The sequence below is a fragment of the Sylvia atricapilla genome, chromosome 2 (assembly GCF_009819655.1).
Source record: "Sylvia atricapilla isolate bSylAtr1 chromosome 2, bSylAtr1.pri, whole genome shotgun sequence".
NCBI classification, from domain to species: Eukaryota; Metazoa; Chordata; class Aves; order Passeriformes; family Sylviidae; genus Sylvia; species Sylvia atricapilla.
This window is the reverse complement of record NC_089141.1, coordinates 26,166,412-26,281,395: the sequence shown is the minus strand read 5'-3', so window position 1 is coordinate 26,281,395 and position 114,984 is coordinate 26,166,412. Positions and strand designations below refer to the sequence as shown.

Genomic DNA, 114,984 nt, shown 5'->3' with positions numbered 1-114,984 from the left:
TGAGATGGTTTCCTTTCGGCTCTCACCCAAAAATAAACAGGGACAAAAGCAAAAATTGTATAAGGTTATTGATTTTGCTGGAGGACTGAACAGAACCAGCAGAGATTACCCAAGTGCTGCGGTTTAAGATTATTATTGCAAGATCTCTTGCAAGGAAGCATCAGCAGAGCATGGGTGTAGATCAGATGCTGGATCTGATGAGCTAGAGAAAGGAATTTGCCTGGACACTACCATACTGTTCCAGGAGCAACTCTTTCTCACTTACTCTGACTCATATTTGCTCTGTTTAATTCATTATACATTTGTGTCTTCTTTGCCTCCTCTTCAGTCTTGGTGTGTTTTTTGGATGACAGGAGAGTGAAACATGCTTCTTTCCCTGCTTCAGGTTTAGTTCCTGCATATTTTCAGGGAAGAATGTCGAAGGCAAATAAAATGTGACACTGAAGGAATATCATCAAGTCTCAAGAGTTTAGACAGCTCCTGGTAAGCAAAGCAAATGATGTCCAGGAATTGTGAAAAGTAGGGATGAGACTCTCAGGAAGAACTTTACCCCACTCAGCTTTTTCCCACTGACACAGGCAGCTGCAAAAAGAGGGACTCCTTTTTCAATACCCAGGTCTTTCCAGCCCAGTTCACTTCCAGCATATCTGTCTTCCCTCTCCATTGCACCTCTAAATGAGAGACCTCTGGGATGCTTAAGTAAGACTGGTGATTTGGTGTAGGTAAGAGAGAAAAGATTTTGTGACCCATCTTTTTTTACGTGTTTGCTTGGTCTTGCTTCCGTCTTTCTAAGGAGGTCGCTCTTCTCCTGAACCATGACCTTTCAATATCTCTTCAGAGATGTTTACATGTTCAGGTACTAACCTCCCCTGGGCAGCAAGGCTTGATAAAAATCATCTCCTCTAGTTCTTGCAGGGCCAGTGGTAGCTCATTATCCTGAACTGGCTTGGGTCCAGCTGTGGAGTAGGGCCTGGGAAATCACACTAGCCAGAAAAGTGGCAAGTGCCAAGAACACCTCAGCAGATGAGTAAATGAGTAAGTTTAAAGCTATTTTTATTTCTTTTTTAAAAGGTTTTCAGGGAAACAAAAGTGGTTGGGTGTGTACCTTTGTGGGAGATTTGGGTGGCTGGTTGTTTCTTTCTCCAAACCATTTTGTTCCCATGTGCCTCTCCAAGACCAATCTGGATGTTTACGGTAACTTTCAGAGTAGCTTCTAATGTTCCCTCTGTGTTGTTTACAGGACTGAGACAAGTGGGTCAACTTGTCCAGGGCTTCTTATTCTTTATTATGAACATGTGGTATATCCACCAAGATGTCTGATTGATATCTAAAAGAGATACTTTATCTCCATGGAAGGCAGTGACAGGGAGTTATCTACACAGGGAAAAGTGTGAGAAAAAATTGACCTTATAGAAAATTCTGTGGAGTCCAATGGGAAGAGAAAAATCTGTAGATTCTTTTAGCCTCTGTTGAACTGGAATAGAGAATTATACCCTGCTGTATAGTTCTGTAACTTGCTGTCTAGAAACCTTAACCTGGTAGATAGCTTTATTCTCTGTGAATGCAGACTGGTTTGACCAGCACTCTCTGTAAAAACTTTCCAGCTTACCAAATTCTGTAATTTTTTTTTCCATAAATGTCTTAATAGTCTGTGATTAATAAAATTTCGGCCTTTTCCTGAAAGAAAGAAAAAGGCTATTTTCCATACCTCTCCACAATCCAAAAGAGCTAATTGCTACAAGTTTGACTAGAGAGAGCAGGTCTTCCTGTCCACGCTTGCCACCCGAGTGAGAAGCCTGAGCTCAACTAGAAAGGCAGTTTGAGTCTCTTTGAAAGTGGAAAATTGTTTGTATAATCTGGCCTTTTCTTACGTAACAGGCCTGCTGCCTGTGTGTATTCCAATATCAGAGAGAGAGACCTGGAACCTACTGTACATTTCCCAGAAAAGCTGTTATTATATAGATACACCTATTCAAGCATATGGGAGGCACAGGTGCTCTGTGAGCGAAATTTGGCCTGCAGTCCCTTTATCCTGGTGAGGAGGGATGAGTTGGAGAGAGTCCAGCCAAATAGTCAGAGCCCAAATTGTGTTTGTGAGGCTGTAAATAAGAAGGAAAGGTAAGCTCAGTATCCCTGATCTGCAGTTACTAAGAAACTGAGCTCTTCTGTTTGTTTCCACAAACCCATTGTGAAGCAAAGCTGCAGTACAGAAAATTTTGGATATTCTTGAAGTAGTGGTGGTAGAAGATTCCCATCTTTCTGCCAAGCCTTTGTCTTCAGTAGGAACTGGTTGAAATCACTGTGCTAAACATGAAAGAAGGCTCAAACAGAAGGGACCCTAATTTAAAATCTACTGCAAGAAAATTCTCTCGTTTTCCTTCTCCCACGATTGCTCATACCTGATTAGTTAGACTATTTCATAGGTTTTTCTTTTGTATAAGCTTTCTTTACAAGTCTTCTGGGTTCTCTTCAATTCCATTCCATTACCTCAGGGTCTGGGATAGAGAAGTTAATCTGCTTCTTTCAGTTTCTGTGCCTCTAAACCATTATCTTCTTTTGGAAAGCTGCTGACAAGTCATCCACTCGCTTTCCCCCTTAAAAAACAGTGACATCATCTTTCAGGGCAGGCTTGCTGCAGAGAACAGAATTAAGCCATGCTTCTAGGCTGATCCAGTGGTGAGCTGCTTTGAAGAAGGAGGAACTCTGCTCTGACCATGCTCATCTCCCACAACCCTGGGGCAGGTGCCAATCCACAGCTGGCCCACACCAAGCCAGGGACTTTTACCCTGCTGTTAAAGTGAAGATGGTAGAGCTGTGAGCAGAGGGAGAGAGATTGCTGTTCTCAGTAGCTGGCCTTCCTTTATATCAGGTTAGAGAAACTGGAAAAGTGCACTTTGCAATGGCATCTTTGTGATGAATCCAAGCTGCTCAAAGGAGCTGTCCTGCCTCCTCTCTTCCACCACCACCAGCTCTGTACTTCTACTGCCTAAAAAGCACCAGCACTAACACGCATTTGGCTGCTCAGGAACTGGCCCCATTGAAAACTAACCCAGTCCCCTACCCAAATAAAGGTTTCAGTGGGATGAACTCTTCATACTGCTTCTCTTGCTGAGGCAGGCATCCCTGGGGGCTGGTGATACATGCAGATAGACGGTCGTGTGAAGACTGGTTGCAGATGCAACTTAAATTGGCTTAAGCTGATTGTGATATGTCTGTCTTAAAAGACTAAGCCCCACTGGGGTACCAGGAAGGACATTATTCCCCATTTTTTTTCCTTAGTGTTTTCCTAGGAATTTTTAGTATGCTCTTATTCAATTAGGTCTTTGTTGTTTATGCCCTGTTGTTTGCCTCACCGTTCCCTTTCACAGGCCCCTTTGAGGCAAACCCTAGAAATTGGGCTGGAGGACATGAGTAACTTGATATATGCATGAAATTAATAAAATTAACATGCACAAATCGTGTATGCACTCAGTGATTACACTCCATGGCAGCTAAAGATACTGATAAGTCTTATCATCTAATTGCAGGAGGGGAGACTTGTTTAAGAGTGAAGCATAGCTGTTGGAAGGGATATTTATCCCTATTTTCAGGCCAGTTCCAGTCTAGTGTGAGATCCAGGAGAGTACTTCACTCCTAGGCAGAGCCTGTGCATGCTGTTCTCTGTGCAGCAACAATGAAAAATGTTAGTTGTAGCCTCGGAGAAGAGAACTGGGGAAGGAAAGTCATCTCTTTGTTTGACAGAGATAGGAGGTATTGTGGTGAGGCAAGGTAGTATGCAACAGTACAGGCTTGTGCACCACTGTGTGGCAGAGAGGGAAAGACATGGAGAGAAAGGCTTGGAAAAAAGTCAAGAAAGTCTTGATGTCTTTTGTTTACACAACACAGGTAAGAGGCTTCATGGCAGACTCCTGGCAGGCTTATGGTACTCCTTAGTCTAAGCCAGGCTTTTTTTTTTTTTTTTTTTTTTCTAGGAGAGTGATAGGAAAGAGACCTCCCTGAATTAGGTACCTGCTATCTTCTTTTTAATTGTCTTCAAAAAACAGTTCACAGTGTGCTTAATTCTTCAGGGAAATCATGTGAGAAATACACCAAATAAGAGCTTACTCCTTGCCCAAATGAAGTTGGCCTGAGTTCTGATCTCACTGGAAACCCAAAATACCTAATTTCAGCTTAGTTTGCCTTAACTGTTGTACTGATAATTGCCTAGAAGGAGAAGCAAACTCAGATAACCTGCCTCTAAATGCTATAAAAAGCAGAGCAACATTGGCAAAGTCTAAGCTCTTCCTTCTGATTTCTCCCAGGTGGATTTTCCAGTGTTCCTTGTTCAGACAACTCTGGCCTATCTTTTTAACTAACTGTTTGACTTTTTTAAAAGGAAAAAAAAGAAAGGAAGGAAAAACAAAACCAAAACAAACCAATTCCAATACAGAGATTATCAGCAGCTTAGAACTAGAAAAATGTAAATAAGTAGTACTTTCATCTTTGATTTTCCTCCCCTGTAGCAATCTGACAGGGAAAGATTTCTATGCCATGGCTCAGGGAAAGGAAAAATAAACAGGGAAAATGTGAGTAAAATGGTGCCTATTAGAACTAAAAATACATGTAGGACAGCCTACAGTCATTAAAGCACAGAGTCAAATATGATTGCAAGCTGTAAAGTCAGGTGCCTCTTTTGTACCATAGGCTTTTCCCAGGCTAAGTAGTAGTGAACCTGTGCAGAAGCAGCAGAGCTGGATTTGTGTGCCAGACCAGTGTCTCTCTCTGTCTCAGAATATGTCATGGAGCCTGGGAACACTGTGCTCTCTCAGCAGCACAAGCAGCTCCATGGATTGACTAGGATAAGGCATGAGGGATATTTTGTTAAAAAATGGACATGGAAGATCTGCACTTGGAACATCAGGGTCTATTTACATCCTTGCATTTTTCCCCAGCACAGGCAGATCAAAGTGTTATTTTTTTCCTTGGAAATGAAGAGAAGCTCTATGATTGTCAGTGTTGGTCTGCACAATAGAAAACAAATATGTGATGTATTTTTCCAGTGCAGATACACAGTGTTGGAAGAGGAAAAATTTAGTCAAGCTGTGATTCTGAGAAAGAGCATGTTTACTAAAACTGTAAAGATTGCTCTCAGTACAGATACCACAGAATCACAGAATGGTTGGAAGGGACCTTAAAGATCATGAAGTCCAGCCCCTCTGCCATGGGCAGGACTTACCTACTGATGTGTAGTAGCTGCTGTCCTCTGGGAAGAGAGGGGTTGCAGTGTTCTGTGGAAAGAATGCTCCTGCTAGGATCTTCCTCATCTTCAGTTGAGGACATTTTTAATGCCCTCTGAAATCTAGTCTTGTTTTTGCTTTCCCATAAGGGATGAAATGTCCATGCTTGCAAGACAAAAACATCTAAAAAGGCTTTTCTCCATTTTGGAATCAAGATTGCGCATCAAGATTTGCTTCTAATAAGATAAAGGCATGTAGTCCAGATTCTTTGGCCTTCTGGATTCATTTTCATTGGGCATGGAAATCCAGTCATGATTGGATTGGAGGCCACAAGGTTAAGAACCCTCTTCCAGAGCTCTGCCATGTTCCCAGGAGGCAAGTGTAGGTGGACTTCCCTTCTTTTTAGATACTGCATGCTTGAGCAATGTAGCAAGCCAAAAGCACTTTTGCAGGTATATATTCTTGTTTGGCTTTAACTTTTCTTCTCTGATTTGTGGATGTTGTGCATGACTGGAGGTCTCTGGGAATCCCTGCACTTATAAAATTGGAACTCAAAAGTAAATTTACGGGGAACAATATCTCTTGTTTCAGCTCTTTTGAGATGTGGGTGGGTACAGGCAGAGGATTTGGGAGGTACAAGGGTGGTGGATGGGAGTCTCAGGGGTGGCATGTGGAATGAATGGATTCCTGAAGCATGTGTAAAAATAGCTAAAGGCATGGGTCTTCACATGTTGTATTCTCAGTATCTGAAACTACTTTAGCATAAGCATATGGGACAAGGGAGGTTGCTGCAAGGCAATTTTCAGGGGCTTTCTCCCAGGCCTGTACCTGTTTTCTGTAGTGGGGAGGCTGCATGGTGATTCTCTGTATCCTTTTAAGCTAGTGTTTACAGAGGTGCATTGATGTCTGGGGAGAAGGTACTGAATGGAAGTAAAACAAAAAGGGAAAGGGACCCACCACTGAAAGCTTTCATCCTTACACTGTTCCACACGAGCCCTTAATAACTAAAATGAGTCTGATTCGCCTTTGGTCTTCCAGCTCCAAAACATGTTTGCCTGAAAATTTTTGTTGGATATACTTCGCATGTTTTTGATAATGTGACTTAAGAGATAAACACTTCTACAAAGCTATATATAAATACATACATGTGCAACCACCTGCATACATGTGCACACATTACATATAGACTTAGAGAACTAAATGGCACTGCACACCTCCATGCCTGTACGTGGCAGCAACCACAGTAAAGGAGGGGAGGTAGCTCAAAATAGCATGTACAGTCCTTTATGGAGTTGTTATTAAACAGAATGTGGTCTTGCCCTCCTGGCTGGTGGAAGTGTTTTATTTCTGTGGGACTGGTTCCAGGGGAGTTGCGTCTGAGGAAGGAGGATCCTAGGAAGAGGGGGTGGGTTTCGAGGAAACAGTCTGATGGAGCACACATTGAAAAGGATCCATGGTGGCTTGGAGAAGCACCCCAGAGTAGGAAATATCTGATTTCTCATTAAGAAAGAACCTCACATGTTTGACTGTACAGGGCTAAAATCTGATCTGTGTCTGTGACTGCCAGGACATGAATCCTAGGCCAGATTTGAGGATAGAAAGCATCACATCAACAGAATCCTCTGATTTAGCACAGAGTGAGTTTTCCTGTTCTACTGAATAAGCATTTTCCAGGTGATACATATAAGTTTTGTCCCGGTACTGGTGAGATGCAGACACATCTGACTCAGAGGTGGACAGAAACTTCCCAACAGCCCGATAGGACCCAAAAAGGCATCTGATGCTTAGATTGTAGGAGGCACTGACATTGGGTAGCACAACTCTGGATTCACATTTCAGTTTTAAATGCTTCGCAGCCCACTGTCTTCATCGCAGATTGGGGAATTGGTCAACCCAGAGGGAAAGAAACACCTTTTCACTTCCAACATTGTTGTGTCATCTGCTTCTGATGCAGGACATTAGGCAGCTCCAGTAGCTGTTTGTTTGCCATATGAGATTTAAATTCTAGCCATAAAAGGTATTATTTCCATGTCAAGATACTTGTGCTTTTCAGACTCTGGTTCTTCCAGGAGCTAAGCAGTGTCTCTTGCCCTGCTTAAGGCATAGCATATTTTTCAACCAGGGCTATTGCACTGATCTTTGCTTTCTGTATTCTGTTTGAATTTAATTTGCTTCTTTCCAGTTTACCTGCTTTTGCTACCGAATAAATTGCCACCCACCACTTGGTATGTATGTCTGCATAACTGTGTTGATAGAATTAATTGTGACTTGCATAAGACACACTTACTTAACTGCTTTAGGTTTTTGTTTGTTGTTTTTTAAGGGTTTTTTATTATTTTGTTTTTGTCAGTATTTGTAAGTCCCCCCTGTACTCTCTCCTGGTTTTTTGTGTGGTTTCTGTTTTGGGGTTTTTGGTTGTCTGGTGCTTTTTGTTTGTTTGGGCTTTTTTGGTGTGTGTGGTTTTTGTTTGTTTTGTTGGGGGTTTTTTTGGTTGGTTGGTTTTTTGTTTGATTGGTTGGTTTTCTGTTGTTGATGTTGTGTTGGTTCTTGTTTTTTCACATGGCCTCTAAACTACTTTCTTTTTTGAAATGTAGTGTGTCAAATGAAATCAGTTACTCCACATATGTTTAAGACTTGAGTCCGTGGGAAAGCAAAATGTCTCTGGTCCTGAGAGTCATACCTCTGCATAGGAAAAATGTCTTTTTTTCTTAATTTCACATTGTGCTGCAGAGATGGTGTCCAGCTGCTGAATGCTTCATCTGAAAGATCTCTTTTGTCATCATACCATGTTAGACTTATCCTTCAGTTAAATTCATCTTCTCTGGATTTATCTGCTTAGCCCCAGCACAAACCTCATTCTGTGGTATCTGCCCGAGACTCTCATCTCCATTTTCTGCTTGTTTCTCTGTTTAGACTAGATGGCAAACCTGCCATATGTTTCTCTCATGTTGCTGTTTTACAATACCTCATATGTTACTTCTAAGTGATTAATGAAAATGGTAACTAAAAAGGGCGTAAGAGCCTTCTTGCCTTGCTGTACACCTCACTGGATTTGCACTTTGCCAGCTGCAAGGGCCCTTCCTACACGGTTCCTCAGACAGATCTTCTGTGCCAGAGAAATTGCAAATCCGAGTTAGGCATAGGATTCTGTGACATGTTTGGTCACAATCCAGCCATCTCAGCTCTCGTTTCTTTTCACAGCCTGTTTGCTTAAGTGCATTATAGAAGTTTGAGGGGTGAGAGAAAAGCAGATTTTTTTTTCCTTTCAAATGTATTTCTCATTAACCTTCCATTACTGTCTTTTGCATTTGTTTCTGTGTGAAAAAAACTGAAGAGCTTCTAACTTGAGTTTTTGTGACTGTAATTCTGAAAATATCTCAGTATGCTTTGTAGCTTTACCTTCTGTTCTTCAAACTGAGTAGCCATTCAGTAAATAGACAGATAGTAGCAGTACTTGGATTATTTTCCTCTAAAGTAGGGAATTCACATTTTCATTTCTCTGCATTCTCTTTCCTTTGTGAATTTGCTACTGGACTTTTCCACAGCTGGACACAGTCCTCCGTATCAGGTGCAATTCTTCAAGTTGGCTAGATAAGTTTCTGAAGCTGGTTTTACTACACAGCACAAGATGTTTGCACTAGCAGCCCACTAAAATAGTTGGGATGAGACCAAATGCTCATTTCGAAGTTCCAGTGCTTGAACTAGTAATAGATTAGGGTGGGACTCTACCTCATTTAGCCCTTACACTAATCCCAGCAGTGTCCACAGCATTGTCTTACCATGAGGCTGCACTGGGACTTGGTGACATCCAGCAAGCTGAGGGGAGGAGAGATGTGGCTCAACGCACAGGAAACTGAGTTGGGGAGTTTTCTGCTACTGCACAGCCATAATTTGACAGAGGTGATGTTTGTGTGTGTGCTTGACTGCACGTGCACAGAGTTGTCTGTCCACTGGCAGGGGACACACACAAGAACAACCTGTGGCTCACAATCAGGACCAGATTAAGCTTGTCTCCCATGAACACAGCATTAAAAAGTTTAGCATCATGTCTTAAGACCCTAGCCCTAATGCTCAGGAATGGCTTTTATGTGTAAATTTTAATTATTGGTCTCCAGTGTTATTTTGTGAGAGGTGCCCAGATATCTACTTATGTGGCCATGAAAAACTTAGTGCTTGATGTGACGGTTTTTAATTATACTCTTCCTGGGTTTGGACTAATTAGGCAAAGAGGAAATCTTCACTGGCATAGCTGGTTATTGCTGGTCTTGTACTCTTTGGCCACAAAACACACACTTCTATACAGTATTTGCATAACTGGGCAGAAGGGTGATGTTATTTTTTTTGGATTCTGTCTCTCTGTTTCTGCCTAATTGTTTTTGTCCATAGGCTTAGAAAACTAGAATTTATTTAGTCTCAAATAATTAGGCAACCAAAAATGTTACTTTGTTGAGGCAAATCTTTCTTGTTAGTAGTTCATCTCCAAATGTTTTCTCCTTTATTTGGCTCATGGCCAAGTCTCTTGTCATATCTACCTGAAGCCCCACTTGTTGTCTTACCAACCTTAAGTCTTCCCTATTTTTTCAATTCTTTATATTGATGCATTTAAAAACAAGACTGCTCTCACCCTTAAGTGCCATGTGAAAGGAAGAGTTCAGTTTTTTACTAGATGTGAATTTCTATGTGGATGGGAAGGCCTCACAGCTGATACAAACTCTGGGGATATTTTGGGTTGAGAAAATAAGATTTTTACCTGTAGCTAATCAAGTCTGTGCTATTTGGATAGGATGGGAGATGCATATTTTAGAGTGACAGAGCAGTGTGACTTTGTTTGCTGGACAAAGGTTTAAAGTTTAAACTTTGAGGGGGCATAGTGAGATAGCCTGAGAGGGCACAAGCTTAAAGTTCCCTTGACAAAGGTAGGCTTAGTACTATTTTACTCCACATTTTGCACCTATTAATTTACTTGGCATCAGCTCAGGGAAGATTTTATTGATTAGATGAAAGTGGAAACAGCTTCAGCCTTTGCAGACCGTCCTTGCAGGGCGTTTTTTGTCCCATCCTGGCTCCTTTTGCATTTTCATATATGAATACATGAGAAAGGTGAGAAAGTGGTGCAGATGAATGCTGCTTCTGTTCCATGGGTGGAAGCAATACCTGGAATGGATCTTGAGTAGTGTCTACAAAGAGCAGCAGTTGCAACCACCGTGCAGCTTCACCCCCCAGAGAGCAATCCTGCTCCTCACAGCAGCCCAGGGACAGCTAAAGGCAGTAGGAATGGTGAGGTACCTGTGTGTGCATGTGTGGGCACATGTGTGTTGGCACACGTGTCTTGCAGTCTCAAGTGATGAACCTCAAGAAGCTTTCCAGGCCAGCCACTGTTTCACTCTGAGCTCCCCAAGCCTCTCCATGTGCATCATTTTTGTTCCAGCTTCATCTCCCCCAGCTCACAATCTGTCTGTCATGACTCACACACTCACTGGCTTTGATTTAGACTCCCATCTGCTTTCTCAGCCAGTCACATCCTAGTTCTTCTGTAACATGCTGTAGGAGAAGTGTGGGACTGGAGCAGAGCATATATCTGTATTCAGGAGAGAGGAGGAGGAGGTGTACTGCCTCCAGCCTCAAAGTTTCTCCTTGTCTCATCTGTCTCAGTGGAAGCATGTGGTTAAGCTGTAAAATATAAGTCTGCACAGCAAGGCTGGGGACGACTTTGAAAAATTCATCCTTCTTGAGTGTGCTTGGACCCTCAGACCAGATTTGGCCTCAGTGTTATCACTCAATATTTACACTTTAGTAAAAGGAATGTCCTTTCTCCTCTGCTTACACAAGGGACTATTAAAATTCCTTGAGAAAAAAACCCAAAACAAAGCAGTTGTTTTGCCTCTTCCCTGCAGGCAGCAGAAGGTGACACGGAGGTAGTGAGGAGGCTGTGCTGATGCCTGGCAGACACAAAGGTGCCCCTCTGGTGGAGGCAAGCAGCTGTTGTGTGCAGACTTGCCCTCAATCGCCACTGTCTCCTCACAAGGACAGGGCGGCTCCCAGGGACAGAACGATCATTAAGGCAGGGAAAGGCTGTCCCCAGTTAGCTTATGAAGGGTGATCTTGTGCCAGAAACAACAGACCTGGTGGGCTCTGAATTCCAGACGCAAAAATAAATTTCTCTCTCTTCAAGGGACTAGCGGGGAAGATTTCCTTCTACTGTAAGCTTATCACAGATCCTCCCACCCATAAGCATCATCAGAGAGGAATTGGTGCAAGGTCAATCCTTGGAACTAAAGCTAGGAGGGAATTTTCCTTTGGTGACTAGGTTAGAGGTAATGATACTTTTGACTTGCTCTGGAGACAGCTTATGGAAAACCATGTGTTAAAGTAGAACTGGTCACTCTAAGTTAGATAATGCTTTACTAATATCAGGAAGGGGAATGAGAATACCCCCAAGAATGTATTTCCAGAACCTGAATTTTTTCTCTGTTGCTGATAAGTGGAAACACATCTAATAGACTGCTTGGGACTGCATGTAAGTGCTGTGAGACACCAAAAACACGGTAGAAAGAGATGTAGACCGTTAGAAGAAGCTGCAGAATACACAGAATTTGGTTTTGCCTGTTTACTGAGAAAACCTCACAAGAGCAGTGAATTAAACAAAGCAGCATCTTACCTTTGGATGCCAAGGCTTTGCATGCATGACACGAACTGACAAGACTGTCTTTTTGCAAGATGCAGATCTGCTCCAGATTTAGAACTGGAATAGAGAGGGATGCTGCAGACAAGGGTTGAGGTCTCTGCTGTTAGTCACAACAGAGACAAGCTGGCAAAAGTGAGAGCTGGAATTCTCAGATCTGAGGTATGCAGAAATATGTGGAAAGTAGGCAGGGTAGAATTACCAGGAAAGAGAGCAGGAGTTTTCAGAAAGAAACCTGTTTTCAAAGTGTAGAAAATATGTCTTCCCTCTGCGGTATTTCTTGGCAGCCTGCTAACACTCCATTTTTTTTTCCTTGAGTTCTTACATTTTAAGACTATAACTGTGGAAATTTGTGAACAGCGATTCAGAGAGACAAAGACAGTTGTTTGAAATATAGGTACATATATGCTGTTTTACTCCTCTTCCCCCAGCACTGAGGATGCCCTCACTTAAAATTTTCCCATTTTGTTTTAAAATTCCAGAGGTGATGGGAAAACGAAGAAGCTTTTCTCCCTTCAAGTGTTTCTTAAAGCCTTGGCTGAATTCAAGAGATGAGACATGTACCAAATATTTTCCTCCCATCTGTTTGTAGGGCATGGCTCAGCTATAGGACAGAGGAGAAGCTCCTAACTGCATCCCCATCCAGGAAAATCCCAGAGTAAAAATTGAGAAAGAACAAAAATGTTCTGCGTGGGAATGTTTGGGGGGGATGCAAGATAAGAGCCAGTGAAAAGGAGCTGCAGCAGCATGGACAGGGTGGCAGTCAGAGGCAGCAGTACGCTTCTAGGCTGGAGGTGCGGCTGTGTTACACTGCTGCCTGCAGGCCTGGTGTGACTGGAAGGACGGCACCAGTGGTGAGTGAGAACTGATCCTCCTCCCCTTTCCACGTGGCAGATTGACCCAGAGCATCCTGACTGTGTCCAGCAGTATCCATGTCCTGTTACAGTGTGCTCTGCTGTGGCAGAAGCCTGAGCATTGTAAGCCTACGCCCAGGCACCTTGCAGTCCACATCTGACACCTGCACACGCCCCGATAGTCCAGCAGCTCAACAGTCTGCACAGAGGGAGAGCATCAGAAGAAAGGGTCAGTCTGATGTCCCTCCTCCCAGCTGAATCATTCCTCTGTGGGGATTGCAAAGAACATCCAAAAGCTTCTCTTTGAGGAGCAAACACAAGAAGACTGGCTCACTGAAGAGTGTGATGGGCTGCTGCCTTCACACCAGCTATAAGGGAACATCCTCATCTTCATCTTCATCCAGGTCAGTGGTATATGGGTTTATGTCCTTGAGGATGTCAGAGATATTTTCAGCAACTGGCCCCGCCAGCTCCATCTCTTCCAGCTCGGTATCCGTGGCACAAGCAGAGCTGGGGACTTCCCCCTCTTCCTGTGAGTGTGAGGGCTGGGGGGAGTGTGAGCTGGGGGGCAGAGGGCTCTCGGTGCCCAGGGCTGCTGCTGGCTGTGCTCCCACCGTGCCGTTGTCGTCCCGGCTCCACGCCTGGGCGCCCTGCCCCACCTTACTGTTGGTGGAAGTCCGGTTGATGTCACGGAAACTGGCAAGGGGTGGTCGGAGACGGACCCCGGAGCGGGTGGAACCCTCTATTGCCTTCTGGAGCTGAAAAAAGAGAAAAATTTCCAGAAAAAAAACAAACATGAAAGGGAGGCTGGCCCAGCCCTACTCAGCAGGAGCTCATCTACTCCCCAGGGTAAAGGGATCACAAATAGAGTCAGAGTTCTACCTCTGGGGCTTGTGGAAATAGTCTTTTACACTGATGATGTAATGAAAAATTCCGTGGTAAACAACAAAATCCACATCTCTTTCAGAAGCAGTAATAGCCACTCAGTTAAGAGTGGCTATTAAGCCTCAGTTAAGAGCCCTACACTCATGAAAAATATGAACCTTCTAACATCCCTGGAAACAACACCTGCTGCCTCCTCTGAAATGCAGTCATCCATTCCTTTACATGGCTTTCAAAGAGCTGACTCAGAATTCAACACTGGATTGAAAATGTAGCACTTGCAGTTATAAATATTCCCAGCTGGAACTTGCAGCACCTGTGAATTGCTGCAGTGATCCACAGGACACTTGCAGTTATTTAAGAGGATGGCAGAGGATCTGTACTCACCTCTTCCAAAGCCAGCACTCCCCTCAGCTTCCCCATGCTGGTTACGTAGGCGTGGGTGAGGCCCAGGAGTGAGAACAATGTGTGTGTCTAGGAGCAAAACCACAAAATGCCATTTCGGGGACTTTGGAAATGGGTAACACAGAACTGGTTGCTAGAGCTGGGATTCAGGATTTAGAAATCACAAAGACCCAAAATTGTGAAGTTATCCCAGTGAGAAATTACATCTTCCCTTCTTCCCTTTTGTATCTGCCAAATACTACTCTTGGCTCCTTCTGCTGTGCACCCATAGTTGAGACTGTGCTGATGATGGAGAGCACATTCTCAGGGTCATTCTCATCCTGCGTCTGGTGGAGATTCACATACAACACCCTGTGCTGTGCATTTGGACACCTATGCAGATCCTGTTTCATTTTGGTGCTGGAAACTGAACTACCATATAGTAATATGTAAAGTCAAAAACTGCTTAGGTTATTTATTCCAGGGCTTTCCTTAACAATAGAGGATTTCTTTTTTCCTATCCCAGAATATTTTCTGTGAAAGCTTAAGCTTGTTGCTGCTTATCCAGTGCAGTGAGAACACTGAGAACAAGTTACTCCCTTTCTCTTACAAAGTCTCCTTGAAAGGACAGATATCACACTGCTATCTGTCTTCTTTTCTTCAGCCTAAATATACCCCATTATTTTACTATTATTCACAGATTTGGCTTTCTAAAACTTTCCACATTCTCAGTGCTCATCTCTGGTATATTTCCAACCTCCAGGTTCTTGAAGTGGAGCTCTAGCTGGACTTTACCTGTGGCTTTATATGAAATCATTCTGCCACAGCTAATGTTAGACTTTTTTTTTTTTTTTAGCATCATATGAGATACTGAATGTCATGTTCAAATGTAAACTAGGAAAAATCTGATTTCTCAAGAACAAGACATTTTACTCCAATGTAAAAGAAAACCAGACTGGTTAAATATAGTTTGGTCGCTGTAAACTCTGATACTCTCTTCATTGTCAGTAGTCTCTCATTTAGCTCTAACTATGCATACTTCATATAGTTTGAGTGTTTATTCCTGATGGGGTTTTTTGTGTATCTAAGTTAAGTTGATTTGTCTGTTACTTCAGAGATTCTCACTTGCTCTTTTGTATGACAGGTACGAAACTTTCCCCATGGTCAGCCTTCAGGTATAATTTTTTGTAAGCCTATATTTTCAAAGATAAATGCTAGTGTTTTTCAGATGACTTCACCCACCCCTTCAAAAAGCTCATCTGAACTATATGCTAGCCTATTTTTGTTTTGCTGAAGGATGAGATCTCAACAGTAATTAATTAATTTAGTACAAGGCCTATGCTGACTATTCACATTAAATGGGTATTGATAAAAGCATGCACTGTGTACTTCTGCTTCAGTAGACTGTTTTTTCTTTCCACTGAGTGAAAGTCCAGTCCTATCTTCCTCCTGACATACAGGGATTGCTTTAATCCCCAGGCATCCTACACTGACTCCAGGTGTTGCATGATCAACCTTCCTCTTTCCTTGTGCTTCAGTCCAGTGAAGAGCCTGTGACACAGGCAGACTCTACACCCTGACAGAAACACCCTGAGAAATCCAGGAGTGCTCATTCCAGTGCTGCACACTGACAGGGCAGAGTGTAAATCTCAGTCTAATGCCCCAGCATCAAGGCACACAATGCTACTGTTAATGTAGCAGATTTTTTTTTTTTTTGTCCAAAAGATTTTTTAATAAATGGACTCAGACTTCTTATCACAAAGCCTTTCATTTTGCAGGAGATTGGAGGCATGCACAGAAGATTACAGGAACAAGCTCACTTCTGTAGCTCGATGTGAAAGTGGCTGGTGCTACTATTGTAGGTGATGGCAAGAAGAAATAGGTCATAGACTGGACTTGGAATGAGTGGAGAAAAATGATGCATGCCTCAGGGAGACATCTGCGCTCACCTTGTGCAGAGAAGTTCTCTCCACCAGTTGGAAAGGGGAGGGATCTACACGGCAGCTGTCAAAGCACACGTTCTTGTTCAGCTCCTCCTGTTCCCAAGCATCTATCTGACACAGGAAAGAAGAGGAATCACTCTTACAGCTACGGGCAGCATTGTGTACCCAAACTAGTCCTCTCCTCCTGTTAATGCTTCTTCCTTCCTATGTACATCATTCATCTTGTCCATTATATCTCAGCCCTCAGGTTTCCCATCCCTTTCTTGCCAGATGTCAAGTCCCTGTAGAAACAGGGCAATTCAGAGATTCTCTGAGAAGATGGAGTTTTGTTTTTTCCTTCTTAAAGAGGGAGTGAACATCTTTAGCTTTCCTTTCTGAGTGCATCTTCCCCTTGTCATTGCAAGATAATTGATCCATTGTGTAAGAAATGAAGGAACAACATGGGCCCACTGAAAGATTTAGATGAGGGGGCACCTGTGGAGGCCTCTAGTTCAGAACCCTGCTGCAGCAGGGCTGACTTCAAAGCTAAATCAGATTAGTCAGAGTCTTATCAGCACATCTAGCCAATCTCTTCTCTTATGGGTGAGACTTGCCCACTCCAAGAAGAAAATTACTTTGGCTATGGCTTTATGTAGTGATCACTGAGCTTCCTGGAGTATTGCAAATGATAGGAAATGGGTAAAAAAAATCATTCACATGGCCTCACCCCATTTTTGCACCTGGTCTTACCTCTTCTGGTGTCATTGTCTCAATGACTTCCACTGGCTCCTGTAGGAGAAAACACTGTTCAGGACAGCCAAAGAACCCGGTTTCACAGAGTACAGAAAGGAAAAATCTGCACAGCCTCCTCACCCCATGTGGTCCCCTTTGTGTTCCAAATAGTGTATTACCAAGTGCTGAGATTTGCTTTATACTCATCCATTATATGGTGTACTCTGCCCTTGCTGTGCTTCCTTTGCCATTGTCAATTTACCATGGAGTTCTGGTGGAGCAATTCAGGTGCCTAAACAGGGACATCTAATGCTGATTTAGATGCTCTCAGGATATCCCACGTGGGGTCCAACCACTGCCCCGGTGTCCCGTAAGCTCTGTGTATTATCCCCAAGCCTTGTGCAGAGGTGTCTGATAACCAAGGGTGTTTAACATGGCAAGAGCCAAAAATATTTTTTTCGTTTTTCTCCATCTGTCCTAAACTGTTTGCCAGATGAAATAGAACTGCACTTTATTGCAGGCTAGCCAAAACATCATTAATTTTTTTCCCTGAGAAAAGTTGCCCAAATTCATCATGATGGTAACCTGACACCTGAGTACAGGTGACTCTTTAGGAAGATGCACACTCCTTTACAGTAATCACACCCTCTCTCCTTGGAGGGAGTTCCCCACTGATGCTGTCAGAGTTCAGGACCATAATTGTGTCCATGCTTTAGCCAAATGCTGAATGTCTCAAGTAGTAGTTTCAAGTTCCATTGCATTCCCTTCCTTCTTCAGGGTACTACCAGGCTCTCTGTAGCCCTAACCTGGATGGTGCTCTCTGTTTCATGTGGACGGCTGCAATGGCACAAGAGCTGCTGGATCAGTTGTCTCAGACTCCTGAAACTGCCTGAAGGATGAGAACAAACACGAGAATAAGAGAGAAGAACAAGAGAGAGACAAAAATACAAAGCCTCACACCGATTGCATCCTCCTACCCAAAGCAGGCTGGAAAATACTGTGAGGGACACGATAGAGATGAGCTGGTCACAATCTGACATTCAGTTTGTAAGGTGGTGTCTGGGACATTCCAGAAGGAATATTCCCATGCAACAAAACATATCAACAAACTGGATGTGAGAGGTACCAAGGGGTGAGGAGTCTGTGGGTTCTGCCAGCAGTGAAATGATGGGAATAGAAAAGAGCAGAATTGTACTCCCAGGCAGGGAGTTAGTGAAGAGGAGGAGACAGGGCCTGATGCTGTTGTGAACAAGGCTGTGGAGGAAGTTTGGTCAGAAACAATGATAGCTGTGAGCCAAACTAAAAAAAGAAAAGGAAGGTCTCATGAATTCACTCCTCTTCCACTTCCTCTTGTCATTCCTGGGTCACTCAGTTCTAGCTTCACGTAAAATATTTCACACACTGTCCTTGTTTTCATATATGGTTGTTTTTCTGCTTTGGTAAGATAGGTGGATTGCTGCCCCACCATTCCACTGCTCTGGAAGCATAATGTGGATTTTTCTATGCCTTAGAGATTTAGTCATACATGAGGGGTGTTAATGAACCAGAATGTGCTATATGCTCTATATTACATGTAATGCTGGGGTGCGTAAAAGCACTAGGTAAAGCCCTTTCCTCTGTATTTATTCTCAAGACTGGGCTATGTCTCTGTGCTTACTCACTCTCTGCATATTTCAGGAAGCATAAAGGATAAAACCAACCCACCATCCTGCATCAAATATACATGATAAATGAATCAGAAAGGAGCTATGAGTACAGTCTTGAAAGCAAAGCTAATACAGGCTGCGGTGTGACACAAAAGAACACAATACATCAGTGTCCATCACATTAATGCAGCTGAATCAAAGAGATGCGTGTCAAAGGGAGGAGCCTTTCAGTTTTTGAGATGGCTGAGTGACAGCCTGAGCTACTCAAAAACTTAGTGCAGATGTTTAGCTCTCAGGCTGCTTTCCCGAGGGAGATTCATTCACGTGGTGAAGGAGCCAAGAGGTGGGACTGTTCCATGCAAACTACAGAAAATGTCCAAGGAGTTGTTATTGCAGAGAATGGAGTGGGGAGACAGAGAGAGTCCATCCTTAGTGGGCCTGCCTATGCTGTGCTTTCTGAGGGATCATAACAGAAAGTATTTCCAGGTATATTACACTGGTGTTGAGGTGCACTAGCAAAGTGTCTTTCATTCAAGAACAGCAGAGAAAGCTCCTTCTCTCAGTCTCTGGGAAATCAGCACCTCACACATGCAGGTACAGAGTTAGCATGAAAGCTTCCCCAAGCTGGCTAGGATGTGTTTGAGCCAAGACAGAAGTTACTATACCTGAGTGTGCCTGGGACTCCAAGGTTTCAGGCATTTGTTTCAAAGGACTTGTTGGACCATTTGGCTCCTCTGGGTAGCTGGGAGTGGGACTTGGAGGCCGAGGCAGCTGTTAAGGAAAGGAGAAAAAATTAAGTCCGCCTTAATGCCATTCATTTCCCAGCCTCCTCAAATGCCTAACTGCTTCTAAGCAGCTTCTATGTTGCAGTCTATCCACTTCCCTCCCTCACCTCTCCCTTCTCATCTGTATCCTCATCCTCATCGACATAAGCAAAAGATTCATGCTTCAGCTTTGGCAGGTTTGCCCAGGGTCCATCGTAGGGTGCCTCATTCAGCTTCCGCTGCCTTTCTCTGTTGAGGAGCCGTCGGCGCTCTGGGCTCAGGTGTGTCTGGAGCAGAGCCTGCAGTTCTGATCGCTCCACAGACCCCAGGAGGATCATGGTGTCTGCACAGCACAGAGCAGGGAAGCCATTAAGCCACCTTAAGGCTTTGAAGGTCCCCTTCCACATATCACCCCTTCTTCCTTCCAGCAGCTCGGGCTCCAGGTGCCCAGGCTCGTACTATCCAGAGCTGCCCAAGAGTCACTGAGCAGCGCTGTGGTGGCTCCTAGGCTGTAGGGCTGTGGGAAGGGACCTTGCTGTCCTGAGCTGTGCCACCCCAGGCATGCTCTTGGCTCATGCAGGATCCCAGGGGGGCCCTGTTGTTCAGTCTGCAGTCAGTCTTCCCATACATCTCTCTTACGTGCTGAATATGCTTCACTGCCCACACTCCAGCTTACCTGTCTGCCATACATCACCTGCAGTGAGAGACTTTTAGGATTTATTTTTTTGTGTGGTAGGTCACACTGCCTGCTTCACGCCATGTAATTTGAAAGCTAGTTTCTCCAAGCTGAGACAGTCTTCAGGAAGGACCAGTTTCTCCACATCGCTTACCTGGTGAGTCCACCAAAGGCAAGTATTTCACTGTGGTGCTTTGGAGTACTTCTTGCAAGTCTCGGTATTTACAGTTGGAGGAAACAAATTTCACATCTTGGACCATAATATCCTCAACAAAGATATTGTATTTGCTGTGAATTTATGGATGACAAGAGGAAGAGTTAGCATATTAAAATGTCAAGCACATAAATTCCCATAAGAAATACCTAAATGACCACTCCTTGAAAAAGTGCTCAAAATACAGCTGCGAAATGATGTTCTGTGAGAGTAAACAGAGGACTTTCCAAGAGGATAATTACAGATTAACTGGATTTCCATTACAGTTGTATTCCACTCTGTTAACCCTCACCATAAAATAGTCATATGTATACCTATATGTAGAGATGATTTTTTATATACATACCTCTGTGTATAATACATACTAGAGAGATGGAGACATTTATAGGAATAAATGAGTTTTGCTTCAAGTAAAATATCCAAATAAAGTACTTCAAACATTTGCTAGGGAAAAAATGCCCAAACCCCTGAATTTAGATAAATGAGACTCTTGATTTTTAAATTTTTAAGCTGAAGCAATTTGGAAATATTAAAACAAATTCCATAACATTGTAGGTCATTCCAACTTGTGTTTTCAGTGAAAAAAAGAAGAGGACTTTTCTTCATTTTTGTGTATGAAACCTAATTCTACTCCAATACTTGTTTTTTCTTACTGCAGGCCTCTTCTGCCTTCTCAATTCCTTTGTAGTCCTGAACCCTTTTCATAACCTTTTATTCCCCTGTAGTCTTAACCTTTCCTGCTTTATTTCTTTGCCATTCCCTCTTTCCACCTGCTTTGCTACTATACCTTATGTGATTCCAGCCCAGGTCTGGCAGGTAGGGCAACTTCTTCACCTGGATGATGCTGTCATAGAGGCTGGGCTGCAAACTCTGTGCCACCATGTTGGCAAGGATGACAGCCACCATCATGGGCAGGATGTGGGAGATCTGACCCGTCAGCTCAAAGCAGATGACAGCAGTGGAGACCGTGTGGCTCACCGCTCCTGTCAAAGCTGCTGCACCTTTCCCAGGTAGGAGAAGGAATAGGGAGAGGAGAAGGCTGTCATATAGAAACAACATGCCATGTCAAGCAGGAAGATTACAGCAGTGGGGCCAGGTGAGGAAAAAGGAAGACATGGAGGCTCACCAATGACAGCATACCCTCCAGGTAAGATTTGATAAAGAATGCCATCAAAGAGGATCCCGTTGGGAAAAAGCGATGCCATGATTTCCCCAACGAGACGTCCAAATGCCGCACCTGAAAAATATCACTGACAGTTATGGAATTAACATTTAAGGAACATCCAGTCTGTGCTGTGCTGCTGTGCTGGGCAATCACATATTTTCTAACAGAAACTAAGCCAAAATTTACATTAAAATAACACTGGTAACTAAAGAGTAGTTCTCAGTTACAAAATACAGAAGTTAGAATCCAAGAGGAAAAAAGGGTACTAAGACTGGTAAATACAGTTGACCCCTGATTCATTCACTTGGGCACACCCGTGACTCCCAGGCTGGAGGATGTATTTTCAGACTGTGTACAATGTCATTCCAGATCACAGTTGAGGCCCTTTATACTCTCATTCTGTAAATGTCTAAAAGTTAGAATCACAGCTTACAGAAAAGTTTTTGTGGGAAGGGTCTTCTGAAGGTCTTGTTCTGACCCGTGTTCAGAAAAGGGCTAGTTTCAAAGTGAGGTGGAGTCACCCATGTCTTGTTCAGACAGGTTTTACAAGTCTGCAAAGATCTATCTCTTGGACTGGTGGACACAAAATGGCACAGTGTTCCAGAATTGCATCCAAAATGCTGAATGCATAAAAACAAACAATTTCTTTGCATTGCTGTCTAGGTCTTTTCCTAATAGAGCCTTGATGTTGGTTAGCCTTCATCACTGCAAGGGCATGGTACTGCCTCACGTTCAGTTGCTGCCTGTCAGAACTCAGGTCCTTAGAGCACCTTATTTCATTTGAGAATTGTGGGTACTTAATGCTGAATGTCACATTAGACTGTAACGTTCAGTCTAACATAGCCTCTCTTTCTTAACATTAGCATCATATTCTTTTTAATTTATATTTTGTTATTGGAATTAAAACCAGTTAAAAGTCTAAACTTTTTATGTTATCACATTTCAGTCAGAAGAAAGCAGTAAATGGTAGGTTACATTGTGGGTACTAGTTTTGAGGTTATCTCTTCTGGCTGGCTTTCAGGGGTGAAAGGAGCAACTACTGTTAATTGTAGGATGGAAATTTCTCTGTAAGTGAAGAGGCATAGAGATTAGAAGGCCATGGCTCAGCATGTCTCCCCAAGTGTGGCTTCCTTCTGTAAAAGGGTAGGGATTGCCTGCTTGGAATTTGGTTTCAGGGGCTTGAGGAAATGTCAAAAGCAGAGACCCAGAGGCTGGTCTATGGACTGCTAATCAGGTTGTCACAGACATCAAGTGATGACTCCTCATACACCAGATGAACCCTGCTGGGTGTGTAGGCAGTGTCTTTCCTGTTCTCTCCACCTATCAGATGAATATGCTGGAAAACAAAATTGAAACTCACCTAATACGAAAACAGGCATGAAGCCTCCGCAGGGGATTGGCATCGTGGTGGCAATAACAGCCATGCAGAACTAGAAGAGAGGCAGAGGGTGCAGTTGTTGCTGAGCAGCAGTAGCATTTCCTGTTGCCCTACTCTGTGCCCAGCCTGGCTGCAGAGACCAGAAAACTGCTGAGGTGTCATACTGCTCACCGAGCTCTGTCTTTGCAGTGCCCAACCTGGCCAAATACAGCTGAAAACTGACTATACTGCAGTAGAGAATCAGGCCAGGCCTTTGCCCAGAGTCAAAATAGCTGTTTCTTGTTTATGTGGTCTATCCCAATGCTGAATATATCCATAAGAAAATCAAGAGCAGTTATCTAGCGAGTAGAGAAAGCCTTTAGTAGGACGATGCCAGTGAATGTAGTGACTGAGGGTACAGTTCTTCCAGAGGCAAACAGATGGACTCAGGACAGACACACCCTGTAGTCCACTCCTAGTCTCTTCAAGTAAACAAAACCTTTTCAGCTTGGTACACTGTAATAAGAATTATGACAGAAAGAGAACCCTTAACTACCTGTCAGAAATTTAATAGGGTGTTTTACTTTAGGTAGAAACAGTTGTGTCAATCAGTCATTAATAGCTGTTCTTTACTGAAGTTTTCAACTGACATTGCAAGGTGGCCTTAGCTCTTCTGCCCCTTTGCAAAAAGTAAATAATAAAAGAATTAACACCTATTCTACGATATTCATATCCTTTTGTGTATATATATATATATATTTAATCTTAGGAAAACCTCCTTCTTGTTATTTCATTTTGAACTTTGGAATATGATATTTTCTTCTTTCAAATGTCTTTTTTTTTTTCTCTATCCTGTGTCAATTACACAGCTGATCCTTTCAGAGGCTGAACAATTGCAACTTCTGCAGACCATGTCAGCTCAGAGTTTTTAATCTGCTGTTGCTTTCTGGGAAGTGAGCAAAACTGTTTCCAGCTGCATTTCTCCATCAAGTTTTGATGGACTGCTGACAAATCCTTGAACCTCATACATCCATAGATTATGCTTATATATTCCTATTCTCTCCTATCTGAAGTCAGGAATATCAAATAGGCTGTATCAGACTTAATTTAGATCAAACATAAATTATCTGAGAGCTTTTTTAGTCAAGTATTTATTTTTGTAGAACTTGAGAAATCATTCCTGATTTACTCTTCCCTACCAGCTACCATACAGTGGATACCAAAGATCATTCAGCAGTACGAGTGAGAATTACTTTCTTCTTAAAAGCAGAAAAGACCACTAACTTAAGGAAGCTATTCAGTAATAATTTTGGTCATTCAAGGTGGACAAACATCACATCAGAAGATGTAGGAATCCATTGCAGCTGTAGTGCTTCATTCAATCCCCAGAAACTCCTCACTGGCACTTCACAAACTGCTTTACAAAAGGGAGGAACATTCAGTGTGAGTGGAGAAGGGTTATGGTGAGCTGGGCTTCCTACCTTCACAAGGAAGAAGAGCAGGATGATGACGAAGACGTTGACTTTAGGATGGATCCAGGCAGCCGATTTCCCTAGGATCTGGGTGTCCCCATGGTGTTTGATCCAGGTATAGTTATCAAAGAGAGTGCTGATGGCTTCCCGTGGCATCAGCTAAACAGCAAAAAAACAGGTATGAGTCCTGAGGTTAGATGGAGTAAATATTCTATAGCTGTTACAAGGAAGCAGAGAAGATTTTTATTGTGGTAATTCATGACTATGGGACTTAATATCCATTTTTAATCTTCAGGAAGAGAGACTTTGAGAGCTTCACTCGAACAGGTGAAAAGATAACTTCTTTTACACATGAGGTAACATCTTCCTTATTATTTGCGTAGAAGAGTGGCCCTTTTTCAAGTTTTCTATGAAGGAGGTAGCAGAGATCATATAGTGCCTCCTCAGTCCAAACTCCTCCCATATTGTTCTTCCCTTTTCCCTGACACAAGGTTATTGGGGCAGAGGATCAGGAGATAAAGTTCGGAAGAACTGCACAGAATTGGTAATACACTCTCCAGTCTCACCTCTCCTGCCATGAACTGCCCAAATCCATGAGGAAACGTCACAGACGCTATACAGAAGGTTATAACTGCAGGGTATATCAGTCGGCTGTAAAGAGAGAAAGTTATTACAAATGTGGCCTCACTTTCTGTTCCTGTAGCACCATCACTTCAGGACTAGGAATGCTATTTCTGTGAAGCCTCTCTGTATTTGCATCCATTGCTTTGGAGTGCTGTTACCAGCAGTTTAATGCCCTGCGCTGTAACAGTGTGTGCTCCACTGATCATCATAATTCATAGAGTTCACCTGTCAGCAAAACCCTTTTCCCCATCAGAATTAATAGAATAGGAGGGATGGAGGAAGAGAGGGATGTACAACATGCACAAACTTGAACATGTAGGAGGAATGTGTGTTTTCAGTGATGTGTTGACCTATTGTCAAAAGCCACTACTTTTCTCATTTGTCCTCATTATGACAGTTTTGCTTCTTCACTCTCCATGCAATGTATCCTGGCCTAGTGGAATTAAATGTAGGGTTTTTTTCATTTCTGCAGGCACCCCCTGGTGCATTAGTTCTTATGGGGAAAACTGCTTCTCTTTCCACTGGATTGCTTACTGTCACAATTTTGGGAAGGTGTCCTTGGTACCCCGTGTGTCTAACAGCATCAGGCCAGTGGGACACAGCAGGACAGAGGCTGAAGCCATCTGTGTTTTCCTGCTGCTGTGTCCAGTCCTGGGGTGTGTGTCTGGGTAAACTGTGACACTTCACAAGCACTAAGACAACATGAGCCTAAACTGCTTCCACATGCTGGACTAATTCTGTCATGTGTCCCTTGGCAAGTTACTGTTTCCTACAGGAAGTGTTGGCTGAGATTTAGGAAGACAAAATAAAACCTTTAATTTGTTTCTGTCTAAGGACCTAAAAAATTCTGAGAAATCAGTGAAAAGTAAATTCCCACTTTTCTGGCTTTGCTCTACTTTTCTATCAAATTGATTTGGTAGCCCTGCTGCTGCTGGTGGGTAAGACTACATGATGAAGAAAGACAATTTTTCTTCCATGTAAGAAAGTAAGTTAATTTGAACTTCTTTTTATCTAGTGGTTTTCTTCTGGTTAGGCCTGCTACTTGATAAGAAATAAAGTCCTCCATGCCTCTCAACTTCAAAAATTCTCATAGTATCAGATTTTTTCTGTAAGGAGATTGAAGAAATTTACAGCTAGCCACCATTTCTTGTTCAAGTTATAAACTTCAGAGGCTAGGACTTTATTAGAGAGGGGAAAACAATATCTTCAAGTGTCTTGTAAAATGTATTGTCAATACTTTTATTTTATTTTGCATTTCTCTTCCATGCTCTATTTCACACCGTTTGGTTACTATCAGTTTCAGCTGTTGGCTCATAAGAATGGAGCACATTCCTTAAATTTTTGCCAACAGTTTGCTTAAAAAACAAACATATATTTTAGAAACATAGTTAGATTTCAGCTGTTAGATTCCAATTTTCCTGAAATTTAAATAATGTTGAATTTTTCACAGATCCTAAAAAACCCAAACAAACCAGAAACAGCATGATTTTAAGAAACGTAAGTATTGACTTTCTAATTAAAAATATTTTGTCCAATGGATAGTTTGCCTTATCCTCTTAACAAATATTGCAGAGTCTCCCTTCCAAATCAAGAATCTGTTTGAAATTGTGGAGGCTGATTTAAAAAAAAATCCAGTGCAGGAAAGATTCTCTTGATGGTTGCAGAGATCTTACTGTTATATAGAAGCAGGTTCTCATATTCTTACTGTCTTACACACGAAATAGATCTACTAACAGGTCTACTTTATGTCTTCCAGAAAGCTTTTGCTACTATCCAATACCAGTGGGGTGTAAGAATCTGGTCCCTAAAGAGAATATATTCATGAGCACTCACTATTTGGTGAGAAACTGGCTCAGAGCTTTATGACGTCGGATGCCCAAGACCACTTGGCGATTGAGATAAACAAAAAAGGCTCCAAGAAATCCAGAACATATGCTAAAATGGAGAAAAAGAAATAAAATCATGCCAAACAACAGATAATACACCATCCATTAGCCAAGAACATGAGTTTAAGTGGTTTACTCTTCAGCTGCTTGTGAAGTCTTTTGAATGTCAGCTAGAGGGTTGCTCCTACAGCAGCTCATTTGAAGACATTGACTCCCTGATGAAAGGCGAAAAATTATCTTAGACCTCTGTCATGCACACTACCATTTCACCAATTTTCTCTTGCTGGGAGGGGAAAATCTATAAAACTATCTATAAAAAGAGAGTGACAGTTCTCAGTGGGGGCTCATGAAGAGCAACCAGGCAAAGATCAGTATTGTCGGAACTTAAACATCAAGTTGGAACAGAAAATAGTAAAAATGAAGGGAGTTTTAAGTCTGATTCAGTAAAATTATACGCCTACAACAATTACTAATATGAACTCTTCTGCCTAAAGCAAAGTATATCATCTCTGTGATCCTAATCACTTAGGCTTATGTTCCTGGTCTTAATAAAGCAAGGAAAAAAGTGTCATTGTCTAAGAACTGGTGTGATCCTTAGGCTCTGTAGCTTAATGAGGCCTGGATAAAAAGGACCTAATACTCGAACATGAAAAAAAAAAAGGAAGAGTGAAAAAAGGCTGCATTTAGAATTGGTAAGGGAAAGCCTTATTTTATGTGGCAAGTAATTAACCCACATAATACTGAAGATAAACATTTAATATTTTAATTAGAATAATTTCTAAAATTAATGGACTTTTGCTTTGTTATATGTTATGCATGCTTTTGCCAAATCTCACTCAATGATTAATTTAGTATACTTAAAACATTGTATGTTGAAAATAATCCTGCTTTTTCATTTAAAAGTTGCACAGAAACACGTTTAAACTAAATATAAAGTAGTTTTTCACAGACAAACATGTTCAATGAATTACTTTTAAATATTTTAAGCCAGCACTGATTAGAACAGTGTTTAAAATACACCAGTCCCTTAGGCAATATAAGCCTAAAGACTGCACAGTCACCTGAATTGCTCTATAATACTTTATATTAAAATATAGATCTCTCCATTCATGTCTATCAATTTATCAATAAACTGGAAGTGCTCCTTCTGTATAGATTATGCAAACTAACATTTGCTGACACAGAAAAATAGGAACTACCTGTTGGTAGTGCTTGTCCTACCTGAAAGTGCAGAAGTATGTTGAGTAGAAAGAGTTCAACTTTGAGACTTAATGTTAGGAGAATTCGGAGCATTCCAGGTTGGCATCAAGACTTTATCCAAGACTATCCAAGCCTTTGGATTTGTTTTTTATTTTAAAGACCACATTGGACACCCAGGCATTTGAAAGCATTTTGCAGTTGTCATATATTCCTTTCCTAGCCTACGTGCAATGCTGAAAAAAGCCAGCTCTGTCAACTCTGTCCAAAATATAGTGACAAGAAGTTTTGCATTCTAACAACCAGCTGTAAAATCACAAGGATTACTTTTTTTCTTGCCAGTCTAAACCAACAGATTCCTCCAAGTTCATTAGGCAAGTCTGTTCAAGGGGAAGAACAAAGTGAATTAATGTTACTTGCAAAAGCTCCTGTGTATTCACAGATTTTTCAATATATCTGATGTTTTCAAAAAAAACCTACTTGATTTCATATTGAAGTAAATTAGTAGGAGGGAAACCTATTAAACTAGGCTGGAAAATCTCAAATATATTTCTGGTCTTGGATGCAGGTCTTGCAATGGAATATGTTCATAACATCAGCACAGGTGTTTGTTCCTACAATGCATTCCTTTTGTTAGTGCTCTGAAGTGATATCCGTGGAGCCTCCCTCAAGCTCTAACCAGAGATGTTTCCCTTCAGTAATTCCAAACTCATCTTTTCTCTAGTATTTCCCAATTTTCATTTTTCTAGGTTCATTCTTTCATTTCCTCCAAATTAACCATTATTCTCACTGAATCCAATCCAATTACAGTTGGTTACCCTTGTTACCATGTTGGCTATACTGACCTCTCTCAAAGAAGACAATCATTCTGAGCTTGTGAAAAGGAAACAGTTCATTTGGGGATAATGCCAAAACAGTTAAAGAGCAATTCAGTAAATCTATTCCCAGAACTTTGACCAAGTTAGATTTACTGGTTTTTTTTGTTTATTCTTCTACCTCTGAGCTTAAATTCTGAAAAAGGTATATGGAAAGGAAATAACAAACACTGTAATAATACCCATATTTCTTTCCTAGCCATTGTGATATGTGGACATCATTCCTGAAGGAAGAATTCCAACAAATAGAAGTCTTATTTGCCACAAAGTGACTAAAAGTGATGTATGTAACTATTTGGCAGAAGAATTCCAGATCATATTACAACCTTTGTAGAGCAAGGTCTGAGTTTCCTGGGAACTTACCCTATTATAGCAAATGCTGGCAGCTCTTGCAGATCGAAGGGGAAATCCATGCGGAAGTTTGTTCTGAACAGGGCTGTGATGGTAACTGTGAGAGTGAAAGGTGGAGGAGGTAAGAAAATAATGAGGTGAGAAGTTAAATGCAATAAAAGCTAGGGGTAGGGACAAGGATACTGGTTTATACATGCTCATGTGTGGTTTCCTGACATTATATACATTATTACAGATTGGCAGAGTACTCTGATTTAGGTTCTATTTTTGAGCACTTGTAACCTTAGCACTCTAGATGGTCTAGGTTTGCTTTCAGAGAATCTATGCATTATTTTTAGCTACAATCCCTGACTTTTTAAAGGGTTTTCTTTTCCTTCTTGTCTTCTACCATCCATTCACTATAAAAGAAAGCTCTTCCTGGTATCCTTACTGATTGAGAGGTCTCTTTGCTGAGGCAGGCAGTGCCTGCCTATCTGAAGAAAATGTATCCCTTCTCACAGTTGTGATTGCCTTCCAGAAACAAAACTCAGACCTTCACTGAAGTTACAGCTTCAAATTTTTTGACTAGTACTAAAATAATGAAGGGCTTAGAAATCAGAGATGGAAAAGATCAGCTAAGCCACATCTTCACCAGCTGACCCCTCCTGGTGGTGCTGCTCTGCTACAATGAAATGTTAAACCTGAGCTGCTTTTGTCTGAAGGTGCTTTATTGTGTGAAAACAGTAAATATCTGTATGCTAACAGGTGAAGGATAAATTAGCAATTTAATACAGAGTGGAAGTGCAACTGACTGAGGATGGATATAAATCCCAAATTGCCCTGGATGAAGGAATTGCTTGTTCAATGAAGAAATAAAAGAAGCAATGAAAATCTAGCATATGATAATAACAGAAAGTATTAAGTACTTGTTATTTGGTCAGACAGAACTAAGTTAAGTGTAGTAATTTAATGAGGTCTCAGTGGGTTACATTACCTAAGATAGCTAAGCCTAAAACTGTATTCTGCTATCCAAATTGGGAAGATCTTGCTCCCTGTCTCTTCCCCTGTTCCTTCCCTCCCAGCTGTACTATTGCTCTCCTCTCCCATCGGGCCCACTCTGACACTTTACAGCCTTCTCTGAGTTCCTTTGCCTCATTTAAACCTGCCAGAAAGCCTATCTGCTCTTCCCCTGGATTACTCCTCTGCCAGGGAAGTGAGTTGAATTGAGGGGAACAACAAATACAGAGATGGCACCAGGGAGGGTTAGAAGAATAGCCAGGGATGGAAGACGGTTAAAAGCGGAGTGTCCTCTTTTTTTTAGATCAGCCCAAAAAAGGGATCATCTCAATTCAGTTTTAGGAAACAGATAGTCCAAGCCACTAAATGGCAGTGTATTAAAAAGTGAACTCATTTTCAAAGAGTTTTGCTACAGGGTGGCAAAGATGACCAGAGGAAAGGAAAACAGTTGCAGCGTTTAGTCTGTGTCTCTCTTGGTTCCATCTCTGCTCCCACAGGACAGAGATTTCTGCAGAGAGATTCATCCCACCTGTCTGCATCCTCTTTCCTGAGTGACTAAGCCATCCTGAAACTGAATGTCTAAGCCCTTTTCTCTCCATTTGCTATAAACTGTACTAATTTCAAGTGTCTGTCCAATTCTGACAAAGTTAGAAGTAAAAAGGAATGGGAAAGTAGTTAATGTGAAAGTCTACTTAAAAATAGATTTGAACTTTAAGGTAACACTGAGCCATGTGTAGAAGGAACCAGAAGCAGCAGGAGGAAAGCAAGGCATGAAATCCTATTGCAAATAGTCTGGGATGTGGTAAAACAGAAATCCTGCAAATTGCAGAACTCCAGCCTTCCATGACTGGCAAAGAGGGGGTCAAGCTGCAGCAGCCAGCCAGAGTGGTTGGCAAACAACCAGATGTTATTTGGGAAGTACAGGCAATGGCGTAAAGTCAGCCAACAAAGCCATGAGTATCAAGAAACCAGCAAAGATTCCATGGGTCTAAGAAATAAAAGAATTTTGGTGAGATGCCACACAACTTATTTGCATCTGTCATTCTGATGTGACCACTTCCCTACCTGCTTCTTCCTGTTAGCAGGCATAATAGAAAAACCTTGCATGAACAGAGACTGAAAAGACCGGGTGTGTAACTTATGAAGGGAAATAAATGAGCAAGAAAAGACATGAAAGACAAGTTACAGCAGACATGATAAAAGATCATAAAATAATGAATGACTTAGCTAGAGAGAAGTTCCAAGTTTCTTAATACAAGGACAAGGAGACTGACAACACAAAGAAAACACAGAACTGTGAAAAGGAATGATTTTTCATAGCTGGTTGAATCATGGAACTTTTTAACTTAGACAGTCAATGAAAAAGAACTTAAGGAGCCATTAATATGGGTATTAAAGCTGTCTGGATGATTTTGAAGAAGGAACAGGAGTCAAGATGTTTCAGGACTAAGCTAATTTCTAGTGATTTAAAATTAAACTAATTTCTAGTGATTTGAGAGACCAAAAAGGGAGTCAGAAAAGACAAAGTGAAAGACAGGAAATTATCTCCTGTTATCTCTCTTTGAATTTCTTATATTTTTCTCTGGAAAGAACAGAAGGATATGAGGTTTGGGGTTTTTGTAACAGACCCAATAGTGCTACACAAAGAAAGATGTAATCACATTCAAGTAGAAAGGGTAGTAATTTTCTATATTCCAGAGAATATTCAAGCCCCCAAAAAATCCATTCCTCTGAAGTCAAGAGAGACACGTTATAGCAGTTTTATGTACACACATGCACACATGGAGACAAATAAAACAGATGTAATTGTAAGAATAAAACATAAAGGTATTATAAGGAAGAAGTTTACTTAGAAATGGCAGCCTTCTGCGCCAAAACTCTATTTGCACAGTGGCTGAGATGCTGTCCTGAATAAGCCTGACTTGTGCAATTTCTGTCTACAACAAATGTCACCCTCCTGCTTTTCAGTTACTTGAGACACTTTATTTTTTCAGGATCTTCAGTCAGATCCTACCAATCCTGTACTCTCCTAATCATTTAATCATCTCAATTGTCTCGACTATCTGGTTTTAGTCAAGAGATGACCAAAGCAGGCCATAAGTTTTCCAGCAAGGATTACCTCCTCCATGATGGGATATTTCTGTGTTTGCAGCCTGGATGCTATTCTGAGTAGAGGCAAAAAATCCCTCCTCAGGGGGACTTTTGCTTGCTGAGGACTCATATTCTGTCATTTATCACTTAGATACACCCCAGCTTCTCCTCGGAATAGGTTGGGCTGGACAACTGACAAGTTGACCAGACTCCTCCCTTTCTCCTTCCTTCTGTGGTGCTGGGAGTCATGTGCTGGGGCAGAAGTTTCAAGCACCATATAAACATTGTGGTTTGGAGAAAGATGGAAAATAATGCATTAGCAGAACAACTTTTGTACAAAGAGAGCAGGAATGGCTCTTAGCTTACCTGCATCCTTGTTCCAGACAGCAAGGACTCGGAACACAAAGGCACTGAAGGTAGCTGCAAAAAAGCCTCTCCAATAATTGCGCACAGCAAAGTAAGTGGAGGTGACCTCGATGCTGAAAAGAACCCCTAGAAAGAGTTGGAAAGGGAGCAAAGTTAAAATAATAAGTGTAATGTTAGAAGCATGAGGGAGGATTCTAAATGGCTTTCTAGAGCAGTGGTCTCCACACTTCTTTGATCATGCACCCCTACCAATAAAAGGCTTTTGAGCATGTACCCTCTCCCCATATGTGTGTTTATTTAAAAATAATACGCATGTACTACTGTACTAAAATATTGTGTAACATATCAAACGTACAAAAATAGAAATTAAACAAGAACGAGATAAAGATGAAATAAACAAGTTTAAAAATAATTTGTTTTATTTATTAATAGAGAAACATTGTTCTCACCAAAATAGTAATATTCTTTATTTTTTAAAATCTGGTTTTAATGCTTTGTGACACAGGGATTCAAAGGTCTGGTTCTATGTTCGATTATTTCAAAACTTGGTCTAAAAAGAATATCTCACAAAGGCACATAGATCCAAATACAAGAAATGTATCATTGGCTGTGCCGGCTAAATCATTATACTGTTTTTTCAATCCCACCCACCACTCTGCAAAGATTTTTGTTAAAACTTGGATAGTAAATTTTCATTCTCCCTGATGTCAATCAGTTGTTTTTGCAAAATAATCAGAAGATGTTGAGTTTTTATATTTTTAACAAGTGGGTTCAAAACCCACTGAAAATCATAATTTTGAAGATTTTTTAAAAGGCAGACATTTCTGTTTTCAAGTTTTTTGAGTATATATAATGAGAGTTTTTGTAGCTAAGACACTTACATTGTATTTGGCAACAGATCTACAAAACCTCCACAAATTTATTTTGAAAAGCAGTTTCTCACCCACTGTCAGAACATCATTTTCACCTTGAAGTACATCAAATATGTTTACTTTTTCAAAAATAACTGCTAGGTAGCAATCTACTGACAGACACTTGTCATCACAGAAAAGATCAGCAAATTCAGAACACTTTTTGTAGAAGAAAAACGTGCAACTGGACTTGAAATTCTATTCTTCTTTCAAGTTGCTACCAGATAACCAGCAAATGCCTGTAGGATTTTCATGGTCATTTCCCATCTTTTCATGAAGTATTGTAAAGATTCTACTCCTTCAGGGTCTTGTTTTTATGAAATGAACCACATCAACAACATCCTGTAGCACTTTGTGCATGTCTGGCTCCCATTTCTTTGCTGCAATAGCTCATCTGTGGACACTGCAGTGCATGAATTCCAGGTGTAGTAGTGTCTAGGTAATCTTACCCCAAATTCTTCTCTTATTCTGCTCCACCAGTTGTTACACTTGCAGAGCTCTTCTATAAAACATTTTTTATTAAAGAAAAAATTTCCTGTTGAGAATACACCTTCTGTGGCAGAAAGAAGTTCTACATTTCACTAGCAAAACAGAATCTGGAAAACACCATCATCTGAGGCATTTTAGAAACAACTGTAACCCAGCTGCACAGGAAACCTCTTCTACTGTGTAATTTGTACAGACTCTTGTTTCTTGAAACCTTAAGCAATGTCTGCTGTGCATCTTCCAGCAGTATTTACTGATGAAGAAATACATTTTAGTTTGCTGCTGTATTGCTTTCTCTGTATTATCACAGCCATTTTTACATTTTATGGCAAGAAAAACAAGCATTTCCCCTGTGGTATGTGGCATTTTGTCTTTTGCTGTGAAGCAAGAAACCTCAAAGGAGACTTCTACACATTTGTCATTAGGTTTAGTGAAATTTTGTGAAGTATTGGATTGAATGTCACATGGCTTGAAACACCACTGAAAACATTGTAGAGGTTTGTCTTCATGTTCTGGATGCCTTGATTTTTAAATGTCTTGCTAATTCTGATGGCTTCATACCCTCATTAGTTAACTTCTCAAAGCCAAATACTCACATAGGGTAAGGTTCACTGTTAACGACAGCAGATGTTAATTAATATTTAAAATAACCTTTGATAATTTTAATCTTTTTTGTCTGACTTCCTCTCAGATCTGATTAGCTGACCATTGTTTGTACCTCATAATGGGACTAATAAGGGCCTGTATTAGAAGTGTCAGCTCTGCCACTTTCTTGTAATTTCTCTGCTCACATTATTAGTATTATCTTCAGTCTATAGCATCTTTGCAGAAACCTTTTAAAGCCACTTTTCCAATTTGTGAGGATTAGTTTAGTTAACACTAGATAATATAATCCATAAATCCACTTAATCCAGTGTGGGCACACACTGATTGCAATTCATTGCAATATGCTGAAAGAGAGTAAATGATTGAGGACATCATGGTTATCCCTCCACGTTGGGAGCAACTCTACACCTCATGCACTGTATGTGACAAGTGGCCATGTGACATGGTTAGGGTACCACTGGCAATACAAATACTTATTATTAGTGAGGTTCAATCTATTTACTTTTCCATATTTAAAAAAATAGAAATTTGGGTATGTCCTTACCACACCCAACAGATCACCTTGGGGTGTATGCACATCCCAATTTGGAGACCACTGCTCTAGAGAGCCTTCTCCTCTTGCCTCCAGAAAGTGGACAACATGGGGAAAAAAGACTCTCAGAGATGCTAGGGAGGTTGAAAATGCTAAAGCTAAGTGTCTCTGTCCAAAGTAAAAGTCACAAAAAAAATGTGGTGCAGGAGAGGGGGAGAGGAGAGGAGGATTAAGTGGGAGAGGATTTAGGTACCTGAGGAAAAGAAAACACAACAGCCACTTGCCTCCAAGTGGTGTCCCAAAGCAGCAGCCAACACCCACAGCACACCCCACAGTCAGGACATCCGTGTAATAATAGGGCTGCTACTGGTGAAAGAGACAAAGAGAGACAAACAAACAGAAGAAAGAAGGAAAGAAAACAGAGTGAGTAACAAAATTGGCAGGTAGGACTGCATGATGTCACTCAGCTCTGTCACCAGTCTCAGTTATACCTATGTTTGTCTTACTTCTCCCTTTTGGATGGCTTCAGAATACTGAAAAAGCAACACCTTGCACAGGACAGGCAATTTACCTGGAATCAAACATTCAAGAAATGTGTAGAAGGCAGCATCTCCTTTTCCTTTGAAACATACACATTTCTGCCACTGTGGAAGAAATGTCTCATGGAAAATCCTCCAGAGGATAGAAGGAGCATAAGTAGGTTTCGCTCCATCTCTTTTACTTTGGCAGGGAATCTCAGGATGCACATGTGCCACAGAATGCCTCAAAAAAACCTATCCTGTGACTCAGTGTGCACAAGGCACACACATGTCCAGAGCAGAGTGTGGACTGATGCTGAAGGTTCCATGCTGGGTAGGTGAGTGGGTGAGAGATCACCCAGTAAAGCATTGTGCTGTCCTGGTGAAAATGGTCATAATAATAAAAAAAGCAATTGGAAGGTGTAAAAGGGAGAGTCTTTCTAAGAGACTGGGTACCATTTGCTTGTCAAGGGCTAAACTGGCTTTTCAAATCCACCCTCCTTAATACACAGGGTGGTATTTACCTGCAATAACACCAAGAAGTTACCCACTAGGGCAATATGAAGTGAAGCTGCAAGCTATATCCTGGACCAAGGTCAGCTAAAGACTACATGACTCCCAGGTAATGGAAATTATGTTTGGCAATTTATTACGTTTGGCAGATAAATCCAGAAGAGGAACTAGGGCTACATAAACTATGATAACTTTCTGTTTGTTCTCATCTTACAGTGTTATCACAGACTCACAGCAAGTTTTAGTGCTGTGTTTCTGAATGCTTCTCTATTTCTCTGTTCAGAACTGGGCTAACTGCAAGGTTAGATCGAGGGTAATAGGATCAGGCTGCTAGGGCAGCCCTGAACAGCTTCAAAGGCAGTGATTCCCCAGCACCTCTTGGCACCTGTGCCACTCTGAACCAACTTTGGGACAAGGGGAGAAATTATTTTCATGTGTACATAGAATTTCCCTTGTTGCAAATTGTGCCCATTATATCTTTGTCCTTTCACTGTCCTCTGAGAAGACTTTGGCTATCTTGTCTGACATATCCTTTTTCTACCATAGGCAGCAGTTAGATCAGTCCCTGTTTAGCTCTCTGTTTTTTTCTCTAGCATCTCTCAGTCATCTATGTATGATGCATCCTGGAGTCTCTGAGACTATGTTAATTCTAGACAGAAACAAGAAGCATAAACTTCTACAGAGGTTTTCTTATACATTTTTTTTTGGGGGGGGGGGGGGGGCCGGGGTGCAGGGGGCGTGTTGGGGTTTTCGTGCTTTATTTTTTTACCACTAAGAGAGATACCATTCTCTTGTACACCTCCAATGGTTCCACCTGACTGTGGTCTGGTCCTTGGTTCTGAAACTGCTTTCTCTCAGACTGACAAATTTTGCCTTGAAGCCTCAGGCTGTCTACATCTTGCTAGACAGCCCACGTATGCACAGTTCTTAGCCTCTCTCTTGCTTAGCCTGATTTTCTTTCTGGCATCTTTTCTCAAGTTATCAACTGAAGAACCTCTAATCTGTAGCTGACAAACTATGTTCCTTCCTTGATTTTTTTTTTTTTTAAAATAACCAACCAGAGTAAAGATCAGTATTACTGCTGATGCAAGACTATGTTGGATTTGTCAGCAAACTCGTCCATTTGAAGACTAACAAGAAAGTAGTGCATGGAAGAACTAAAGCCAACTTAGAAAAAAACATAGCATTTAAAAACTCCTTACACTTCTGGGCACAATAACCATGCAAAGAGGTTCAGGGCAGCACATAGGGTGAGGGGGAAGTGAAATGAAAGAGAAAATATTTATGAATATATTTCCACTGCTTTAGGAAGAAGTTATCATGTGCCTCTGTTTAAAGAAATTCAGTGAATCAGAAGACTAATACAAAGGCATGGGGGAGACATAAATTTCCAAATTTCTTCTCCATGTGTGATCATGGAAAGTTGTGAAGGGACCACTGGAGTTGACTCCCTGCTCAGAGAGTTGTTAGTTCTGTTAATGCCAAGGCTAGATCAGGTTCTTTTCCAGGTGAGTCTTGCACATTTCCAGGGGTGGAAATTCCCTGGACACTCTGAACACCTATGCCATGCTGGACCACCCTTGGGAGAGAAGAACATAATGTCTTTTAGCACAGTCAAAATTTCCTTTGTTGCATGTTGTACCTGTTGCCTCACACAAGGTTGTTTTTTTTTTTTTTTTCCACTTCTGTTTTCTACTTGATCTTTATTGACTTTCTGGACAGCCTTTGGTACTCTCCAGGTAGAACAATGTTCATGGCTGGCAGGGACTGAACAAGCTGCATCATTAGAAATCAGCACTTAAATAGGTGTCATTTCTCCAGTAACCTTCCCTTCCTTTCACTGCCACCACTTACACGTGAAAAAAATAGAACTTGTGTTGCTGAAGTGGAGAGGTATCTGTGGGTAACCTTTCATGGGAGCAGGGAGTCTCACAGCAAGAAGAACTGTACATTAAATGTCACATGTAGGAAGACACTTGCCTCCAAGAGGAGCCTTGAAGCAACATCCGACTCCAACTGCGCAAGCCGGCACCAGGAGGTCGAGCTGCATATGCACATCCTGGAACAGGGAGTGCAGCCAGAGACGGGCATGCTGGGGTTAGAGGGAGCAAAGCCACGGGGTTAGGACCCAGAACAATCAAAATAAGCAACAGCCAGCAGCACAGTCAGCTACTGCTATTACAAACAGCAGGCTCTACACACTTTAGTGCAGTCTTTAGTACTGGCAGCTGGTCTCCAGCAGTGACATCTGGTCCTTGTGCACAGACAGGATCTACTCAAGTAAAACAGCACCTCCAGCTGTATTACACAGTCACTTTCTGCTAAGAGCCTGCACATAAAGGAGTTCCTACATTTATCTATATGTGCAGTTAATAGATTTCTTTTCACTAGTCAATCCAGTGATCAGCCTGCAGAGGCTGTTCTGCAATAGCAAAAGCACAGAGACGGTGTCAGTGTCTATAATTAGCAATGCTGTATAAATTTGGCTTAAAGACAAATCGATCTTTGTCTGCAGCTACTTTTTTATACAGTCAATGATCACAGTGCAAAGGCATCAATCATGACATTAAAAACTTGTCAAACATACTCCTAACCAGTCTCTGTAATTTCTGGGTAAACACTGGTGGTCCTGCACAGTTGTTTAGACTGTATGTCTGGCCTTGCACTACTCTTGTTCAGTTTGTATTTTAGTGCCCTACAGCAGTACAGAAACATCAGTCTGTGTGTTTCCTCTGTGTTCCATGGCCTGCCCATACTATCCTGGGTGTCTCAGGAGCTCAACCTGTGGAATAACTGTGTGCAGAGATATGTGCCTTACCTCATACACCCCACAGAAGATGGACATGAACTTGCTGAGTACCACAGCACAGATACTGGCAATATGCACAAAAGGACCCTGCAAAGAAGAGGAGGAGAAGATCAGAGAGGATTGCTCTCTGGTTACTGACAATCATCTAGCTACTCCAGGACTTGTAAGTTCTCTTTGGCCATCTCAGCCAGTAATAGAATCATTAAGGTTGGAAAAGACCTCTGAGATCATTGAATCAAACTTTTAATGCAGCATCACTGTGTTCACCACTAAACCATGTCTCCAAGTGCTACAACCACACACCTTTTAAACCCTTCCAGGGATATTGATTCCACCACTTGCCTGTTTCAATGACTGACCACCATCTCATTGAAGAATTTTTTCCTAATATCCAATCTAAACCTTGCTTGGTGCAACTTGAAGCCATTTCCTCTTGTCTTGTCACTGGTTACCAGGGAGAATTTACTGATTCCCACCTGGCTACAGCCTCCTGTCAAGGAGTTACAGAGTGTGAGAAGGTCTCCCTTGAGCCTCCTTTTCTCCAGACAAAGTAAATCCATTTCCCTCAGCTGCTCCTCATAAGATGTGCGCTCTAGACCCTACAATCTTCCTCAGTTCTCTTATCTCCATTTAGTTTTTTCCTTCTCAAAGACTACCTGACTTGAGGCCTTTGATGTTTCCTATATCATGTATTTCGAAGTGTAAGGAAAATGGCCAGTGAAAGATAGGTGTCACTGGAAAGAGCAGAGCTTTGGGAAGAGGAATACTGGTGAAAGTAAGAAAACCTTTATAGATTCTTCTTTCTCAGACAACTCCCACCTTCCAGACCCTGGACACTACTGCACATGGAATCAGCAATATTTACCTCTTTCCCCACAGGCATGCCACTTCCAAGCCCAGCTGTGAGGGCCACAACTTTGGCCACAAAAGCTTTGAGAGTGAGATACTCCTTGAGGACCACTCCCCTCATAATGGTCTTGAGTTCTGGGATCCCAGACCCTGAAAACAACAGCAGAGCCAAGGATGAACAAAACCTGCAGGCAAAGGGAACAAGAAAAACGAGACAGACAGAAACAGATCTTGCCATGCCTTCTGCCCTCACCAACAGCCTGTGGAGAGATGAAGTGGCAGAAACTGGCAGCAAAGAGGATGAGGCCGAGCGGGAAGGCGACCCACACGGCGTACTGCAGGGGGACATTCGGGTGCAGAGCTCTGTATGCCCACTTGTAGGCTGTAGACACACAAACAGAGAACTTGTCAGTAACCACAGCTGCTCCAAACAGGCTGGTAGACATCAGAGAATCACACACACTTGCTAAATGTGCCCATGCTAACTCTCCTTCCAAAATGGCACCCTAATGCTCCTCTTCTAAGACAAGCCTTATTTTGAGCACGAGTTCCCCAATAAAGCAGGTGTTCTACAGGAATGGATGGCAGACACTATTAATACCTGTGTGCAAGTGTGGCATAAAAAGAGGTGCGTTACATGCAGCTATGAGGACAAATCACTGTGCAGCATCTTCATTTGGCAGTCTGAGGGTCTTGTGTGGGTTCTGAAGGACAGTAAAGTGGTCCACCAATCATTCTTTCATAAAAAATAGTTTAAAAGCTCTGATTGTGATTTCCCTTCTTGAGCAGAGGAATGGAAGCTGTGCCAGCCGCTGTTGAAATGGCAGTGGTACCATTGCTCAGCCAGTTACAACAACATGAGCTGCTGAGAATCCAAACTGAACTGCAGTTCCTCTGCAATTGCATCTCCCCTGCCTGAGCTGGTTCCCCACACAGCCTCAGCAGAGGCTGAGACTTGGCAGGGGGGAAGGAAAAAGAACACCAGAGGGCTCAGCTGCAGAGACTATAAAGGACAGGAACCTTTGGAGTAGACCATACCAGTCACCTGGTAGATGGGGAAGCTCAGGAGGGAGGAACACTGGGTTGTAGGAATGTTGGGAGCTTTGAGGAATTGCTGCAGCCCAGAGGAAAAGGTTGGTGTGTGTGTGTGCCAGTCAGGATTGGGACACTGAGGGTGAGGACAAAGGTACAGTGGAGTTAACAGGATGTGGCAGTGGTGTGTGTGTGTGCATGCACTGAGATGGGGGCTGAAAGATCTCGTAATTTTTGTAGCTGGCAAAGGGAGACAGACCACAAGAAAAATGAAGGGAAGGGATATGAGACAGGGAATAGGAGATCTTTCTGAAAAGGGCAAGGGAGAGGGCACTATATGCCCAGGTGGCAGAAAAATTCAGGGCACTGTGTAAGTAAAAACTGGTAAGAACAAAAACGAAGTAAAAAGCAGAAACAGTGTCAGGAGGGTATCTAAGAGCCTCCACATTGTCCATATTCTTAACATCCTTGGGGAGAAAGGAAAGCAGTATAACAGGAAAGACCACAGTAACACTTCCCTGTGCTCCTGCATATTCAAGGGAGCAGAAAGAAAAGGGGTTCAAATAATTATTTGTCTTTGACTCATCATACACATATCCCTTGTTTCTGCCCACTAACTTCCAAATTTTCCCCGGATATCCTTTTATACAACCTCTCCCTACCTAACCTGTTGCCAGAACTTCAAACTTCCCAAGCAGTGAGGGTTGAGCATGGGACAAAGGTGTTAAAGGAGGAGCAACACTGGTCACTGGGCTTTGTAAAACATTTGTAACATTTACTGGCAGCTTTTGCAACACCTGAATGGGACCCACCCTGTACAGTCTTTGCACTGGCATAATCCACTCCCCAGCTCACCAACGCCATGACCAGACCCAACAGAACCAAGAAAATCCAGTCCTCTCCAAGCTTCTTAGTAACATATTTCTGGATGCGTTTAGCACAGTCTGTGGAGGGAAGAGTGAACCAGAAAAACTGAGTGAACATAGATGAAGCTGTGTCTGTCTCTCCTGTGCTGAGATCTGACTGAAATAAGGATTTATTTGAAGGCATCATGTGCTTCATGTTGAAGGACTGGTACCCATCCCCCTCTCACACAGTTCTGTAACACCTTAGGTAGTCTAAAAAACATTAAAAATAGGGGGGTGGGGATGTGCAGGACACACAGGATAGAATTTAACATCTTGTACACTACCAGCAAAAGTCTGATACAAAGAAGTTCTTTCCCTCCCATTACAAACCATCTCTTGTGGAAAAAAAATATTTACTTGGTTGTGGGTGGTTTTTTTTTTTTTTGTTTTTTTTTTTTTTTTTTTTTTTTTTAATTCCAAACATATGTTTTCTCTTTCTAGGATGAAAGCTTATATAGAAAAGGTCTTTCAACCCAATGAGATTCCATTTCTTTTTCTTCCTTCTCTGCTTCTCCCCAGTCATAATTGCTTAAATCTCATCTCTCTTGCTGGCCTGCCCAATATCTTGTAATAGGGTAATGAAACATGAATTGTCCCTACCTTGACATTTGGAATAGTGCTCTTCTTTGATCTGTACTTGACTGTCACGTTTCAGGGGTCTTCCATTGTTCCTTTGAGCCTGTTTCTTCAGTAGTTTTGCTGCTTCCTTGTCTGAAATGTTATCTGTTATCTGGTCTGTGTATCGGCCATAAAGCTAGAGGAGCAGAAAAGAAGAAGGATCACAAGGTAAAGGTAAGGCAAATGCTCCTTCACAAATAGCATTAAGGATGACAAGGCAGATCTACCAACAGACCCAAATGTACCAAGCAGGGAGACTGAGACACAAACTCTCAGACAGATGCAGCTCATTTATTTTTCCTTTTTTCCCTTCTAGTTTCCTCTTTCCAATCTCTCCAAAACCTTTTCACCTCCTTTTTGGGAGTACAAGATAAGATCACAAAATGTTCATTATTTTCTAATGTCCTCGGGTAAAAAAATGGCTGAGAGATTGAACATTAAGAGACAGCATTTGAGCATGAAGAGACAGCTTTCTGAAGGTACAAAAGAAGGTCAAAGTAGTTCACATGAGGCCGCCATCCTCAGGGCTGTCTCATAGATTTCAGCAGCACTGCAAAACATCTCTGAAGGTTTTGAGAGGCATTACACTCTCAAACAGGCTGCAGGAATGTCCTGCATCTGTTCCTCCTGCTGCCAAGGAATGCTTAACAGGGCACACAGCCACTGACAGTGCTTGTGGAGGAAAAGAAGCAGCATCATCTCAAAAATATCACAGGCTGCTGCACACCTTCAACCATTATTTACCCAAATCAGCATTTTAAGTCCTCCTGTATCTCGAATTGCTCTGAAATTCCTAATTGCTTTATCTAGTCTTTTTCTTCAGGTACTAAACTTGAAATGTGATTGGTTATATACAATTCCCAATCAGCTGCACGTGCTTACCAAGGACACTTCTTACATGGGTCTACAGTAAACTGGGCAGTTGTGCTGTCTTGTCAACACCCTAAGGGAGTTTGAAGAACCCTGACTTGTGCCCTGTGTTTGTTTACCAGATTCCCTGAAGAGCAGCTATTCACCTCACTCTTTCAGAGTATAGGTGGGGAAGGTGTGCATTTGAGAAGCAGAGAATGAGCATCTTCTCCTTGCATGTCCTTCAGTGGACCAGGTTTGGCTTTACTTTGGACCAGGTTACCACCTGTGCACTTCACACTTGTGACAAGGTGGCCCTTTGCTCCCTCCCCAGCACAACATCTCCCTCGCTGAGATTTTCTGAGTGGCAGGAGGAGAATGAGCCATGTTTTGATCAGCAAAATCAGACACTTAAGCTGGAGAATGACAGGATGGATGACAGAGATAAAGCACTACCACACACTTAGGAGACATTTCTATTTGACAGTTCCTGCCTTCTCCTTTCAAGGCAACAAAAGAGATGTTCCTTTTCCTTTGAGATAAAATAGATATGGAGACTTACAGAAAGATTTGCACTGGAAGGCACCTCTGGAGGTTTCTAGTCCAAGCCTCTACCCACAGCCTGCAAATTCCAAAGCCAGGTAAACCAGATTAGGCTGATCAAGACCTTACCCAGGCAACTCCTAAACATCTCCAGGAGGAGAAATTACCCAGCTTCTCTGAGTACTTGTTTCAGTGCTCTACCAAGTAGTATTTCAACATAATGAATATGACTGAAGGTCCTAAGTATTTTATTTATTTGCACATATTCCTCAACAGACACTTGAACCATGTGCCATAGCTCCCTTTGGAAATCCTAGTGGATTTTTTTTTCGTCACAGAACCCATATCTATGCTTTTTAAAATCATCCTAAAGATGGCTCACCTCCTGCCTCTTAAACAGATTGATCTTATGTGAACAGCCAAAAACATTCTTCCATTCATCACTGTATTGGAAGCTACCCAAATTTAATGCAATTATTAACCACTTGATTACCAACATATTCTAAGTAAATTAAGCAGATTCTTTGCAGGGAATATTGGCCATGCTCTGATCCCCTTAAAACAGACAGGACAGTGAAACATCAGGCTGAAGGATTTCATCTATAATGCAGTCCTACTTAGCAAACTGCTAATTTTTTCTTTTACTGTGTCTTTCAGACAGAAATGCCAAATCCTAGCAGATTTAGACAAATGCACCTTCACCTCACCAGTGTTTCATTGCTATTAGATGGTCATGAGAGATGGGTTCACGTCAAATACAACTTAAACCCATGTCAAGTGTGAGATTCAAATTAGAATCTTCCATCTGCCAGACAGAACAGTGTGACAGTATAATAGTATGAATGTTGAAAGTCCTCATATGGTATCCTAGTTCACTGCTTCTGTCTGGCTGTAAAATGGTGCACTTGGGATATGGGGAAAAAAAAGGAGATAGTCCACAGACATAAAAAAAGAAGTTGCTGTCCTGGCAAACCAGGTAGTCTCAATACATTTAAAGAATGCTTCACACATGTGCTTTGCTTCTCCAGGATTCTGGAAGTATCTAAAATGGTGGGAGATTGTGTGACAGAGGAAGAACCCAGAAATCAGAGGATGACCTTACAGCAAAATTGGGTTAGGCAAGAAATATCCACTCCACTAGAAGATGTAAAACTAAAAATATAACACAGTATGACTCTGACTGTTCCTTCTTCTGTTGCTCCCCCTCTAACACAAGGAACACAGGGTTTCTGAGCACCAGAAAAAATGAAGACAATTTTATAAGTTCTCAATTACCACCTAAGGGTTGAACCAGAAAAGGTACTATCATGCCTACTTGGCTAAACGCTGAGAGAGACCACCAAAATGGCGCAAAACCAGCTGAAGAGATAAATACCACTCAGGATAGATGGGAGGAACATACACCCCCAAAACAAATTAACAAAACAAACAACCTCACAAACAAACCCAAAACAAAAAAGCAAACCCCATCCAAACCATTCAGGGAGAAAGCACAACCAAGTAAAGTTTATTTTCAGAGATGAAGCAGTTATCTATGCAAATGATCTTTCATCTTTCCAAAAACTGGGGAAATTTCATTGTTTGAGTAACAGAGGAAAAGCTGCACAGAATCTTGGGGGAAATATACATCACAATCTCAACACTTTTCTGGGTGCTATTTCCTGAGGGGTCAGTACTTGTACGAAACTGCCCTCCTCCCAGAGTCCAAAGCCCAACCTGTTTCCCATGCCATTCAGACTGAACAATACATTCCCCACAGAATACTCCAGTCCTGAAAACCTTTCCCCAGCTCTGCCAGTGCATCCTGTTATGATCTGCTGCTCCCAACCACTGAGGCAGCCTTAGTCTGTAGCTCACTCCTGCCTTGTAGCCATCTTGCTATTCCTAAAATTATCTTCTTTAGGTGATTTTTTTCCTGATGCATTACCAAAGACAAGCCATATCTGACCTCAAAGGTGAAACCTCCCCAAACGCACAACATACATAAATTTAAATGTCAGTAAAACATCTCAGTCAACAGATGAGGCAAATGGAAGGGACAGGGGACAGCAACAAAATGATAGTTGTTCCTGAAGAAAAGGTGGCAAAGGGGAAATCTACAGCAATTCTAAATCTAAAGGGAGAGAGAGGTTGGAGGGAAACATTCAGAGCAAGATATCTCAGAGGGGCACAGTGATGGACAAAAGGGAAAAAGTACAGCTTGGAAGAAAGGAAAGCCTAGGCAAAGGAGCACACCCTATCCAGCCCCTCTTGAGTGTAGTTCCTCACAGGAGCAGGTGTCCACTGGGGCTAGGGAATCTTCAGTCTTGCAGACATTCAGAATGTGCCTAGAAAAAGGCTCTGGGCAATGTGACCTACCTTTGGAGCCCTGCTCTGAGTAGGGGCTTGGGCAGGGAGGTTCAGAGGTCCTCCCACCTAATTCTGTGAGCCTGTTATTCTGTATTACTGCTTTGCCTGATTTCTTATTGCACATCCCTCCCACTACACCCATCTGTGTACTGCTGAGTGAGCTCCCTGCCAGGAACATCCTTTCTACAGTCACAAATAGCACAGCTTTTAAATACTTTACCAGCTGTAACTGCTTTCTCATGCAGAAATAAAACAATACAAAATCCTACTGTGTACGATAATGAGTATTTTTATCAAGGTATATTACATCATGTCATATATCTACTATCTGTTATATTAATTGTCAAAACTATTATTAATATTAATCTTATTACTATTATGTTATTATCTATTAAACACTATATGTTTTTTGACTATCAATTATCTGAAAGTCCAAGGCCAAAGATCAAGATTTCACTGTTCTGGGGTCTGTGTAAACCAAACCAAATCACATGTACAACAGAAAGCAACAGCTAGCAAAAAAATGGAGCACAACAGAATCAAACTCTCTGTCAAATGTTTTTTCACATGACAGTGGAGAAAGAAATGTTAATGATCACTCTGTGTGAAAATGGATGAAAACATATGCAATGGGTTGTTTTTTATGCTAATTACAGGATAATTAGTGTGCATGCTCATACAAAGTACATGTGCATATTTACAATTTATCTGCATGTGCATGAATGACCAGCAAAATATGCACATCCACAGCAAGTCTGGCTTAGCCAGAATATCTATGCATGTAAATTTCCCTGATAATTGTACATGCACACATGTGTACATGACTGCTGATGTAAAATATTTCTAGGACATATTTTTCAGTAAACTATAAATACAACTCTCTAGGGTTTAGATTGCAAATTGCCTTCACAAATGCATGCTTGCTTGGGGATGTTTCTGCCTGAAGATATGCATGGGAATGGGTTTGATGGCCTTCTTGTTTGTATGTGAGATCATCTATCTACATGCTCTGACCATCATGCCTCTGGAACTGAGCACAGAGACACTCTGGTGGCAGGGAGCAAGAGCTCAGAGCTGGTGGTGGTGCCTCACTGTCATCTGTGCCTACTGGAGAGTGGTCTTAGGTGTGTGGGACTGGCATATCTGCTGGATATGTGTGAACTGCGATGTTTCTGTGCCTGGATGTACTTTACTGGAGAAAGAGTTTGCATCTAGCAGCTCCCCACAGCCCAGTTCACTATTGGTTCATGGCACATGCACAAACGTGTGTTTCCTTCACCCACCTCAGCCCTCCAGCCCTATTTGCACCCTGTAGGGCAGGTGTGACCGCAGTGGAGCTCAGCCTCAGGTGGGCACACACACCTCTCCACCCCATCCCACCCCTTGTGCTCACCCTCTTAGCGTGACTGCTGCAGCCAAAGCCCTGCCTTGTGTTAGTGTAGATAAAGCTTAAACTGCTCCCCTCAGACCTCTGTCCATCTGGGCTGCTGCTTTCAAACAAGCCAGTGGGGTAGCTTTGGAAGACTTCAGTGTAGGAAACAAGCAAACTCTCAGATGCTGTAGGCAGTTTCAGAAGAGAAATCCCTGGATATAACCATGGAACTGATTCTCTGATCTTTGGCGCTGTGACACATAACTGTCCTCACTGGGATGCTTATCTACTGGAAGAGATTTTCTTGGTGGCAAATGTGCCCTTTTCCCTATCACTACATACATCAAGTAAGTCTTTAGGAGACAATTAATGCAATCTCCTTCATTACCCAATCATTCACTATCCATGTAAGAGGATTTATCTTCACTTAAGGAGAAACATCCACTTTATGAATTTCACATTCACATGCCCTCTTCCTCATAATTTGACTAGATTCTTCATTGCACAGAAGCTCTCTTAGATCAGCTTAACCAGAACAGAGTGGTAGGAAATAAGACACCAGGACTCTGCTGTAAACCCTTCCCTTTGCAGGAGGCTGTCCCAAAAGAAGAGGTAAGGGAGATACACAGCATAATGGAAGAAAAAGCCATAACTTGAGTACATCTATGTCCCAGACATTTTTCTGAACCAGTGCCTGTACAAACCAGAGCAAGAGTTGGGTCAAGCTTAAGGGTTAGAAAACCCCTCACAGCTCTGCTAAGGGTTATCAAAAATACCAATATACACGTATGGGTCTATCACCATGAAGGGCTCCATGGTCAGAGAAAAGTCACAAGACAGCTTTACTTGCATCTACACAGCTGTGAAGATAAATGCCCATCTATATACATCACTGTTCCCTTTGGATTTTACTCACTCTTGCGCTTCACTTAATGTCAGTATGCAGCTGAAGGCAGCTGCAGCTTCTCTTTGCTGATGCAAACACATTAATGCTCTGGTTAATTTTCCCCATCCCAAGTCTCATTGCATCCATGGCAGGTGACAATGACCTGAATTCCTGGTGGGCCCCGCGGTGCGAGTACCGCCGTGAATGCCAAAGCCTGGCCTGGAGCCAGCAGGCGGAGGGGAGAGCTGACTGGGGCCGGACAGGGATGTGCGCTCTGCCAGCGCCGCTCTGAGGGCCCAGGGTGATCCCAGGGGACCTGTGCTGCCACAAACCTCCCGCTGTCCAGCCCTACCTGTGGGTAGCTGAGGGAGCTCTCTGGGGAGCGCAGGTCGTCCCCTGTGTGCCCGGGCTGGTGTCCTGCCTCCACAGGAATCCCGTACCGGGTGCACTTCTCAAAGCAGACATAGTCGTACTGCGGTGTGCCCCCCCACAGAGCCGCCTTCGAGCTGGCCTCCTGCGTCCTGCTCTCTGAGCTCTGCATTCCTCTGCTCCGCCTCACGCTCACCTCTGACCGAGCTGCTGCCCTGGGCCTTACCTAGAACCACCTCGTGTTGTGGCAGAGAGCGCGGCCTCCGCATTCTCTGCTGAGCCTCCCTGTCTCTCTCTCCTCACACCCCTCCAGGTTGTCCTGCTCCTGCACTCCCTTTCTCTCTGCTCCCCCTCCTCCTCCTTGTGCCTCTCTCACTTTCTTCCCTTCCTGCCCAAAGGGTTCAACTATATTTATAGCAACCCTCCTGTGCCACATGATTCCCCAGTGCCGTGTCTGATCTCAGCAGAAGGCAATAACTCTGCCGGGATTGAATATCAGGTATGAGCAAGAGGGGAACTCCTGAAGGAGAGGGAGGGGGCATGGAGAAGGAGGTGGTGTGACAGACAGAGCTAGAAGCAGAGAGACAGAAAACAGACAGGAGGAAGCAGAATTTATTATCCAGAGTATCTCTTCTTTCACAGCTCCCCGTCCCACACGCTCCCTGTTTGCCGTGAGAACAAAGGTCAGTGGGCTTCCTCATTTTCTCCCCATATACCAGGTGTCCTAAACACTGAGCAACAACCATAAGGATGCAAGGAACTGTGGTGGGATGGAATGAGATGGGTGTTCACTCAGTGTCCCAAAACAATTTTTCTAAGTCCGCAGTTCACATCAGCAGTCCCTAATGGAGAAGTCAGGCATCCCTTTAAACTGCTGAACATTACAGTCTAATCTCAGCCTTCCCAGGTGTTCCTATGGGAAGCACTTTGCACTGCAAAGCACGTCACCAAACTGCTCTGTGGGTGCTCAATTACAGGTTTATGCAGAAATTTAATTCTCTTTGATGCTCGCATTTTCACAGACCAGAGCATTCATCAGCTTCTCCTCTCCACTCTGCCACTGTTTCTCAGCCAGCGAGAGAAGCAAGGAGCTGATCCAACACCAGTGAGACACCAGCCAGAGATTAGGAATGAGAAGCACGTTACAGCAACTTGGCCTAGAGACACCTCCCAGTACTGTCAGTGTGCTGCCTGTAACCATATTTCTTCTGAGGTCTATTAATTAAGGATGAGCAGAGAGTTCAAGATCTCAGAAACTGCATACAAGAAAAAGAGACCTCACATGCCAAGCTACTCATAGTGAGTAAGAGGTTTACAGGCAGGATGTGATGGAAAGAAGGGCAATATACACTTTTTTTTGGCCCAGAACAGTGGTGTAATTGTTGCATTTTGCAGACTCCTGTAAAATATTTCTTCTTTTGCTTTTGTTTTAGTCTTCATGGTGCTCCAGAGTAAGGTAGAAAGAAAGTCTCCAAGACAAAAACACACCTAATTTCTTGTACAAACCACCTTCTCCATGTTCTTGCTAAAATATGGATATCCATTAGAAGTAATATCCATGTGCATAAGGTTAGTGTGTACAGCTTGCAGCTGGTATCGGGCCAGGCAAGCACTGAATATTTACAAAAGCAGTATCAGTGCTGCTCCCAAATTTACAGGCTCTCCTGTTTCATTGTAACCAGCACTCAATTTACTGTCAACAAGCACTATTTTCTGGAAGAAGTAGAAAGTAGAAGTACTGTGCCCCATAGGTAGGACAGAACTTGAAATTAATCACTGTGAAAAAGGATTTCTAAGGCACTGTATCTAGAAAATCAGGGAAACACGTTTGGTTACCCTCACAGGTTACCATCAAAGGCATTAATTGCTCTAAATCTATTGAGATGTTTTTGGAAGACCATTGTCATTATGACTTATATAAAAAATGATGCATAGCACGTACTATATAATGTATAAAATACAGAAAAACTGTCAAAATAAAAGGTACATCATGCATAGGAAGCCTAAAAACTGAACACTGTACAGCGCAGCAAACACCAAAGCTGTAACACAGCACCAGATCTTCAGTCACTATTATGTGTACTGAAGGAGAATACTCATCAGACCCACTGCAGAAAACTAATGAGAACCGTTATCTCAAAGTTCACTCTTCTAGCTCTTGTTTTTCAAGAGTTACAAGAATGGCATATTAGAAATTGCTGCAGTATAAGAATGAACCCTCTACTGCCAGCTAATCAAACTCTACTGTCTGTCTGGCATGATACTGTTGTGGAATTTCCACAGGAAATAGCGATACAATAATAGCCTAAAATAGGATGATATTACCCTGAAAGGCCTTCTCCAAGAGCTGTCCCTCTCAGCTTCCAAACATCCCAACCTCACTCACCTTATCAATAAAAGCATGAAGGACCCCAAGGCCAGCATTCACCAGGTGACTCCAGATGCTACTTGAACCAAGAAACCTGTACTATCCTCATTAGGAAGACATCCCACACACCCCCTGAGCCCTCACTCGTGCTTCTCACAGTGCGACACACCTCAGCCAGTGCATGGCAGAGCTCCAACTATGCAGCTGATCCTGAGCAAACACACTCTGTGTGTTGTGGTACCTGTGCACTAGGAAAGACCTAGCTCATCTGTACCCAGATACTGTCTAACAAGGAAACAACTCAGAACTGAAATTCGTCAGTTCAGTGCATGACAAAATATATGCAATGCATAGAGATATGGATTTATGTTGCACTATTTCCCATGTCCTGAACACAAATCTTACCATGCTACTGAGCTTATAAATCAACCATCTCCCTCTTTCCCCTAGGAGGTGAAAGTGCTTTGTCAGCTCTCTGGAAACCATTAGCAATCCTTGCTATTTCACACAGTACCAGTAGTCTCTGTTGCAGCCTCCAGCCTCCCTGACACTACCATAGTTAAATTCAAAGCAGCTGTTCTCAATTTGTATTTGCTCTGAGATCTGCTGTTTCTATTTCACACTCTCAGAAGAACTTGTAGACCCAGAAGATTGCCCACTTTTTCCAGCTGGCAGAGCTGACCTAATGAAAAGTAAAGTTCCATCTTTACTCATCATATTTTCCATGTTTTCAGATCTGCAGATATAAACATAAACACAGAATACTGAGAACACCCTGAAAAAATCTGCCTTTCTGCACAGCTGCTGCCCAGCAACTGCTGTCAAAGCTCCCCTATTGCTCTTCCTGTAATCTCCTGCCACAGCTCTTCTTTCTGTATTTTCTTTATTGCCTTTGTCTCTTGCTTAAATTTCCCAGGCCTTGCTCTGCACTTCCACCAGGACCCATCAATGGAGTACTGCTGTTGCTTCAGAGGTTACCAGTAGACTCAGGAGATTAGCAGAGCTGGAGGAAGATGTAAAAATGAGAGGAAGGTGTCATAACCATCTTGCACTAGCCACAAACACACATGACCTGTACACATGGCTTGAGTCCTCAGGTGCACCTGATCCTGTTGGAAAGGCTCACAAACATTTCTAGACTTCCTCATGGCATGTAAGAGGAAAGTTACACAACCTGGTCATACACTTTTTTTTTTTTTTCCTTTGCAAATTACAGGCCCTAGTGGGACTCCAGTGTGTTTCAAGATGGACATGTTTGTGATAGATGAACATACAGCTACAGACTAAATTAGGATATTAAGTGACAGTAAAGGAAAGAATAGAAGTCGGAAGAACTGTCAACCAAGATGGATCTCTTGTCCAGGCAGGCTTTTATTTTTCTCCCTCCTCTTCTCAGTTTTCTCTCAGGTCTCCCTTTCTCTATTTTATTTATTTCTCCTGAATGCTTTTCAGGATGCAGAAATACAATTCCTAGCCTTCCCATCCTACTGCCTTGATAGTGAAAGCTCTGAGAGGCTGATGGGGAGAGGGGTAAGGATGACTGAAGACTCACACTTCTCCCATGGTCTGGTCCCAGGAGATTTACAACCTGAAGTAATCCAAGCGCTATTTATCAACAGTAGCAATCTTAATGTTCCCTATGCCCTGCCCACACAATTATCAGACATCCTACTAACTTCTGAGCCTTCTGCTTATGCTAGAACTTTTGTTTGTTTGTTTGTTTGTTTGTTCTGCAGCAGGTTCATCCTGAAAGATCTAGACCATTTCATGACCTTGCTCTACACAAGCCTTACGGCCCACCAGCAGACTACAGCCTCCTCTGGAGTGAAACACCATGTCTACTTTTCAGCTGCCACCAGCGCTGCATACACAGACATTATAGCAGATGGTGATGCAGAGCCCTCTGCCACCCCAAACTGACAGGAATGGAATTTGCTGAGGCAGAGTTATTGTTACTTAGAACCCTGCATGCAGAATAGAGAAGCAGTCATCTAAGAAGAAAGCAAAAATAATATTTTGTGCTTGAGAAAGCCCAGCCCAAGAGGTCCACAAATCTGTAAAGAAGATAAATAAAAGATAGTCTACGGGACAAAAGAAGCTGTAGAGGTGAAAAAGGGAGTTTTAAAGGAGGAAGAGGAGAAAGGTGATAAAAGGATGACTACTTAACAGTAACACAGTCTCTAAGAGAGAAACGCAGAGGAAATAAGAGACAAAGCACCAAAGGGCATAAGGGGATGAGAATCTGGACAGGAAGAAGATACAGCAAGCATATTTTGCTTCAAGCAATACCTTTAGATGAAGCAAAAAAGAGTGAAAAGGCAGGAAAAAGACTTCAGTAGATGTCAGATAAGGCAACGGCTTCTAGATGAGAACAAAGCTCTTGACTGGGACATTTTATTAGACAAGATATCCATGGAGGCTTCAAAGAGCTACAGGAGGCAATTAGAGGTTTGGGAGAGAAAGAATGCTGTGAAAAGGGCTAGGATGAAGGAGGGAGATTGGAAGAAAAGACAGCTTTTATAGTAAAAGAAAAAAAATAGATCATGGACCGAGGCTTGAACAGTAGCAAAATATAGAAATTTAAGCTGTGCAGGGGCACATAGTAAACCAGGCTGGATATGGAGAGACAGAGAACTCTCAGAGGACACTTGAAAGAAGGATTGAGTTCATAGGAAAAAGTAATAAGACCAGAAAGTTTCAAGTGCTTTCATCATGGAGAAAAAACAAGATAATATGATGATATTCAAGTGGACATGTACTGACTAATACTAGACTGAGTAGAGCAGAATTGACAGAAACAGGGCAGATTTTGAGAATCATCAGCTTTTGATAACTCAAGAAGAAAGCGACAGAATGGGGGGAAAAAAATCTCACAACTGGCATCAGATAAATACTTACAGGAACACAAGGACCTGAAGGAGCCATTGAAGTAGATGTTGGAATAGAGGAATTTGGAAGGAAACTTGAACATATCAGAATAGGGCAGGATGGCAGGGCAGTATGACATGATATGACAATAGGATATGCCATGACTTGGCAAAAACCAAATGGGCTTTAAAGGGGCAGGATAATGTCCCAGTTCCAGACACAACCCAGCTGTGACAATCTGCACAGAGCACTATGTCCATGTCAATGATGCTACCTAAGGTAAATTACTTAACTCGAGGTTGTCTTGTCCTACATCATGATGTAGTCACAGGTTGAAACTGAGAACAACAATAACAAGCAGAGAGACTTAAACAAACCCAGCAACAAGAGCAAGACACAGAAATTCAGATGAAAGAGAAGACAAAAAAATTAGGTTTTATAAATGGATCCAAACTCATTCAGAAATTTAAAATGAATCTGACTGTCCTGGTGAGCTCTCAGGTAAAGACCATCAGGCTTTAAAACTCAAAACAGAACAGCCTTTAGTAGAATAAAAATAAGATTATTTCATTATTTTAAATAGAGAAAACTTCAAGCATGGAAATCAGGAAGCACAGAAATAAATACATTGTCTATACACAACTCTCCCTCACCTACTGTGACCTTGGTTGCAATTAAGTTGATGACCTTCTGAGCTGCTAAAATTTTGTGCTAACACTCTATTGCCTAGGAGATTGTTTCCATGTCTCCACAGCTTGGATGCCTCCTCCCTTACAGCTGCCCCCTTCTTAAATTGCAGCCCTCAATTCCCTTGGTGATTCTCTACCCTACAGCACCCCGTAGTTTCTATTAAATAATTTCTCCTTTTCATCTACAGAAAGGCTTTCCAAATGAAGAGGTGTATTACTGGTGGGGTAGAAAAATGAATGTCTTGCCTTAGGATAAACCAAGAACAAATCAAAAAGGCACAGTGTATACCAAAAGAAGGAAAAAAGTAATTACAAGAAAGTAATATTAGACTACTGAGAAAACTTTCTAACTGGATTGTGCATCTAAAAGCAGCTAAAGTCTGTGAGAACAAGCAAACACTCAATTAACCGATTAAAGTAGATTCAGTGATTTCTTGTTTTCTAGAATAATTTTGCATCACAAACATTCTCTGATGTAGTCAGCTTGAAGATATTTTTAGCAGAAAGGACCAAGGAACATCTAGCAAATACAGTTATCTCTAATGATCAAAACTTATTAAGGATACCTCTAAGCTAGTGAATTTGTTATTATTCCAGCACAGAGAATCTGCAGCTTGAGCCTTTCTTCCACTTCTCCCTGTAAGATTGCTTGTTGCACAGGTAAAATGAATAATTGCCCATTAGATCTGTCAATCATGCCGTGACACACAGCCTGACCGACATCACAAGGGTGGAAAGAAAGTGCAGTGAGGAGGTGTGCAGAGCTGGCCTGCCACAGGCTCCTGGGTTTGAGCTTGATTTGGCTAATTTCAAGTGGAGAATGATGATTCTTATGTAAAATGTGGCCAACTGTGAAAATGTGTGGTCATAGTTGAAAGGTTTAGAAGGAGGAACTGGTTTGTGAAAGGAAAATTTTGGGGAAAGTTTCAAGGACATGCATGAGCTGGGGTTGGTCAAGAAGGAACCATGAGCATGGACAGAGTATCTCCAGGAGGTCATGGCTAGGATTAGAGGTATGCGAGAAAAAAATTATTTCATTTTCCTGATACTTGTTCCACTTTCAAATGCCTGAAAAGTAATTTCCTTGAAGCCCTGTGATCTATAGATCTGTATGAGACTGATCACATTACCTAATTCAGGGAACTTGAGGAACAGACTGGTTGAAAAGTCCTTTGTTTTTGGTGGGTTGCCTTTTTTTTTTTTTTTTTTTTTTTTTTTTTTTTTTTTTTTGTGTGTGTGTGTGTGTGTGTGTGTGTATTGGAACTAGTGATCAAGAAACTTGATGGAAGGAAAAAAAATAAATTATCAGCCAGCTCAGCTCTCCATTCCTCTGCTGATGCATGGCCGTATGAATGTCAGTAAAGGAGGGACCAGGAACACACCTAGAAATGAGGAAAGAGACTGATTTTTTTTATTGCAACAGAGCCTTAATGCACCATAAAAAATTTTCTCAGTAACACTTGGCTCTTGCTTACATTTCAGATTCTTGACATGGTTAAAGCAGATGCTATGAACTACTTTCATGAACCATGGTTGCTAAGTACTAGTTGTTGGCAGCACTGGTTTGTCCTGTCCCGTCTCAGATAACTGAGATACAGGATGTCAACAGAAGGGTTGTAGCACAGATGTGTTATCACTACCATTGAAGATCTTTTAATATATCTTATTTACTAGAGCAGTTGCAAATCCAGCAAAGTTTTGATGAAGCTTCCCGTTTCCCTTCTCCTTCCCCCATCTAAATGCAGATACCTAAACAAAAACACCCAACACTCCAGCACAGCAGAGGTCTTGCCTGTTTTCCATAAAACAATCCCTGGTGGTAATATGAGATAAAGACTAAGGTAAACAGCGGGAAGATACTGTTTCTCTTGGCAGCCTGAATAATAAATCCATCGCAAATGAGGGCAAAGCAATTCCCCTGCAGCAATAACCTTTGTTGTTATCAATGGCTGCTGATACAGGGATGATAGTGAGAGTCAGCATGACATTCACTGGACTCCCTCCCTCTTCTGTCATCCCCTTGCTTTGACTTGTAGGAAGGTGCTGGGGGAAGAGAAGAATTGCATCAAGCACGTGCATCCAGGCTGAAGTACTGGGCCACTCTTCAGCATGAAGGCTGTAAAAAGTCTTTTCTCTCAAGCTGTTTTAAAAAAAGCTGCCACACACCTATTAGTAAGAACCAGTTTAGATTGTCAAAAGGGGAAAAATGGTGCAAGTATATTAGGCCCAGGACAAGATAAATCAGCAGAAGAAATTGCAAGAAATTCCCCATAAATGGCATTGTGTTCCAGGGCTGGCATTTAATGTCCATGCCATCTAAAAATATTAAACCTGGAACAGGAGTTCAGGAAGGGGCTGTAGGCTTCAAACTATTGACCAAGGTCAGGAATGGTGGAGAGATAATGGGTCAATGAAGAAGGTGGCACCGAGAATAAATGGTGGAAACTATTCTGACTTTCACTTATGCTGGGAGCTGAAATTATTTCTGTGAGCTGCTAAACTCAGACTGTTAATGAGAAATTACAGATTTTGGATGTTTTGTTTGTTCAAGACCATTTCTCACAGTCCTGCTCTTGCGTTACTGGCTGCTCAGAATCAGCAATAATGCCTAAGAGTACTTGTGGTATTTTGTTCAAGCTCTGCCCTTGAGTCTGTCTGGGGTGTATGTCAAATTTTCCTGTCTATATCAGAGCCAGCTTCTATTCCACATCATGTCTATAGCATATTTTGAAAGAAATTAATCATTAAACAAACAAAGAAAGAAAAAAAGAAAAGAAAAGTAGAGATGGACTTTGTGAAATGTTTAAGTGTTTCAAATCCCACTTGCTCTGCTGGGTTTTCTTGCATCAGGAAGAGAGTTGTTGCCCCCTGGCAGGTGCACTGGCTGGGCTGGGGACATTTACTTAGGAGGAGGACAGAAATGCCTAACACCACTGGTTTTTGGGTACCATGAGGACCACAAGATCACACAAGTCTGCAGACTCCTCAGACACATCATGCTGACAGACAAGCTATGCCACTTTCTGAAGACTCATTGCTCTGGGAAAAAGATAAAAATGGCAGCTGACCCTTGCCATGGCAGCTTTCAAACTCATCTCCATCAAAGGGGAAAGGGATGCAGAGGGTATTGCTGTGGTGCTTCCCTGTGCCACAGGGACCACAGTTCTGCTACAGAACTTGCTGGTAGAAGACACAGCTGGTACCAATGGCACCACCACTGCCAGCCAACAGATTCATTTCTCCCCCTTCCTTCTACCTCCAAATAAATCTACTTCTAATGCCATCATTAAATCCCACGGGATGGAGGAGAGGTCTCTGTGGGGGTATTCTCCTTGCTTTGGGCAGGAGGGTTGTCCATCATCTTCCTGCAGGAGACCTTCACCAATGTAACTGTAGTTTGTGGTAGGACCACTTGAACAGACATGTCTGTCTGTACAATTTCATACTGAGTTTTGCCACACTGATCATTACAGTCCTGTCCTCTCTTGACCTATAGTCTTGCATGCTGGGGAACTTGATCTTTGCCCTGAATCAGCTGCTGAGCATTCAGATCTGCTTAGGAGTGCATTAACATCTTTAATATCTGTGCTCTGATACCAGGTCTAAAATGTCATTTTTATCAAGATGCCTCCCTCTGCAGTCCACAGGAGGGTCGGACCCAGCTTTGATTTTTTTCTTATAGAGCTGCACTGGAAATAAGAGGCAGATATGACTAAGAAAGGAGGAGGTCAGCACTCCCTAAAGGATTCTTAGTACACTCTCCAACCAGATCATAAGCATATCATCTGCATCTTGCGGGGACAGCACTCATGTTAAGGATTAGAAGCAGACTAAAGAAGGACTGAGGCCTTTTCATGTGGATGTGGCAACTCGGCATCCTTCAGTAACCTTCATGTCTTCTGGAAATGTTTCATTTTTGAAAACTTGTTTTAACAGATTAAAAAGCTTCTTTGTTTTTATGTGGTTTTCCATTTGATCCATTCCAGTTAATGTTTTGACCCTTGTTGTTTCCACAGGGGTATTGACTCTAAGTGCATTGTGGTCACCATGAAGTAGTGGCTTCAGCTAAGAAGCTGAATTTGATATACCAGTGGTATGTCAGGTTCAGCTGAAATACTGATATGGAATCAGTTGTGTCAGTCCTCCATATTCAGTAGCACAATATCATCAGCAGCAGATTGCTCATTCTTTTTAGAGAAGATTCATCTACTACAGAACCAGAAACACTGGTCTGGAAAAGTGGAAAGACAAGAGAAGACTACAAATATAAAAAAGTTGGATTGGAAGCAGAAACCACTAGAGGTTCTGAGAGTGAAAACTCTTTGCGGAAGGATTTAGAAAGTGTGTTCCAGAGCATCTTAGCATGTTCTGCTAATCCACTACACTATTACTACACTTCTTCGTTGCTGCATAGCATTCAAGTTTTTTCCCCCAGTGATGGAAGAGTAAAAGAGAATAAAGGTAACATACAGCAGCTCAGAGCTAGAACTAATGGGGAGTGAAAAGTCCCATGGGGAAGCACTACTTCTTGTAGATACTCTGACTCTTTCTGAGGGCTTGCATAGAGGGGCTACTAGTCAGGGTGGAACAAGATGCTGTACCTGAGCTCTGCAGAGGAAAGGCTGCCTGTCACACTGTGCACCTGCCTAATCAAAAGCCAGTGATGCATCAGGCCCTGAACTTCTTAGTCCCGCTTGTTCCACATTTCCAGACAAAGTGTCAAGTCTAGTCTTTTATCTTTTGGTATGAGGCAGTTACAAGGAAAAAAAAAAGTTTTCTAGGGTCATGGCATAAGAGTAGTTGGTACTGCTTTTGAAATGCAGCTGGGTTAAAGAAGAGAGAACACATAAAAATTAAAGATTTTTCAGCATTGGCCTGAACCGTTACAGCTGCTCCAAAACTGTGAGTGACATAAAGAAAGGATGGTCATATTCTCTTCCTTGCACCAGCTCTGATATGTCTGTCTGAGCACTGTGAAAGGCAAACTGATGGAAAACACTCATGTCTTCATGCAGTTAGCTGCTTAGAGTCGTGTTCTGAGCAAGTTCACCCCAGGTCAGGGAAGCAGCTTTTAAGAACAAAGCCATTCGTGTGGCTGTCTATAGATCATGTCAGCCACAATGCACATGCTCACATGCAGCACTGAAACACGTGTAGGCAAGAGGACTTTGCTTAGCCCTTGCTTCATCTTCCCAAGAGTAAGATTTCCTTGTACTTCTGGAATAAAGTTCCTACATCATGCTGACTGTTTCTTCTGTCACTACCCTGTTGCATAGCTGCCATGTGTTTAATCCTGCTTTTGCCTCTATCATTCCTGGAAAGCTTAGGTGAACCTGCAGCTCTTTTGCCCTTTGAGCCTGGAGCATTCTGGACTTCAAAGTAATGGAAATGAGGTTTCCAACATGCCCTCTTTCTATATGGAATTGGAACTAAAAGCAGCCTGCCCTCAGTACCATGTCCCCTACGGCTGATAACAAACTTGATGCCAAGCAGAATTAATATCAAATACCTCTCTGGTCTGGATAAGGGCTCACAGGGTTTCAGTAAGTTATTCAGAGGAATAAAAACAGACTGACTGAAGAATTGTACAGGATGATTGAGCAATAAAATTACAGATGAAAAGTCACAATAAATCTGAAGTGATTAAGGAGGAGCATATTCTAGCTTTGCACACACAAGAACTGTTCAAATGTAAGCTCTTGATATGTAATAATAAGATCTTGGGATTACCCAGAATGATCATAATCATCTCTTTATCATCTATTTAGAACTATGGTGAAGAAGCAGGAAAATAATACCTAATTAAACACAATGTGCAAGTACATCTGATTAATGTTTGCTTTCTGTTTCCCCTAGTCTCAGAAAGAATATAGTAGAACTGGGAGAGTTTCAGAGGAAGGTCAAATCATGGAATAGCTGTTGTATGAGGAACAGCTAAGTGGACTGAAACCTCCTAGGCTGGAAAGGACAATGAGGTCTGGGAAATATTGAGCAGTATGAAGAAAATTAACTGAGAAGGTTAATTTGGCTGTATCTCAGGAGGTAGGGTCTTGTTCTATTGAAGTCACAACCCCGTGGAATTTAGATGCAGGCAAACAGTTTTAATTTGCTTTTCTGTAATAGAAGTAAATGACAGGTTTGCGTGAGTCATTTAAATAGGGTAGATAAGAGAGTTCATTACAGACAAGGAATTAAAAATGCATTCTGTGCAATATTTAGAAGACAATAATCTTGTAGACTAGTAGATAATTTGCATTGCTGTTCCTCTGAGTACTTCAGTTAATTACCAAATTACAGAATATTTGAACTTTGGATGGGACACCTGCTGTCTTGTCCAATGCCATGTTCAAGCAGTGTCAGCAAGAGAAAGTTGCTTTGGGCTGTGTCCAGACAGCTTTTGGATGTCTCCAACGATGCAACAATCGCTCCAGCCAAACCTCTGGCAGTGGTCAGTCATGCAAAAGCCTCTTTCATTATGTTCAGAGAGAAATTCCTGTGTTTCAATTTGTGCCCATTCCATCTTGTCCTATGACTGAGCTCTACTGAGAAGAGAATGGCTCCACCATCTTCAGTCTTCCATATGATAAGGCCTCTCCTGAACCTTTGCTAAACAATCCCAGCTCTTTCAGCCTTTCCTCAGATATGAGATGCTCCTGTACTTTCATCATTTTGTGGCCTTTTGCAGAACCCTCTCCAGTAGCTGTATAGGTTTTATGAACTGGGGAGCTCAGAGCTGGATACAGTACTTCAGGTTTAGCCTCATCACAGCTAAGTGGAAGGATTTTCTGCTGATTACAACCTTTGGAGCCCTGCCATTTTCGATCCACTTCAAGGTCCACTTGTCCAGCCTGTACTTAATCACCTTACTATGAGGAGGTGGTGGGAGACAAAACCATTGCTAAAGTAAACATAATTCACTGCTCTTCCTTCATCCACCAGGTTGTCTCATCTGTCACAGAACTGTATGGTGGTTAAGTGTGATTTTCCCTTCACAATTCCATGCTGACCACTCCCAATCATCTCTCTGTCCTTCATGTGTCTGGAAGTGGTTCCCAGGATGAGTTGCACTGTCACTTTTATGGGGATTGAGCTGAAGTAGGTCAGCCTGCAGTTTGCTGGACTTCTTGCTCCTTTTGAAGATAGCAGTGACATTTCTTCCTGTCCTCAGTTACCACTCCGAATCCCTGTGACCTTTAAAAGATTGAATAGAGAGTGGCCTTGCAATGAGATTGACCAACTCCATCATGCTTGTGGGTGCATCCCATCAGGTTCCATGGAATTGTGCATGCTCAGTTTGTTTAAATGTTCTCTGACCTCAACCTCCTCCAGGGAGGGTCTTTTCTTTTCATCATCTTCTTTAGCATCAATTTGCCTTGATTCTTTAGAAAAGGGCCCACCTTTTCCATTTCCTTAATTTTGCTGCTAATACACCTGTAGAAGCCTTTCTGGTTGCCCTCCATGTCCCTCACCAGATTAAACTCCAAATGAGCTTTGGTTTTCTTAACCTCATCCTTTAACACGTGGCTGGTGTCCCTAGATTCCTCCCGGGTCACCGGAGTTTTGTCAGGACTTCTTTCCTAATTCATGCAGGCCTGCTGCTGCCTTTGCTTGATTTCCTTCTCATAAGACGTATCATTCCTGAGCTTGGAGGACAGGATTCCTGTACAATGACCAGCTTTCTTGGATCCCTCTTCCCTGCAGGGCCATTTCCCGTGGGATTTTTCCAAGAAGATCCCTGAAGAGTCAAAGACTTCTCTCCTATACTCAAGGATTGAGACCTTATTTTGAGCCCTTCTCCCTCCTCAGATCCAGAAGCTGTCTTAGATGTTGACATCCCTAACCTGTCCTTCCTCCTTTGTAATTATGAAGTCCAGCAGAACGTCTCCTCTTGCTCTTTGATTATCTTGTGAACTTGTTGGCAGTGCACTCCAGAAACCCAGATTGCTTGTGCCCTGCTCTTAGTGCTGTAGCAGGTTGCTTGCAGGGACTATGAACAAGATGTCTTCCAATGGTCTGAAGAAAGCATCATCTAATTCTGAAATCTGATTGCAGCACTGTGGTCAGTCCTGGGCTGACTGAATACTCAAAAATGGATAGTTAATTTTCTGCAGCTGTTAATAGCAGTGTGTTCCTCCTCACCGATAAATACTTTGTCAGCCTCTGTGACTGGTCTTCAGGCAAATTCTCTTCAGTGTCCCAGTAGAGATGTGGGTAACTCCAAGTCTCAGGATATAGACCTCCATAGTCACTATAGCAGTTTACACGTAGTCAAAGGATGTGTACGCTAGACTATGCTCAGGTGAGACTAGCTTCCACCTGAAACAAATTTTGGACAAACTTCCACCTGAAACAAATTTTGGGGGTGCACAAAGTAATGCTTCCTCACAGCACCAAACCAGAAAACAACACACTGCATGTGTTATTGGCTAATTAGGGGTCAAGTGACTTTTGCTGAGGAGGAAAGGGGGGTTCTGCCTGCCCGTACAATCGCGGCATCTTCCAATCGCCTGTCCCTAATTATCTCGAACTCCCACATACAGGTATTTGATTTCCTTTGAAAAAGTGTAGGTGCCACTTACACTCACAACAGCACTGTGCAATAGTTGAAGGTGCTTTGTACTTTTATGTGCTTCTAGGATCCACTCTCAGTGCTGATAGATGATAGGCAAGCATTCCTGATCCATGACCTTTTACAAATATGTTGTGGAAATGGACGACTGTCAATCCCAACAGCCACTTGGTTCCCTTATGAACAAGTAAGAATCAATTTCTTCAACAAGAGGTAGGAATTTGCTGTAGAGATAAATGGCTGAGTTTTAAAATCATGAGCAAATCCTTTAGCCCTGACTATATCCTTACCAAGATCCAAAGACCAAAGCGTTCATTACAGTCACAACGTGTGGAGGATCTCTTTGCTGCCTCTAAGTTCAGTGCTGAGAATTGTGTGATTAACAAATACAAAAACATTATATGTCTTCCCATGCAAAGAAACAGCAACGAAATCTGGTTCTGCCAAGAAGTTCTATGTCACCTTATAGTAAATATGAATGCTTAAAATAAGCATGTTCCACTAAGGTAGTGTCCAGCATGATTAAAGTTATGTCTGTCCTTCTTCTACATTAACAAGTTAACAGTTATCATTGTATCATACAGGAAGCTGTACGTGGAATCATACGTGGAAGCTGTTCCATCAATACTGACAGCAGTAACTTCCTGCTACTTTGCTGAAGTAAACATTGACAAAATAACTTTTTTTGATGTTGTGTTTACTGCCAGCTTCTCTTCTGCATGACCAGGTTCTCTGCTGGGATTTTGTGGAGATTCACAACAGTAGTCGACTTTATCCTGAGGATTTTTATTTGCTGTACGTTTCTGTATTGATGAATTATTTCTCATCCACCATACTTTGTATGCCACCTGCTGTACAGCTGGGGCAGTAATCCCTGTATTCCAGTTGCACCTCTGCTGCCATTGTTGAGAATTATACTAGCAACAGGTCTGTCTTTTCCTAATGTCAGGAATTCTTGTACATGGTCTTTCCACATCCCCTACCTCAAACTTGCATGAAATAATTTAATCTGTTATATTGCCAAAGTAGCACACACCAGATGTCAAAGCAATCACGTATTTTCTTTGTTCATATAAAAAAAGCTTATAGCATGCAGCTACCCTATTAGCTTTCACACAAATGTGGGATACCCGCATGTGCCATTTACATATGAACAAGTTTTTTACCTTTTACAGCACAAGATCAGTGGTGAAGTTTAGACTGATTGGCATGCTGCTGGCCCTTGGAATTTATTTCTTTGGGCAGGAGGCCTGTACAATTCATGGAAATGTAATTCTGGACACCTTCACAACAGAGCCCAATACCTGAATGATGTTGAAAATGGGTTAAAAAAAATTCTTTCCTGCAAGTAGCAGAAAAGCCCCCTTGCATTCCCTGCCAGGATGGTGCTATCCAGGGTATAGTGTCTGCAGGCAGCCTGCTCCTGTGGGGCTGTAATTGCTCCCAGAGTTCAGTACAAGGACAATGTGGGCAACAGCCAGGCAAGGTTAAACCTTTGGTACCATTTCTGTTGCATGTGCTACTGTTAAACAAAACTTTCTCCATGGGAAAGGTGTTTAAGTCAGGAATATACAGCACAGGTGTGCAGCGGTGGGTGTCACCTCAGCAAGTCTTGCCTGGATGGTTGACTGGAGAAGCTGAAGCAGCAGGGTTTATTCACCCCAGAGAAGAGGCTGATTTGCAAACATAAAATGCAAATACACCCAGAGGGAGGGTACAGACAAGACAGCACCAGGGCTCTCCTCAGAGAGGCAAGAGGAGGATGCAAGAGGCAGCAGCCATGATTTGAAACAATGGAAATTCATAACCAAGCAGAGGGCTGGACTGGACACTGCCAACGTTCCTTTCCATTCTAGATCCTTCTGTGATTCTTGGGTTTTTTGCTTTGATGACAACAAAACCAAAATACTGGCAGGCAAACTTCAATTATTAATAGAACGATGAAGACCAGGCCTGCTAGCAATACAAACTGGAAATGAGAAAATATATCAAGAAGCTGCTAATTCTCACAGCAGAGCTTAAGAGAGATAATATAAGGCGAGCTTCTATTTTTTGCAAAATATAGCAAAAATTCCTATCCCTGTCTTTTAAACAGGTAGGATAACCCTAAACACCTCTCCCACGCAAAGATGGACTGAAGAAAAAATTCCTTTTTTTCTTTCCCAATGTCATTGTCAGAAGCCTACATCTTGCCATGTACAACTTGGCCCCATGTTCATCTGCATCTTTTGTCCTCTCCAGCTTTGGAATTGGCAACACAAATCTGCACCAGTGATCTTTCTCATGACCTCAGTTCCCCAGGTCTCTTCTGCCTTCTAACATTACCTTCTGTATGATTGACAACACTTTCAAAAATAAAAAGAGGAGAGGGGAGCTGGGGAGAATCCCCCCTCTGCCTTGGGACAGCACAGGGAAAGGGTCACATGGGATATTTTTAGAACAGAATCCAATGGCAGTGATGTGAGGAAGGCACAGAGAAAAACACAGCTGTGAAACCTAACACTTGGCCTCATGTATACTGAGAACAAGAACAGCAGAGAAACAAATTGAGGAGAGGCAGCAGAACACAAGAGTGAGGAGAAGGCAGGTGAGAGTATAAAGGGAATGGTAAAAGTGTAAGTGACAGAGGTAATAAATACCTGGGAAACAAATAGCTAAAAGATATTATTAATATTGGGGAAGAAAAAAAAAAAAAGAAAAAAAAAAGAAAAAAGAAAAGGAAAAAGAATAAAAAGAGCTAGAAGCACAAAAAATTAATTAAGTGGCCACAGTATAAAAACAAACACAGATGCTTCAATCTTAGAAGGGACTTAAGGACAAGAAATGGTCAATTGACTCATCAGCACTCTCATGTAGATGGTTGGTGACCTTGAAGGCTGACCAGTAACTACCACATCTACTATCTCTCCTTATCCCAATATATACAGGCTTCATAAGTGACTTCGCCTGTGGATTGTGACACTGCAATAGATTTTCTAAACCAGAGGAAAAAGCAGACATTCCTACAGTCTTTAGAGCCAGGCAATGACCTAGTGTCTGTCTTTTACAACCAACCAGCATGCCCAGAGAGCAGTGGTTGCTTTATGTCTGAAAACTGCAGCATTGGTTCAGAAGTGCTCTCTGCTTCTGTTCACTTACTAAATAAGAACAAACTAATATGACTAAGTACATGGAGTGAACAGATGTAATGCTGATACTTGAGAGGAGCCTGCTCCTAAAGATAGCATTTTAAGGTGTAAATTGCTAAGATACTCAAGTCCTGAGACTGTCTGGCAACAACACTTGAGGAAACATCCAGAATTGCAGTCCTTTTTTCACTTGCTACATAATCCTTATAAATGTTCTTGATTTTGGTCATTTTGAGAAATAATTTATCTTCAACTGAGATTAGTGATTCAGTGCCTTCACAGCACTAATGCCTGGACTAGATCCAGAAAATAGCTGCTCCAGTAGCTAGTTGCTACTCTGCCTATGATCCCTAAGGACTCGAGTACATACGGTCATTCTCAAAGAATTCTAACTTTAGAGTCATCTCTAATGAAACAAGTCATAGCATGGCTATCTCCTTATCATAAAGCTTATTACGGATGGAGGTGACTTGAATTCAACAAAGAATTGATCATTTGGGGTTTACCTATACAGATACTCAAGGAATCAAACAGCTGTAATTTGATAAACAACCTTGTCCTGTCCAGAAGCCTAGAAGAGCTCTCAGTGGCAAATATTTTGGATAAACTTATGAATAAATTAATATAATGCAGTACATTGTATTTCTTTCTCTCACAAATAGCTATTTAGTAATGGACAAATATTTGTCAAAGATTTTCCTTAGCCCAAGTTATACAAATCATGCTCTTTGAACTCAAGAAATCTGGTGCTAGTGGTGTCTTCCCAGAAGCATTCAAGAAAACTCTCATTAGTCTATTTACTCTGACTAGTCTAAGTGTAAACTGACTACTACTATTGCTAAGTCTGACTACACTAAGAACCTAAACCTGAAAATTGTAGAGATCCATGAATCTGTTATAGTTATAGAAGAAATATAGCTATTTTATCCAAGTAGCATACTCACTACTTCTGTACTATTTTATCCAAGTAGCATAATCATTACTTCTGTATCTTGCGCTGGTTCATGCTCTCTTCCTTACCACTGCTTTTGTTTGGGTCTGTAGTATTTCCTTACAGTTCAGTATCTCATGCAATCATTACTTGTTTGTTTATAGTGCAAACAGGTCATGACAATCTCTTTATGTCCTATATTAGGTGCACCCTTGATGCTTTACTGTTGATGCTACTCACTTCTGACACTGAGGAGGCTTCTTTTTTATATCTGAATGCAGAAAGTCAGGCCAAGAAAGATGAAACACCTCCTATCCTTCCACTGTACTGACTGGCTCCTTTGGCAATGTTAATACTTGATATGTGATAAATAGCATGCATAATAAACCACAGTTGAGTTGAGGGTGTGTGCTTGTGATGTGCCTACATGGATCACTGGAAATTTTCATTCATTTTGTAAGTCTGGATTTGAAATGAAGATTTCAGTCATAAAAGGGCTTTATGCTCACATTGAAGATCATAGAGCCTTCATTCATCTGTAAGTACTCTGTCAAACACACGAGCAGTGCTCAACAGCAGAATATTTTTGACTGAATGCCACTCTCCAGTTCTTCACCTCAACCTACTGCTCCCAAAAACAACCATACCTTCTCCTTTATTAAACTAGCTGCTCTAAGAACAGAAACCAGGAAGTGTGGCAACAGCCTGCATCCAAATACCTATAAAACAAAGAAGTGCAAGAACCTACTCGGATGTGCTCAAGAGATGCCAGAGAGCAACATATAAAAAAGTCTCCATCTTTGCAGTTGCTCAAAGAAGATGAGATTTTATTTTTATCTCAGTCCCATCAGATTCTTACTTCTCTCTGAATACTTCTACCAAAACTTCATATGCTCAGATACAAACAGTACAAACAGGTCACTTCATTTTTAAGGGCTGGGATTTCTTTCGTGCTGTTCCTTAGGCAATTTTAGGCAACTGTGTGATGCCAATTCTCACTTCAGGGACCAAAGCAAGAGGTTTTTCAGGCACAGGACAAACTGCTACCTCCATATGTCCAGTAAAGTGTGAAGACTCATAGACATGCAATGAATCTCATTTCTGCTAGTTGGCAGCAACTCTTCCAAGTAGCTAAAGCAGAAAGAGGCTCAACAGTTTGCATTCAAAGACCTAAAAAACAAAGCCCTGCAAGGCCCCACTGGGATGTCTCCAAAGGATGTCATAGAGCAACATTCTCCATGTTCTCACAGCACCTGTAGACACCACTATGGCAGAATCCTAACCACTTCTTATGGGAGCTGTAACAAAGGGCAGGGAATGGTGTCAGTGCCTTGTCCGTGATTGTCTTGAAGAGAGAAACCCATTCACAAGCAGCAGTTGCATTTCTGTGTAGCTCTGCAGACTCAGCTCTGACTCGTGCCAGCATTTTTTGACCTGCCTGGTGATGCAAATTTCTCACCCATGGGGATTAGGTATTCAAGGAAAACATGGCCACATTCTCTCCTGAAGGAAGCCCACTCGAGCAGATACCTCACAGAGTTTGTCTAATGCAAACAGGGAAGGATATTTGTAGGCAAAGAAAGCCCCTTAAGCAGAGGAGGGAAGGCAGCTCTCATGTAGGAAACATTCTGTGCTGCTGCAGGTATCGTACTCACCAGAGTTTCTTGGTATCGGAAGGCTTTGGTTGGAGAGGCATCCCCAGTCATATCCCCAGAGACAACGTCCTGTGGAGCAGGGCTTGTTCAGGGCAGTGTCCTCTTGTCTGCCCTCCCCAGCAAAATCATGGAGTGAAACAGGCACAAGGCTCCAGCTAAAACCCCTCAGAGCACCCCGAGAGAGAAGGTTACTGGTGAGGGAAAGACACAGAGGGAGAGTGTAACCAGAGACTCCCTGCCCCCTCCTGTTCTGTCTGCTTCCCTGCTTTAATCTCTCTCTGCTGTCCTGGCAATGGGACAGCTCAGTAAATTAACAGGAGGTAACATTTCCTCCTCCTCTCTCAGGCAGTGTCATTCTTCACTCCATTTGGAAAGGGTGGGGAACCACAGAAAGAATGGGTACTGATGGCAGAGAGACTAAGGAAGAAAAGGATGCAAATCACAAATTACCAAAATTAGAGACAAGAGAACAATCTTGCAACTTGAAAAGGATTATTCCCACAGCTTGTTTCGGGGACAATTTTGTGGTGTCACCATCTGAGAAGGGAAGTTCTCTAGCAGGCCTTGGAAGACTATTCCTCATATGAATTACTGTTATGCTGACCTCACATTCAACATAATTTTTCTTCAAGCATACCCATTATTGCTGGTTACCTCACCACAAATAAACAGCCTTCCTTGCAGTCTTCATACCTTCATGGACCTTCATCCACTCGCATAACTAACACTCAGTGTCTTTTATATCCAGAATCGCAGAAGGGCTGATGTTGGAAGGGAGCTCTGGAAGTCATCTGGCCCAATTTTCCTGCTCAACCAGGGCCTTCTAGAGCCATTTGCTCAGAACCATGTTTAGATGGCTTTTGAGCATCTCCAAGCATAGAGACTTTGCAGCCCCTGGGCAACTTCCTGCAGTTCTCAGGCATCCTCATGGTAAAAAAGTGTTTCCTGTTGAAGCCTCCTGGGTTTCAATTTGTGCCTTAACCAAATTTCTTATACATAAAACCAATTAAAGCTGCTAAACAGTATAGCCAGGAAGACTCTGTGGGCTATTGAGGATCCTGGAATATCTGTGGGGCTGCAAATTAGAAAGGTCCTGTGCCCTACCCTTCTGTGTGTCCTGGGCCCTTGCCACAAGAAAAGCAAGTAGGGCCTAATAGTGTTGAAAGGACAAAATCAGGGTGCTGCTGTGGCTTACTGCCTTAAGAAACAGAGCACTGAGCAGCTGTGGCAACAGCTACATCCTCAGCTGAGTCACAGCTACTGACTGCTGTACCCTGAGGCAGCAGCAAGCACAGAAGTTTGTGGAGACTGGAACAGATAATATAGGCCACAGTTCTTTTCATGGACAACTGCTCCTTTTTTTTTTTTTTTTTTTTTTTTTTTTTTTTTTTTTTTTTTTTGGGGGGGGGGGGGTGTTTTGTTTTTCTTTTAATCATCTGCTATATGTAAAGTTTTCACTGAGGGAAAAAGAATTCTGTATCTAGGAAAGCAGCAACCTAGAGCAACATCATCACTTCCTAAGCTGTTTCTCCCACTAAATAAGAGCGAGTTATGTAAGAGCACGTGAAAGGTGAAAGCATCACCGTTATTAAGGTTATCCAGCCAAGGAGCTTTTCAATGCAGAAGATGGGAAGCCAGAAATAAAACTACCCAGAACTCAGAGACAATGGGGAGCAGAGATCACAGGAAAGACTAAATGTCTACAGTCACTATTTGACAGGCCATTAGAAAGTACATTCACAGCTTTGGGGAGGGCTAGCTTGGAGTTTGCAATTATTACAAGTGGGGAAATGAGGAACATAAGGATTTGAACTAGGTCTGTGGAACTATGCAAAACTTGTTAAGGAATATGGCTGGGGAGGAATAACAAGGGGAATAGATGGAAAAGGACAGCTTTCCTGAAAACCAAGGCTGATCAGCATCAGCCCTATCTTCATATTAAATGCTTTCTTAACTATCTTTCCACGAAATCTCATTATCCCATGTTCATGAGTGCTGTAAGTTTGAGGTGCCAGCAGCTGGTGGGACAGGCATGAGTGAATTTGGTCCAGAAGCTGCAGTCAGATGGGCGCTGGGGACAGGAGCTGAAGCAAATGTGGTCTCAGCAGCAGCAGCTGGAGCAGCCATAGCTCTCTGGACCAACTCAGTGAGTGCCTGGTGTGCTACAGCTCAGACCTGTGTGAGGGGACTTGCATTAGGAACTGGTCACACCAGGGGTGTTGGCACCCTGGTCTTAGAAACAGGAGAGGAGGAGTATGTCCTCCAGCCTCTAGGGTGGGATCAGCACATGTCCTGGGTGCATCTGCTAAGGCATGGAGCCCAGGGTTTTGGGGCTGGGCAGAAGGAATAACCAAGCCAGACTTGTAGGAGGCAGTAACAGTTTATAAAAGTCCTTAAGTGTTTATTTCTGTGTGAATCCATTTAGAAAATTTAAGCCTACGTTCCGTGTGACCTTTTCCTCTCATCCTTTTGAGTCACTTTACAAGTAACTGAATAGGATCAGCTATTCAGTTTGTGTTTTTCTTTACCACCTGAATCCAAATCCAAGTATTTTATCAATACATTGTGAACTTCACCTTTGTCAAAGCATGGTTTCTATGGCAGGCATTAATGTTGCTCCTTTTCTTTGTAGCTGCAAATAAAAACTTTTAGGAGTGCCAAAGGAAAATTAAAATTCAAAAAAACACCAGCCTAAACCACAGCAGTTCCAGCTGCTTTTCTAAGTCAGAGAAATCTGAGCGTAACTCTGAGCTCTTTGAAAGATGTAGTAAATTACAGATGTCATCTTAAGAATTTGTGCATGCAGGCAAAACAGTTTGTGCAAAAATACAGTCTGAAGACCAAGTTATACATAGCAGTTCCCATAAACAACAAATGCAGATGAATGGAAACAAAAGAATATCAAACTTCAACAGAAAAGAATTCCATAGAGGTGGCAAAATCAGCAACAGCAGGCCAAATTGCACTGAGTAGGACAAAGCACTCATTCCTAGTGAAACAGACTCACCAAGGCTGCTGATCCTGTGACAACAGTTGATTGTAACTTCTCTGGCGATTTCCATTTCATTCTCTTCCTTTTAAAGAAACTGCTCTCTGTTATGCATATGCTGATGACATAATCTATTACATAACAGTATCTTCTTGCATTTCCTTCTCCTAACTTAATAATCTGCTGTGATATAGTGAAGAATTCTCATGCCCTGAGGGGTAAGAACAAATTATACAACACAGGTACAGTGCATATTAGGACTGTCAGCTTGGCATAAATTTTATATGATGTTTTATAGATGTTTATCCAAACCTTTTGATGTTTTGGAAGCATTTGCTATCTTTCAATGCCATTCTCTACATCCTAATTTTAAAAGGACCAATGGCTATTTTTACAAAATCAAATCCTTTGACTATCTATTAGTAATCACAAATAGGGAAACAAAATCAGTTTAGAATTAGGATTGTATTAATTTACCGAATTGTTCTGTAAATAAATGTGATTCTTATGCAACTCAAGATTTTTAAAATACATTGTCCACATTGGGTTCAGTTTTCACTCCCCATCTCAAATAAAACCCTTGACCCTATTCTTCTGGTTTCTAGACAAAATCTCAACCTTTTCACATTCCCCTGCTATCCCAGCTCTTAGAAATAATTCCTTAAACTATGTTAGTAGCTCAAAGCTTACCCATGAAAATGCAAACATCTTGTTTACTTCATCTTCTGGCCTACTAGAACCACTTTCTGCACAGGTAGATGTTGGTAATTCCAGTGCTAATCAGTACTAGATTTCCCACATTAGAATTCAGTATTTTCAATAAACCAGTGTACTCTTTCACTAAAAAGGGAACATGAATACAGGAAACAGCTCTTCAAGGTGTCATGGATGAAACAGGGTAAATGGCAACGTCTAGTGGATCTGGAGGCTGGGGATTATTTTTAGAACTTACAAGAACAGAGCTTTTACCTTCTTACTTCACACTAATTGACATTCTCCCAGATGCATTACTTTGATCTCAGCTTCCCTGCCCAGCAGTAGGATCACGGCTCATTTGTGAAGGTGGAACAGAAAGTTCTGTGCTGTACAGCTGCTCCTAGTTACAAGTCTTGGGCTTTATACATCAAGCCTCTAAGCATTCCCTGACATTCCTTCCCATGCAGCTTTTTGATCCCCTGGACCTTCCTCCACTTCCAGAATCTCTCTTGACAGATGATATCTTTACTTTCTTTTCAGTCTTTTCCTCCTTCCAAGACTCCTTTTTTCCCAGGAATCCTTCATTTGGACACCAACTTTTCCTTCAAAAACACCAAGCCCAAAGTTTTCCCAATGCCAGTACTTTAGGTGCTGAAGCACAACATCAGCCTCCTACATGGTGGTTCTGCCTCCCATCTTTTTATTAACATATCAGACTCTGTTTGGCCCAGGTGTTACCAAAATTCACAAGCAGCTCCTAGTGGTTGCAGCTGTAAGTAGCAGGCTTCTGCCTGAGAGCTCAAAATGCCCTCTGGGACGTGCTATCTCAAGAAATTGCACAAAATTCTCTTTATGCAGAACCTCCATTTCTGCAGAGGTCTAAGGCTCCAAATGGAAGACACTGCACAGATAAACGAAACAAAAATTCTTTATTTTGACACCTCGAGGCAGTAAAATACAAGTATACAAAAAGATACACAAAAGTGGCAGTGATAATGCAACTTGATGCAATCCTACAGAAATTTCATCCATCAGAATGGACTGTTTCATCAATAAACATATCTGTAAAATATTGCACCATTTCATAGTGGGAGCACTCAGGAAGACAGTGTTGATACTCCAGAGAAGTACAGGAGCCCCTAAACTGGTATATTAGACTTCAGAGTAAGGCACCAATTGGCAAGTATGATTCTTGTTCTGTTCATCACATTGTGTGTAGGATAAATGCATGATACATATTAATGCTGCACCTTTGTCAGCTGGAGGAAACACAGCCTTCATTTACTAGACAGAATAATAAAAAGAGCACATGCCTAGTTTTCCAGCCTCACTCCATATACCTTTGTGCTTCTCATTCATAATTCTATCTTGAAAAATACATTTTAAAAGCCATACTTACACTTTAAAAAACCCAGGAACTATAACAACCTAGTGCTACAAAATTGAGAGACTGAGACTGCAGTGAGCCACCTATAGTCCATATGTAATCCAGTATCTCAGGATTTAGGCTCTACAACAAAAAGAGAACAATGTCCATCTCCCACATCACATCAAGTGGGAGTAACTGCAGTGGGACATAGCAAGACACAAATTACAGTATGAATAGACTGTGGAAGAAATATCCAAAAGAAGTGACAGATTACGCTTTTAAATGATCATGGATTGAGAAAGAAAACTCACAGAACAGGATAATAATGTAAAACTCTTCCTTCTCATTTAAAAGGGAAAAAACCTGCAGTGATAAATAATCCAAACAACGTGCTTAAACTGTAAAGAGCTGCCTTGAATATTTTTGTTAATTAAAAAGACAAAAGACCCTCTTCTACAAGGCTGTAGAGTTTCAGGGCTTCAGTTGTACAGTGCAATTTATAGACTCCTGAGATGCTGGTGAACTGAATGTCTATTATGACACATAAGTGCTATGGCAAATAAATTCCTCAAATGGAATACTTCATGCAGTTGCTCAGTCTTGGGACTAAGGGGAGTAAATCTAGAATTTCTAGATTCAGAACTACTTCTGAGGCATTTTATGCAGGCATATTTGTCAGGGTCTCTGTATGTTTTGCTGATAACCAAGGATATCCTTGTAGTTTTCTTGATAACCTGGCTATAGGAGGAATGTAGAAAAATAGACTATTAAGTGATCAAAATGGGAAGTGTTAATTACTGAGAACAATAACCTTCCATTTTAGAGAGGGGGAGTATTCTCCTTCATAAGGAGCCCTCTTCTAATGTGCACAAGAGTCGACTGTCCTGGATGAAGAACCATGCAGAAAGTATTTAAAATAGTTGAAGAACAAACATAAGTAGCATCTTTTGACTGATTTTCCTTTCAGGAGGGTTTAACTTAGAAACTGTTAACTTAAAAATGAAATTCCATTTTCACATTCACTTTGTTTACAAATGTCCTTATGTCTTCTTCCAAAGGATGTTCTCATTTCTTTCCAGTTCCTATGCTGATCCTCTTTCCATCACTTCCTATATACACAGAGCCAATGGGGATATTAGAATTTCAAGCCCTGAACTGAGTCAGATCACAAGGACAGTTGCCAGTTTATTTTAGAAAAAGACAAAGAATTTGACTGGCACTCCTTGCTTGCACATCTGATGTCACAGCTCGTAAGGGTGAAAACAGTCATCCATAATCAAAGTTCAGCTTTGGCAGTATCTCTGTTCAAACAGAGCTGGCAAGGTTATTTTCCTGGTAGATAGCCAGGAAACAGGTAAAGATCCCGACAGAGCGTGCTACAGTATTCTGACATCTCCTTGCAGCGGTGAAATTCGGTGCCTGGGGCATAACCTTCTCGTTGCTTGATCTGCCTATTCACCTAGATGTGAGATTAAAAAAAAATTAAGCAACTGGAAGGATTAAAAAGACAGAGGGAAGAAAAATGTCATTTCTTTCTCTACAGATTTTCTGTTTAATGCATTAAGTAGTCCTTTAAACGTAAGAAGGATAAAGAACTAGGGTGCAGTTCCACAGCAGCTCAAGTTGCCGTGGTCACACTGCTTTTTTCACTTCTTCCTCCACTTTCTCAATCTTTACCTTATATGATTACTGGTGCTTTTGCAACTGTGTTGTGTGCATGTTCAGGGAATGAATTCACCTGAAAAAAAAGCTATTTCTATAGAAAAGACGTAATTCGTGGCAAGCAATATTAGCTCTACTTGCAAGTTCTCCATGTGACCACACAAATGAAACAGGAGTCAAAGAAACAGCATCTTTACTTGGCTTGAACTGCTATGGAACTGTATGTAAATAAGAACAAGAACAGAATTCTAATTTTGGTACAAACAAGGCAGGAATAACTGCTTTAATAGTACTAGATTAATCCTAGCATTTTGAAACAATGGAAGGCCCTTCAAAAGCCAGGCAGGGGTGGGAGAGTAAATGCCCTTGTGCTTTACCTTCACCAGCATGTCAGCCACATGAGTGTGTCGGGAGTCCTCTGCAAACACCGAGGTGAGAGCCTCGACGTACCAGGACCCGCGCTTGGTGTTCCGCATGGCCGCCGTGCCTGGCCAGAGAGAGTCCGCCATGAAGACACTACTGGGGAACCCAGACACACGAAACCTCCTACTGCCCAAACAATTAGGGGCCAGTACCTTTCAGACAAGCGTATCCACAGATCATATCCGAGCGCGTCGGCAGCCGCAGCTTCAGGCTTTCTTCCTTGTTCGCATCACTTTCCTCACAGCCTGGAGAATCCGACCATCCTTTGCCGTCTCTTTGATCCACCCCCCGGTCCAGCTCATCTGTGGTGGCAATAAACAAGGAGAAGGAGAAGGGGAGAAGAAATTATCCCGAATTACTGGACGTAGCTTTCCTGTACTTCCTTGGTTCTGTGGTCAGCAATGCCACAACTACTGCCAAGCACAAAGTTCTTGCATTAACTTTAGGCTTTCTCAGCTGTTCTAAACTCATCTGGAAGTTCTTCTGCACAAACTAATGCAGATACCAACAACTGCCGCACCTGCTTAACCTAATCTGACTTGATCTGCATGCTGATTTCTGGGATAACCATAAAAGCAGGGAAGTTTTTGGTAGTTCTCCACCATAAATGCAAGGATTTGATGCCTAGCCATGAAGTTTTTGTTTTTCCACTCATATCTACCTCAGAAATATCCAAAAAAGTGAAGTGCACTTTGCAATGCTAACTATCTAATTACTGCAGAACTCAAACAAGAGCTGTAATTTTGGTTGCTAAGATCTACACCTGGGATATGTAGAAAATCTGAACCAAGTATCTCACCTAGTTCTAAAACCTGATTACAATAATGCTTGTTTCAACTAAAAGCATAAGTTGTGCAGCAGAAAAACACAAAAATAACCTATCCCTAAACATGAGAGAGAACTCCAGTCCATGGAGATGAGTTTAAAACCTGGAGAGTATTTAATGCCCTTTCCAGGATTCATTAGTATGTATTATTCAAGTGTAGATATTCTCAATTGGTTTTCTACATGATGCAGTTTCCATTATAATCTCAACTAATTGCTTAGTGGTGGTAACTTTGATAGTCCAGCTGTGTTGCAAGAAAATTAAAGTTACATTTTACAGATTTTCCATATAATTTTGCCTTTTTGCTTTCTTTTGCTCTAAGATGAGAATCTCTTATTCTTACTTCCTAACAGCAGAACCAGAAAGTGGTAAGTTCATAAGTCAGCAACATTGTTCTTTTTCTCTAAAAAGAAAACAGCAGTGGGAGGAGTGTGATTATCTGAAACAGTCTAGAATTAAAGTCTCCATAGCTCAAAATTTCATAATGGCTTCCATTAAGCTCCTTTTTCATCTCTTTAGGGTGGCAATGCAAATGTTTTTAATTTTAACCGAACTTTTTTCATTTATTTTATCACATCTCCAAGCCCTTCCAGTTCCCTGTCTTTTTGAAAATGTAGTGTACTGTTCACTGTGCATTTTATTTCAGAAGACTCAGGTAATTTTACCATCAAACTCTATTATTCACACTGTCATCACCCCATTATGTATAAAATCAAAACTTTTTTGATTAAAGCTTCAGAATTACACTTCAGAATGACACATCTTCCTCATGCACGTCTTCAAACACCACTCCAATCAACTTAACTAAAATGTGTAAAGCACTAACCCTTTGCATACTTAACATCAAATTTATAGAACCACTGCCAGAAATTCATCTAGTCTGTTTAAACTGTATTGAAGCTCCCAGATAGCTGTTCTGCCAATTAATTTAAATAACTGCTAACTACCCAGTTATTAGCATAATTTTTCACTCTTTTGAATCTACTACATTAAACACAGTTCAAGCAACTCCAAAGTTTCATTTTATGCCACACTAAAACTCTTCCCATTGTTTTCTGTTGTCACTGGTTTTCAATCCATGACTGCAGGTGGATTACTTCTTTAGTAGTCTCCTGCCAAAAGCTCTTTGGGAATTAGAACTGTGCCAACATTTCTTTACCTACATTTTAAAAATGTGTCATTAATAGAAGACAGAGCAGGCCTACAATGTAAGGTTAGAGAAGAATAACTTATGCATTTCTCATCTTGTTTCAACTAGTTCCACCTAACTTGCATGGCACAGACTGATTGCTTACTATTTCAAAGTCGACAATACTATTTATACAGTCCTTTGAATGCTGTCTAAAGGATACACATTTTTGTTGACAGTTCAATTACTTTGTAACTGGCTTTCCTCTCCAACTATTAATCAAGGCTTAAAAGAGGCTAGACAAGGCAAGGGTTCACCTTCTTTGCTGATTTTTTTTAATTGAGTATTTCCTTCCAGTTTTTCAAATACCTTAATCCTTTGTCTATTGCAATATCCTAGTTCTAAAGCATCGTGCACAGCAAGCTTTACCACTCTTCCTTAAATGCAACTTTTTTGGGAATACAAGGGCCAAGCTTGATTTGTTAGTCTTAACAGACTCATCATGGTAATGTTCCAGTCAAATAAGCATTATTACTTAATGAGGTCAGCTGAAAATTCTGACTTATTAAAATTATTTCCACCCTGAGTCTGCACATCCACATTCGTTCAAGAGTATCTAAATGTTCATTCACATAAGGAAAGAAATCAGATTCAATTCATATTGTAACCACGCATGTTGCAATATTCCCAAATGCTTAAAAGGATCAAGTTATATCTGATCACCAAAATACTTCAGGCTTTTCCCAGCATTGGGATTAAAGAAGAGTAGAGACTAGAGAAAAAACTGTAAAGCTTGCTAAAAATGAGAAAGAAGGGAGACAACTGTGAGGAACAAGGGAAAAGCATACAAACTAGGAGAACTCCTCTATCACAACAGAAAAAAAAATCTCTAAAACAGAATTTCACTTTGGAATATCTGCAATTTCAAAGAGTCCAAACACTTGAGGGGAAAAATTTGGTCATTATCTGAAAGGTAGTTAGTTACAGATTTGTTTGTTTAGCTACAAAAGGAAGGAAAAGGAATAGCAGAATTAAAAAAAAAAAAAATACACAAAGCACAGAAGAAGAGCAAGTCTATAAGAATCATGAAAAGAGTTCTATACAACAGCATACAAGAATTCAACATGTGTGTGGAAAAGGGTGCCAGGAAAGGTCACTTGAGGCTGAAAACAGGCTAAGGTAAAGGAAAGAGACAAAACTCCCAAAATAATTGGAACCAACCAACAGCCCAAGAGACACAACACATTGAGGATCAAGAGAAAGACAGGACACCTCAGCAAGACTCCAATGCTAGTGTACTGCTCCATGCTGTGCTGCTATTTGTGCATCCTGTGCCCCACTCCCCTTACTGCAGCCACAGGATGAGGAAGCCTCAAGGTATGAGTGGGGAATGACAGAGCTTTATGTCACTAAGGTGCTCTGGGGTCTGCAGGTCAATGCACACACCTCATGCAGAGCTAAAGACACTTACAGAGCAACAGATGCAGTGGCAGCAGCAGGGCAGAGGGAGGTGAATATGGGTCCCACTTACACCTGAGAGAAGCAAAGAGGAAAGTTGACAGCAAGTTGAATGTGAGGGTGCGCATGTGTGCAAAATGAGCCTTAATGGCATGCCAAGTACATGGCTTTTAGTGTTTGGGCACTCACCTCCCCGGCAGGCCTGAATAAAGAACATTTTGGGCTTATTCTGGAGATTGGGGCAGTTTGCATTATCAAAGAGCCGAAAAGCCTCCTGCAACTGAGAGAAGAAAGAGAGGAAATTTCTTCACTGTAGCCTTCTGTAAGCCAAACCCAGTCCCACCTTGCTTCCCTGTATTTTGCTTATTACCTCACCAGTCACGATATCTTCTTCTTTATCTGCAAACTCAGTGGGTGACAAATACATCCCTTCTCCACCCTCCCCTCAGGTTCATACTTGCTTGGGTTCATGCACTCTACCTAGTATTTCTACTGAGCAATAATTTCTCCTACTTGACATTTTTCATTTTCCAGATCTCTCAAAGACAGCCCTGTGCCCTTTCCTTCCCTCCAGCCCTTTTTTTTTTTTAATTTTATTTTAAAAGTGAATCCTCAGTCTTGCATTTCTTTTTTTTTTTTTTTTTTTTAAACATTGTTACTTTCCTAGAGATAACCTACAACAGGAGATCAGGACTCAGCAACATACCTCTAGTAGTTTGCCATCACTGCCATAAACTCCACCCTCCACACCATGGGAAAGCAGAGCTATAATGCAGGAATCCACATCTCGATGATCTTGTAGCTTGGAGAATCTCTCCAAAGCATTCTGCATCTCCTAGAACAGGAAAAAAATGTTCAATGCTTTCCAAACTTTCACAGGGAAATTGAGTCAATTTTATAGGAAAAATACCAGTGGGTATTTCTCTTACAAAGAAAACCCATCCTCATATCAACATATCAAATTTACATGAAAAAAAACATTTCTATTTAAAAAAAAAAGGGAAAAATATTCTTGTTCTTTTATGCAATATTCAGTCCTAAGTACAACACTGAAGCAGGAATCACTCAGGCCAAAAGAGGAAACCAAGTGATATTTTGTAGAGGTTTTACACTGACACTGGAATTTGGCTCAGATATTGGAGCAACTTAACAGATACATACTCTAGGACTTCTGGCATTCAGACACTAGTGGTCAATTCAAAATTTAAACTGGAAAACTTCAGGAACTGACAACATGGCAGATCTTACATCAATGTTGCAAAAGCTCTGTTCTTGAATAAAGCACTCTTTAACAGGTCTGTGTCACTTGCACTCGTAGAGATTTAAAAGGAATAAGATCAAACAAGCAACTGCATTCCTAGGGAGAGTGATTTGATCAAGTTTGTCATGGAACACAACCAATTTTCCTATTGGAAATATGCGAAGCACATACACATTTTTAGCAAAGACCGAAAGAGTGGAACTAAACTCCGTGGATATTGGAAGACTGATAAATAGGATGCCAATTTACTTCATCAGTGAAAGGACACAAATTCATAGTAGCAAAGACTACATCAAATATTTGCAAAGTTTAACTATTAAGAGAGTAGGGCACTGTAAGTCTATCTAGAGTGAATCGGAGACTTTATTAATCTGTGCTTTTAACACACATGCCAGGTGTGGTCTCAAAATTCTTGCCCCTTGCACTAGGGTCAGACTAGAGTGGTACCTCTTGTAGTCCTTTGTGATGCCTCTATCCATTGGAAGAGCTCAGACTTCCAAGCTTTCTCATGCTGATCAGTGTAAGAGCAGACGTTGTCACGTTTAGCCTTATTTTCTATTCTTACGTGATAATCCATATCTTCAAACCTTAGCTACATACCAAAGGGAACCTCTTGAGACAATTATGAAACAATCTCTGACCCACACCAGTTGTGAAGCACTGGGATCACCCCCTTACCTGTGCAGTTTGATCACAAATGACAGTGACTCGATACCCCAGGTGCCTGAAGAGCACCTCCAGGGAAGCACAGTCCACGTCTCCCCCTGTGCGATATTCCAGGTCCCTCTCGCTGCTGAAACGGACATTACTGAGGATCAGCGCTAAGCCTCGGGGCTCTGATGTCAGCTTGTATGCCTGAAAGGAAGATTAAAAATGGGTAATTTTAGACTACACAAGGAAATAATAGTGTGTTAGAATAGAACAGAAATCATTCCACACCAACTTGATATGCTTGTGCTTGCCAGCCTCCACAACTGACAATGTTACAATACTGTTATTAATAAGTTAGACTGGCTTGCCTTATTCCTAATCTTAAAAGAAACACATCCATTTGAAACAGTGAATTAGATATTGCTAACTTTTTCCCCTTTCCTCACCCCAGCAGGGCCCCACATATTTGTGTGACCCCCATCAAAGGACAGCATTATGTGAAATTTAGGTAATGTTTCTTAATTGCTGTTGGGAGCAGAGAGAGATGTAAAACAGCAATGACTGTAATCGTAATAGAGAGGGACTGTCAGTCATTGATCTTTAAAATTATGTGACTGGCAAAAGAGGTTAACAGGAAAAGAACTAATTCAAGAGGGATGTCTTCAGATTAAGTTCTCTCTCTCTCCCTACGATTCCAACAACAACAAATCAATAGCAATTCACTTACTAACACTCCTGCAAATTGGAAGTAAAATTTAATACCAAAGAAGAGTGTCAAAAAAGGTGTAGCCAGGCACAGATTTACAAGGACTCTTGTCAAGCTCACAATGGCACTGCTTATTAATCAAGTCACCCCCAGACAGTTTCAAAAAACCCCACAACAACAAGCCCTAAAAAACCAAACCCAAACAAAAACCACCACACAGACAAAAACTGTTTTGTTATCCACAGAGCCTCTGACATTGTATAACCTTAATGAAGTATTTATCCCACAACACAAAGTAATTTTTCCTTAAGCCCACCCCACCACTATCTATGCCTTACAGACAGAATAAACAAAAAGTAATTAGATTACATATGTAACTTCAAACACTGCAGCAGATTAGAAATTCAGATTGTTCTACCCACAGGTAGAATTCTAGCACAGAATCCTGATCTAGTTCTTAAACCTAAGGACTCTGTTGGGTACAGCTGGCAACTGAAACAGCCAACTTACTAGTTGAAAACACAGTTCTCCTATCTTACAGTCATTTACAGGATTTGTCATCTTACAGAAGATGAGGACACAGAAAAATAAACTTGAGGCAATAATACTGACAGCTCACAGAGAGCAATAGAAGAGCATCAGAAGATAAGTCCTTTCACCAAGCTCTTCATGATCAAAGAAAAAAAAAATAAAGGCAGAGATTTGTTCAGAGTTACAGAACTTCTCAGGATTTCCTGACACTTGTAAATGAGAACCACATCAAATGGAGCACGACTGGTAACACCTTTCAGTTACACAAATAGCACAACCCTGATCTGCATCCCAAAGAAGCATTTCAACTCAATTTTAAGCGGCACATGTTCAGCTGATAGATCCAAACATCTCACATCTTAAGACTTTCTCTGCCAACAACTTACCAAGTGCTGATGATTCTGATAAAATTCAGGAGTGCAATACTTCACTGGAGGAATTGAGGGACCATCTCCGTTATCCAAGCAATGTTCTATTGGTTCTGTGCAAAACCAAATATATCGATAAAAATAAAAAATTTCAGACACAAAACCTTGGCATTAAGGTAGTAACTTGCAAATTCTGAACTATATTCATTCATGCGTATTTCATACCTCCAAAAATTCTGTTTGATCAGGGACTACTGACACAAAACACATGAGAGAAAAAAAATACTGTAACAGTACACTTTTTTAATTTATTTTAACTGACAGCTTTTATTTTTGCTTCTATGTGGGTTAGCCTTCTCTAAGGCCTAGTCTACAGAGTATGAAAACAGAATTCTCATCTAATTTAAGATCCTTGTGCTTTCTGCTGTTTTGCACAGTATGTTCTTACTTTCAGAGTCTGGCTGATGAAATGCTGCTAGACAGTTTCAAACAGAATAGTTCTTTCCTTTCATAAAAGGCCCCCCATGCTGAACACGATCAAACGAGACAATTTTAACTTGCATAAAGTGCAAAGCCCTTTCTTTATCTGCCTCTGCACACTTTCCTCTGGGTAACAGCAGATGAGGGGAATGATAATCAACTATCTGCCATTTGCAGACAAACACTCACTCCTCTGTACCGAAGAAACTGAGCTAATGACATTCCTGATCTCTTCTGAAATCCTCTTTCAGCCTTTTGGGGCATGGCTCTCCTGGTTGGAGGAACATATGCTCTAAAAAAATCAAAACAATCCAACCTAAAACCCTTGCACATAAAAAAAAAAGTTCCCAAATATTAGACACTTGCTCTTCCACACCAGAGAGAGCTCCTAGTAACCACTATAAAGGTAAACCTGTGGTTAGGGAAAAAGTACTCCAGGCATTACCAGAGGCAGCATAAAAACTAGCAAGGAGATTCATTCCAACAATTGTAGATTAGACCAGTCCCCTGGTCTAAGCTGCAAATGCATGTTAATGAAAAGCTGATTTGCTGCACTTGACAGAAGCTACAGAAAACCAAGCTAGACCCACATAACACATATAAGGCCTAAAACTGATTTTTTACAAAGGAAGTCTTGGTTAAGGAATACTGCCTCAAGTCAGTATCTTATCAGAGCACTAGCTCAATGAAATTCTATAACAAATCTTAAAGAAAATCTTTGCAAAATCTAGAATCTTACAGACATGTACCACTTTAAGCAATGAAGTGTCCCATAAGAATACACGAAGCTAACAAGACACATGCATTGGCTGTCTCTTCCCATATGCTACAAAGCATCCTCTTTGATCATAATATAGTCAGTTTACTGTCAAGTTAGTATTCCTGGGATGAGCAAAGTGGTGGCAAGCTTATTTCTAGAATTGAATTAAGACAGTATTAGGAAATTGGCAGGAGTCAACCAGGTAGCAAATCATGTGCAACTCACCAAGCCAACGGGGTCTCTTTGAATTACAGGATTCACTGGTAGGGTATGGAAGATCTGACTCATTACAGTGTTCAAGCTACAAGACATAAATAAATCCATGAAAAAGAGTAGCTTTCTTTTTTCTCTGTAGTAAAAAGCTGAAGGTAGCATGGAAGAAAAAGATACATGCATTTATATACACATAAAAATGACTGAAATATAATATTACAGTCCACTTCCAAAAGAAACCTCATGACAGGACAGCAGCAGCATCTTCTCTCAATGCAAGACTCCTCCCCTCCTTTGACCATCTCCCCTTCTACCCAAATCCTCAGTTTAGAATCTTTACATTGGGGTCATATCTTAGCTTCCTCGGTTTTAACAAAAACTTGATTTGTCTGGTGATTCCTGTATTTTTGTTTGCTATCAAGATTTCATTGTTTGTATAGTAAAGCAAAATTGAAAACAAAAAATTAAAAGAGTAGTCAGATAAATTCTAAGTTTTAATAAGGGAACATTTGTTTGGAAGTATTTGCTCTCCCTTCCTTTGTATAAAATGTTTACTGAGAGTTTCCATCCTTGCCAATGCACTAAATACATGGAATCTTTGCAAAGTTCTTCTTTCAGTACAACACTAACTGCACATAGTGAAAAGGTGAAAAAAATAGCAAAAGAAAGAAATAGAAGTATTCCTTTCCTTAAGTCTACTTAGGGAATCTACTCAGACAATCACTGAATATTAAACCAAAAAAGTTCAGAGAAAAAAATACCTTCCTTTCAATTTTTGGATTATTGCTTGACATCCATTAAGAACTCGCTAGATGTAAGAACAACACAGGAATCTTATACAGTTCAACAAAAAGAAGTGCAGTAGGATCACTCCCAGGCACCAATATATCCTGGGGGACACCCAGCTGGGAAGCAGCTTGGCAGAGGAGGACTTGGTGTTGCCAAGCCAAAGAGGAGCCAGCAATGTACCCCTGGCACAAAGGCAACTGGTACCTGAGCTGCATTAAGCCTAGGACTGAAGCCAGCAGAAGAGATGAAGGGAGATCCCTCAAGGGGAACTTATCAACGTGTGTGAGTGCCTGAAAAGAGGGTGCAAAGAGGACAGAGCCAGGCTCTTGTCAGTGGTGACAGACCCAGAGCCCACGGGCACAAACTGAAACACAGGAGACTCCCTCTTAAGCACCAGGACATGCCTTTTTATTGTGAGGTGCCTGAGCACTGGAGGCTGCCCAGTGAGGCTGCAGTCTCCATCCTTGCAAATATTCAGAAATTGCCTGAATGTGACCCTGGAAGCCTACTGAAGGTAATAACTGAGTAGGGAAGTTGGAAAGAGATGACTTCCAGATGCCCTTTTCAACCTCTACCAACTTGTGATTCTTTATGAAAATTCTCTTCTTCCCAAATTTCTTCCTCTCTGCTTTTACTAAGGCTACTACAAGTTTCAACTAGCAAAAGCATTCTATCCTTTGTAAACAACTGAGTTTTTCCCATTTGATAACATTCCTTTTGTGCCCAAACCCAATCTGAAATGCAAGCCATCCAACTTATTTTTTAAAAACTGTTTTACCCTTGCAATCTCATGGCTCAGGCTGGACATTGTCTTCAGGATCACTGCCTCCAGATGCTGCTGTTGGGTTTCTCGCAGAGCTTCACAGAAGGCTGAGAAGGCTTTAGGGCCTCTCTTGGGCAGCAAATTGAGGAATTCCACATTTCGGTCGAAGCTCCCAGACTTGGCCTGAACCCAGAGGAAAAAAACCAAAATCCACACTCGAGTAACACCTGACATAATTAACTTTTAATGTTTTAATGAATCCTCAGAGCAACTTTTTATTTTTTTCCAGAAAAACATTCCACCACTACGCTTAGCTGTGCTAGATCCATTATTATATTCTTCCTAGCTGATTTCATTCACACTCCTCTGTTCCAATTTGCTCGAGTGGAAGTACATGACAACACAACAAGCTAACAATTCATACATGACTACACACAGTAACACACCGCATTCTCTCTGAAATTTTACTCTTGGAATAGTATCTACTTCTCCTCACTGAATACACAAAGTCAAAAACATGCTTCTGCTACTATCCAATAGTTTATGGTCTCAGACAGATAGTTAAATCCTCCAGAAAACATTAAGTAAAATACTTATTATATGCAGTCAATTCCAGAATGGTATTTCCTGTCTAAAGATGAATACTTAGACCACTGAAGCAATATATACTAGTATATGTGGAAAAGCAACCATCAAAAAATGAAACCGTGCCAAGAACATTGTTAGAATATTATCAGGTATTTGCCAACAAAAAAACATAATTTACACAATTAAACCCTTCCCTGTGAAATCTAAGCCACACCAAGAATCACATACCAAAATACTGGGTATCAGAAATAAATTTATTTGGAATTCATCCTATTTTTTTAATTACTACTTACATCAAAGATCTCGCCTTTTGGTGGGCAATTGGGAATAGCTGATGAGTTACACAGAATTAAGGCTTAACAATATAACAATCACAGGGGAGAAAAAAAAACAAACCTTGAGGTACATGTGTAAATCTTCTGCTACAGCAGATATCACATCATCTGGTTTCATTCATAATTATCAAGTTTGGTGTCAAAAACAGTTTGTTTTTTGCCCCAACACATTGTTTGGGAGGATATTAGTCTTGTTGACCCAATGGTTATGAACCTATTTAGAATTTTAGACCTATATTCATTTGTGATGGTCTAAGACCATTTATTTTTATCAACAGTGTTCCTTGACTTCAGTGTTCTGTGCTTTCCCTTATTTATCAAACTTCTTTCTATAAATTGGTCTTGATTTGCTACAGGAAACAAGTAATTTCTTTCATAAATGGCCTCTTTCCCTTAACAGTGTAAGTATCTTTTCCTATTCCCAAAGGATCCTGAATTTTCAGAGTACTATTGACTAGAAGTACTGATAATAATGTCTTACTTGTGTCTTCCCAGAAGTACGAAGGTACTTTTCTCCTGGTAACAGTGCTCCATTAGTCCATCGAAAATAACCAGCTCCTTATATTATTATCCTGCTGTAAGCTCACTGAATTTTATTGTAACTAATAAAGTAAATTGAGACTTGATTTCTCAAGTATCTAATAAATTTTTCTTTCTTTCTAGTAGATCTGCAGCTGTTTTGAGACAAGCTAAAGATAATTCATCTTTTTCACAGTCTATAACTCTAAGCCACAAATGATAGTTATGAACACAGGTTCTGACCTCAAGAACTAGAACGTTACTTCTACTAAAAAGTTAAATTTCCCTAAAGTTCATATTCTGCACTTTGTATGCACAGCAGCCAGCTTTTGGCAGACTTCTTCCTTAATGCTTCCTAAAACATCAAAGCTGTGCCTTCTGATACGACTTCATCTTCAACACCACATTTAGGCTATGCTAAATAATGTTCAGCACACATTCAGAAGCTAATAAGACACATCTTTCATTTTATTTCTCAATATGGCCTTAATTAACTTCTTTCCCTCACAAATGGATTTGATAATTTGCATAACAAAAACTAGTTGTAAATAAATTCTGAATTCCTGTCAAAATTCCATATTAGCCTTATTATACACCTATAGAAGCTGTAGAAAAAGCATATATAACTTACAAACATTCTAATCAAATTTGAGTCACTTGTCAAAACCAGTGATCCCTTCATTAGTGTCTAGTGATCAACAGAGTATTTAAATCTCTGTGTGTACAATCTCAGTCTTTGATTACAGTACAGAGTACTCAAGTTGTGAAAAAAGCAAGGAAGCTCTTGCTACCATATCTGCAATTTTAAAAGTTTATCTCAGAGCTCGGGAAGAACATCTGATGCTCCAAAAAGAAGGCATTTATGCAAGTAGGTGTTGGAGCTTGCCTTAAAAACAGCTGTTTCCACTGTCCCACTTTATTTCCACCACAATTTTTCCCCTGTGTTTGAAACACCGCGCTCTTCTGGGTTTTCACCTAGATGATAATAACATCATTTTCACTACAAAGTAAACACAATTCTTTTCTTTACTCTTTATTGAAAGTGTATACAGTGTAAAAAAAAAACTCACATAGTTTAGTGTCTTTCTGAATGATCCAATTTAAATTCAGTACTGTCAGATCCTACTATCTCCCCACATTTCAGACATCAAAGGAAGTAGCTTCTATTTACTGATTCTTCTCCAATGTTGTACACTATAAACTGTCTACTTACTCCTCTATTCCTTGTGAGCTCCTGATCCAGCACCTTTGTCTTCAGTGGCTCTTCCTGCAACACACTTCCCCTCTCAACATTTTCTTACTTGTGGTAAAGTTTCAGCACTGGTTTGATACCTAACACTTGGAAAAAATGTCATGCTTCATCTCCCTGAGCTCCTTGATTTATTTCCCTTTCCTTAGATTACAGAAATCTATTTACATGCTCTATTTCCAGAACCATTTTCTTCTTTTGTTTAGCTTAAATCAAGCCAACAGAACCAGTGTAACTGCTGTGTTCCTAAGAAAAGAGGATTTAGAACATAACTATTCATTCAGATCTTGATTTCCTGACTTATTGGGAGTGCAGGAGGATATATATAGAACCAGTCAGTTATAATATCCAGGAGAATGTAGTCTCTTTCATCAGACAATGGCATTTGGCTCCTCCTGTTTCCATTAAGGTACCTGACGATCAGCGTCACAACACATTTCCAATAACAGGCTACTTAACAGCACTTCTAAGACCTGTGCTCACATTTGCCAGAGACAGGAAGAATATTAAAAATTCACAGACAGGAAAATGAAACGTAAGACCGTGTTCTTCACTCAAGTGATTTTTTTAAATGCACTTTTTCTCCATAGCACTGTTATGTCTAGGACTACCCAGTAAACATTTTCTTCATTTCTATCCTTCTACTACAATGCATATTTTGCAGTTCCAGCTTTCCTTCTATCTCCAGCATATTTCTATTTTGTTGCAATTTCCAGATCAATACCCTGCAACAGCAGTTCAACTGCAACTCTGTTCTCTTGCTCAGGCTGCTATTACTACTTATACACATTTAAGCTCTTAGTTAGGTGTGTTTATTGTGTTAAAGCATAATTTTGCCACTAAGCTATCACTCTTTACCTGACTTATCCATCATAACACCTTTCTCCTTACCGATAATCCATTACTAAGTATTGCTGCATTCCCTTTTATTCCATCACATCTGGAGGGGAAGATTCCTTTAGGTTTCTTCCCTTCTGTTTCAGTTTAATACTTTTTACCTACAATAACACCTTGCCAAAAAGAGTACTTTCTCTGTCATTACCTTCAATTTGAGAGGATTTTTTTCCCTTTTTTTCCCTTTTCTTCCCTTCTCCTCCTTAGGTGACAAACCCTACTCACCATCCACATTTCAGCAGCACTGTTGCTTAAGCCCTGTGGACTCCTAAACATCAGACACTGAGTTACTTCCTCCTCAAATGGAACAGTGGGGAGAATCCAAAGAATAAAAATGAGAAAAGTTGAGATAAAGACGGTTTAACAGGTAAAGCAAAAGCTACAGACACAAAGCAAAACAAAGAATTCATCCACTACTTCCTGCTGGCAGGCAGGTGTTCAGGCATTCCAAGGACAGTAGTGCTGCACCACTCACAATGGTGACTTAGAATCACAGAATATTCTGAGCGGGAAAGGACCCACAAGAATCATTGAGTCCAGCTCTTAAGTGAATGGCCCACACAGGGGTCAAACCCAAGACCTTGGCATCATTAGCAGCATGCTCTGTCACTCAGAATTTCCCCTTCCTTCTTCTTCCCCTACCTTTACAAGCTGACCACGCCACCAAACGGAGTGGGATATCCCTCGGGTCAGCTGTCTCGGATGTGTCCCCTCCCAATTCCTTGTGCACTCCAGCACTGCTGGTAGGGTGGGGTGAGAAGAAAAGGCCTTGGCTCTGCGTCAGCATTGCTCAGCAGTAACTAAAGTATCTCTACATTAAGAACACTGTTTCCGGCACAAATCCAAACCACAGTCCCATAGTAGCTACTCTGAAGAAATTAACAATTCCAGCCCAAACCCGGAACAGTCCTTGATTTATCCTCTGGCTTGCACTGTTTCACGGTATCTTTGTTCTCCTCCACTAGGGATTGGAGCTATTTCAGGTGAGACTGCCTGGAGCTCCCACAATTCAGCACTGATATCTTTAACAGGCCCCACGAGGCATCTAATATTATCTTTTGACACTGTGTCAAGGTATGTAAAATTACTCACATCATCACATTATTCACATTATCTTTGACAATGACCCAAAATTAATCAGGAAGTTATTTCTTCACTGCTATCAAAACCTTATCAGTTTCAGGTATACACTATCTACACTCGTGCCCAGAAAACAGCTCATAACCCTATTTTTCAGCATCTGTCCTATTATGGGACAATGAACTTTGCTAGGGAACTAAAACGCCCTCGTTTCTTCGCTTGGGCCCTGCCATGCACTTGACGTGCAGCTTCAACACTTCCTTTCCAGTCTGCTTTCTCTGAAGAGCTGCCTGTCCATCCTGCACAGTGTTCTGGGCATTCCCATCCCCCTGGGAGAAATCCCAAGCTATTTCCAATGACTTCTCTCCGCAGTACCCTCTGCACAGAGAAAGCAACACAAGCCTACAAACAGCATCTGCTGTTCGACCCTTGAACCCTGCAAGGCGCTTCAAGCAATTTACAAAAACATACGTGAATTCTTTATATGGAGGGTGCCAAAACACACTGGTACATAACATATTCATTTACTTACTTTCGCAGTATCGTTTTGGAAATACACGTTATTCCTGCTTCTACACGTGGAAGGAAAAAAAGACCAGCACAAAACTACAATAAAGGACTGGAAGCTACCACCCGATCCACAAAGGGCAGCCTGCTGGAACTGCACACCAGAACACTGGGAATCTCAGAGGAAATACACTTTTTCTTCCTACAAAAGCGCCTTGCAACCAAGCCCCTGGAGGTCCTCTGCGTGCAATCACACTGAAACTGCAGGTAACAGGTGAGTTATTGTGCACGCTGCCTCTGCACGGAACCACACCGAGCTCGGCCAGAAACAACGCTCACGGCGACAACCCGCCTACCTGTATCATTTCCACCATCTCCGTGGTGATGATGTCTTTCTCCACCATGTGCTCCACCAGCACATTCAACACCAGTTGCTTGGCCAGCATCACCCGGTTCTTCTTGAGCGCTTCCTGGTGGCACCGCTGCATGCCGCACGCCGCCAGCATCCCGGCAGGAGCGGAGGCACCGGGGGCGAGCGCCGCGGCAGGGAGACGCCTTTGGGCCGGGGGGGAGCCGGGAGGAAAGGACGGGAGCCCTCGGGCCGCGGCCTGACGCCGGGCGGGCGGAAAGAAGCCGCAGCGCGCCTTTTCCCGGCGGCCCCCGCGATTCAAACGGCGGGAAGCGCTTCCCGCCGTGACGCGCCCGCCGCTGGGGCGGGAAGCGCTTTCCCGCCTCTTCCTGCGCCGGCGGCGGCGCGGCCCCTCAGGGGCGGGGCGGGGGCCGCGCCTCGGCCTGAGGCGGGCAGGAGCGGGAATGCGGCTTTCCTGGGGAGCGAGCCGGCTATGGGCCTTTTTATTATTATTATTTTAATTTTTTTAACCTCTTTTAGTCTTTTTACTTCTGCTGGGACGAGTTTCTGCGGAAATCAGCTGCAATCAGAAATGATAACGTGCTGTAGTTAAGAGGGAAGGAGAAACGGAGCACGCGGGGTGTGCAGAGACACACGAAGGGAAGTATGAAGGGAAAAATCAAGTGAGCATCCTAGTGAAAGATTCACAGCTCTCATTACAGAATTGCAGAATCAATTGGAAAAATAAGTTGGAATTTCAACTGATTCAAAAATCAATTGGAAAAGACCTTTGAGATCATCAAGTCCAGCCTTTGACTGAACATCCCCGTTGCGACTGGACCACAGCACTGAGTGCCACGTCCAGCCTTTCCTTAGACACCTCCAGGGACGGTGACTCCACCATTTACCTGGGCAGCTCATTGCAATACTCGACAGCCCTCCTGAGAAGAAATTCCTCTTGATGTCCAGCCTGAAACACCCTTGGCACAGCTTGAGGCCAGTTCCTCTGGCCCTGCCGCTGGTTGCCTGGGAGAAGAGACCAAAGCCCATCTGGCTAGAATCTCCTTTCAGGGAGTTGTAGTGAGTGATAAAGTCTCCCCTGAACCTTCTCCGGGCTTAACAACCCCCAGATCCCACAGCTGCTCTTCATACAACTTACAAAAAAAGTCACACAAAGCTTCAGATGGCTTCTGCACATTATTCTTTAGCACATAAATTTCCTGTGTCCTGGTGCACAGGAATTCTATCTGCTAAAGCTTAACACAAGTCTAAAGGCTTGACAACCTTTACAAATGCCGAAGACAAAACTGAACTGGTCATAACTGGTGACATTTTTTTGTGTTTGTTTTGGCCAGTTTTTAGTCTGTGCTTGTCACCTGAATTTCCTCCTGACCCCTGGCAATTTGTTGCACTCAGGCAGGTCCTGAGCTTATGACTCAAAGTTTCTGTGCCTGTGTCACATAGCTGTGACGCCTTTTGGTGAAGTTTTTTTTCTTCGTTAGCAGACACAGGAGAGAAATGCAAATAGCGATTGATTAAAAAATCAAATTGCCTTGATCAGCGGGTTTGTCTCTCCTAATACTTCCATGATAGAGGTATCATAATTGCTTCCTCAATAATGATAATAAAGTGATTCAGTTGTCAATTCAGAAATGGAACTCCTATCTCTTTTCTAAGTCAAGATAATCAAATAAGCAGAATGCAAGCAAAAGCATGGCTTTGTGGAGTGTTTCTTTGGGAGGAAAAATTAATGATGCCAGCAGGAATTTTTAATGCAGTTCTGTTTATTTATAAATGTCATAAAAGGTCTTTTCTTTTTCTTTAAACTATAAAGAATCAAACAATAAGAAATAATTTATTTGCTTCTAGCCTATGGTTTGATGGTTCCTCATATGAATTAAAGATGCAGTCATGAGCAAGGCTGTGATGATTGCTGCTCTCCTTCGCAGGAGATTTAATTTGGACATTCACCAGATGTAAATGCATCTCTTTGCATAGTCCAGACCACTTTGACACTGCAAAGGCAAACAATTTAGCTCACTCATTTAAAAATGCACAGCATGACTGATCAGTGAGAGCTAGAACCTGCCTACAGCCTAGAACCATCGTGATGAAGGTCAAATGTGTCTTGGGACTGTTGTCCTCAGGTGCTCCACTGCCTTGGCAGACAAACTGGACTTTTCCAGAGCCTGCAGGGAACTGCAGGGGCTTTGGCCTTTCTGTGCATGATGACAATAAAGTGTCTCAGGTCTGTAATACAGGAGACATACACCCTGTTGTAGAGCCATGGAGTCCAAGCAGAGGATGCTTACAGGTATATGTACTCCATCACTGGCCTCTCTTGCAGGGGGTGAACTTATCTCCCTCTTGTCCACCACTAGCTGTGAGGGATGAGAACTTTGTGAACAACAGAAGTCATTTGACGAATACTACCAGCTTTTCAACCCTAAGTGACAGGTATCGGGTGGTAGCAGCTTCTAGACGCAGTCAGACACTCTCCCCTCAGTCACTCCCTTGTTGCACAGTGGAGAATGTAGAGCAGGTGTGCCAGAGGGACAGTAACAAATACCTCAGACCATAAAACAGCAATGTGGGGTGCACAGGCTTGTTCTCTCTGTAGGGATTTCAGGGTGGTTGACGACCACACAGCACTCAGCAATATTGCTGTTTGCAATGCACAGACACAACGTGCTTAGTGTTGCTTCTGTTCCCCCCCCATTCCCAGGCAGATTCTTCTGGCTGCATCCTGCAGTCCTCCTATAGACGTCTTTTGGCAACTTTGTCTCCTTTCAGCATTTATTTCTCCTCTCCCATAAAGGTGTATCTCCGGTATGAAAATGTTGCCATACATAACACAACTTTCCTCACAGTGGTTTTATATATCTGCCAAGACAAAGCAGTGTGGTACTGCATGGATTTCTATTTTGTGCCAAAAGATTCTAGTAACATCAGAATCTGTGTCTGTAGTTCAATTCTGGTTCAAAGAATGGCGAGACAAACATTTAGGCAAAACATTATCAGCTGTTTTACCTTCACTCTAGGAGCGTCCTGTATTAGTGTGAGGGTTTGGTTGTGTATTCATGGAAGGTGAAATCAGTCCTAACACAGAGGGCTGGTGAGCATCCTCAAAGACCTCGTCACTGATGGCAGTCTCGTAAGCAGGTGGTGGAGTGAGTGGCTCCAGTGGTTCAAACCTTTCTTCAATGTCTTTCTCCTCATGGATGTCCGAAACAAACCTCTGCAGCCTTGGGGGCAGCACCAGCTGCAGCTGTGTCCTGGAGCCCGTGTCTGTCTCAAAGGTGTGCATTGTGTCTGGTGGCACTGGCCCCCAGAGAGCCTCCCCCATCACCTCTTGCTGGGCAGAGGATTCAATGACGACGTTGTACGGGGGAGGCTCGCTCAGCGGCGAGGGCACGGAGCCTGGGTTGGATGTAATCGTCCATATTGCTGGAGCTGACATGGTCATCACCTCCTCATAGGTGGGCGCTTCGTAGGCAGCATTCACCCTGTGCCAGAGAGCAATGCCACGTGCACATTACTTTACTGTGTAGTTTATGTTTGTAGGACAGATCATGGACTATAGGGACCATGCTACAATCAACAAATGGGACTGAGATGGGGTATCTCATGTGGTACTGCTGGGTAGGATATTCTGCCCCTGGATCAGCTCACCTCTCCAGCCAAGTGAATGTCTTTCTTACTGGTATAGAAGATAGCTCATCTGACCACTTTTCTGAAACTCCCCAGCATTAGTGAAGCTACCCACACTGTTCAGTTCAGTGTCTTAGGCTTAACCTGTTGTCCTACAGGTAAAATTTATCACTAAGGATTGCTAACTACTAATTTTCTCATGGAATAAAACAGGACCTATTTTTTTTAATGTATTAGCTCAATGTCCATCCATTTTTAAGAAGTGGAGAAAATTAAGCACTTTCATTTAGTTTAAACAAGAACTAATTATTCTGTGTTTCAAAGAAACAATGCAAAGAAAAATGTTTTTTATCTGCAAAGAAAAAAATTTTACTTTGGAGACATTTTCCTTTTCAGGTCATATTTTTAAATAAAAGGATACTAGTTTTCTTCAAGTATGCCCCCAAACTAGCAGGGCCCAATGTAGACTCCTTTTTTTATATAACCTTTCTAAAAATAAACATTGTATTTGGGAACATCAAGTCATTTATGCACGTGGATAATGATTATTTGGATTATACCATGAAGCAAGGCTACAAATAAAGTTAATCTCTTCAATGACAGTAGGAAAACTGGAGTTAATTTAGGTGATGCAGGGACCTGCAAATGAACATGAAGCCAAAAAGTGGTCATAGTATTCAGAGTCCCTAAAAATCAGGGATTTTATTAGTGTCAAGTAGGAATTCTAAGAGTGGAAACACACCCAGTTACAGGTTTCTCTTAAAGTTTGCCAAGAAACAGTTGCTCTAGAGATAAGATTTATAGAGCTAAACCCAAATAAGATTTGGTATTGCTTCAACATTTTTTTCTTTTTCCTTGTCTGACTCATTGTTTGGCAAGCCTCGATTACTCAAAGAAAAATAAAATGGGCCTGGATCGGTTTAACATTGGCAAGTTCTAGTGGATCACTTCCCAGGGGGAAGAAACTACATATTACAAAAGGTACAGGATACGTGTGGCATTGACATCTGCAACCTCCACGTCAATAATGAGGAAAAAAGATCTGAGAAGAACTTTTGTCTTCGGGAACAGAGTCTGCACTTAGTGTCTCGGGGGAAGGGCAGCAAAAGAGTGTTTAAAATGGCCATGAGTGAGGTGAGAGAGTTAAAGAGGAGTAACCAGGTTGCTGCTTACCCTGCTTGGCTTTGCCTGTTTGGAGGCAATTCATTTGCGTCATGCTGGTGTTGATTCCTCAGGTAACACTCGACAAACACACTCAGCAAATAGCCGACCAGGCACACTCCCCCAACCCCAAGGAAGAAGTAGCCTACTGGGTTGATGTTAGAGGAGATGGCCAGCATGGTGACCCCGATGAGAAGGGCAGCAGTGAACAGGAGCAGCAAGGTTTGGCGGATGTTCTTCCAGCGTGTCTCTAACAACATGGCAGGAGGAATGGTGGCAGCAGGCACGTGAGAACAGATGGGCACTTGAAGGGACAGACATCTGTGGAAGATGGAACGGTTTTTCCAACGTGAAACATTAGCATATAAACACATTTCTAAGTATTGTGACCAAGGTAAAAACATATACACTCGAGTACATATACGTACATCATAAGCCTGGGAAATCTGTGCACACCAATGTAAACATATTAGAATTTCCTATGTGCGTGCATATTGAATAGTTGGAATACTTGGACACAGTTGCAAAACATAAAACACACAAGTAGACCCTCAGCACTTATTACCAGACATACCTAAAAAAGTCTCCAGGTAGGCAGATTGAGGCTACTGCAAAAGCAAGACACAGAATAACTTTAAGGGTTAATTCTAGGACGTTTGTGCCTTGCATAATCAACATTCAAACACTCATTCAAATCCCGGAAAAAAGCAGCACTATTTAATAGGCCTGTCTGCCCTGGTAAACCGAGCATCTTACTTCAGCGTAGCACCAGAGCAGTAATGTAGCTTTAGGTTCTGGATGTAGCTAGGGTATGTGTGTTTTTGTAAAATGTAGGTGTTTATTTCAGTTTTTGCCTGTATTCTCAGTTTTTCGCTGTTGATGTGCTTTTTTTTTTTTTTTCCTGCTCTGTTCTCAGACAGGAGAGCCTTTCCTGTGCTCCATTCCAAACCCCATTTCTGAGAAAGAAACAGCAGTTGTCACTGTGTGCAGTCAATACGGAATGAATACTAGGAATCTGTGGCATTCAAGAATCCCATAATTAAGGAGCTGTCTTGCAAGTGTTACACCAACCTACATCTATCCCACTGTTTTGGTGAAGATCTCTGAAGGAAAAAAGCATGAAACAATGGGCATATTTTTTATGAATAAGCATCTCCAAACAAATAAACAGTTTTATATAGCTTCATGTTATATTGTGTGCTTTCCCCTTATTATAGCAAAAATAGTTAAATGTATATAAGCGAAAGAAACACATTTTTTTAGCATCTACTTACCAGAAAGAGGTTTCGGTAGGTACGAGCAGTCATGTTTTAACTTCTCTCTTCATCACAAGGAAAAATGTGCACTGCTGCTTCCTGTTCTGATCCGAGGATAGAACACCAGTTAAAACTCTCCCTTCCTCCTATTCAGTTTTTTGATAGGGAAACTATGAAGATTTCTTTTGAAAATAAAAGTCGGAAACTAGTGAATATGGGAAGATACCAACTGATGGGAATATCCCATTGTACAAGTTCCGCATGGGAAAGTAGAACCTTCGTTTTCCAGGTTCTGAATCCAAAGCAGTTTCTAGACGATCACACACACCTTCTACCCTTTTGCAGCTCTTCTCAGTCTGTCCCACAAAAGCAGGAAACTCGTTAGGAAAGAGGGCGGAGTGAGCAGTGGGGGAGTGCTTACCTGTGTCGAATCTCTTTGGTCTGCTTCGCTTCAATGAAACTGCCCTTAAAATTCTGGGTTTTTCCCCACGTAGCAAAGGAATCTTGATCTCTGCCTCACAAAGCAGGAACAACTGCCTGCCCAGCCCACGTCACGTGGCCCACACATAAATCTATTTATGACTTCTGTAAAATGTAAATTCATACATTTGTCCTGATCGAGTCCTGTTTGTCAAATGTTGTTCTATGCTCTCTTTGACTTTATAAACAAAAGGGAAACATGGGGGGAAAGAGATTATTATTTCACATAGTTAAATGTGAAATGAGTTTTAACATGAGTTAAAAACATTTTTACTCCCTGATCTATCTGGGAATGGATTGAGAAGTAATGATAAGCAAGGTACTGAATTACTTCTGTTATCTGAACCTTAAGTGTGTGTCTGAAAACTAGAATGGAATAAGAATAGAATAGAATAGAATAGAATAGAATAGAATAGAATAGAATAGAATAGAATAATTTCAGTTGGAAGGGATCTACACCTTCTCCAACTCCCTACCTGCTTCAGGGCTGACCAGAAGCTAAAGCATGTTATTAAGGGCATTGTCAGATGTCTCTTCCACAATGATAGGCTTGGGGTATTGGCCACCTCTCTAGGAAGCCTGTTCCAGTGTCTGACCACCCTCTAGGTAAAGAAATATTTCCTGACCCAGCTTTGAACCATCTCCACTTGTCCTATCACTGGATCCCTGAGAGGAGGGATCAGAACCTCCCTCTCCCCTTCCCCTCCTCAGGGAGCTGCAGAGACCAAGGGGGTCACCTCACAGCCTCCCTTTTTCCCAGAGCCCTCAGCCACTCCTCCCAGGACACACCTTCCAGCCCTTCCACCAGCTTTTCTCTCTTCTGCACACATTCAAAGACTTTCCCACCCTTCTGAAATGGTGGGGGCCAGAGCTGCTTCCAGCACTCTGGGTGAGGCCACACTAACACTCCCATGAGTCCTTCTCTATTCACAAATTGCAAGTGTAGAAGGGCATCTCACTGAGTATCTGTGACAAGAAGTTATCTCCTACAAACTTCAGGAATTTCCTAGATGTGCTCATCTAAGCAATTTGTTATTCTCAGGTCATGTCTGGGAAATTGGAATCTTTCATAAGGGTAAGAGCTGCTGAATCAGAGATTTCTCTTAAATGCCTATAGAAGAACTCATCAGTGCTTACTTCATTGTAAGTTCTTGAATACTATAGGATGAATTATCTCCAGGAACAGGGTGCAGCTCATGGTGGTCTGTAAAAGGAAGATGCCCTAGTGCTAAATGTTTATTAATAGTACTTAGTTTGAAAGTTTGGGCCAACAAGAATTGCATGAGGTTTAACAAATAAATGTAAAGTCCTGCAGGGATGGAATAATCCCAAGCAGCAGTTCAGGCTGGGGCCAGACCGACTGGGATGTGGCTGTGCTGAAATAAGCTTGGTGGACATGATGAAAAGAAAACTCAACAGGAGTCAGCAGTGGACCCTTGAAGCAATGAAAGCAAACTATGTCCTTAGCTGCATCAGTAACAGGGTAGTGAACAGATCAAGGGGTGGAATTATTCTGAGCACCTCTTGTTAGGACACACATGAAATGTTGTGTACAGTTTTAGTCCCCCCAGTTTGGATGTGGTTTGAGGAATTGGATATGGTCTGGTCAACACCTTGAGGGTTGGAGAACATTGACAGCTTAAGAGGCTGGATTTGTACAGCTGAGAGGAGAGAAGGCTTGGGCAGGTGGCGAGTATCTACTCAGAGTTTTCCAATAGTAGTAGGTGGTTTCAGAGAGGAGGGAGGGAGTTTTCATGAGGATGACAGGATAAAAGGCAACAGGAAAAAGGGTAAGTGCCTCCAGATATAAGAAAAACAGTCTTTAGTGTGAAAACAGCAACAGGCTATTACTTGTCTAGAGAAATGGAGGAATCCTCTTGGCTGGAAATATTCAAGACACAGCTGAGTCCAAGGCCCAACTTTCAGTAAGAGGTTGGACCAGATCATCTGCCCTTCCAGCCTAGACTTGTCAATGTTTCTGTGTTTTGAATATTTTCTCCTTATAATTGCCTTTCTGGCTGCTGACATATAAAGGACCTTTAGCTTTGATTGTTATCCATTCTTTGCTTTCAAGAGAATTCTTTCAAAGATAGCAGACTTAACACCCACATAAAGGGGAGAAAGTCAGCATTCTGGTGTGTAGCATGTAGCATGTCATTTTGCAAGGCTATTATTTAGATGGAAAATATGATTTCCATTTTGGGGTTGCCTGGTGTTGAGAACACAGTAACTGCTAAGGAAGATTTGAGAAAACTGTTTTCACAGCCTCTTTACACAGGCATCGGGACTGACCCATGGTAGAATCTGTACGCGCCAGTACAAACAGCAACTACTTTCTAACCAGTGTAGCTGGTGGTTGTTAAAACCATTCCTCAGAGATAAAAGATTTACATCCCGCTGATTTGAGGAGGTGATTAAAATTGTCCTCCTGCCTGTTCTCCATTTCCTCATGTCTTCCTTGCAGTGACTCAGTCCTCATGTGATCTCTTGCTGAACCAGCCCAGCTGTCTCAGTGGGAAAGTATTTACCTTTTTCCAAAGTGAATTTAGTGGGCTTAATCTCATCCCTGAAGTATCATCTAACCATTAGTTCCCCATTAAAGGGAAGCAATAGGAATGCATAGCCAGAGTGGTGCAGGAGAAGGGAGGAAGAGTGGGAATAATTTCCAGGGTATAGTGACTGTCATTTGATTGACTTGGCCCAAACCATTGGAGCAGAAGGAAATCTTCCTGCTTTGATGGAGTAAGCCCCACAGAAAGGTGTAGAAAGAATCTAATACCCATTTTTTTACTCAGCAAAGACTGTTAGATAGATCATGGATTACTAGCTCAGCTTGATGGCTTTAGACAACTCCCAGCTCTGGTATGTACGCTGTCTACTGTCCAAAGGCCTCAACAATTTGACTATTGTTGAATCCCCCTTGTAAGTTCCTACAGAAGGTACTTCAGCTGTGTGGAGGGAACTGAGGCATTTTGCTTATCTGCACATTCTCGTGTGGGGAGTAGGCACTGCTTTGGGACTAGATCTTTTTGCTAAGTTAGTAGAAAGTCAGAAAAGTGAAAAAAATCTTCATTATTTGCTGGAGAACTACTTCTCTGATTAGAAATGCTGTATTTGATTTCTGGATAGATAGAAAGATACTGGTTTTGCTGAAAATCTGTACAGTAGTTTTGATTGGTGGACTATTTTTTAAAATAGTCTTGGACATAGTTATGAAATATCAGGATGAAAGAGGCTCGAAATGGTAGGTCTTGGTTTTGAATTGGTTGTTGCTTGTTGTATCAGTTTATTTCTGTTAAAGTCCAGAGTTCAGTAACTCATGTAGATTTTACCCATGCAATTCGTGGATGACTGTGCAGAGTCTTTAGGAATTATTATTATTCATTTACAAGCACACATAAACCAACAATATTTTATGAGGCAGCTGTGAGTGCATTAGTTGAACATGTTTATGAATGTGATACATACTGCTTTGTGAGTCTAGAGATACAAAACAGGATGGTTTTCTATGAACTAACCTTTGCAATATGTTTTCTAGCAGAAAAGTGCTTCTACATGAGGCCTTTTAGCATTTCTGAAGGACTTCTGAATTTTTTGTCTGTTTGTTGTTTAAGTTCTCTTCACAGTGTGGTTCAGACTGTATCTGAGATCCATAACAAAGAAAAATTGATCACACTGCTGCATCAAGAAGTTTTTGGCACAGAAAAAGCAGTGGGGCTTGGGTAAGGCCTGAGAGATATCACTCTGCAGGGTTTGTTAAACAAGGTGTTGAAACCTGGGAGAGTAAACAGGGACATTAATCCTGCCATGCTAAACTGTCTCCCTTTCATGCGCAGTAGAGATTTTTTTCTTTTTTACAGAAAGCTTTCTGTTCTCTGCTGTTAGGTCATACTCTGGGAACTTTCATTTAACAGTATATTTCTTTAGTTAGGGCGGCGAATTTTCTTCTTTGTAAAAATTCTTTCTTTGTTTCTTCCCGCATCTCGTTGTCAGCCGCTAGGAAGCATTTCACCTTTCCCCTGTTTCATCTCACTATCTACTCAACCTTCTGCCCAGACTGCTACTAATTAACTTAGTACCTACAGTAAGCTCAGTTATCAGCTTGGTATGCAGAGAAGCTTGCTTTATTCCCAAGGGCTTGTGACGTGCACACCACGGCACGATTAATCTGACCGTAATCACTAAGTCTATTCTTCCCCATAACCTCATCCTGAAGCAATTTCTGAGAACCTGAGCAAGTACTGGGGACAAAGTGTTATTGAACCACTTTTTCCAGTCTTGTCTGCCTCTCCTCTTGTCCTCCAGGTTTTACATAGTCACTTTCATGACTAGGCAAATTGCATCACTGCATTTTATCTAGATATCATGGGGCAGTCATGAGCTCTGGTCAATTTTAGGCAGGAGAAAGCAAAACCCCAAGGAAAGCAGAATGCTTATACTTGGATATTCAAAATATGTGAGTAACTTTGGGAAAACTATTTATATTTGACCTGCCAGAGCTTAATGGTCATATGTTTTTTGGGAACTGGCAATCTCTGTTTCCTTACAGTTTATTCCAGTTCTCACAGGACAATGGTTGGAAGTTATATGTGTAGTCACTGTGTGGTAGATTTTTTTGGCATGACTGTCTTCTACCTGCAGGGGCTTTCCTCTGTGGATCAGGGCTGAGAAGTGGTCACAAAAGGACTGATATTACACAAAGAGCTTCTACTGATGCTCTTAATTCCTCAGGTGTCTGAAGGATCCCTGAAAAACATAAATGTACAGCGATAGAGTCAGAGACATTTGTTATGTTGTGAAGAACCAAAGGATTTCTCTTTTCTGAAAGTGGGGAGTCACAATCAAAATGTGAAGTGTTTTCAGGGCTGCCTGCGCACCTAAAGTTCCTAAGTATTTAAAATTAACAAAACAGCACCACCTTCTCCTGCCGGGAGAGGAACAGAAAAATAGCAAGCATTTACCAAGATGATATGAGGGGTTTTATATCCTCTTACAGACTTGTAAATTCACATACATCATGTTTTGCTTTTTGCCTGGGAAAAAAAAAAAAAAAAAAAAAAAAAATAAATTGAAGGCTAGAAGCCTCCTCATTTTTTTTTTTTTTTTGAGTTCTCCTTAGGGCAAGCACTTTAAATTTGTGAGATTTCATTAGCATTGGTAAAACTTTCTGCAGCTGATTTAGTTTAATGATAGAGCCCAGCTTGGTCTAAATTATTTACTTTTTGCTGGAAGACTTCCTTAACTTGTGTAGAATCTCTGCACACTGCAGTACTTGACTGAGATGTTACTGTATGTGGGGTGTAAATTACTGTATGCACTTCTCTGAAGGAATCCACCCTGGTAACTGAAATGCTCCGAAATGGGACACTACAGTGACCTCTGCTCTTTTGCTAATTTAGAGCTCCTAAAGTGTATCAGCCAGAGGAGGAGATGACCATGAATAAATGTGAAGAAGGAGGGCAGTTAAGATCCTGCTGCCAGAATATGGTAAAAGAATCACATGGAATACTGTGGAAATTTCCATAGTGTGGGAAGAGCAAATGAACAGAAAGAAATAGTTGTAAGATGAAACTAAGGACTCAGTGGAGAATAGTTAAAAGAACACAAGAAAGATAATTTGCTGTCTTTCAAGACTGTACTAGCTGTCTCTGGAAAGAAGAGAAAATCAGACCCGCGTATGCTGAGCAGCTTTACTATGGAACATTCCTTTTCTCCAGACGTAATTTCACCATTCTAAAATAAGAAACTTTTCAGCTTAAGGACATGAGATGCAGTGAGAAAAGTTAATGTGTAATTGCCACAGAGTTTCTGTTCCTTATCTTCCTCCCTGGTTCTAGCAACATATTCTTGCTGCTTATGTTGCCAAACCTGTTATACACTGGAGCCCTCCCTGACGTGTTCTAAATGGCTAACAGGGCATACACAAGTTAAAAGCAAAAAAGTGCTATTTTCTCTTTGTTAATACACTAACAGTCACAGAAACATGCAGGAAGCACTAGGATGGCCACAGGAGAGGAGAAAGGACCTCATAGCCTATTTCTGTGTTGAAGAAAGGGGGATGCTCTTTTCCTTTCAACAGCACTAGTTGGTTTTGCTAGGGAACCACACCTGAAATATTTGGGAATTACCATCCAACAGTAAAATACAGCCTACTTGGGGTGGAATTCTGCAACTGTGCAACTTTCTGTAGACTAAAATGAAATAGACGTGGGAGGAGGAGAAAGAGGTTGAAGTGCCTGTTCCAGAATGCAGATTCCTGAGCAGGAATTTGGCATTGTTTCCTGTCGCTGGTGGGACCCACAGTGTCTCTCCATAAGGTGGTCATACATTCCTATTGTATAACATTGCACTTTCTTCAAATTCTTTCAGTAAATAGTGGGGTGGGAGAATGGGGAAAGTGTTGCCAGACACAGAAATCACTTAACTATTTTATTGATGAGTTGTGCTCTGGAGAAGAAGAGGACACTGCCATTATTGGTACTGGCACCTTTCTGCAAGTCAAGAACATAATCCCACATGCTTCCTGATGCCTGTTCTCAGCCTAAGGTGCTCAGAGTCTAAAGCAAGTGTGACAAAGCCACAGCATAATTTAGCTATGGAAGACCAGAGATAGATAACTTAGTATGAAAAAAACTCAAAGAAACTCAAAGAAAAGAAAAAATGAGCAATATCTATTTCAGTAAAGAGAGGTTTTGCCTGAAAACTAGGTCTGTAGCTGGGATCCTTTTTTTCCTTCATTAGATATTCTCCACTCAAAGGCAACACTGTTTCAGTCTAGTTTTACCAGTAGTTTTCACTGCACTTTGCTCCAGCCATGTGCCATAAAGGCAGCACACCTCAGAGGGAGGAAACCCAATCTGGTTCCTTTTTCTGCCTCAGGAAAAATGGGTGTTATATTTCAGTTACATCCCTGCAAATAGGCATCCACAGGGGTCAGTGAAAGAGCAAATATGTTCTTTTATGAAAGCAAATAGTCACATGAACCGAAAAGAACGTAGTTTTTATCTTGGCATGGTTCCCCAGCCCAAGCTGTCAGTTTGTTTAGTGATACAGACAGATTTTGTCCAGTTCTGGCATGGATTTGCATTCCTAATGGACACTGCCAAATTAGCAAGAGCACATCATAATGCATTTCTGGTATGTGCCATTCTCATGCCTTGTAGTGTTGCAGTTTGTATGGCATCTGCATTGTCATTTTGGTACATTCTAGAATGTCATTGTGACGATGTTTCGGATGTTTGTTCCTGTGGGGGCAAATGACTATTTCCAAGGTCAGCCACCAGCTGCAGGGACAGCCTCATAAAAGCCCCACACCACATCACTGCCAGTCCAGGCTGCTCCTTGTAAATGAACACTGTGAAAGCAATACACCACCTTTTGCTTTCTCGTGAGGCAGCAGCAATAGTGATACTGAAACCCCTATTGTTTATGAAGGGGAACTCAGCATTATCAGGGCTTCTGTTGCTGAGAGATATCTTTCTTCTTCACTGTAGGCAACAAAAACCCAGGACACTCAATATGTGGAATTAACTTTGTATCTGGTTGAACTGATGGCTTTGAGAGCTTATTAATGGTGATGACTGTGCAAGTTTGCTTGTTCCGCATTGTACCTGTTTTGTGAGAAAGCTTGGACTGGTTGCAAAGGCTCTTTCTGTGCAAAGGAAAAGATTGCCATTGAAGGGAGAATTTCAGGGGAGAGTGATCATAGTTTGTGGGCATTTGTGTTGAAGTGAAGTCATATTTAATGCCAGAGATGATCCTCGTGATAGTGCCTCTGTTTCTTGAGAAGAGTTGTTAAGTTTACTGGCTATTGGCAACCTCTGATTCATAGAACAGTTCTATGAAATCCCTTGCAGATGATGAAAGATGTCAGAGTGATTCATGAGAAGGTGTTAACTATTTGAAAAGCTCTCATTGACACTTGGGGCATGAGAGATCACAGTCTTGGCTGAAAAGATTTCATTGACTATATTGGAAGTACTGATGAGGTATATATTCTTGTCTGCTGCCTCCTCTGTTCCTCTCTGCTTCCTCCAAATATTGTCTTGCTTGATTAAAAAAAATTGAGTGATTAGTCTTTCATCAGAGTCACCATTATATGACCCTTTACTTCTCATGCCTGAGGGTGTGGCAGTATGAGACACCCAGAGCTGTCACAGGTATACATCTACTTGAGATTCATTGCGATTGACAATGTCCCTGTGTCCCATTAATATTGATGAAGTTTGCAAGTCTCTGATAATATATGGTGGTGCTCCTTTTAGCCAGATTTTCCTGCTCATGAAGCTACTCAGCAACAACTTTGACAATCACCAAGACTTCCTAAATTTGTACTTCAGGCATTGTTATGCCATGAGAATTTGGCCAACTTAAGTAAAAATAAAGGGCCTCCATGATGAGAGCTGACTCCCTCGGCAATGTTATGTTCACCTGCTGTTTTAAAATTATATTTGCAAAGTAGGGGTCAGGGCAGAATGAGGGCCGTATGGAGATGATTTTCCTATGATCACTGTAAAGGCCAGATGATTTTTATTTATGCAAAATCCTTGACAATTGTTTGTTTGTATTGAGGACTACAGCTTTCTGCATGTCTTGCTTCTGCTTGCTGCTTTCCTCTTGCAATCCTACCCTGAAGTGTCGTTCCATGGCAGCCCAGCTACAGTGAACTTTGTTAAGCCTGTCTCACAATTTCTAAAATTCTGAAAGTGGCAATACAGTATCAACCATGTCAACAAACTTCATTATGGGGTTGGAGAAGGCAGAGATAGCAAGCAAAGGCTTGTTTCAGAAATTATTTTTATGTTCCTATTTTATATTTCGTTAATTTGGAGGCTGAATATTTTTTCTTGCAAGTTGTGTTGAAACTGATAAGTCAAACCAGCAGTATGGAATTTGGCTGTAAACATGTTTCCAAACAAAAACTAGACAAAATTAAGGCTTCTTGTGGATTGTGGCTCTCTAAATGGAGAAGTTTTGGCTAGAAATTGCCATAGTAAGATGCTTTTGTACTAGGTCAGTAAGAGAAAATGGAAGTGGTACAGCTTGAAAACATACACAAAATGGTGAAAAAATCAAACCTGACATTCTCCAGATTAATACTGAATGTATCCTCTTGAATGAGTCACAGGGAAAAGAAATTACTGTTTTGGGGTCATAGATGAGACACTGGTTTTATAAATAACAAGGCTGTGGTTAGGTGACTCCCCACATTTGACAAGCCTGTGCAAAACTCTTCAGGATGAGGGAGTTGTTGTTGCTGATCCTAAACTCTCTGGTGTAACTGTTGACCCTTCCGAGTTATCTCATAGCATTCACACCAAGCCAGCTGGCCTGGTTAGTTGAGCACTAACAAAGTGTAAATATTTACTGCCTAACAAATCTAACTTCTCTCATTTTGGTAGAGTCCCATGGTTGATTATAGCTCTGCCTTTCATTCCGCAAATATATTTACATCAGTTTTATAAATACATTTATCAATTCTTAATATTCTTTGAGAAGGAAGTAAACATCTTGCCCTCTTTTCATTGCATTTTAATTTGTGCAGCTCTACTCACTGTTAAAAAAATGCTGCATTTTCCCTTTTCCCAGTTTTATGTCAGCAAAGCATTGCTGGTGTTCTTTATTTCAGGTCTACAATTTAAGACCACTTGCTTCCTGAGAATGCCTGGATGCTTTTTATCCCATGCTGTGCTGGTTTTGGCTGTGGAAGAGTTAATTTTCTTCAAAGTAACCATGACACATGATGGAGCCCTGCTGGCCTGGGAATGGTTGAGTACCCCCTTGCCCATGGAAAGTGGTGAATGATTCCTTGTTTTGCTTTGCTTGTGTATGCAGACTCTTCTTTACCTATTAACTGTACCCATGTGTTTTCTCACTGTTACCCTGTTGATTCTCTCCCCTATCCTACCACAGGGAAGTAAGTCAGCCAATTTCACTGCAGCTGAATTGAATTTTTTCTTTTACTGTAGCAGTTCAGCTCCCTGCAGTCTGGGCATTATACTGAATTCTTACTAACCAAGGTGCTTTATGCAGGCTGATTTTCCAGTGGTGCTTGTCCTCTTAGTGCTATCCAGGCCACTGAGGTGCTTAACAAACTAGCCATAGAATAATTTTTTCTTTTTTTTCTTTTTTTTTTTTTTTTTTCCATTTAAGTTTGATGTGGAAACACTATTTTGTGGAAACACTATGTTGGTTGATAGTACTCCAAAATGTTTAGGGGGCACTTCTCTGTAACAAGTAAAGTTGAAGCCAGAGATTGCATTTTTACTGCATGTCTGATACACAGAATGTATGTATTTGATAAATGTGTGTGTACCTATAATGCATAGCCTACACATGCCACGTAGTATGGTATGTAGTGTCTAATGTGCAAACACCTTAGGACACATATTTAGCCATTCACAGAAGCAAAATCTTCCCTACATTCTTCATTAATAGATTTTCTAGATATTTAGGGTTAGTGTGTGCTTCCTAAGTGGGAGACACCTTCTTACCGAGTGTCACAAAGTGATTCTTTTCAAGATTTTATACATGCCAAGTATTTGTCAAAGCAAGTTATCAGCTGTTCTCTTCTGTTGTACATGCTTACACTACTGAACTCTCCTTATTCTTTATGTGTCCTTATTGATTAACAAATAAATGATCCATTATTTTGTCTCCTAATGCTCCACATAAACCACCCTTACCTCTTTCCAGGTGGCCTGTTGATGTGGAATAATTGCTAGGTGCTTTCCAATGAAATTCTATTGAGTAATTAATTGAGAACAGTCTGCACGTTGTTTGTTTACTCTCCTGATTCCTGTAAGTAACAATGTCCTTCTCTTGCCCTGACTGGACAAAGGCGCTGTATCACAGGTGGGAAGGAAGAGGGAAACAAGGAGACTGTTCCTGTAACTGGCACTAACTTCTGATTCGGGGAATCTCAGATCAAATTCTAGTTACTACAAAGCCTTCAGCTGTGCCTTTAACCAAATCCTTTCGTTCATTGCAGGTCTTTCAGAGAACGTACTCTTTTAGAATGGGGACTGACTCTTATTTTGTGCCTTGGAAGCAGGGCCATGATTTTCCTCAGCTATCTCGCATCCTCCTTCAATGAAAAGGAAAAAAAAAAATAGAAATGTTTCACCGAAACAGATAATTTCACGGTGTTTCAGGTGTTGATCATGTCAAAGATATTGTCAGCACGAATCCCCCGCCTGCATTAATGCGCCGGGGCTGTAAGCCCTGCTGACCGTCGCTAAGAATCTCCCGGCACAGCAGCCTGTTGGCTGGCTCCCGGCTCCCGGCTCCCCGCTCCCGGCTCCCGGCTCCCCGCTCCCCGCTCCCGGCTCCCGGCTCCCCGCTCCCCGCTCCCCGCTCCCGGCTCCCGGCTCCCCGCTCCCGGCTCCCGGCTCCCCGCTCCCGGCTCCCGGCTCCCCGCTCCCGGCTCCCGGCTCCCGGCTCCCCGCTCCCGGCTCCCCGCTCCCCGCTCCGCAGTGGATCGTGCCGTCCACACTAATCAGCACTGGCTCCCGTTATTAAAGGAGCCGCCGCACCGTTCTCATTTCCCGAAGGAGGGGGCCCGGGTGTTCTGTCCCCGGGGATTCCGCAGCTCGACGCCGTCTGACAGGGGCCGCTCCCGCCGCCCTTTGTGCTGCAGGCTGCTTTAACCCCTTCTGCGCCCTTGAGAGTTGCAGGAGAGGTTTGGGGGGAATAATCCCAACTGGTCCAGATTATCTGGACAGAAGGAAATTGCGAGCACCTTTATCTGTAGTTCTGCAAAAGAAATTTACTTGTCCGATTGCCTTTTCATCCACACGTTCTTCTGTTACCCTCTTCTGCACTGCATCCAGTTCTGACCTCCCTTCCTTCTCATCCCATGTATCTTTCTAGAAGCCAGTTCTACACACACACACACAAAAAATCTTTGTCTGTGCTTCCTGTCCTTTTGTTAGGACTAAACAGCTATTATTCCCCTTATTTGAATAAAGTTTCATTACTACAAATTGTTAAACGTGTTGATCCAGCCTAGGCAAGGCCCATATCTTCACCCTTGTGCTTTTCAGCCTTTCCTCAGTCTAATGACTTGCCTCTCTACTGTCCATCCATCTCTTTTAACATGACCCTGGCAATCCTTTCACTTCTCTGCCTTGATTTCGCATGTAATTCATGGATGCAAACAGGCTTTGTATATTCATATATCACTGCTTTTGAAGGACTATGCTTAGTCCTATGAGAGTGTAGAGTTTTGCTTTGTTAAAATTATTAGTTAAAGCCTATTATGAAGTTAATGGTGCAGTAAAGCCTAGAAACTAAGTCCTTTCTCTTAAGCATGATTATTATAGAGATAATGAGAACTGTTTGCAAAATATGGTCTTTTATTAGAGGGTCTTCCTCTTCTAGAGCTGTCCTCACATCTTGTGTTTTCCATCTCCCTGAGTTATCCTCTTATTGAGCCCCTGTGATATATATCCAGGGCAAGACTTGCTGGATGATACAAACTCTGATTTTCCAAGTACTTTCATGTATGCCAAGAAAAAAAATTTACCTGCTGAATGATTAGAGAACTTGATTTCTGGGTGGAAATGATCAGTGAAGAATTTTGACTTGGTTATTATCTGATACACTGCAGAACTTGAAGCTCTTATATATTATGCTGAAGTGATGAACTCTGAGTTTTTGAACATTTCCTGCCATGGATTTTCTAACATGCAGTGAATAAAAGTATAGAATTAATTAGTATGAAAAGGTCTCATTTAGGTCAACTACTGTGCACTAAATGGTCAACTTCAAAGCTAGAAGGGCCTTGTATATACATCTTCTGAAGATCTCCAAGAATGATATTACTCAATCTCTCTTGGCACTTCTCAGTACTGAATCATCCTCAGAGGAAGAACAAACTTTTCCTTGAATATACCTGAAATTTTCCTTGGTGCAATATGAATATTGTCACCTGTCCTTTTGCTATGCCTACAGTGATGAACCTAGATGTCAATTCTGTGGAGGAACTGCTTCATCTTTTCTAAAGCATGGCCATTCCAGTCATCTCTGAAACTAGCAAGCAATTGCAAAATTTCCTTCCTAATGAATTTTCCCTGTTGACAAATATCCAAAGTTATACTGCCAAAATCCCCCCAATTCTCCAATTCATACAGTACTGACAGAAGGATAAACTGATAAATATTTCTCATATATTTAAGTTTTAGTAGCAGACAACTTTGCACAAAACTTGAAAGTAAACTGAGTTATCTAAGGGCCCTGCTGAGAGATTGATGCTGCACCGTCATGAACCAGTTTAAAATTCACGTGCTTGCAAAGGAGTCCTGCCATATCTCTTTTCCACCACTGGCCACTTGTTCCATCCCCTTCATTGCACCAGCACTGGCATTCAAGACATCACCTGGACCCACTGGCTGATCCAAGTGGGATTGTCCTGTGTCAGCGTGGTATGGAGCATCTCAAGCTGTTTATACAACTGCACTGATGGACTCAGAGCTCTGTTTCTTTTTTCTGGCTCGGGGTGATAGTGAGGGTTAGTATCTCTTGCCAGTTTGTCCTTATGGAGAGGAGTGGTAATAATGGGAACCAATATCTGCAATTCATTGTGAGATACTCAAAATAAAGGTGGCAAGGAAATGGGAAGTGCTGATTTTTATATGGAAACAATTTCTGCTACAGTCTATACAGACATTTGAGAAGACCCAGTCAGTTTATAATCTAAGGGTGATTTAAAGACTTGTATAAATGGCAGGATGTTATAATTGTATTGATCAGGTTATAAATAATACTGATTTTAGTATATAATCCTAAATTGTATATAGTATACAAATTGTATATATAGTATATAATATGAATAATACTAAATATTAAGATACCAAAATAGTCATACAATTAGTCCGGTATTAGTTTAATATTATGAAAAAAAGGCATTAATCTATGTTCCTACATCTGTAGGTAGATGCCCAGGTATTGATGTTTGCTGCTTGCTGAAAAGCCAAAAATTACTGCTTTTCCAATATTTATAATGCTGATTTTCTTACTTTTATTGGGTTTTATCATGTCTTGTTCTTAGTCCACTTTTCTGTAAATAACACTTACTTTAGACAGTATGTCTATGCCTGTGGACCATTATCACTTTGTAACTTCTGCAATAGTTATCTTCTACCAATATTACAGTATAAAGATCACAAAGATAATTTGTTGATTTGATAATTTTCTTAAAATTATGTTCTGATTATCTCAAAGAGACTTTTTTTCTGTTAACTTGGAGAAAAACTTTCTGTAAATTTAATTAAAATGGTCAACCAGGAAAAAAGATTCAAAGGAGAGAAAGGTTTCAAAGTGAACCTCATCAAAGATCCAGAACAAGGGAAGGGTCTTGTAAGTGCTCCAGATGACTCAATTGAGTTCTTGAACCTGGAACAACTGCACAAAACAAATCTTTGGGAAATTCGTTGTTCTTCCATCTATAGAACTTGGTGATTTGAAAACAAAAAGGCAATAACTTTTTCTTTATTTAAAATAAAACATTTCCAACCTGCAGAATTTTGGAAAAATGATTGGCAAAGCTTCATCTGTAAAGTTTTGAAAACAGGAAAATAATTACAATCACCTCTTAAAAAGAGTTGCTGGTTTTCAGAAATTTTACTCCTAACTGTAGTTGCAATACCAACATTTTCTATTAGGCATTTTATTTTTAATGTAATTTCAGGAAACTCTTCACTACTTCTGGTAAAATTCCTGCAGACATTTTTTTTTTTTTTTTTTTTAAGATGGAAAAAGTTAAATAGGGCAGAAAAGCCATGATGATTGACTGTTTGAGCACTCTAGTATAGTGCAGTTTTTTATTTGTCTCTGTGGTGAGTCTGCCACAGCTATGGTCATGGGAGGAATTAACAGAACAAATTACCGTGATGTTTGAGGTGACACAGCAGGAGGGTCCCCAGCAAACTGATGTGACTGGGATGATTCAGGGTGAGTTACTTCAGTGCAGAATGGAGCAGTTGATTTGTCCTGGGATTTCAAACTAATTTTGCTGTGAGGCAGATCTAGAACACTCACCCAGTGGGTAGTAGCCCTCTACAAAGGCAAAATGCTTTAATAAATGCCTTGACCTAGGTCTACCAGAACTCATTTTACCTTTGCCTAAGACTGGTACCAGGTAAGAGTCGTTTAATTATCTACAAAAATTGTGACTGAAGAATCATTCCAGCCCACAGGTCAGTCCCATGACTCATGATTACCAAAAGCATTTACAGAAAATACCATGTCATCCTGTCCCCTTAAATTATCCTCTTCCAGCGCCTTTGCTATGGGAGTAAATCAGTACTATGTAATCATGGTTCAGATTTTTCCAGTCTTCTACTTTCCCTTCCTACTCTGATCTGTACACATGAATTCACATGACCCATTTCACTGTCACCAAATAACTGTCATTATACTTGAGAGGACTAGAAAAATGTGCTTTTCTGTGGTAAAAACCCCCCAAACGAACCAAACCTAAGAAGCCCTCTTTCATTTTTAAAGGTCATCCCTGCAGGTCTGAGATTAGAAGCGCAGGGAGCAGGATGTGGATGTACAGAGCTGCCTGTCTTCCACCTCTGGAGCTGCCAGTCTGTCCCCTTCTGCCAGGGCAAATCTTCTCTGCTTAAGAGCACATCTGCTCCACAGGCTGGCTGTTCAATCGACAAGGATCTCTAGTTTCAAGTGTGACAGCACCGACCTGCTCGATCTCCATTCAGCTGCAGGTGGGGGCAGCGGAAGAGAAAGGGAGGGAGGGAGAGGGAGGACACTGCAACCTACGTGAATAATTGATAGTGCAAGGAAAGGAGAGCAGCTGGGTTCCCTGTCTCCATCTGCTCACCAGCTGGGGATGAGAGCTCCTTGCTCAGGTAGGGGATGAACAGCTTAGCTGCTTTTATTCTCGTCTTGCTTGAAATGCCAATTAAAAATATTTTGCATCTAGAAGGAATGGGAGCAAAGATAGGTGGGGGAGGGTTGATCCAGATCTTCTCTTCTGCTTGCGTGGTGTTGTGTAATGGATAGAGTTTGGGGCAGTTTCAGCCTCATCAGGGAAAGTGTGCTTTTTAAAAGACGTTATGCTATTCTGCATTGTGTAGAGAAGCAGTTTGCAGAGAGAGAAAGGGAGAGTGGAGGTGGGGAGAGGGGAAATGTCTGTGTAGGAAATGAAACAAACTAAAGGGACGGAGGGGCATGAGAGAGGGTCTGCCCAGACTCAAAGGAATCCCACCCTGATTATGTCAGTCCTGGACATAAAATGAGGAGTCCAATTGCACTGCGGGAGGTGCTGTCTGTGCACACTCGGTGCTATATTTAGAAGCTGTGTGCATAGAGCTGTGGAAACAGCCGATGTGAAAACATGTGTGTTTCTGTCTGTGGATGCAGCTATGAGTTTGTGTAATATTGAAATAAAAGTTAAAAAAAATACAGGTTTTGCCTTGAAGAGTTTACCCTTGAAGGATATACTGCTGTGTTTATGTGGCACTGCGCAGCTTCCATGGAGCTGCTGATGTTCTTACAATGACTCAATTAAGAGAATTGGAGAGACCAGTATCTGTGTTACAGCTAATACAGACTTTTCCTATGTGATAAAAAGCTGATGAAGTTAAACACATGGAAAAAAATCTGCTAACAAAAACTGGGAAAACACATAGCAAAAGGTATAGACACCAATTACTGTAACAGATATATTAATGTGCCTATAAGGATACCTGAAAGAACAGAAACTTACATGCCAGTTCCTGAACCACGCAATAACTATAAAATGCATAATGATCCATACAAGTGTAGACGCATATAGGGATTAAAATCTGAGACTGTAAGTGCACTGGATTAGTCATATAAGAATGCAAGTATCAATAGGAGCTGAATCTACTTACTACAACTGGAGGCTTATAATAGGTAATATTTTCATATCAGCAGGGTAAATAGTAACAATTGTTAGCTTGATTGTAAGTTAGGGAACAGAAAGTGGTCCTGTGATTTGTTTCCATGTGATTTATTCATATTGCTATTTCTGAAGGAGGCTAATTAGAACAGTAATTAAGGTATTTAATAATTGTTTGCTGTTTTGCTTATGCATGTTGAGAGCTTTGTACACAACTGGAGCTGCACAGAAAGTTAGGTAAAGCTG

The 114,984-nt window shown here is 41.6% G+C and overlaps 3 protein-coding genes across 3 annotated transcripts; all 3 read right to left on the bottom strand.

Annotated features, from left to right (window-relative positions):
- Positions 1 to 11,825: 11,825 nt before the first annotated feature.
- On the bottom strand, positions 11,826 to 68,761 carry CLCN1 (chloride voltage-gated channel 1). Its single transcript, XM_066338487.1, has 24 exons — positions 68,711 to 68,761; positions 48,486 to 48,728; positions 42,117 to 42,270; positions 41,421 to 41,552; positions 39,830 to 39,958; positions 39,593 to 39,726; positions 38,737 to 38,814; positions 35,172 to 35,250; positions 32,353 to 32,478; positions 28,912 to 28,996; positions 26,424 to 26,525; positions 24,533 to 24,617; positions 23,976 to 24,125; positions 22,498 to 22,567; positions 21,099 to 21,209; positions 20,760 to 20,973; positions 19,913 to 20,046; positions 19,211 to 19,425; positions 18,984 to 19,089; positions 17,479 to 17,561; positions 16,691 to 16,729; positions 15,968 to 16,072; positions 14,022 to 14,108; positions 11,826 to 13,510 (listed from the first exon to the last, which is right to left on the bottom strand). The coding sequence occupies exons 1-24, from the start codon at positions 68,759 to 68,761 to the stop codon at positions 13,121 to 13,123; spliced, it is 3,102 nt and encodes a 1,033-aa protein (XP_066194584.1). The 3' UTR covers positions 11,826 to 13,120.
- A 4,546-nt stretch (positions 68,762 to 73,307) lies between these two features.
- CASP2 (caspase 2) lies at positions 73,308 to 91,559 on the bottom strand. The gene is made up of 10 exons (XM_066341084.1): positions 91,313 to 91,559; positions 85,800 to 85,967; positions 84,245 to 84,320; positions 82,798 to 82,892; positions 81,202 to 81,378; positions 79,969 to 80,097; positions 79,452 to 79,542; positions 76,002 to 76,151; positions 75,804 to 75,913; positions 73,308 to 75,223 (listed from the first exon to the last, which is right to left on the bottom strand). Exons 1-10 carry the CDS (start codon positions 91,460 to 91,462, stop codon positions 75,089 to 75,091), a joined length of 1,281 nt encoding a protein of 426 aa, XP_066197181.1. The 5' UTR covers positions 91,463 to 91,559; the 3' UTR covers positions 73,308 to 75,088.
- A 1,509-nt stretch (positions 91,560 to 93,068) lies between these two features.
- On the bottom strand, positions 93,069 to 97,710 carry TMEM139 (transmembrane protein 139). The gene is made up of 3 exons (XM_066341083.1): positions 97,392 to 97,710; positions 96,130 to 96,438; positions 93,069 to 94,811 (listed from the first exon to the last, which is right to left on the bottom strand). Exons 2-3 carry the CDS (start codon positions 96,375 to 96,377, stop codon positions 94,343 to 94,345), a joined length of 717 nt encoding a protein of 238 aa, XP_066197180.1. The 5' UTR covers positions 96,378 to 96,438; positions 97,392 to 97,710; the 3' UTR covers positions 93,069 to 94,342.
- Between the last annotated feature and the right edge of the window lie 17,274 nt (positions 97,711 to 114,984).

Excerpts from the sequence above, each read along its gene's own strand:
- TMEM139 (XM_066341083.1), bottom strand. The coding sequence starts at position 96,377 with ATGTTGTTAGAGACACGCTGGAAGAACATCCGCCAAACCTTGCTGCTC. Across the intron at positions 94,812-96,129 it reads AACAGGCAAAGCCAAGCAGG|GGTGAATGCTGCCTACGAAG; the intron begins GTAAGCAGCAAC and ends TCTCTGGCACAG.
- CASP2 (XM_066341084.1), bottom strand. The coding sequence starts at position 91,462 with ATGCTGGCGGCGTGCGGCATGCAGCGGTGCCACCAGGAAGCGCTCAAG. Across the intron at positions 84,321-85,799 it reads TGAGCCATGAGATTGCAAGG|CTTGAACACTGTAATGAGTC; the intron begins GTAAAACAGTTT and ends TATGTCTTGTAG. Across the intron at positions 82,893-84,244 it reads AAAGAGACCCCGTTGGCTTG|AACCAATAGAACATTGCTTG; the intron begins GTGAGTTGCACA and ends GGTTTTGCACAG.
- CLCN1 (XM_066338487.1), bottom strand. The coding sequence starts at position 68,761 with ATGACTGGGGATGCCTCTCCAACCAAAGCCTTCCGATACCAAGAAACT. Across the intron at positions 39,959-41,420 it reads CAGTGCAAAGACTGTACAGG|CCTACAAGTGGGCATACAGA; the intron begins GTGGGTCCCATT and ends GTGTGTCTACAG. Across the intron at positions 32,479-35,171 it reads CTTTGGGACACCACTTGGAG|GGGTTCTTTTCAGCATCGAG; the intron begins GCAAGTGGCTGT and ends AACTCTTTCTAG.